At 39.5% G+C, this 144,179-nt stretch overlaps 2 protein-coding genes and 1 long non-coding RNA gene across 4 annotated transcripts; 2 read left to right on the top strand and 1 right to left on the bottom strand.

Moving 5' to 3' along the window:
* Positions 1-33,355: 33,355 nt before the first annotated feature.
* Positions 33,356-58,056, top strand: RRP15 (ribosomal RNA processing 15 homolog). 2 transcript variants are annotated; one of them, XM_031552357.2, is made up of 5 exons: positions 33,356-33,480; positions 36,164-36,438; positions 38,211-38,308; positions 39,185-39,386; positions 57,476-58,056. In XM_031552357.2, the coding sequence occupies exons 1-5, from the start codon at positions 33,420-33,422 to the stop codon at positions 57,626-57,628; spliced, it is 789 nt and encodes a 262-aa protein (XP_031408217.1). In that variant the 5' UTR covers positions 33,356-33,419; the 3' UTR covers positions 57,629-58,056. The 2 variants fall into 2 exon arrangements, with proteins under 2 accessions (XP_031408217.1, XP_010704998.1); XM_010706696.4 differs by having other exon boundaries at positions 33,374-33,495.
* Positions 58,057-67,298: 9,242 nt separating this feature from the next.
* On the top strand, positions 67,299-131,647 carry TGFB2 (transforming growth factor beta 2). The gene is made up of 7 exons (XM_010706695.4): positions 67,299-68,703; positions 107,379-107,542; positions 122,585-122,717; positions 122,834-122,944; positions 125,306-125,480; positions 126,038-126,191; positions 128,223-131,647. Exons 1-7 carry the CDS (start codon positions 68,361-68,363, stop codon positions 128,379-128,381), a joined length of 1,239 nt encoding a protein of 412 aa, XP_010704997.1. The 5' UTR covers positions 67,299-68,360; the 3' UTR covers positions 128,382-131,647.
* LOC146544889 (uncharacterized) lies at positions 68,020-69,972 on the bottom strand. The gene is made up of 2 exons (XR_014881908.1): positions 69,635-69,972; positions 68,020-69,023 (listed from the first exon to the last, which is right to left on the bottom strand). It is a non-coding gene; the product is annotated as an uncharacterized LOC146544889 (long non-coding RNA).
* Positions 131,648-144,179: the final 12,532 nt, after the last annotated feature.

Here is a 144,179-nt window from a genome sequence, read left to right as displayed (position 1 = left end):
AGAAATGTGCTCTTCATGCTCAGATGCCCTTGGTAGTTGAAAATAGTTCTGAGAGCTCAATATGCAAACTGGATTCAGACTCTGAAAGACTTCAGAGTGGAAAATTTGACCTTCTGTAGCAAAGGCTGTAGCTTGGCTAAATCCATTACTGAAAGTAGAGTTTTACATATCTCATAGTGTAACCTGGGTTTTAAATTTTGCTAAGCTTTTCCAAAACAAAACAAACAAACAAAACAAAACAAAACAAAAAAGAATACAGAAAAACAGGAAAACAGAAAAACAAAATAAACAAAAATGAAAAAGACCGATAAATAAATAAATAAATAAATAAATAAATAAATAAAACCAATAAATAAATAAATAAATAAACAAGGGAGAAAAAAAGCCAACAAAAAACCCCCACTTTCCCTAACTTTCAGCAAAGGATAAATTGAATTTACATGAATAGGCAATGCTAACAAGGTCATACGTAGCCAAATTGAGTGGGGTGGATGACTAAAGGCTTTGGCAGTGGAAAATAGTCTTCCTTCTCTGAAATAGTCTTGAGACACCACAGAACAATGATTCCTCTCACACTGAAAGAGGGTTTTGTCTTCATAAGAGATTTGATTGTTTCATCCACAAGACCAGATATGCAGCATCTCAACAAATGCACTCTTAGGAGTCCTTCTAAAGGCATTCGGGGCTAGCTTGAGGCAGAAGGCAACCTGCTAAAATTCCACATGAGAAATATTGCTCCTGTGTATGGTGATCTCTGTGACCTTATTAGAGGGGCACTTTGGCAGGACCGCTAGGAACTTTTTGTCACCTCCTTTTATCTCATGTCTTTCAGCTCATCCTGTCTGTTCTGTTAATTGTTTGTCAGCAAAACAAATGAGATAAAATAATATGGAATTCTCAGTCTTGTAATGCAATAATAATTATAGAACAATTGTATTTGAGATCAAATAGGTTACTTATGACAGACTTTCTATGCTGGTGTCACAGTGGCTTTTCTCATGCTGAATTTCAAGTAATTTTGAGTTAAAATGTGAATTAGCAGTTATGTTTATGCTTGACTGCTAAGGCTATCTCCTTGCTTACTATCTCAATGGTATTTCTGGGATTTAAAAATTTATATGAGAGAATTAGAGTTGTAGAACTTATTCTCAGTTATGATTTTGTCATATATTGGCTTGCACATCACTAGATGTATATCTCAAAAGACATTTCTAACATGGAGATACTTAGGCAAGGGTCTGGTGTTTTTTTTTGCATTTGCTCAGTGCCTGATTCCCACAGAAACAGTAACTTTTCAAATCTAGCTCAGAACTACAGTTGCCATGCAGTCACTTCAGCCCTGTATATCTTTCAAGACTACAGATTCTCTGAGCAAAACCTGTCCACGTTCAAGATATTGCCATTAAAATCTATAAACAAAGATTTCATTCAGTTTATTCTTACCTATGACTGTTACATTTTTAAAAATCAAAATAAAGAAATAAAAATGCAAGTAACAGGAAATGCTACAAATAGACAACACAGAGGTTTTCTTCAAATGCATTTTGCCAGATGTGCTGCAGAGTAGTAACTGTATGGGCTAGTGCTCTTAAATAGGAATGACCTTTTTCCCCATTTGTGCTGATCTGGACACCATTTTGACTTCCTTAATTACAACAATTATTTCAAAAAGTGATAGGTTTGATCAAAGAATAGCTTTAATATGTTGTTCCTTTTCATAAAGAAAGAGATGCCTATTGCCAGAGATTAATGCAGACTTACTTTCCAAAAAAGTTTATATGCCTGATCTTCAAGAAAGAGCATGTTCTCTGTCTATCATTGTACTGCACAGTACAAATAAGGACACTGATTTTTAGTAAAGATTTTCAAGTAACAAATTTTAATAAGAAAAGCATGGATAATATTAAAAAGAATTGTAACAATAAAGCTCCCTCCAAATAGAAGACAGTATCTAATACAGGTAAGGAAAAGGGTTAAAAAAATGCAAGAATTCAAGAAGCTTCGATGACTTTGGAAACACAGATCAAAAACAAAGAGACTGGAAGTATAATTAACTCCATTACTGCTCAGTCAAATGAAAACAGCTGTGACACCCCTTCTTATTTATGACTGTAGCAAATAGCTCTATTCCCTTGCTGGTTATTGCTGTAGGACAGCAGTGGTTCTACAGCAGGTGAAATAGAAACAAGCTGCTAATATTTATGTCACTAGATCAGGTTATGGATAAAAGATTTATGCAAAAGTTCTATAAAAATATCTAAGTAGCTTTTATATCTTCCTGCAAGCAATCCTTTTCAATAGCAAACTAAGTATCTCTTTATTAAATATGATTCTGCACTCTAAGTGCATTGTGGCACAAATGCAGCTCCCCTACTGTTAAAGATGTATTTTTACTATAAACACAGTTTTTGTTCACCCTGTAAAACTCATAAATAAAAAGCCATTTAGATCTCAAAAGCTCTCATTGTAGATCCTAGCTGGACTTTGTCAATGACATTTATACTGAATATGGAATTGGATATCCAATAGCTTGACAATAGAACTACTTGCAGTATTTTGAAAAGCCTGAGTTTACTTTTAAAAGTACAGAAAGCAAGCCAGAAAAGTAGTTTTCATATTAATTTTCTTATTTTATTAGGAAATGTCATTAAATTGGATGCTACCTACTTTGATATAAAAAATGTGAATAGGCGTAAGATTTCCTAAAGCAGCTTTTTATCCTGCAGCTTTAATTACTTTGCTCCCTGCACCCAATAAGTCTTACTTCTCACTCAGACAAACTGCCCATTAAATAACGACTGAGAAATAGGATTGTCAATAACAGGACAGAAAATAAAGCAAGTAGAATGTTGCACACTTCACTGCTAACATTTTACCCTCTCCCTTGGTCATCAACCATCTTTCCTCCCATTCTCCTCCATTTTTGATGCTGCCCACACTCCCCAGCTCCACGCTGCATTTACACTTGGTCACCCCCCACTGCAGAACCCATCTGCACCATCACACACCCAGAACCCTTTATCTTGTCACCCTTTTATTATGTAGCAGGGATTTGTTGCAGGGCTTTCTAGCCCTTCACTCTGGTCTCGTGTGGGTAGATTTTCACCAGTGGCCACTTCTTTCCAGGACAAGCCTTCCTATGCCTCCCAGACAAGGTTGGTTCCTCCACCTACCCTTGCAAGATTTGACTCTGATGAAGTTATGAGCAAAATTTCAGCAGGTTCAGCACTCCTGTAGTCAAACTGCAGGCAGTCCTATGGGTACAGTCATAACAACCACATTAAGGCAAGCTGCTATCGTCACCTCAACAGTGAGCCAACACCTTCTGCTCTTCCACAGTGCAGATTATTACAAAAATTTTCACTTCTAGGTGAACTATTTTATGAATAGATATTCACAGTAAGATGTAGATAGCAGTTTGCTCTCTAAGAATCCTAAACCTCCCAAGCTGAAGGAAGAAAAATAATTTACATAATTAATACAGAAGTACACAGGCATACTTCTGCAGACTTAAAAGACAAAGTAGGCAAATGACGGTGTAAGGGGAAATGATCTAAAAGTTGCATCAGAAGATGATGTGTAAACAAACTCTCTATAAATATCTTACTAATGGGATAGTTATCATTTTTGTCTGATTATGGAAGACGGTAGAAACCAAAAAATGAGAAAGTTAATACTTGTTAGAAGATCTGGCAGTGAAAAGAGGTGGTAGAAAAGGAAGACAGGATGCGCAAAGCATCAGAATCTAAGGAACCTTGTATCTTGTTGGACCATGTAATGGAAATGCTAAGTCATGGCTTGAACTAGAGATTGAGCACCTGGTGGGAAGGCAGGCCAACGGGGAGCTCAGGTGCATGCAATACACCTGAGTGACTGGAAGAGGTGTAGCGAGGATCCACCTCTTCCCAGACCTCATTTAAGAACTGGCAGTGGAGGTGAGGGTATCTTGCTGGAAATCCTTGCCTGATGAATGCCTTCCAAAGGTAAGCAGTTTTTCTTCCTTTGTCACTGTATCTGTAGCTGCTAGGATTGTGCTGCTCCACTATTACTGCTGTACTTTCTATGTCATTATAGCATTACAGACCAGCAGCCAGAGGAGGACAGGACAGACAAGATATTTCCAACTGTGTCACACCTACAGGTTTGAGCTACTGAGTCAGAATCTGAGAGGTGACAATGAGCATCACACTGTCTTCTCAGCAGTACGTCCTTCTCTTATCTTCTGCACAAGGTTGTGGCCAAACCAAAGAATATGGTTCACATGATAATATATGTATTTTCATCGCATCATCCTTGCTATTTTGTAGCTTCCAATAGCATAACTATTAATTTTCTTATATCATAAAACTTTCCTATATCATAATAGCAAAATTAGATCATCATAGCAGTCATTTTTGAAGAAGCACATGATGCTACCAACAGTCAGCAGAGGAATAAATTAAAATTTATTTTGTAACCTTAATGTCAAATCCATATAGAAAGCAGATTCACTGCTTCAGGCACATCTTCTTGCATTTGGCCTACAACCTAAAGACAGGCAATGTTTAAGAATTAGGAGCAAGAAACAGACTGTCCTGGTAGAAGTCTGCTGATCTTTCAGCAACATAATCAAGAGAAGAATGTAAAATATTTGGTATTCATATTTCTAGAAATAAAATTGTTCTCTTAGAATAAATATGATGCCATTAAATAAAACTTATCCAGAGAATAGAAATAAAACACTATACCAAATCAAAACACAGAAGCTAAAAATAAAATTAAAAAACACATTTCAGTCAGACATACTGCACTTTAGTTAAAATAACAGCTAAATGTCAGCTTATATTTCTGCATAGGAACATCACTGACCTGCAAAAACCACAAAAAATATTTTTGACTTCAATATAGTGAAGCTGTATGAACTCTACTGAAGGGGGGGGAAAGGAATTTTAATTAATAGCTGCAAATTGCTTATTAACCTCAAAATAAATTAATTTCTTTATCTGCTCCTAGACCACATCACTGAGATAGCAATAGTAATTAAAAAACAGATAAACTGTTGTAAAAAGTCTACGATTTAATATACTTGGGCAACCCGAGTTCTTAAAGATGCAAAAATAAAGATGTTTAAAAATCACCACACTGATAAGGTTCTGCTTTTAAAAATGAGACCTCATATGCCAACTTTCAACAGAGAATGATTTCTTAAAGTCAAGTCATAAACCCTAAAACCAGGATTTCATGGAGATGCTATAATTTATAATACTTCTGCAGTTTTCAATTATTCAGATGCTCATGGCCCAACAAATTGAATAATGAATGGAGTAATGAATTGAACCTTGACAAGATAATAACAGAAAATATTATGAGTAGTCAATACACAGCTAAACCCACTTACAGAAAGATCCCTCAAAGAAATAACTTGTTTGAAGGGCACATTTTCTCCTAAAATCCAAAATGCTTGCAGAAAAACGTATGTAGAAGTCGCCATTAACAAATAACCACTAACAGCATAAACCTTCAGAACACTATATTTCTAGTGACTGAACTGTGAATCATAATCATAAATAGGCCAGTTATATTTTTTGTGGATGTAGGTTATGCATTTCATTATTGCTTTTTTTTTTCTTTTTTTTTTTTTTTCCCCTCCCTTCTAATGCTACAGAGAGAGAAAAAGAATGACCATATAAATTCTTAAACACTTTAGCTTCAGGCTTAGCCTTGGAGGTGTGATGATATTCCACAGATGCTAAAGCACACAGGTCTTAATAGTATTTACTGCATTTGCATCAACACTGCAAGCCAGAAATGTAAATAATGAAATGATAAATACACTGTTCAGAAATAGTGAGAGGTATTGCATGGTTGTACCTTCCAGATAGTATTTAAAGAAGTGAAGACAGACAGCAAATGCTTATTTAAAAAAATTTTAAAAAAAGTAATGCAGATTAAAATAAAATGTTCTTCTGCATCAGCAAAGAGGAAGGTAACCAATTGTACGTACCAAAACTTTCACGAGACATGAAACCACTGCTTTAAACTAGAGGTAGACAACACTCTTCCAAAAACTGGCCCTGGAATTTTTGCCAAAGTCAAAAAGAGCCTCTATGAAAGTTTGAATCATACTGAGCTAACTACATGAGCAGAGGAAAGTCTTCATCCTGTTGGAGCAGTTCTGAACCCAGAGCCAGTTCTCTGTGGCACACTGCACTGGAACCCAATGCTGGCCCTCAGTGCTAGGCCCACGCTTACTGGGTTCCCACTGAAGATCCAGATAGATGTAAATGCCGCAAAGTTCAAGACCATGTGTGACTACGCTTTTGCACTTTCTATTTCTTCTCAGAGCGATTAACTGGCTGGCTTCAGAAGACTCCCAGGCTTAATTATATATGGGATTTCCCACAGATGGGACCAAATTGAGAAATTAATACATTTTTGTAAGCTTATGAGTATTCTTGAGCACAGTGGATTTCTGTCACCCCTTCCTTGCACTTAGTAACTCTTCCACGTGGGGCTATTGGAAAGGAAGTGTGCTTATTTCAGTGAAGCAGTGACAGAAACTGCCCATTTCCAGCCAACTGAAGAACAGGACAGTTGGCACATCTCAGTTTTCAGCAGCATCTCTGGGTGCTCGGAGTCAGTTCAGATGGCTTCAGCACAGGAACAAATGAGGCTTTTCTGTGCAGACCCAGCACTTTCTACTCATAGAAATGGTCAGGGTTAGCGCACACACTCTCTTTCCATCTGACTCATCCAGCATGCAATGACAGCTTATCAAATAGCTGCATCAACTGGTGAAACAGATCTGTGCTTGGGACACTTGGCACAGCTCTCACCACACGCAGTTCCCAGCTCGTTGCCCTTTCAGAAGCTCCTATCCTTCAATGTTTCTTTTTGTATGAACAGAACTCTAGACAGAGTTCTCCGTTAAAATCCATGAGCTGGGTTAGAGTATACAGTGCACGTAAGATCTCACGCACTGTCTCTTATAAATTAAGAGGAATATGATCAGCTCTCAATGACCTGAAGACCTGTTCTCATGACATGGAGAGTCTCTGCTATAATACTGTAAATCCATAATTAACAACATAGATGGAAGAAATAATTTAGATACTTCTGTATATTTATGTGTAATACATTTCTTTATTGATTTCCCTTCATAATGGAGAGAAAACAAGAATATCTAGAAGTCTGGGTAGCATGGGAGCTACTAGCATTGAGAAGACAAGTCTTTCTTAACAGTAAATTGGTTTTGAAAATAAGATGTTCCACTTGAATGACTACAGTTACACTTAAGAATTACTTTTGTTTATATTTCAGCACTTTCAGTACCTGCTGGTAATCAGTGACCTCCAATTGTATTCTTCATAAAAATGTTTTTTTAATTGTTTTGTTTTTAAGCAGGTATGCCAATGTTCTCTTTCCGTATTTTTTTCTAGTATTTAATACTTCAGTTGTGTTGTTTTGTTGCATTGGTTATGAAACCTAATATTCCACTGTTAAAACCATGGTCTAGCCCATTTACCTTAAAGCACATTATCTGAGCCAGAATAATGATTTCCTCTGTCATCTTATCTCATACTGAGTAGCTCCAGTGAAGCCAATGGAATGGTTTACCTCCTATGGCAAGACATAGTGTAGCACGACTATGATTCTTCACCAAAGAAAGAAACATTTAAAAAATGAAAATCAATTATTGCTATCAGGCGTAAGCTCACCTACTAGTGAGGGCAGTGGGAACTGTTGCAGAGAACAGTTCCCATACTGTTTCATACTGTTTCATACTGATTGAAGCTGGGTTCACTTTCACTCCAGTGGATGCCAGAAGACCAATGCTCAGCACAGACCCAAGGGCAGCAGAGAGAAGCTCAGGGGAATCTTTCAGATATATTGCGTGTACCTGAACTGTCTTTCAGCTAGGATGGAATAGTTTTCTTCAGAAACTGAACATAGGCTGGAACTACACAGTTCACTATGTAGAGACTAACAGAAGAATTAAACCCATTTAAAAGGAAAATATACATCAGCCAGAGAAAAATCACCCAGAATATGTATTCATGAAGCACCAACACTGCTCAAACTTTTTTCCCTTAAGGTATTTTTTTCCTCTGGGGTGTTTGATACTCTCCTTCAAGGTTTTTTGACTGCTTTTCTCCCGCAGGTCTCATAACAGGAAAAACATAGCTGTATCTTTGTCATTACGTTAGATTTCTCATCCTTTGTCAAGCATCTTTCTAAGAAATTAATTTCCTTTATGAAAATCAGGCAGCTGGCGTGGATGCTGAAGAGCCCTGGGAAGGCTGTTGTCTTTACTTGTTTGATCTACAGAGCCTGTATTATCTGACTCCCTGTTGAATAATTTGGGTTGGAAAAGAGTCAGCATTTTAATATAAGTGGTCATTTGTTCTATGTCTTATTTTGCTCACTAACAATGACAGACAGAGTGCTAAGAAAGGAGTAATATTTAAATTCTACCAAGACTAGTGTTTTAATATTCCCTCAGTGTGTCAGGCTCTCCAGATGAAGGAGTCACATCACTGTAAAGCCAATATTATGCAATAGCTCCAGTTAGTTCTGCACTTTAGATCTTCATCACATGAACTTATCTCCCCTACTCTTACCACTAGCACAGCTTGCTGCTGGTGTTTGAAGCTTAGTCCTGATTAGGCAGGATCAGAGTGGTTTGGTGGTCTCCATCTCTCTGCACACGTAGACAAGTAGTTCATGCTGAGGGTAATATGAATTATCTGAGCAAATCCATTGCTCAGAACAGGAATAGCTTCTAATTTACACTGGTAAATTAGAATTTACTGGTATTTTAAAAGCTCAAAACAGCAGCTTTCTGGAAACTGTTGTCCTATCCAGCAGTTCCATCTTCTCTAAGACCTAACAACTAGATGATGCCTACTGCAAAGCAGTCTGGGTCCCAGCCTCTGCCAAATTCCAGCTATGTGAATTACATGCTACCCACTCAAAAAGTCACTTGGGCAAGATTTTGAGGTATTTGAGGTAGATGCAGCACCTCGGTCATCACCATGATGTTGTACCACAGGCCTGTGGGCACAGTCAGACAGCCACTGCATTCACCTGCAATGTTGCAGTAAATTCACTTAAAAAGTATTGGAATTGTTTTGTTGTTGATAGCTTCTTCTTCTTTTTTTTTTTTTAAGTACTATGTGTGCTTTTAAACAGATATTTTTGGCTGTATACAGTTCTAATATGATTCAGCATGCCAGTGAGAGGATTTTACCTCATGAGCATCTAACAATCTGATGCATGTCATTTATCACAAAGTTGAAGCTTTTCAGTAAGAACCTCATTTTTCTAGTGTCAACACATCGCTGGTAAAAACATTTACTTACATAGCAGACTTCAAAAATGAAGTACATATGAAATGCAAGCATTTAAAATTGTAAGAATGGTGAAAAATGTTGTTATTGCCTTTCTAATTGTTACAGAAAATGAAATGCTAAATTGTGTTTTATTAAAGCATAGCTTCTATGGCAGAAGCTCTTCCATGTGACTGGATCATGTTTCATTTTACCAACTCTAAAAACATTTGAGTTAAATATAAAATAGGAATTTTTTTTTTCTTTTTTTAAATCATGCATCACCATTAGATTTTCTAATCCAGTAGAAACTGCATCACTTCAAAGACTAATGTACAAAACGGTTTTATCTAATGTTCTAAGAAAGAAGATCGATGAACACTTTTGACTTTTGGAATGTACTGGCTTGATCTATTGAACAGACAGCTCTACTTGGTGATTTTGAATGGATTTCTTTATTTTTGGATATGGAAATCTAACTATTAAACACATTCAGACAAGTCTTTAAAATTGTGTACACACAAATTTAAAAGTGTATATAGTCCAGCTGGATTCAATGGAAGTCGTGTTTAAAGATCTGCACCTGTGAGTGTTTTGCAGGACGAAGGCCAGATAAAACATTGACATATGGATTAAAGCACAAGCATCTATAAAAAGTATATCTAAATCAAAACTGTAACACCATCCTAATTGCACTTAGGTCCTCATGTACTTAGAAAATCCCATGCACTGAATGCATATGTGGCACACAGCAGTAGATTGTCCAAGATTAGATGTCCTGAGTAGCTATAGATCTGACATTGAAGTCCGATCTGGAAGGGTAAATCACAAACAGTACATGCAGTCGATTACAACATTAAGAAAGGCAGGTTTATAAAATAATGAGACATGTTACTCAATATCGAATTTCTCCTTTGTGGAACTGCTTATGTTGAGATTCTGAGTGGGAAGGGAGGGGATGTTACCCATACTTTTTCTTACTAGATCCATGTGAGACAGAGTCACTAGAGTGCTAAATTCCATACCATAACCACAGTCCTTGCCATAAAGAACACATTGCTTTAGTTGGCCAGACAAACAGGTGGTAAGAGTAGAAGCAGAGGCACAGACAGGTCAGCAGACTTGCTTGAGATCTCAGAGCAGCCCAGAGCCATAGACGTTGTTTCAACTTGCCCAGCATGGAGAAGAAAACAGAAATCCAGCAAGTCACCAATGATAACTCTGCCTGGGCTGTGTTGGATCACATATTAATTCTGGTACCAGAGATCAAAGACCAAGAGTTCCCAGCCTTGCTGTATGCTGTCCCATCAGCCTAACAACCAAGGTGTCCCAGCTTTCCCCACAAACTTTCCTAATAAAGCCAAATGATTCCTAATCACAGCAGTAGGAAAACAAAGTAAACTGTACTTCCTTCTCCTTTTTTCCTCTAGAAAGGCCTTTAGGATTTCACGAAGGGATGCAACTATACAAGCAACTGAGCAACAGTGTAGACTGATCTTGAGCCATTCAGAGATGGAGTCGTAAGTCTCACAGCAGTCTTCACAGTGGAATAATGATAGGCACACTAATTTTACGGATGGGTATGCAGACAGGAGCATTCTGGGGCCAGATCCTGAGGAAGTTAAGGCTGTTCATCACTTTCAAGGATGTAGAATCGCAGCAACAGCAATTTACTGGTGTTGCAGCAGAGCCCAGGCCAGTCTGCAGAAGTTCCTGCCACCTGCTCTAGTTACTATTGCCCTAAACCAAATTTGCATAGAAAAAAACCTGTTTGCAACTAAATGTTGTACACAAGTTGAGACATTTGCATATAACTGAGTAATAAAATGTTAAGATACCATCCAGGCTTTATCTATAATGATTATACTTCCATTTTTATTTTTGTTTCTTTTTGTCTCCCAAGCAGAATGCTGAGACAAAATACTCTTTCTTGAGACCCAGAAGTGACTCTCCTGTAGTTGAAAACATGTCTGGCATGGCAAGCACCTATGCTGTGTTTTTCACCAGTCATTTCATCCACTCATGACAGACAAGACCTTGGCTGTTCATAGAGATTGAAGCTAGTGCTAAAGGACTCTAGGTAGCATTGGGCAGACCGTGGAGATTTTAGCAGGACTTTATCAATAAATGCTTAATGTCCTCCCTTATTGCTCTTCTAGGAGATCAAGCTTTGGGAGAAGTCAGTACAATACAATACCCACATATGCTTGCACATCTGAGGTATGTTTAATATGTATACACAAGTCCCTAGGATTTTTTGATACTAAAATACACAAAAAACGTGGAGAGAGAAAGCAGAAAAAACTCTGCTCATTAGTGTAAACCTAGTTCTTGGCACATTATGGAAAATTAGTAGCTTTTAAGAAAGGGCTTTTAATTGCTTAATCTAAGTAATGTGGACAATGGCATACGTGTTTTATTTTAGGGTCTATCTAGCCCACTCAGAAAATGTAATGGACCTAATTTTCATTTAGTATAGGTCTGTGCAGTTCCTAAAACATCTAAATGGCTATTAATTTAATCAGGTAATTTAACTATAGCTCTAGAAAAGGCCACCAGCTAGTTGTCACGCAATGATTATGAGGATGACATTTCTATCCCATGATGCCAGAGGCAGACTTTGATACATCATTTTCTTTTTGAAGGTTAAACTCAGATAACCTGCCTTTGGCATTTAATTAGCTACATATTAAACACTCTTTTAATAATAAAATGATTAAAAATTTTATTGCTTCTCAAATGAGGCCCTTTTAGATAGATTTAATGACTTGGTTAGAGCACTGTAGTTTGTGAACCAAACCTTAGTTAGACCAGTATATAGTATAATGATATGCTTTACAGCTTGCAAAATCTGTATTTTATTCAAATGACTGCCATAATCATTTTGGGTAAAACTTATAATGCATTCTTCTGTATTTTTAAGTCTAACTGTTAAATGTCATTGGAAAGTAACTGAGAACCACCTGATTTCAAAGATTTAGAGAAATGATCAAATTCAGACATAGTAACACTAAGCTGCTGTACAATTAATGTACTGTATTTTATACAGAAATTGTTTATCCTTTAAAAAAATTTGTTCTTCACAGTTTAATATTTGTAAAAAAAAAACCAAAACCTCATGTTCATTTAGCAATGATAATAAAGCATGGCCAGGCTAAAAATCTCCACTCTTTATTTGGTATAAAAATGTTAGAGATTTAATGAAAACTGACACAAAAAAAAAAAAAGCATAATATTTTCCCCATTCTTGCATGATAATAGCAGTGTCATGGCTACAAGATAGCTGTGAAGATAATTTCATGGGCTATGCCGTGCCAGCAAGTATCACTATAAGGCAAAATAAATACATGTCGTTTAAATATATGCATATGTATATGTATGTATGTATATAATGTCTGTACACACATAGATTTCTCTATATGCTTAAAACAAACAAGTACATACATATTATCTAAGGATTAAGGTAATTACTAAAAGCTCAATTTTTTGCAGCCATGAGTTTGGTGCACCAAAATCCCATCACCTTCACAGCAAGAACTAGATATCTTTTTTGCAGGGAGTTACTGACAGCAAAGCAAAATGTAGGAATCAGCCTACATTCCAGACCCCTTGAAGATGGTCCCTTAGGGAAGAAGTACATTGTCAGGACAGCTAGATAAATAGGAAAGATCATCTCCAAGTCTGGAGACAAGTACTTTACAGAACCTTAGTAATGACATATTAAAAATATGAAGCTTTCAAAAACTCTACTTTTACAGGCAGAAAGGACAGATTATTTTCTTTGCCAAGATATGTTTGATAAAGGAAAAAGGGAGACAGTCAGAACTATGGATATGACCTTTTAATTTTGAAACTGCCTTAGTCCCTGTCCAGATATAAATTAGGACCGTTTAGAAGTAACTTTGCTTATTGAAGCACACTGTAGGGAGTAGAAGTCTAGTTCTCTCTGTTCTTTTCGTGTCTCCTATGTCAGGGTAGAAACACAGCAGTAAAGTGTGCACCCATGTTCTTCTCACTATTGACATCCACACAATTTTACACCTTGTAGTTGAAGCCACATACTTAAAGAATTACGACAGTGGTTGCATCAGGGCTGTGAATGTATCAATAGGCTCAAAGTACCTCAAATAGCCTCTTATGCAGAGGTTATCTGCTGTTGTGGCTTGTTCTTGGGCTTGTAACAAATAGCTTATCTGGCCTGTTGGCTTTCGAAGGGCTAATATAACCCTGCAAGAAGTCTGGGCAGCCTGGGTTCTTCTAACTGTTGAGATTTTCTGCAGCATTATGGATGTATGAACGTTCCTAACATGTTATTTCTCAACTTTTTAGGCCACACCTCTTTTCAATTAATTAAGACTTCTTTATGCTTTTATAGCAAAAGAAGAAACTGGTGCTTTATATCTCATTTGGTGCATGCAGCACTTAGCCTATGAGATGAGACAAAACTTTAGAAGTGCTGCCCAGATATAATACCAGACAGCATATTTATATCTTGTAGCCTAAATAAAAGCCTTATCAGAGAGGAACATCACAGAATGGTTTCTAAAAGAAATTGTAAGGCACCAAGAGAAAAAGACAAGATTATCGATTCTTTGGAAAATTATGTCAGGGCAAATCAAGAGTAATTGAAATACTACTTTTGCAGTATGACTCCATTTTATAAAATATCTGTTGATCAACATGGAAACCATATTATGTATGGTTTTGGCTTAAACCATACTATGTACCATGAACTGAAGTTTTGGAGGCTACTTCTCATAGGTAAGGGACAGGTTATTTGAGGAGATGGCTTACACAAGTGATGACACACTACTGCCTTCAGAGTTACCTTTTGCAGGTGGTGTGGGGGAAAAAAAGCTCTCTCAAAGTTTGATTTTAAGCGTGAGCAGATTTTAACAGAACTCTAAAAGAAGGACAGCTGGAAAGAAGACAGGCCAAGGATTTTCCAAAGAACAAGCATGTCAGAACAAAAAAATCAGTCTTCTTAGACTTTTATTTAGGAGCATCTGCTTTAAGAATGCCTTCCATCCTGGTTAGCCCTTCCATGCTTTTGTTATCTTTCTTCTTTTACTTGAAAGATTCCCTTTCAAGCCATCTGATTCTGCATGCTATTCCTCTGCTTTAAAGTAACAATAAAATAAGCAGCAAATTTGTCTTGAAATGCAAATGCCCTCTTCCAGTCATGCATATGCCTGTTCTGGGAGCATGCCCACCCTCTGCAAAAATTCCTAGGCATACCAGCTTTCATATTCTCATTTTTCTTTGTGAATAATGACTATCTCTTTTCTTATGTTACACTTCCGTGCCCAGCTATTCAGTTTCTGCTTTTCCACAGGGAAAAAGCTATGATCTTAATATCACAGGATGATATTGCAGTATATTATTTTATTATGTATCTACGGTGCAGGTGAACTACTGAATGAAGAGGGTTCAGGCAACACCTTCTCTGCTTTTCCTCCTGTTTTTTGAGTATGCAGACAGCTTGCAGCTGATTTCACTTCTCAAATTCTATGAAGGGGATTCCTAGTATGCTGGATTCTATGGCCAAGGACTAAATCTATACTCAAACACAAATTGCTAGTACTTTTGTTCCTCTTGCAGTGTCCATGTTAGCACAGGACTGAATATACCTAGAAAGTCAATGCAAGTTTGAACAGGTCCTCCACAAATGCCACCAAGCAGGTACCTGGGTAAAAGCCTGACTTTTGGAAAGACAGTTTGAAAACTTTGCAACCTTCTGTGATGCTTACGTTTCCTCTAATTCATTCAAATATATCAGTTACGGTTAACTCCAGCTGGGCTAAATGTATTGTAAGGGTCCTGTGTTAATTCCTCAGTTAAAGTAGTTGCTCTTTGCAATGAAAGAGAGCCTTTCTCCAAGGCATGAGAACCTGCACTCCCTGATACATCACCAAGTCAGCCACCACACACACAGAGAACTAATTTGGCAAGAATAAAGCTTTCTGGTTGCATAGTATGTTGAGCTGGCTCACCAAGAAAAGGACTAGTACCAGAGGTGGCTTAAGGGAATAATGCTGTGTCTTGGAAAGGACAGTTTCCTCCGACAATAGTAAACCTTTTAACGTTCACAAATTATTCCCTAAATAGGAATGGAAAAAAAAGCTCTTCAGCACTCTTTCAGTGTAAAATGAAAGCCAGTTTTGATAAGATTTACTTTGGTGAGAAATGAAACTCATCCAACTTTGTATATATCAGAGGCTAATCACTAGCCAAACACCTAGTTCTCTAAAACCATGGCATTCTACAGGAGATCTTAGGTAACATGAGTATTATGATTTGGACATGCATTTGATAATTGAGATCGAAGCTACTACAAAGAAGTATGAAGTGGAGCTGGGAACAAATCACTGTGCAAGCAGAAGCCATAGAAATTTCAGATATTCAAAAACACATTCCCAACTAATACTTAAAAAAAATAACAAGGTTCTGTATGTTATGAGCTCATCCCATGAAAATAACTATTAACAAAAGAAAGGACATTTATAGCACTGTGCTAGCAATGATTACAGATATAACACTTTAAAATAAAAGAATGAAAGATGAGATGGTCCCATAGAAAAGTTTGATGCACTTTTTGTTGGGGTGACTGGAATCTTTCTATTGACTTGGTGGACTTTCAGCTGGGAGTCGAGTCATTGAATTCGACAGGTAGTTTTGTTCCTGGAAATAAAAAACAGTATGATTAGACTAGAACACTACATGTTGAACTTCAGGCTTTAAACAAGCATTTTGTACACAATGGTTTTAATTAGCACGTTCAGTGTAATCCAGGAATATACTGAAATCTAAGCAGAATATTTTTGTATGACAAAGATGCATGTGGTTTGACTAATAAATGTATGAGATACTTTTTAACAGAAAATACTTCTTTGTTAAAAAATTGAAATTATATAAATTCAGCTTTACCTTTTGTTATTTGAAATATATGAAAGGAACTCAACAAAAAACGAATGTTGAAACAGACGTACAGTTCTATATTTCAGTATTCTTTAGGTCTGAATCTAATGACTTTTAGTGGCTTCTGATTTCTGGGCTTTTCTGCACATTTTGGCATTTTGTTATATAATTTTATTTTATGTCTTTGTTTATTTATTTATTTTTAGAGACTGCTTTCATGGCCTGAGCTACAACAAATCTTATTGCTAGTTCCGAGTACAGAAAACAAACACCGGTGTAGTATACAGCATGTAACATTTTTGGTGGAACTACAACAAAAACAAGAAAGTATCATATTATTTAAGATTTCTTTTAATGAACCTGGACTGAATGTCACAATAATACATATGCAACACTTGTTTTCCCAAAGTCATCTGAATAAAAGAGCACCCATTTTACATGAACCTGGACTTCAGTACCTGGTGGCCATAGCAGCTTCTATGAGTTAAAGGCAGTACTGGAGGAAAGGCAACTTGTTCGCCATCTTGGATCTACTGTATTTTAACCTAAAAATCCCCATTTTTCTTCCAGTCAGCTGGAGAGTTTATACTGAAAATATTAGAGTAGTTTTAGGCTTTCTTTTAGTCATATTTCACTTCATGTCACTTTTCCTAGAGCAGATTGTCCAGGTCTGTGTCCTGCATGATTTTGACAGGCAGTCTCCATAGCCTCTCTAGACAACCTGTGCCAGTGTTCAACCACACTAAGGAAATGCTTGCTTGTTAGGTAGTGTTTCAAAATAGTAGACATACTTTGATCTGACTATTGCCTCATACAGAGAGATAAAAAAGAAAGTTAGCTGCCTTTGCAAAACCAGTATCTTAGGAGTGGCAAAGAAGTGATTACTCTTCTGCTGATAAACGCATCCACAGTATTAATCTCTCCTTGCCTTCAGTACAGCTACTCCAGCTACTCTGAAAATTTTTCCATATAGGTTACATATTCTCAGTTGTAGTCTATTGTAGCTACTGTTCAGCCCCATACACAAAATGTAACAGTACGTTTTCATCATTGAAAATGCTTTGGCTGTAGTCATCTGTTGCAGAAGAGAAGCTTGATATGCCAAGTGAAAGGGAGTGCTTGCTTCACTGAGAAATAAGTAATGGAAAATGTTGCCCTACTCCAAATGTTTGTTTACCAGCACTTTTATTTTATTTTTTCAATAACTTCCCTCAGATATGTACATATCTTTTGTGTAGGATTATGACAAAAATTCTTAGTTTTACAAAACTAAGTAAAATCCTATTTGATCTAACACTTGCTATCTGCAAAGCACAAGAATTTTCCTTTCCATATAAGAACTGTGGAATATTCCAAAAACGCACAAAGAAAAGTTATTGTTTCTCTGCACTCTTGCTGCCTTGCTCTCTTCCTCTCAAGGACAGAATCTTGGGGGTTTCATGTAATTTGTATGAAAATGTAATGCTTTCCAGTTCTTTCATTTATGTTATGCAAAGTCAGTATTCTCCTCTCCAGAATTTAAAGCATACCCAGTGAAACTTGACAGGTAAGGGAGGGAAGGTGGAGGAAGGTCTTAGAGGTCTGAGAAAGCGAATATAATTTACAATGCCTAAAACCATAAAATTTCATTAAATATGTAAAGCCAGCACAGCTACCAGGAGAGGAAACTAGGTAGGGCTGGCCCCGAGCACTGAGGACACACTTCTGAGAGACTCCCTGGTGTCCTTCAGTGGGAACAGGACTGCACGGTGGAAAGCTTTCCTAAGCTGTCTTAGTGGACATCCTGCATCTGGAATGCCACTCCATTTCCTCTCCCAATTTGTTGATAGCAAACAAATATATATGCAAATGTCACACTTCATTTGTCACATCTGGAAGTTGGTGTGAATGAGAAACCCTTATCCTCTTGCATGAGATGTAAAAACCATTCCTTTTCTCCATTGGAAAGTAGCCACAATCTTGCAGTTTCTCCCAGGAAATTGATCAACACGTGTTTTCAGCATACGCTCAAGGTACAAGAAATGCAAGAGGAAACATTGCTCTCTGTCATGATCAGAAAAGCCCATAATCAGGCAAAATTTACCCTTGTCTCTCATTCTGAAATCCTTTCCTGAGTCCCCTCAGATCAATTTTAAAGAAACCATTAAAATATGTTTAGGGAAGCATTCTCTTTCAATAATCAGATTTTTCCCCAAAAATGCCAGTTCCGAGCTTTCCCAGGCATATCATGCTCAGGCTGATGGGACCCATCTCTATAATCTCAGTAAGAGCAGAATATACTTAAAGACCCCAGGCACTCATACAGACACACAGGCAGCCAGACTATATACTTCATATTGTATGTGTAATGGTCAGGTAACACAGAGCTGATTCCAAAGATTTCAAAATGTTTGGTGATCTTTAAAAGGGGTGCTGAATGCATATGATTTACTGAGATACCTGAGGTTATTGACAAGTGAGATATTTGAAATTCATCTTTGTACTTTTAATTTCTTATTTAAGGAATTAAATTTCTTAATTTTGGAGGGTGAAATAAAAGTTTCATAAGCATGGTGTTCAGCCTCCCATCTTTGCTATGGATCTAGAAAAACAAATGTTTAATAGAAACACACCTGGTTCCCTGCAATTCTCTAAAATACAGGATGTGGTTAAAGGGCTGTCACAAGTCTTACTGCAAGTATAAAAAACTCTGGGGTTTTCCTTTGCATGCTTCACATTTAATCAATTTAAAACATGACAGTATTCCTAGAAAACCTTGTTTCTCAGCATATAAAGGCCTGGTATTCAAACATTTTTGAGTGATAATTCAGTAGGATTAAATTACACTCATGTGACAGCTGAACCTCACTAATGAGGTACATTTCAGTAAACTGTTGACAGAACTGTCTGGAAGGCTTCTTTAATTTACCAACATGTAACAACATGGGAAAAGCATTAGTCAACTAGATGAAGATGAATAAGCATTGAGGTCTGGGAGCATTTTACATTAACACATGACAACCTAAAAGTGTTTTTGTCACTTGCTCTATTTAGCCCAAGGCAGTCACTAAATAACTGGTACCTGTTAGTGTGATTGACTTACGAAAGCAACAGAAGGGATTATGTTTAAGAATTTCTGTACGGAAAACAAGCTTCCTTTTTTCTTAAGAGATAACAGTTGTTTTGTGGAAAAATGTCTTACAGCTACAGTAAGGCTGAAAGAATTTTAAAATTGCTTGGAGTAGACTGCCAGACTGCTACATCTTTTTTTTTTTTTTTTTTTTTTTTTTCATTTCAGAAGGCTTTTTTAAAGCTTGTTTAAAACATCATTCCATATAAGTGTTGACTAGCAATAGTATATACAACAGTTCACTAGCCAGACTATCTAGGAGGAAGAGAGAAGGATGCAGAGACAGACTCCATTGCTTCCAGTAACACAAAACAACTCCTTATGTATATCAGATTCGGCATGTATAGTCATTAGCATTTTTAAATAGAAGCTGAGGAATGGTTAAGGAACTGATGGTATCATTAAATGGTAAAACTAAAATGCATACCAAAATGCATGAAGACAAAGCAATGCCAGTAATTTTAAATGTGTGGTTTACTGTAGGTGTAAATTATCACAGACAATTTTAAAGACATAATGAAAAGTGTCTTGCCTGTTGCATTTAACTGACCTGTCTGCTGCATTTTTAAAATTAGAGGACTTAAGTACTTGCAAATATCTTAAGCAAAAGACTACCCCAGCACTTACGGGAAGTCTCCACTGAACGAAAAGTGTGTCTCTTGTAATCAGGTTGCATATTTAATGAAGTGAAAGAAAGTACTTATTCTATTCCTCCTCAGTATCACCCAATACAATGCTCATGGTCCTATATGATGTTTCTTCCCTAATAGGGACTGTATGCCCTGAAGTACTAAAACATTCCCTGATGAAGGGGAGAAAAAAGACAATTGGACCAGAACAGAAGTTTTCCAATGTAGTGGAAACAGAACGGTACGTTAAATAAGACTACAGTTGAGGATTAATGGGAAACAGGATTTTTTGTTGGCTAACCCATGGAGAAAAATCAAAAGACTATATTCACTTGGATGGGGATCAAACCTCGAAAAAGAACCATAGCAGTCTTATTACATTAATTTAAATGAACAGTGGGAAAGGAAACAAAACAGAAGTGTAAATTGATCTTGCCATGAGTAAAGCTGATGAGATGAGGAAATACATATATGCAGAGTCTTTTAAAAATACCAGTCTTTGCTAGTTTGGATTTGTGCTACTTCATTGCTATGTGTGGTCTACCCATTACCCTAGGATTTTTCTATGGCACTACCTGAACACACTGTTTCTTTTGTTGGTTCCTAATTCAAGCAGGAATTAATCATTCCAGTATAATCCCAGTTTCTGTGATCACAGGATCAGGCATCATAGTTTCATTCAGAGTGAATAGGCTGGTGTTTTGAACAGGCCATACCTGTAATGAAAAGCCAAGAATTTAGAGTGTTCATAAAACTCTTTTGAAAATATAGAGAGAAATGTCTCAAATGAAAAATATCTGGAAGGAGGAACAAAGGAGGCAAAAGGTGGCTGTCATATGCTTCTAAAATTGTTTCTGAAGACTCTTGCACCTTATAATCCCAGTGATAGCTTATTGAAAGCAGTCATGCCACAAAAACGGAGTAGAAAAATAGATACATGCTGTGCTGATAATGCATCTTTTTTAACAGTTTGAGTCTCTGGGGCTAAGAAGGGCTGGTGTGTGACTTTGTCTCTCTTCCTTTTTTTTTCCCTCTCTTAACTCAGATACAAGTGTATTTATCATGTATCAGGCAGAAATCTCTTTTGTCACAAAAGCTAACTCTTTTATGGAGTTATACTATTTTCTGGAAAGAGGATTTACTTGTACAGCTTTCATTACTACAGTGCCAGCGTAGCTCACAGTCATGATGCATTTATCCTCACAGAACTTTTTGAAGGAGGGATAATGCTCTTATTGAGCACAGAGGTTAGAGCACTCAAACTCGTTAACTTGCTTAATACCACACAAATACATGCTCCAAAACAAGAGCTTTAACTCAGGTCACCCAAATTTTTCTGTATGGAAAAATCAGCAACTGGGAGAGTTTTTTTCATCTACCAAATGTCCACCAGATGACACCTTTAGTAATACTCAGGACGATATGATCAGGCATATTAATAAGTCTATTGATGGTTTTGACTAAGTTTCTTTTTGTTCATCTGTTTTATTATCAATAGTTTCTAACTATGGTGTAATCAGTGAGATGTAAGAGATTGGCATGTGTCAGTGTAGGGTAGCTGTTGAGTCACGGCCTGAAACACTGATTGAGCAGCTGGGGAAAGGACCCTGTCAGCCCTGGGAACACAGGTGAAGAGAATTCACCTATGCAACCTCTTAGAATTCATTTAAGGGCTAACTGCGGTTGGAGAAGGATTTCTTCCTGGAGATCCCTTCTTTGTAAACTTTTTCTCTGTAAGTCTAGATCTTTGGAGACAGGTGAGCAGTCTATTTTCCTTTCCTTGTAACACCTTTCTGTTATTATCAAGAGTAGGAGTATATCTTTAGCAATAATTTCTGCTGGATTTCAGGGTAAACTGTCAGAAATGCTGAGAAATTGTTTCTGAAGATACTGGCTGCATGCTGATCCATTACTGGAAGTGTGGTCAAATATCTATCCTCTCTTCCATTTGGCTCCAGCTCCTCAAATCCAAGTTCCTGTTCTTATTTTCACTGATCTAGTCCAATCTCCCATGTTGAGCAATTTCTTCCTTGGAAAATGGCTCAGGTCTAAAGTTGCTCTTCAGAACGTGTCTGTTTCTGTGTCTGTGCGGCACCAGAACAAGATCAGCAAGTACCACTCCTGAATAAATTATGGTCATCCTAACAAGTAGAGCATCTACCCCCAAAGAGTCTGTGTTACTTGTTTGTAGTAAATGGCCTTGATTTGTCCAGAAAGAATAACCAGGGAGGCAGAGCAAGGATATTGTTCTACATCTTTTAGCTGCAAGAATAAAGCATACTCCAAGCTATCATTCTGTTCTTCAGGGTCAGAAAGCTGACAATTCCAGGTCTACTGCTCTTATTGGCTACAAGATCTGCCTGCCAAAAGTTGACATACATCTTGTCATGACAAATTGCTTAATTACTAGTTTGGCAATGTGTAATACTTTGTATTTGCTATTATCATTAAAGCAAAAGAAAACGAGAAATACATCCATTACCCTGAGAAAAAAAGTCTACTGTTACCATAAATTTCTGATAAAGAAATGAAGTAGGTTCAAGTTTAATCACACCAGCAGTAAATCAAATATCAAATTTAAAACAACGAATTACAAAGAGCCTCCTCACAGTCACTTAGCATTGATAAATTAGTAATGTAATACTAAATTATTCATATCTTTTTTTTTTTCCTTAGGACTATAATGATATACTGTACACAGCACTGATAATTTACTTAGGCTGAGTCCATTCATTTAATTATGCTGCTAAACTTGGTAGGCCAATTGGTCATCATGAGAGTTTCCAGGCAAGCTAATCACAAATATATAGAACATGTCCCTTATTGTCCCCAGCGGCTAAGTGCTAAAATGCTATTTAGTGCTCAGAAGGTTAATGTCCTGCTTATGTAAATTGTCCAATTTAACATTCAGCAGCAGTATCATAAATTCTGGCTCCAGGATTTCATTAAACGTATGTTCAAACTAGTTGACCTTAAAGGTTAACAAGCACAAGTTAAACAGGACAATTATTTAACTCGCTTCTTATCAAGAGACTGAAGCGTTCTAGCCATTTAATAGTTATGCATACTTCACAATTAGAATTCTTAAAAGGTCTCTGATAAAGCGGCAGGTCATGAATTTTCATAAGGATGTCAGATAATAACTATTTATCTGCACTTGTTTTTCTTTCTTATAAACTTAAACTTTGATCTTAACATTCAATTACAAATGATTCCACCGAGAAAGACTAGGTGACTCAAGGAGCTTGTCTTCACATTAATTTGAATCTAAATCAAGCTTTAAAAACATTGCATCCATATTGTCTCCTACAGAAATTAATTTAGAAGTTAGAAACCTAGTCTATATGCAAAAAAAAAACCCAAAAACCAAAAAACAAAAACACTTTGGCCTTTCAGCATTGGTCAGTTGAAAAGCACCGAATGCCAAATGATTACATCAGGCTAACCATTGCATTCTTTATGCAATAATAGGAAAATTGTCTCCTTATACATTATAAAATAACTTAAACTATCACCTTGTCTTTTGTTATGTTAACCAAAGATGAAGACAGATTATTCAAGACTATTTTTATTATTTCTCAGAAGGATTTTACAGAGGTTTTTGTGAAGTATGAAAAATGGCAGCTCTGAGGGGTGGCCTCTAATGCAACTTCTACCTATGGCAGAAGTGATGCATTGAGAGCATTCCCTGTGCAGACATTTTGCATCCCAAACTCACATTTCTGAGTGCAAGAGGACCGAGTCATGCTTCAGGAATACATTAGAACACTAAACATATACCAAAAGTCTCAGAGCTTACAGTAACCATCCTCCAAGGAAATTGTAAAAATATTATTTTTCAAAGCTCAGCTGTATGTGGTGATTATATTACTCAGATAAAATAGTAACAAGTCATTTAATATACTTAAATGATGCAATTTCCATAGTATTTTAAAGAAAGAAAAAAAGAAAAACAGGAGAGAAATCATTTTACTCTACAAGAGAAAAATTCTTTTCCCTTTAGAGCATGATTACACATTCACCCACCTCACAATGTGATTTTTGTTCAAGGCAAAACTTCTCCCCTCAGAATGCTTTTTGCAGTATAGGACCCAAGGATGCTTTGGAGCTAAGATCTAATTTTATTTACTTATTTATTTTAAATAATAACTAGAACAAAGACAGGTCAGACGGTGTATGCCCATAAAGATAGGAAGCTGGCACCAAATATTTCAATATTTGATTTCAAAAAATTTCCTATTCTAGCAGGGACCAGAGTACTAAAGATGTTGGCAGTCAGGACATACTAAGAATATAGTTACGTCATGTTAGCCTTGAGGGGAAGAGACTAATTGCTGCTACTTGCAGTACATTTATACAGCCATGGAAGATTAGTACGGTAGAGTTTTGTGTAAATAGAAGATTACTTTGCTCTGGTTCATCAGAGTTTTGTTTCCTAAAAGCATTGTAATTTAATGATGAAAAAGGAGATGATGAATATTCATTCAACATCTTAAAGGTTATTGAAAGTCTTGAAGAAAGAAAATAGTTTTTTAACATACTGAATGTGACAGCACTTGATGACCTCATGTGTTGCTCTTTTTCCAAGCTTCATTTTTTGAATTCTGGCTTCAAATTCTTTCTGAAAGAGGACATAAATAAAGCTGAATAGCTAATGGACTAAAAACACTTATGGTCAGGTTTTCGTAATGAAGATTATTAATGTCTTCCTCTGCACGTGCACTGGCATATAGTGTAATATTCATTTCTAAAGTAAGATTTAGAGCCCTATTGGCAATAAAAAAAATGAAAGATTCCATTATATAGCTACATGCAGTGGATTTCTAATAAAGATAAACAAACATTTTCTTCTTAAGGCAGAAAGAGTTACCATAGAGCTTCATTGGGAACTCACACCTGTATGTGGGTTTCACATTCATCTTCTTAGACAGACGTGGTTATGTATCCTTTATTGTTGTCAATGGTGTGAAAATCTTGGATCTGGTTTTAAGCACTAATTCACACATTTCTTTCTTTGGCTTTTCCTGAAACTGTAAACCCTAATACCTGAGAAGTCAGGTAGAGATATTAAAAGCTATCTGCAGACAATGTATCCATAAATAAAATAAAAATGTATGCCCTTCTGCTAAGCTTATAACCTTCTCCAAGTTTTTCCTCCTCTTTATCCTTAAGGGTAGTAATGACAGGTTTAAAACTAGAAATGAAGACACGACCTGAAAAAAAAATATATACAAAATGCAGCTGCCTATTTATTAATACAGATCACCACAAACACTCTAAAATAACTCTTCACAAATCCCAGACTAGCTGCAAATTTTTGTCCTGATACTGAAAGCTAAGCTTCTTTTCTTTCTGCCATCCTGACACCTCCTAGCAGCTGCTCTCCTGCTGAACAAATAAAGAGCCTGTGGGCAGGAAAACTAGCACTCAGAACTAAAACAAAAGCAACTACAGAAATAAATGCTTTCAGAATAAGAAGCAGTTTCTGTGATTTTGTGTTCCTTTCAATAATTGCTCTCAAGCCCAATCCAAATGTCCCCTCACTGAAACAGTAAACAGTACTAAATTAAAAAAAAAAAAAATTTAGCTACTCTACAGATTGAAATGAAGACCTGTAAGGTTAACCTTTTCTCAAAAGCTTTGTAAATAACAAAGCAATGAATCTGAAACAAAACCATAGGCAAATGACCTAAAGATCTTGCTAACATGTACTTGGTGGTAGCTGCAACCCAGAGATGCTTGTGTTTTTGGGTGGGGTGGCTGCCTCCAAAGAGGGTGACTTAAGAGGATTCTTTAAAAAGTTCCAGACATAAGATTCTTGATAGACCTCACTTTGTATAAATAAGTTTTTACTATGTTAGGACCTAAGTTCTCATTCAGCTAAAGGAGAATTAGCTGGATTCACTGATTTACAGAGCTTTATGTTGTGAGGAGGAAGGAGCCCAGGAGGAGGAATTGATTTTTATAAACTGCATTACTTTGCAGCTATGTATCTGAATACAAGGCTTCATTTCCTGTGTTTTATATGCTCTTTTGATCTTGCTACTAGCAAAGTTCAGGTTGCTAAAAACATACTATTGCTTGAGTATGTTACAGACCAGCTGTAAACAAATTCCCATCGCACTTCAACTGCGAGTAGAAAATAGGAGCATTTAAAAGATGTTCTGATACGACAGCTGTGCCTTTTTATCAGCATCCTGGTGCAAGAAGCACATCCCAGTTACAGCTCACATGCTTGCAATCTCATGTATTTAGGCTGCATCTAAGTAGTTAAGCACATGCTTAGCACATTTCAAGCTCACAAGCACTAACAGAGAGATTTCATGTGCTTAGATTTCCTAAGAGCCTTAGAGTCACACTGAAGCTTTTTGAAGTGAGTTTTTTATGAATATTTTCTGAAGTATGATAACTCACACAATTGGATGTTAGTGAACATAGATGACCAAAGATTGATATTAAATGAAGTGTCAAAACAGATGCAGTTGCTGATCTTGTGAAAACAAGCTTGAAAGTAAATGTTAAGTCTAGTTAAAAAACAGAACTTCCTTGTCTTATAGTTGAATATCTTAAAAATTCAAGCTAGCTTATTATGAAATCTTTCTTTAGCTCTTATGTCATCATACAAGGATGTTATCTCATCATCCTATAACATAGTTTTTGCTTTGTAGCTACTATACTGTTTTTGGCTAACCCTTCTACATCTGTATTTAATAATGACTTTTATAGTCAGTGTGAAATCACCTGGCTTTAGGGAGACTGTCATAATTGTTAACAGGGTAAATTCAGGATGATTTTATTGTTTCAGCTAATTAGGCATAGCTTAAGAAGATTGAAGTAACAAATAACCTTCTTTAATACAAATGTATATAAACCTCCACTAGACAATTCTGTAATAATAAATGCTTCAACTTGTAGATAATCACCTTAGAGCTCTTTTTTTTTTTTTTTTTTTTTTTCTCCTGCACTCTATTACTTTATAACTGGTGAGACATTCGTATTGACAGAATTTACAGGAACTGTCACTGCAGAATCCACAATGAATACAAACTACGTGTCTATTTTGGCACTTTTTTCGCTATTGAACACTTCTATTTTGACTTGGATATCTTTCTACTATGCACAGGTTCAAGCCATAGCCTGCTCTGTGATTTCCAAAGAGCACTTACTGAAGTTTGTTTTTTTTTCTTCTCTACTCACTCATGAAAATTCTTTAAAATTATCAGATGATGAATATGGTTAAGTACAATTTTAATTAAAAAGAAAAGCCTCATTAAAGAATTGGAAAAAAATATTTAAACATTTAAATAAATGTTAAAAAACATTTAAAATCTACTGAGGACATGAAAGCACATTTTGAGAGATGAGTTCTTTTACTTAAGTGTTTCTTGGAACTCCAGCTAACTCCTGTGATCCAAATGCAGAAAATCTAGCATGAATTTCTAAAAGTCCAGTTACCAGTCCATGTCACTAAAAAGTTACTAGCATAATTCATTCCTACAGTTGTGCAGCCTGAAGAAGTTAATGGAACTAGTAAAGAAGAAACAAGGAAGAATTTAAGATTCATCTACCAGGTACATTGAATTCTTTTATCTCTCTCCCATTTCCTCATACAAAAGAAGAAAATAATTGCTCATCAACATAATGAACACACACATCTTTTAAACTAGGGAGCTGTATTTCAAATGGCATCATGTTTTGGTTGAAACCTAGTATAAAATAATATCTACATCTGAAATGTCAAATACCAAAGATAGCTGCAAATTTAAGCACTTAAAAGTTGGGAAAACACAAATTTTAGATTACCCAGCATTATTCCAGGCATTCCATGCACTGTGATAACCTGCCACATTCAACAGGCAAGTATTCACTCTTTCTGATTGGCATCATTTTTTAGGCCATGTTTTTCAGTCCCAAAACCGTTTTCTGTGTACCGTATGCTCTTCATCACTTATGAGGATAACAGTTGTTCAAATAGTTGCAAAATACATATTTATGTTTCCAAATGTAGGTATAAATGTTTTTAAATGCTGTGTTTATCTTTGAGTCTTTTTCTCCTTTCTAACACATTAAAATTTACTTTGCTGTGTGGCTGTAAGGCTTGGGATCCAAATGAATACCCAGTGACCAAAAAAAAAAAAAAAAAAAAAGGAAGTTTCTGCTTGATCTTGCTGGACTATAACTTTCATGAGGCAAAACATTTGCAAAGATCATGATATCAATTCATGGCCTTATTGAAAATGAGATTAGAACAGTGATTATCGTGTGACAGAACAGTTTCTGTGATTTACTCATGGACTGCTCTTCTTTCTTCATCTGTAAATACCCTGAAGAACTGGGGGGAGAAAACATGGCACCAGCTAACCAAAGAAATGGAAATGAGAATAAACATGTTTAAATCCTGGTGCACTGGAGTGCTTTATCATGCTCATCTTCTATCTGGAGTTATCGATCTCTTTTAGTGCAGCAACCAGGCTGTGAATATGACCTATGAAAGTGGCAAAGATTTTAAACTTTATTACGTTGGCTTGGGATTCAGCCTTCATTGGAACTGAAAGGACAATTGTTCAGGGGATTCAAGGCAATTTATTCATAAAGCAAAGAGGAAGAGAGTAGTAGCAGTCACTGGGGAAAGTCACATAGGAAAACAAATCAGAAACACTGAAACATTCACTTTAGATAAGGCCACAATTCATGAGAAGTTCAGGATAATGCCGCAAACCTACGAAGAATGTGAAAACGCTCAGTTCTCCTGGATGCCACTAAAATTCCTAGCACAGAAAGAAGGGATAGTAAGAGTATTTAGAAATGATCATAATGCTATTTTCGTTTTTGGTCTATTCTTTTAAAAATTAAGTATGAAGATTTTGATCCAAAGGCCACTGGAAGCCTCTGCAAGTCTCTGCGTTTAGTTCCGCAACTTTGGATTGATTTAAAGTGAAGAGCACTGTTCTTGTTGAGCCAACACTACTGTAGGGTCATGGATACTACATGTGTGTTTAGAAAGGAAGTCCATGTATCCATGTGTCTTTCTTCATTTATTCATTCTCTTTGGAATATAGTTTTCTGAGGAGTCTGAGAAAATCAGTTAATTCATTACTGAATCGTGCACTGAATTTTGATTTGCAAGCATTTACATCTTAATGTCATCCCTTAATTTCATCCCATTCTCTAAAGTTCTGACTCCAAATTAGAGTTTGGAAGCAGTATAAGTGCATGGAGAGAAGTGCTGGTGTGCCTGCAGAGCTCTGTTATTATTTGTTAATTACCAAAAAATAAAATATTGATTTCCTAGATATGAGTCATGCACTGAAAAGAATGGGATTTATGGCCACAAGGATCTTTTTCTGTAACTGTTGGTGCTGGTTCATCACTTTCCAAGAACTTCACCAAACTGTTCAGCAAATCTCTCCAGCTAGCTCAGCAGCTCCAAAGGAAACAGTATCAAAGGAAAGCATTAGACTGGCACTAAAACACAGAAGTAGCAAGCTCTGAAAGTCCCCCATATTTTAACATGACGCTCTGAGATGAGAATTTACAAGGATCGCATCTGTGGCCCATAAACCACTTCTTTATGAAAAAAAAATTCTTTCCAAATTTCTTAGCCTTGTCAGGACTTACTCTTCATGAATATCAGTGATGCCAGTGATTTTTGTTGCGATAAATAAATAAAAACAACAAAAAACAACCACCTCACAGAGCAATCTATCTTCTTTTTAAAGCTTCATACTTCTATTATTTCTCTCTTTTTTTCCTATTCCACTCTTTTGCCGGCTCCTTTTCTAAACTACTTTTGCTCTGTCGCCACCTTAGGATTTTAAAATACTATGAACATATGCTCTTTTCTTTACAGTAAAGGTGGATAAGAAACCCTTGTTATATGGAACAAGAAGTTCTAGTTTCTAGAAAAAAAATCCGGATTAGAACACGAGCACCTTGAGCTAGCATCCCAACAGGCAAGAACCTCAATATCCATCAAAAGAGCCCATATATTTGTGAAGCACAGTCTGGTATGTTAATTAAGGGCAGTTGCTGATGGAATACCTGCTTCACACTGTAGTCACTCTGATATGATATTTGTAAGTCGTGTGAGATGCCTCATGGATCTCAGTGGATTAACGTTCTTAAAACTGGACTGTGTATCCTGTGAGGTATAAGCCTCACAAGGTCTTCCCCCTGCAGCTTGATATGATAAGAAAATGCTTTTCCTGCTCTACTTCCTGCTTATTCTCTCTCCCTGCTGGAGGACAATGGTGCCACACACCTCTCATACTCTTCCAACACTAAGGTATTAGCTGCACATAACCTGACCAGCTAGAAAAGGCTGGTGCATCCAAGCATATAATGATCCGGTCTCCAGTTCTGTTTCTGAGCTGGTTATTTTCTGACTCAGAGTTGAAATGTTTTACTTTGGCTGTCTGCTCCACATATGAAGAGAAAAAGAAGAGTTCTCTACTCCTACCTTTCCGTATGATGCAATGTACACCACACTGTCTCTTGACTGAAATACAGTAATGTAGTCCATTATCAGATCATGAGGATTTTGAGAATTAAGAAATCCCAGCTAATACCGGTTTCTGCAGGACAACCCCTGATTAATACACTTTGCTAAGCCTATATTTCATCTCTGGTCCTCTCCCATACAGGCTTCCAAAGGTGTGAACAAAGAGTAACCAAGGTAATTGAACTTATCCTAGTATTGCTGATATATAAACTTTAGGAAAACAAAACAAACAAACAACCTCAAACAACAAAACCCACCACATTTAAAATCTCAGCAAATATTGGTGAACTGCATATTTATGTGCCACTTTTTTTACATTTCTTTTCAGTTGTTGGCTGCACACGCAGATCAAAGTTCCATGCTCTGTCTCATTAGCCATGGTTTTACTACAGACTTGTACGCTTAGAATACCAGCTTGTGCCTCAGCTGTTCTTTGGGTGCTGCTGACAATGATGAACAGGGAGGTAGCTGCTGCTTTTTCTGGACTGGAAAGATTTCTTAGGCTGGTTGTATCTTCAACAACCTCAGATCACAATTTCAATCCAGAAAAGCATTCAGTCCAATAGGATAGGAGACAATGACAGCCACTTGAAATTAGATTTGGCAACAAACTTGCTGACAAATGCTCCTGGATAATGCCTGTGGAGAGAAGTATGCCATCAAAGATGTGACATGTTAACTTAGTCTGAGCAAAGAAGGCGCAGACCCATCATTTATAGAAACTCATTGCAAGACTTAATCTGAAGATTCTGACATTCTTTCAAGACAAAGATACTACCAAGAGTAAGATATATTCAGTAAGATGTGTGTGCTAGAGAATGAGAAAACTGACATTCTTGAATAGCTTTTTGTCTATATAGTTTAATAACCTTCTCCTAGCAGTGTCCCTTCTGATGCAATGTGATTCAGAGATGAATCACACCAAGCAAAAGGTGTCTTTATCTGTCATTGCAGACTTGACCAGATGGTTACTGCTTACTATTGCAGGCACTGTAGTTTTTGAGGTGTAGGCTGTAAAACACCAGGAACATTTGTAAAGCTCTTCTTTATACATTTTAGAGATGTCTATTGTTTTTTTTTTCCTCTGCAGATCATAGCAGAGGCCCACATTTTTCAACACAAGATTTCTCGTTGCTTGTAACAATGAATTAGACTGAAAAATCATTCCACATAGGTCTGCTCTGAAGAATTGCTTATAATAGAAGCAATAATGTTTGTGCTTAGCTGGCATTAACCATGATGTACCTCTTTAGTCACTTTGGTTCTTATTGTAAATCAGTTTCCTTAGCTGTAAAATAATTTCTGTCGCTCTCTATTGATGACTCTCCAACTTCTGAATTTCCATCTGATACCAAGGTAACAAAAGGAATATAATGTCTTGGCTGCCACCCACATTATTAGGAAAAACAAACAAACAAACAACAAAACAACAAGCAACTGCCCAACAAGAAATGACAGAAGTACAAAGACCCGTGTCACTGTGTTACAGTTGGAAAGATTAGCACGGTGGAATGGCAAAGAGACAAACAGGAAAAGAATACTTACCCATTTAACATTGTTTCCTTCCCCCGCCACCCATCACTTTTTTACTAAGGAATCATCATACAGTAATTGAGCTTAAACAAAGGAAGGCATCTTAAAATCAAATCACTGGCCTGAGATCATTAATATAGATATATTGCATTGCCTTACATCTCACTTAAAAGATGAGCCACTTCTCTACCTCCTTGTTTTATTATAGAAACTTTAAAGTGTCAATGAAGGTGTAGAAGAAAGCAGTGCTTCATCCATATATTCACGTTTAATTATTATTACCTAAGACAATAGTTTGGGGTAAATCTTAGATATATTACTGGCAATGATCATACCTATAGACATATCTTTTAATGTCCAAGGAGTACTGGATCTTCGGTCTATCAGCGTATCTAATTCTCATAACAGTAATTCTTGATGATAGACTTTCATTTGTTTAGTTTTGGTTCCACTAAGTAAGAAATTATCTAAGATTTGCTACTTTTACAGTGTTGGTCTTCTAACTGGTGATTTTTTTCAAGACAAACTTCTCACAAATGCATAAAATCAAGTAACTGGATAATGTGTAGTATTATATTCTGGCCTTTAAATCACTGAGTCCACTCACTGGTTGTGAAGTGATGGAAACTTAAGAGTTCCTAAGAAGTTCTGAAACATAAAGTAAGAAACCTAAAAATAAGAGAAAACAGCCTGAATTTACTTTTAGCATTGCTGGGTTCGCCATAGCTCCTGAAGGTTGGGATTAGAGTGCGACAACTGAGACCCACAGACTTCTTTGTACCTGGGGGAGAAGAGAAGTCCATGCAGAGAAGCCCAGAGGGGAGCCACAACGATGCTCAGAGGACTGAGCACCTCTCCTGCTAAGATAGGCTGAGGGAGCAGGGCTTGTTCAGCCTGGAGAAGAGCAGGCTCGGTGAGGGAGACCTGATAGTGGCCTTCCAATACTTAAAGGGAACTGATAAGCAAGAGGGCCATCAAATTTCTACAAGGGCAAATAGTAATAGGACAAGGGGGGATGATTTTAAACTAAAGGAGAGGAGATTTAGATTATACACTGGGGGAAAAATTTTATTGAGAGGGCAGTAGGGCAGTGGCACAGCTGTCCAGAGAAGCTGTGCTGTCCCATCCCTGGAGGTGCTCCAGGCCAGGTTGGATGGAGACTTGGGCAGCCTGAGCTGGTGGGGGGGACGGCAGCCCTGCCCACGACGGCTGAATCACAGTCTCGGCTTTATTTAATATTTCTGTGGCATGTTGACTGAAAACAAACAAATAAACAAAAAGAACCAACGGCAATACGTCCAGCTGTGCGGAAACCTTGCACAAGCCGCCCCAACCCCGGCCCGGAACTTTCGTCGGGCGGAACGCAGTTGGCGGCGAGGGAGTCGGACCGGAAGGTGCTCAACTGACGCAGTGGAGGGAAGATGGCGGCCGCCGTGGAGAGCTCACGAGGGCAGGAGGCAGGGAGCGAGGAGGCGGCCAGCGGTAACGGGTGTAGCGGTAACGGGGGGGCGTTCCTCTCCCTCGGTCCCCTCCCTGGGTTGTCACCGTCCCCCCCCTCTGCCTCGTGCAGTCTCCCGGCGGGATACCACAAGCCTGAGCTCCCCTCAGAGGTGTTCTTATGGCCGACGGTGCCTGCTGCCCCCTCAGCTGCTGTTGGGTTCCTTCGGCTTCTCCCGATGAACAACCCGGCAGGCCACTTCTGGCAGGGGTCCAGGCAAATAATTTTGGCTGCTGCTGCTGTGTGTGTGGGGGGGAGGGGGAGGAGGGCACAGGCATTCAGCGCTGAATCTAAGGGGAGGTGTGGGGGGTGGTTTGGTGATCGAGCTTCTAGAGCTTCTCTCAGAGTGATGGATGTTCATAAATGTGAGTGCCTACACCTAGATCGCTGAGCAGTAACAGATGAAGGAAGTATGGAGATGTTCAGAGCTGGGGCTGGAGAAGAGAGGGCTCTGTGGAGATCTGAGAGCGGCCTTTCAGTATCTAAAGGGGGACTGTCAGAAAGGAGGGGACAGACTGGTTAGCGGGGTCTGTTGTGATAGGACGTGGGAAATGGTTTCAAACTAAAAAAGGGGAGATATTCAGATTGGATATGAGGAAGAAACTGTTTACAGTCAGGGTGGTGAGGCATTGACACAGGTTGCTCAGACAGGAGGTGGATGCCCTGTCCCTGGAGGCTCTGAAGGTCAGACTGGGCAGGGCTCTGAGCAACCTGTCTGTTGTAGGTGTTGTTGATTATTGCAGGGGAAATAAACTAGATGGCTTTTAAGGGTTTCTTCCAACTCAAATATGTTATGTATATTTCCACCCTTTAATGAGGTCTTTTTATATGGAAATCTTATTAGACTTGAATCACTCTAATTTAGTACAGAGCTCCAAGTACCGGTTCTGATAGAATTAATATAATTCACATTACTTTGAGATACCTCTGCTTTACCTAATGCTATTGACACATTCTCTCAAAGGTTCAAAACTGGCAATACTGGTTAACTGCTGAAGCCTCAGTCATTCATCTTTCTGTAATTGTTGAAAGTACTGATTACCTTGCATAATGATTTTTGGTATTATCTAACATTATTCTCTTAGTTTATTTGGAGAGGCCGTTATGTGTAGGAGAAAATGAATGTGTGGTGTAGCAGCGTGTTTTTTGTTTGTTTTTGGCTGTTTTTTAAGCCTATTTTTTTAATAGCCGAGTAATTAATTAGTCTTGCTATGGAGTGTATCATTAATTGAATAGGTAGGATGGAATAAAAACAGATGTCATTAGTAACTGTCCCCATTATTCTGTGGATAACAGATCTTGTCAAGCACCTCCTGACTTCATTCTCATAACGATTTGGTTGCTAAAGGAATGAAGGAATGTAGTAATGCTTACAGAGTTGAAACACTTGATCTGGTGGAACAAAACTTCTGCAATTTTTGAAACACTTTTCCTGATGTAGCGTAAGAGGGATAGATGGATGAAAGGCAGTGAGCTGCATGTTAAGTGGATGAGCAGCAACCAGCTCATCTCAGAACTACTGGGGACTGTCTCTTTGCAAGTGGGACTGCAGGGGCATCAGAAACCAGCTTTGTTCTACCAATTACTTGGTGGACTTCACAGCCTTGTACGCGATACGTTATATATGTAATCTGAAGCTTCTGGGTGGCACAAGTATCAATAGAATAGGAGTGAATTGTCACAGGACCCTACTTGCCCATACTGCACAGTTATCTGAAAAAATAGTTAGTTTGAAATAATGAGACATTTTAGTACATCCTAAGCTTGCAGCTAGTTTCATTCTCGTTAATCATTCTCTCTGTTAAAGTCTTTATTTGACTGACTGATCAAGCTAATGAAAGTAGCAAAATACACTTTGTGTGTGTTTGGTTCGCTGTCAAATTGACTTTTCTTTCCTCTCCCATAATTACTTGATTCCAGACTTGAGTATTTTAACTCCAGTTCCTACTTTTGTTTTGAATAGGGGATGGGGTAAGCAAATCTGAATGTGAGGATGTTTTATTTGTATTTGAAGTACTTGAGCAGAAACAGAAAGTGGAACAGAAAAGCTCATTTACTTTTGAGGTACCTGACAACTGTTTTGATTCTCGGTTTCACAGAGTGGTTTCCGCTCTGTGTCCTTTGTGCTTAGCTAATTGTTTTCCTGGACCAATGGTTTTTTCCTGAAGCATACGTTGCTTTCGTATGTGATATGCTCCCCTACCTTTAATTTAATCTGTGTACATGCATTTAAACACTAGATGTCACTGTTGCAGTTTGTATAGAAGTATATGTAGCCTTATGAATATATATGTGTGTATATATACATACAATTAATAATTTCTTTTAACTGGAACATCTTTTTTTTTCTGAAATTTAACAGTCTTAGTCATAACAATTTTCGTTAATATAGTAATAATTTCCAGGGCTATCTTCTCCCTTCTACCCAACCTCTTAAAATACTGTAAAACACTGCTGAGAGTAGAAAGCCCTTGCACTGTATACTTTCTAATAAATTTGTAATGGTGGTTTCATGCCTGCTTGAGCAGTATCTTGAAGAATTAATTGTAAAAGCAAGGAGTGTATGGCCCTGAGCTTTAATAACGTTTGCGTATAGAACAAATTCAACTTGAGATGAGTGCTTACTGGAGACAGAAATCTTGATACTTTTTTTTTTTTCCCCCCTAGATTCTGAGATAAGCTCAGGACTTCCAGATGACAGCTACTCTTCTGGGGATGAAGCCTTGGATGGAGATGATGAGGATGAAGCAGCAGTTGCTGGGCATGTGGCTGAAGAGACAGCAAATTCCAAAGCTGGTCCAGGTTCAGGCTGGGCAGATGCCATGGCAAAAGTACTCAACAAAAAGATACCACAAAATAAGTCCATCATCTTGGCCAAGAATAAAAAACTGGAGAAGGAGAGAGAAAAGGAGAAACAGGAAAGACTGGAGAAGAGGAGGAAGGTGAGAAAAAGACTCAGCGTTTCATTGTACAGTCACAGTCAGATAGGGATGTGGGCAAGGTAACCCAAGGAGGGATTTTGAAGAGCAAAGGCCTCAAGATTGAGATGAGTGTAATCCATCATGTGCTTTTGATTCAGTTTACCCCTTTTGGTTTTCCATGGTAGATGGTATGATGGTGTCTATGCTCTAAATTACTTCTAATTCTGAAAATGATACAAAGAAAACAAAACTGTAGTGGTTTTTTGTGGTTTGTTTTTTGGTTGTTGTTTTTTTTTTGTGTGTGTGAAATTTTAATTCCACACTGTAATTGATTCACCTTCAGGCTAAAAATTTATTAATGCTTCTAATGTTTCATCTTGCTAGTTCTGTTCAAGCAGATTAACCAAATTTCCTGCTGATAGTCTGGGACATACAGTGGTTAGTTTGCAGCTGCCCCTTTAATAGAGCTCTGGTAAGGTGGCTCCTCAATTCTAGCTGTCCTAAATACTTGTTCTCACCCAATAAATGTGGAAGTACTGCAAAGCAGAGGTGAGCTGCAGGTCTCTAAGACCCTTAGAAAAACTTCAGGTCGGCTTGGCTTTTCTTAATTTCTTGCTGATGCGAGCTAGAACATGGCAGATCTTTTGATCAAAGGTCAGAACATGGTCATAAACTTGTGAGTTTGTAGTAGTCTGCCTGAAATTATAAAGATAAGGGCTCTGAAATTCTGTGAAAAGCTTGTGTAAAACACACTTAATGAAATACCATCAGAACTAAGAACACTGTTACATTGTTACAAGTTGGGGAAAAAGGATTCTTAAATCATTCTTGATGGAGGTGTTGGGGAAGTATAGTATTCTACTATTGGAGTTATGGTCCTTGATCAATTGATCAGTTTTGGATTCGAAACATGGAACCTCAAAAAAGACAAAAATTGGTGTTGTACATGACAGTTGGAGAATTGTGGAAGGGATTCACAAAGTTGTGGAATGGCTTGGATTGGAAGGAGCCTCAAATATCATCTAGTTACAGCCCCCTGCTGTGGACAGGGTTGCCAGCAGTTAGATCAGACTGTTTAGGAACCCTTCAAGCCTGACCTTGAACGCCTCGAGGAATGGGACATCAACAGCTTCTCTGGGCAGCTCTGCCAGGGCCTCATTGCCCTCTGGGTGAAAGAATTCTTATTAATATCTAATTTAATCCTTCCCTTTTTCAGTTTAAATCCATTCCCCTTTGTCCTACTGCAGTTATCCTGTGAGCGTTTGGTACTCTCTTATGCTTGAGTTCTGCTTATTGCAGTCTTTGCTGTGCATCACTGTCAATCACAAACCTGCTTTGTGATTAATTCAGTAGGGGAAGTCAAATTCCTGAGACTCAAAATATGATGTTATGCTTGTCTTGATGTGCCCACAAATTTATTATTTATAGATTTATCTGTGATGGGCTTGTGGAGTTGGAAACTGTTCTTGAATAATTTCTTTGCCTGTAGCTGTCAGTGTGAAAGCACTTGTGTTTTGCTAGACCCCTTTTGCTTGTCTCAACCAGAAACATCACTCTGGCACAACTTTCTGCTGTAGAAGGGAAATGACTGTGATTTCAGTGGGGCCCCATTTTTGTCAGCACGAGGGACTTACCTTAGATCTGTTGTCCAGTGCTGGAGCTGCCCTTACCATCAACCAAAAAGAGCTTTTGTTGATTTATCTTTTTTCGGTCGTCTTACTGCATGTTGTTAGAGTATGCTGCGTTCTCAAATGCCCCGTGCCACTTACTTTATGTAACAATATTTATAACAGCTCGATAAAAAGCGGGAGTGGGAAATGATGTGCCGAGTGAAGCCAGATGTTGTCAAAGACAGAGACAGAGAGAGAAATCTTCAGAGAATTGCAACAAGGTAAGAGGTTTTTTTGAAAGCTTCCTTTAAATATATGTATATCTTAAAGGGAGGAAAAGGGGAAGAAAAGGCCTGTGCAGGTAATCTGTTTCCAATCAGATTGAGCTCCTAAGAAGTGACTAGCAGGAGCCAAATGATTTATATGCAGATCTATGTTTCACAGTATCAAGTTCAACAAAAGATTTTAGAAGGTTTCTGAAAGCATAAAAATTTAGACAATAATGTAATGTTTGCCTAACAGAAGTGCTTTGTTAGACTCCCTTATTTTGTTAATTTAATGCTTTAAAAATGCGGAACAGTTGTTTCTGCTGTTCTATTTTTTCCTTCTCCGCAGAGAATTCACCAGATCCATGGCTGCTAAGTACAGTTGCCTGATTTGCATTATTGTGGTGGTGCTCATCTAGTTCTTTGTGGAGCACCATGTTGATATTCTGTCTGTATCTGCTTGTTTCCTTACAGAACTCTCTCCTGTCCCTTGTACTCCTGCTTCAGCTGCTCTTAAATTCTTGTATGAGAAATTTAATAGCTGGTTGTAGAATGACTAGCATTCTTCTGGAGTTGAAATGTGTTTTTGTATTGATGGTAGTGCAATGTATCATGCTTGGTTTGGGGATCTGAAAAGTTGGGTTTGGATTTTTGTTGCTGGTTTCTAGTAAAAAGTGGGAAGGAAGATTGAAAATTGAAAGTCTCCTGTATTGTAGTGAATATTACTTAACAGAATTGAGGTTCTGAGTAACCATTTTTGGGAACTAGAAGCCAGCTAACATCTGAACTGGTTAGTTTCTTTGATAGAAGGTCCATATCTATAAAGGCAACTTGAGTTAAAAGCTTTTTTTGTTTTTTTCTTCACCTCCTCTCTGCTGCCTACTACCCTAGAGGTGTTGTGCAGTTATTTAATGCTGTCAGGACACACCAAAAGAATGTTGACGAGAAGGTGAAGAAAGGTGCGAGATCTGAAAGGCAACGTGCTAAACTGCTGTCATCTGTTTCAAAGAAAGATTTCATCAATGTTTTAAGAAGCATGGACGGTGCTAAAGGAAACCATAACTCCGATAGAAAGGCTGCAAAAAATAAACAGGTAGGCTTGCATGCAAGATACCTTCTCAGTGTACTTACATATAGTCTGCTGATGTGCCTGCTGTGCAGAACAGCTGTATCCAAGTACCTTGTTTTTTTTTTCGATTACTTAGCCTTTTTTTTACTTTTACATAGCTCTCCTGAGAGACCGTCAAGCCTTGTGTACAAATAACTTGTTTTACTGGTGCTTTTATTGAAATACATATATTAAATTCTATTTTAATTATTATTTTTATCTTGAGTTTTGTGCATTGTGGAACAAACTGCTAAATCGTAATGAATTATGACGTGGAGTTTGGGCAATAGTAGTTACAAGTTCTCTAAAATTGTGGTATCTATTCATCCAGCATGGTGTATATGACTGTACTGCTTCTGTTAACCCAGAGATTCAGGTATTTCAAACTCATTTGCTCTGGTTGATTAGGGAACTATGGGGCTTTGACATAACAAGTGAATACCGCAACTGAGAGAAACTCAGGCGTGTGAAACATTTGTAGGCTGTTTTCTCTCAAATTCTTTGTGTGTTAGATTGGTGGAACGTTATTACTGATAAAATGTTTTGGAAAGAAGTATTTTAACACACCTTTTTCCAAACGTAGGCAAGATAGGCAGTTTATTTGGGCTTGTTTGAGTTTTTATCAGTCCATTCAATTCAGTAAGTAGCTCAGGGTTAAAAAGAAGTTGCTCAGACATACTGATTCTCATATTTCAGAAGCTGTGTGTTTTTGACACACCATTTGTGTTCAGGTTTGAATTTTGTGCTTGATAGTGGGTGGAATACTTCTGTTGGCCCAGACTTACAACAGTTAACTAAGTGGGCTTTTAGTGCCAGAAAGAAATACTTCAATCAGCTGGGAGACAACAGTTTGTCATATGTTTTTTGTTTGTGTGTGCTTGAGGAGCTTGCTGAAATGCTGCCTGACATGAAGAGCTCATAGAATTTTCATGCAAATGTAACATTAAAGTATTTTTTTTTTAATTCCTTGGATAATGAGAACAATTTAGCTTCATGCTGACACTTTATTTCTCCTTAAATAATTCCAGCTTGCTTGTTTGGGTGGGGGGCATGTGTGTGGTTTCATGTTTGTTTTTGTTTGTGTTGTGTTGTTTTTTACTCCCCAGAAAGCAGAACATCCCTAATAACATTGCCTACTAGTATTGCTGATGTTAAAGACCAGTCAAGATTGTAATCAACTCAGCAGGCATGGGAATTATCTATCAGCTGCAAAAACATGGTAGACTGACAATGAATCAACAGCTGAGTAAAAACTGGGATTTTTTGCTTTGTCAGATTGTGGAAGGGCAATTTTCTAATTAGGAGGTCAGAAAACAGATTGCGAATGTTTCTTTACCATAAGAGAAATGTCTTATTTTGGCAGTATTAGTAACAGCATATTTTCATTAAAATACTATGGAGAAATAAAGCTTCAGATACTGACTGGTAAAGAGTCATTTTCAAGCATTAGTAGGTGCTGCTTTCTTTTGTTCACAGGATTTAGATTTAGGAGTTTTTTGTCATGAATTTAAGGCTATATTGTGGGTTTGCTTGGTTTTTGTTGTTGTAGCTATGTTGGCTTTTTTTTATGTTAGTGTTTGCTTGGATAGACCGCCTCTTCCTTCCCTGTCCCGTTGTATTTGTTTCAGTGCCTCTCCATTCAGCACTGAACCAAACTCTATGATGACATCTTGAACAGGAGTTTTATTAATCTGCCATTATTTCTCTTGGGAATATATTTTACCAATTTAGTACACTCCCATCTTCTTAGTAGTTAATGCCTGAAATTGAAGTCAAATTTTGATCTTCAGTCTTACCATCAGATTTGTACATTCTGCCACTATACAGTACTGCTGGATTCCACAGTTTGCTTCTTGGTCTTTTGAGGGTATTTCAGGGAATGGTAAGTAGAGATGAGGCTTTGAGATGGTGAATTCTCTAGAATCCTGGTAGATTTTTGAGCCATCTGAAAGCTTTTCTTAGGTTTTTTAAGGCTGGTTTTCAAGCTGTTTATTTGCTTGGTTTTTATCCTTTTGTAGCAGCCTGCTTTCTTTTTAGCAATTGAGACTATAGTGTGTATTTCATTCTTTAAAAAAAAAAAAAAAAAGGGAATATTTTTATTTATTTCAACATAAATGATGGAAGAGATGCCAATCCCAAACTCCAGGCTTTGTGCCATCAATTAAAATATAGTCCAGAACAATAAAATTGCTACCATACCCACATAAAACAAGCAGTCAGCAAGAAAAATAACAGAATAAGGTTTTCCTAGTGAAAGCAATACTTTCTTTGCCCACTCCTTGTGCTGTGAAAGGAGACTTAACTATATTTGTGAGAAGGTACAAATAGTTAGTTTTCTTACTCTGCAGTGGTTTTTGCATGAAAGATTAGCTGCCATGTTTTGGAGGGTTTGGCTTCTTCCAAATGTTAGGAATTATTGAAGATACCCTTACAAAGCTCTGCTGTAGTTGACTATTCAATCAAGTATAGGTATGCATGAGAAAAATAAATTGAAAGCTCTATAAAGGCTATCTGTAGTGGTGGGATTTTGTTTTGGCACAAACCTTTTTAAAAGTACATTCTTTTTCCACCAGTTTCATGCCTTCATGGGAAGAGCAGGTAACCCATACCCCTGCCAGAGCTCACTGTTGTTTATAATTTCATACTTCCAGCCATTGGCCTAAACACCCCTTGGTGTACCCACCTAATGCAGCTGTGAAAGACGGACTGTCAGGCTGTGAATTTTTTTCTGTGCCATTTGAAACTAATCCCTTTTCAGGTTTTCTGTGCCCAGATGGGAGTAATTACACTTCTGAGCTGGAGCCAAAAGCTTTGCCTTTCATATCACTAACTGTTTATCAAGGTATTTCTTAATCCTTGCTGAGCCAGCTGATTTGTGTCATGTTTTTCTGGTTTTTTTTTTTCTTCCAAGGTACTGTACAAGATGCTTGCCTCTGGGTAAGATCATGTAATTTCCTTCCTCCACCATCATCTTATCTGAAAGCTTTGTAATGAGGAATAAGAATTAATAATGGGGAAGAAAAATCTCAGTTGTTTAGTTTTTTTGAGTGGGTTTTTAAACTTTTGAGCGGTGGCATTCTTGTTTTGTGAGGGTTTTTTTTGTTTTGTTTTTTGTTTTTTTTTTTTGGAAGCATTTCTCAGGAGATACAAGGGCTGTCAAGTCTTGTTCAACAAATCAACAAAATCCTTACAGAACATGTTATTGATTAGATTTTGGCTATTTCCCACCTTTAAGATATGTTATTAATCTACATACAGAGCTTTGTGAGGGGTGTTTTTGTCTGCTTTCCTAATAGTAGTATATGGTAGAGAAACTCTACAGGCTGAGGTCATCTCTCTGTCTCTACAGCAAATTCAGGAGTAGGCAGCGATAATTAAAGGATTCCTTTTGCTATCTGTAGAGTTAAGTTCTTCTCAGATGTATGCCTCTGAAAGATATGTCATAGAGCCTAATGTGGATGGTATTTTTATCATGGATACTGTTCTTTTAAGCCTCCCAGTCTATTCATTTCTTTTCTGTAGACTGTCAGCTGTTGACCTGGCCTGGGATTTGGGGCACAAGGTGGTTTGCAGGTGAATGATAATAGATTGCAGCCAGGACTGAATCTGTACTACTCTTACTTATCCTTTCCTACTCTTACTTATGTTTTTCTAATTCAGTGGAGTCTTACACTTTTTAAGAATAGACTTTTAGAGTTCCTTTAGGTGCCCTTAACAAATTTTGAGTGCTGCTAAGATTACTGTCATGGGGAAGTACTTTTGCTTTCAGAGTTGAATGAAGTTTCTTATCTCTTAAACCTGTAAAAGTATGTTTGCTGATGCAATAAATTAGAGATCTGAAATCTTAATTGTAAGAAGGCAAAGAAATTGGGAGTTAATGTTCGTGGAGCAGTTTAGCTCTCTTCTCTCACTGCAGAGCATTTGAACAGAGTTATTCATGCTGTGATTTCAGCAGAAGCACCAGAAACCTTCCTCTAGCTTTCTGCTTATCGTTTGTGCTGCTCCCTGTGAAGTATTATTGGGTGATAACATATTTTCTAGTGGCATGTGAATAAATGACGTGAAAGTTACATATACTCTCTGTGACAAGCATAGCTTGTGCTCATCAACCTTTAATTTTGAATTATGTAGGACTTTCTGCTGTACTTCAGTCTCTATAATTCAGTGATAATTTTTCTATAAAATCTGATGCTGCCTGTATGACTTGGAGTACAACTTGATTCCTGTACTGTGATGCTCTGGAAAAAAAAAAAATGTTACTGATCTCAAAATAGTATCTATTAATAAAACTTATTGGTGGGAAGGAAGATGAATGCAGACGAACACAGTTGTTATTTTATTTCAAGCTATTGATCGTATGAGAATTGAAATAGTGATTTTTCTATAAAGACCTGTATTCTATAAAAGTTGCAAGTCTTTGCTAAGTGACTTGTAAGTATAGCCAACCTGACTCCAGTCATTACAGACTTTTTCTTCCTTGTGAGATTTTAAAAATTGATAAATACTCTAAACAGTAGTTGGAGAACTGTTCAAGGGTGGGAGGATTATTGTATTTCTAACTTTGACTTTGGGATACATGGAGCTTTCATCTGTCAAGTTAGTTGAAGGTACAAATGTGCTTTCCAGCTTAAGAGTTAATCTGTTTAAAACGTGCTAGTGACTTCCTTCTTTTTCTTGCAGCTGAATAAGTAGTGACTGTTGGCATCTCGTTCTGCATTTTTCCACAGTTTCCATACAACATAATTGGGGAGGGGATAAATACTTCCATTATTTTCATCTATATGTGTCTTCTGGGGGGGAGGAGTCTGAACAATTTCTTTAACCAGCTGTAGGAAGTAATTTGTTCCTGAAATGTGGGGGTGAAGGCAAGACTTGTAGGAATTTGCTAAGGTGCATCTGCCCCTCTTTTAAGGTTAAAAGGAAACATTTTTCTTAAGTGATAATGACATTTCAAAGTAGCACAGGTTTATTGCTACAACTCTTGAGTGCTGGCTTTACAGAACTAATTGAAGGAGTAACTAATGCACATGTATGTGCCAGCAGATTTGAGGGAACAGCCAAATATTAATTTAGTTCAGCTGTGGCCAGAGTAGGAGTTGTTCTTGTTCTCCCAATTTTAACAAATGTCTTCCTGTCCCATGCACAGAAACTTTAATTTGAATTCAGTGTTAAATCGTGTATTTGCATCTCTCTCACATGTATGTACTTTCTTGAAGGTCACTTCCTGTTTATTTGGAATTTGGTTTTAGTACAGATAGTTGGCTGATTACCTGACTGCATGCTGTATTCTAGTTTATATCCTCTGGATGACTATAATGCAGTGCAACCTGCAATCAGTGTGCCATACTCTAATTTCCCTGTATTTCTAAGATGAAAGGTGATTGTACTATAAATAGAAGCTGTTTGATAATGACATTTTTCATTTAAATCTGCAATCTGAAGTTTGCAGAAGGATGGACTGACTTTTGGGTCATCAGTACTTTTGAGTGTTGAAGATGTACAAGCTCTATTTTCTATCTAATGACATACACCCATAACTGTCAGCATAGGAATATAGGTCTTTGCCAGAATTATGTCTACTTCATTGATAAATGTCAAGAACTTGACGCTGTGAGTTTACTTCCAGGTAAGAGGGATAGAAACTGTGATGCTGTATCTCAGGTTTACCCTTTTTCCCGCTGTTCTTGTCTTCAGACTTCTCATTTTATTCTCTATTGCAGGATGTTTTCTCTTATACTCAACTAGTAGGCAGAAAGGGGAAAAGGCTGTGATTTTTGCACTGTTTCCACCAACCTGTTTTTTTTTGTTTTTTTTTTTTCTTAATCCTCTTCATGTTTTGTGTTCCAAACAGGTGCTTTCCCTCTACACTTTAAGTCCAAGCATGCAATTGTATGCTCTGGCCCGTAATGCTACAGTAGTCCTAACAACTGCTTGCATAGAAGGACTTGTTTCCTCTTTGTTATCGTCATTCATGCACGGTCCAGTTTGATGCAGACTTCAAAGATGCACTTCAAAGCTAGTATGTGATCAGTGAGGACAGATATTTTAAGAGAATTTGGTTACTGACTTATCAACTGAGATGATGACCTCAGATGTGGGGAGGCTGGTCTCCCAGATGTTTATAACTTGGCCAGACCTGGGAATATGGTAATGAAGATAGCAAAAGACATATTCCCCACTCCAAAATAATCATTTAATGATTTTTCAAGTTCAGAAAGAATGCATGACAAGACTTTAACGAATGCCTATAGGGAATACTTCTTTCCTCTTTAGGGCTGTAGACAAAAATGTTCTAAGTTCATCTTGCCTTGAAACTGGTTGAAGTAATTTTTGTTGAAACATTGCGAAAACTTCTGCCTGAGGCAGGTGACTGCAATGGAAAATTTCAGCCTAATGCAGCTGAAATTTGGCAAGTTTAAGTGAATATAAACAGAGACTAACAATTGAAATGTCAGGCAATATTGAAACAGCTCCATCTGTAATATTTGAGTAACTTGCCTGTTTCACTATTAATGCACTGGGGGGCTGTGGTGGTGTTCTGTTTTCTCAGACAATGTTGCCAAGCTGGTTTTCAGTAAAACTATGTCTAAAATAACCACAAACTTGTGGTATACATCATCTTTTGATCTTTCTGTAAGTATACAAAGCACAGACATCCAAAATGTCAAATCCTATTAGAATTCCTTTACCAAAGTGTAAAAAAATGATCTGAAGAATTATTTTAAAAGGAAATTTGTCTTCAGCTTAATCTGTGACTTTTTTTTTGACTAAAGTTGTAGAAGCATATTGTTTGAAAATGAGAGCTGGGGAAAATCTTTCCGTTATGTCTTTTAATTATGCTTTTTTTTTTTTTTCTTGCAACAATGGCAGAAAGGTCTTTTTTCTGAATGTTTCTGGTCTTTATTTCACTTTTTCTAAATTTCTGTTCATTCAGGCTTTTCTATAGAATATGCCTCAACTGTCAAGCAGCTGCATCCCTAGTTGATTCTGACCACTGACTGCATCCTGCCAAACCAATAGTTAATGACTTCTCCTTACTGCTTGTAAATGAATCAGCTTAAAAATTTTAACCAACACCATCCCTGAGAAAATCTCACAAGTTTAGGATTGTGGATACAGCCTTGTCTTAATGAAAAGTCAACATTTAGAAAACAAAAGGCAATTCCACTTTTACCTGGTAAATTGAGCTGGAAGCCTTAGTAAAAGCTGCTGTCCACTTTTGGTGTTTTTCATAACTCTCTCATAAGCAGAGTAATGTAATTTGAGAAAATTTAGCTATACGTTTCACAGACTTTTATAGAAGAGGGTCTCTGGAAGTAAAAAAGGTTGTGTGGAACTTGTGTATCTGAATGAGCTCCCTCAATCTAAGCAATTTCTATTGCAAAATATCTTGAACGGTTCCCTTACTCTGAAGTTTTATTAATGTATAAAATGTTCTTATTTCCAGAGTGTTGAGTTAGCAGATATGTATTGTAAATGACCTCTGCACACCTGCTCTTCTGTTTATCTTGGTAGAATTCAAGAGCGATGGGTCGAACTGCTTACAGTTTCCAATGGTTAGAAGGTTGCTGAATTCAGTATTTACTTTTTTTCCTTGGCGTAATCTGACCAGTTTTTAATGACTGTTTCTGAAATTGAGTGGAAACTTATAAAATATGTATTTAAAAAAAAAAATAAAAATGGCAGCTACTACAGATAATACTATCGCAGTCTTCTTGGAAAGATCTGACCTTTTATAGCTTTGTAGCTGACCTCTGTATGGTCTTCTGTTTGTGGCCTCTCTTGTTTCTTCTTCATCTGCAGTTGTGAAAGCCTATGCAGAAATGTAGAAGGAAAGGTCAGAAACAAGCAGAAAACATAGCCTGACTAAGAGATCCACGGGCAGTTGATGTATTCACTCTCATATTTAAAGTTCTAAAAGGCAGCCTGGGAATATTTAAGTGTATCGTCTGTTTCTTAATGAGTTTGCACTCAAAGGTGTGTGGAAATTACAGCAGTAAAAATTCAGAGAAACTTGGATTTATGGGTATGTGGGGTATGTTGCTGTATAGGAATTCCTAAGTCATGGCCTGAACCAATGATTGAGCACCTGGTGAGGGAACACGGCCAGCCCTGGGAGCACAAGTGAAAGCAGTTCACCTGTATGATCAGAAGGGGTGGAAGCTGGTTCTTCCTAACTCTCGGCTGCTACAAGGGAAGTATCTCTACATGGAGGTTCCTCCTTTTGGAGTATTTGGTGAGCCCTGATCCTTGGAATGGGTAAGCAAATCTTTCTTTCTTTTACTGTATTGTGACAATGGCCCTTTTTTGGGTAGTTTATACCTGATACTGCTTTTCTCTACAGTTGGGAAATCTTAGATTTGTAGAATGGTTTGAGTTAGAAGGGACATTTAAGATCACCAATGTCCAACCCTCCTGCTATAGGTAGGAAAACCTCCTCTTAACCAGGTTGCTCACAGCCCCATCCAGCCTGGACTTTAATGCTTCCAGGGAGGGCTGCATCCACAACCTCTCTGGGCAGGCTGTTTGTCAAAAGCCGTTGAAGTCAAAGTAGGGACTATGAGAGCAGGAGCATTTAGCCAGGCAAGGTGCTTAGTAGTCATAAAAACTTCAGTATTTCATGTTTAGTAATGAAAATATGCAAGAGGCAATTCATTGCGTTTCTTTTTCTCCTTTTATGTTTTGCATAGCTATATTTGTTTCAGGACTCAAATGTAAGTGGAAATCCTGAGTCAGAAAAAGGAGGCTATTAGACCACTTCCTAATCAGCTGTACTCTGATATGATTTCTTAAGTGCTGGAAGTAAGAGACCAGGTTATTTTTACAGTCTTCTTCATTTGAAACATTTTGGGACTTGTTTTGCTATGCCTCTTGTTGAGTCTTAATGGAAAACAGTGGATTTAGGTAATTCAGAAATCTGCAAGCTGATAATTTATTTTTTAAAAAAGGATCAAAATACTCTGGCCAATGGTCTGCATGCTTCCATCCATGCTCTGTTGACAGACAGACTTCTATTAATAGCACTCAGAAAGTCTTAGATTTCAAACTGAGACATTGCCTAAGTGTCTTTCATAAACGGGTGACATCTGAAAAAATCTGTTTTGAATTGTTTTTCTCTGAATAAGCTATTAAAAGACATTAGTACTGGACTTCTGAAGGATGGTGTGTAGAAGGCCTTCATCTTGAACAGATGCTCCTAGGCACCTCTGCTCTAATTGTTTGTTTTCTAGGCCCATTGTAAGGGTTCAGAAACTGCTCCTCATAAGAATGTTGTGGATCTGGGTAATGTTTGGGGTGACACTTGATCCTTAAATTCCCCCGTGTCTTCATTACTGCACTAAGTATGTATTAAGGAGTGTAGGATCAGTTTCTTTGAATCACTTTTTTTTTTTTTTTTTTTTTCCCCCTGGGCTGAAATGCTAACTATCTGGAAAAGTTCTTTCTTTTATTTTGAATCGCATCCAAACAGAAAAATACTTAGTTCATTATTTTCCTTTTAGGAAAATCACTGGGAGCTGGTAAGGTGGAGTCCATTTAAGTTTATTCTTGGTAATTAACCAGTAACTGCTGATGGTCTTTGTTACGTGATGGACAATATTTTGTAGATTGTAGTTATCTGAGGCTCAGTGTTAGCTAGGACAAAGAGCTGTTCTTTCTAATGGACAACGTGGTCTTATCCAAGTGAGAATTAAGATTCTCAGTGAAGCAGTGCAACTACCTTATCCTTAGTTGTCTTCTGAACGAAGAGATTACAATTAAAGTAATTTGAATACCATAGCTAGTGATACAAATTCTTGTCTGATAAGCAATGAAAGTAAAGCACCATATTATGTTATTAATGACAGCCTTGATTATGTGCTGTTTTCAACCATACTACTCATTGGATCACTGTCAAGAATTTACCAATCTAAGTTCTGTGTGATCTTTGCTTTAAGGATCCTATTGTTCAGGTAGATGAAACATGAAAGCTGTATGGTGATTGACAGATAAAGAAGGAATAGAAGTAATAGGTGAATGCTGCAGTAGTAGTGGCTAGTATGGTGAGCATTCATTTCACTGTTGTTGATACGAAGGCTGATAAATAGGCATTGCAGAGGTGAGTGTGAAAGCAAGTAAGGGAGGATGATGAAGTAGTTTGCTTTTTAACAGGGAAAAGAAAACACATGAAAATTAGGAGTGATGACATACTGGAAAGGTATACTGTCTGGAATTGTGCTTCCAGATGTTTTCTGTGATAGCCTAGTAAAGGGACAGTTTTTCCAACTATCTTCTCTGTAACAATTTGCACTATACTTTGAGCTAATTTTATTTGTCTTAGTTTCAGCTGGGATGAAGTTCTTTACTTCAGAGTGTCTGGTATGATGCTGTATTTTGGTTCTAGGAAAAAAAACAATGTTTAAACATGCTGATGTTCATAGTTGCTGCTAAACAGGGCTGTACAGAGCTAAGGCCATTCTCAGCAAAGAACCCAAGGAGCTGGGAGGGAACAGAATTAGGACAGGTGACTTAAACTGGCCAAAGGGATCTTCCATGCCACATAACATCATGTGGAAAGAGTCTTGAAGGGGGTGGGAGTTCTCTCTCTCTCTTCTGGTGCTCTTCTAGAGGCTAGCTGGGCATTGGTTGGGGTGTGGTGAGCAATTGCTTGTGCATCACTTTATATATATAGATATATGAATGTATATAACAAGTCATAACTGTTATCCTCTTTCTTTTCCCTATCTTACTAAATAATCCTATTTCAACCCATGAGTTCTGCTTTTTTTTTTTTTCTTTTTTCCCCAATTCTCTCTTCAAACCCACCTCTCCATGGGGGAGAAGTGAGCCAATGACTGTGTGGTGCTCAGCCACTTGCCAGATTACACCACAACAGTTGATTTGAAATGAATGTGAGGCTCAAATAGTTAAGATAACAGCTGATCTGACTGTATTGTGTTAACACAAGGTGTTGTAGTAGTTTTAGTATTGCTGATGACAGCATTGATTTTTGTTTGTCATCTCTGGAGGTTGGGTTAAGGCTTTTATTTTGCTCTACTGTGGGCCTTGGCTTATATCATGGTACAATTGGCAGCTGAGAAACAAATCCTTTTGTGTGTCTTCGGCACTGCAGTCATCTTTGGGTATTGGAAGCCATATGGTTGATACCATTAGTAGTTATGCTCTTTGCTTTGTATCCTGGGGGAGACCACCTGTGCAGAAGATGGAGAACGCTTTCCAACAGTTCTCAACCTCCCTTTTCTTTTTTTCCCTAGAGCTCAAGAGCTAATTACAATAGCTTTTCAGAATTTTGAATATCCATGGGATGTTCAAACCAGTGTGCTCCTGTTGCTATGCATCGTGAATGTGCTTCAGCTTATGTTTAAGATTAAACAATTGTTTAAGAATAATATCACCCAGACGTTTGCCCTGAAACAGGATAGTTAGGATAGTTCTGAATGGAGGGCAGTGTGGAATGGTATGGGCAGGTGTCTAGAGCAGAAAGCACCTCCAGTAGTTTGGATCTTCACGTCTGAACAACTGCAGAATCCTGAAAAACTAGTAGAATATTTCAAAAAGGTTTGCTCTCACCCTGGCAATTCTGAAGGGGTGCAAATCACTGTGGCATGCTGGGGCCTGGCCTTTCAAGCTCTGTTGAACACTGTTCAGCATCTTCAAAGGGAAGAGAATACTCCTGGATCTGATGACAATGCAGCAGGCCCTCCAGCTCCTGAGATAATCCCTGCAGCAGCTCCAATTCCTGCAGTTACTCTGAGCATTGTTATTGGAGTGACTGCTGTCACTCCAGCCCTTGAGGTGAGCCTGCAGTTGCTCCTGCTGTGGCTCTTGTGGCTGTTCCACATATTGCAATGGAGAAAAAGAAAAAAAAATCCCTCTTGTTGGAGGTGTATCACACCCAGAGCTACAGCCCTGTGGTACCTACTTTAGAAAGTCCACAAAAAAGCATTTTTATTCTTAGTTGAGGAATTTTCATCTGACAGTTCAGAAGAGTTGTTTGAACTTCAAGACAATGTCATTTTGCTTTGTGTTTTACAAAACATGAGTTAAATGTAATAGAACGCATTCCTCAAGGGGAATTGTTATTATAGCTAACTGTAATATTTCCTATCTGTGTTGCAAATCAGCTCTGCGATCTATCTTTCTGTAGGCAGGGGTTATTTTCAGGTGTGGTGGGTGTCTTTTAGTATGTCAAGGAGTGGTCTAAAAGTGATTAGCATGCTGGTTGCCTAACAACCTTCCCAATTTCTTAGCTCTTCTGTTATAATTTAAATTGCTTCCTGTGCAAGAGGAGGTGTTTGTAGGTTATTAGAACTAGAACGTGATGTACTTTAGCATGCCTACTTGTTTTTTTAAAACAACCCAACAGCTTAAAGATTAGAAAAAAGCTATTCTTTTCTAAGTGCTGATTAAAATTCAAATTACTGCTAAGAACGAGTGAAGAATGTGCCCTGTTTGTTTTGTTTGTTTTTTTCTTTGACTCTTCCTGTGTATGTAGGTGGCTGAATTTTTTCTCTTTCAACACAGTAGCAGGGAGCAGTGTGCATATTAACTGAAGTCATCAGTTGGAATGAGCTGGACCGTGTATGTTCCATGAAACAACTTTGAACTCTGTGTTCTGATTGAGAACAGAAGATGATTAAACTAATCTCACACATGCAGAGTTGTGTCCCCTGGAAGGTGCGTGATACCTTCTGGAGTAGCTCTCAGGTTGTAGTATTTCTGTACTGTTTATAGCTGCTTGAAAAAATGTGAGGAGAATGTCTGTACGGTTGGGCATGCTCTCACAGCAGCAAGTGGTAAAATTCCTTGTGCAGCAGCAGGATTTTTGAGACTGCTGCTATCAGAACTGGAGCCTTGCAAGTGTTGAAGAGCTCCAGACCTTCCTGTGTGCAGAAGGGCCCTGTGTTACACTTGAATTCTTTAAATGTTTTTGCTTTTTCTGACAAATACTGATTTATGAGGTTTCTAATGAGCTGAGGCTGAAGAAATCTGTTTTCTCAAGCGCCTGTGATTCTTCTTTGCAACTGAGCATTTCATAATGATGCTAATGATCTATTTATTTTTTCCTTAAAGCTAGATAAACGCTTTTATTTGGAATTTCTGTGATGTGATTCTGACCTTCCCAAGGTTGGAGCATATTTAAGCCTCTGCATGCCGACCCGTAGCATTCTTTCTCATTCACACATCCTTGGTTGTAGTAAACCACAGAGGAGAATATGAGGATGGGGAGATTCCTCAGGTCCTTAAGTTGTGGGTGGTCTTCTGGCTGTGCTCAAAATTAAAATCAGTATTTGTGTTTCCCTTGCCTTTTTGTAACAATTCCAGTGCTTCAGTTGCACAGAAGTTTGACTGGGAACAGCAGGATTCAAAACACTGCAAAAATTAATTACTATATATGCTTAATAGCAATGTAGTTGTGGGCTTCAGTGTGTGCAGGAGACTTTGTGGTATGAATAAGTCTCCCGTACCATGCTTGGTGTTGTCACTTCAAATATACCAAGGCATTTGAGTTCAGTCTCATTAAGAGAGAGTGTCAATGGTTGTTGAATGATACTTCTCTTAAGAAATAAACAATTGTATAGCATTACTCTGCTGCAGAGTAGACTTCTGTTGTGTAGATGGCATGATCTGTAAGCTCAAAAAAGCTTTCCAAAGTCAAAGTAAGTTTCTATGGGACTTGAGCTCAGAAGTTCAGCATATAGTCTCACATAGTCTCAGTCTCCAGATCTTTGGGGATTTTTTGTCTTTTGGGGATCAGGTGTATGTAGGAAATTATCTTATATTGAAGATCTCACTGTATTTCAAATAAGTGAAAATTGCAAGTAGTACTGATCATTAAGCCCAACAGGGTTTTTTAATTTTTTTTTTTCCTATTAAAGGTGATTACATCTTCAGCTCTACTTATGTTGCTGTTTGAGATACTTAAGCTATAGTTCTATCTGCTTCTAGCTGAGAAAAAACTGAGAAAATCTGTTTTCCTAGAGTATGAATTTCGATCATTCCTGAAAACAAACTTAGAGGTAAAGATTTTGCTGGTGTTCCTTGTCTTGCATCTCTTCCTCCTACTTTCAAGTGCTTTTGTTTTTTATGTTTGTTTTCTTTTTTATATGTGTTCTTATGTTTTTAGTGGAGATCTAACACACGTCAGTGTATGTGTGTGGGTTTTTTGAGCTAGGCTTAAGGCAGCTTTCTTGGGGATAAGGAAGAGAATAGCAGCAGTCATTTGGAGAAGGATGCAGGCTGGCAGGGAGGGTGATTGTCAGATGTATGTGAGAATGCATTTTGGCAGATAGACTTTTTAACTTCTTTGCTGTGACAAAAGCCTCCCTGTATTTCAAGTTCTTAGATGTCTGTATTGAGCAGAACAGACGAGCCTGGGGAGGCAGTTCAAATTAATTAGACATGTTAGAGTTGTTTTCTCAGGGCTTAAAGTCGTTGCTTTAGAGATATTTATGTTAGAAATTCCTTCCCTGACAGGTACAAATAAACGTTTATTGTATATGATGGTAAAGAGAGATGCCCCTGCAAGCTCTGGTATTTCATCTTCTTCACAGAGCAAAGGCATAGGAGCCCAGTGTGCTGATTCTAATTCTTACATTTGAAAAATGTTTAATACCCTGCAGTTTTTGTCTTTTGAACACTAGAGGAATTTAGATTTTAGAGGGATCCTACAGTGATAAAGGCAGAAATACTTTTATTTTTGCTGTTGTGCAGATGTTCAAGTGGCACAAATGCTATCTTTAATCTGTTTGCTCAATTTTCAGAACATAACTTTTTATACCATCACCAGTAAGTGTTACAGGACTTTCTTCAGCCTGTGCATAGGTCTCTGTGTTACTCCATAAGCATCCAGGAAACAATTCCAGCCTGGATCCTGCAAGTGATGGCTGCTTGTTCTGGGTGACAGACCTAAGCTTTGTTGTTTGTTGGTTGATTTGTTTTTCTTAGGACTTCAGTAATTTCAATTCTTTTTGTTCTGGCTCAGATTTCAGAGATTACATCTTCAAACCAGTAATATTTTGGGAAATATGTCACCAGTGCAGAATCCTTGTATCAGACTTGAGCTAATGCTGTGATAGCTTAGGTGACTCACCAAGCGTGGGAGACGGCAGTTGTGGTATTATCACCTCTCCTCAGGTGGGCTGTCTGGCCTTCCCAGCAAATGGGCATCAGCAGGGGAGTGACCACAGCTTCGGGTTTTGGTCTCTCATTGCAGCAAATGATAACAAATGCATCACCATGTGCTGGTGACTCTGGAGACGCGTTGGTAACTGCTCCCTCTCTGACCCACTGAAATAGGTTCCAGGCCTTCAGGCAAAGAACAGACCCATTCAAATCTGTGTGTAAAGAAGGGAAAACAAAAAAAGCAATTGTTCACTCCCTACCTTACTGTTTCCCATAGTGTTAAGCACTTATGTTTATATAGCCTGTTTTGTTTGCATTTGGGGATGTTCAAAGGGGACTTTAGTGTTGCGGTGGTATGTGGGAGAGGTGGATGAACAGCTGACTGGGAGTTCAAAGGCAGTCGAATAGAATGAAAGCCGGTTTCGTTTCCAAGTGCCAAGAATCACTTCTACTTAGATGGAACTAGATTATAGCACTGAAAACCCAAGGGCATTAACATTCTTATATAAAACAAGTTGGGAAGCGATATTAGAGTTGAACTAATTGTTAATTGTACAGATATTCTTGCTGCATATTTTCTTAAGTCTCCAGGAATTTTTTTGTGATAGAATGGATTTGGATGGTTTTTACTGTGAGGGAAAAATAGAGAGGTAAATGATTTAGGAATGAAGATACTAAACATGGGGTTTTCTTCACTTGGGAGCATGCTTAAAATTGATTAAATGTTTGCTTTCAAGTATTTAATCTTCATCTTTCAGGCATGGATATGCTACCTCTGTCTTTTTTCTTAGTGCTTGTATAAACTTCTATTCAAACCTTTGTGGCTCCTTGTAATACCGTGGAGGATCAGCATCCCCCTTTGTTGAGGTCCTGCTTTTGTTCTCTTGTTCACTCGCTGAATAGTGGATTGTGATAATTTGAGCATTGGGCTTGTCAAAGCCTGAGCAGCCTTTCGCTGGTGCTGCTGACCACGTCTGTTCTGTGTGTGTGGGAAAAAAATAAATGACATCTCTGGTTTCATTATTATTGCAAAAAAAAAAAAAGTAAATTTGTAAGGAAAATGAGGATTTTTTCCATGTAAGTATTTCAGGTTTTACTCTATTGTATGTTCAAACAGTGATTATTTCTAAAATATCTGGGATTTAAAAAAAAAAAAAAAAAAGTGGTTTTTTTTTTGTAATCATTCTGACCTTATTCTAATCTGGAAAGATAAATGTGTAGAACAACAGAATACCACAGTTTTCACTAATATGTATTATTCCACTGAGAATATCTTAAGGTCTTCCTACAGACCTACACTGTCTGTCACTCTTTTAATTCCAGTTAACTGATTACCCTGCCTGAGATGATTTCAGGCTTTATGGGGAATAGCATTTGCAGTGAATTCCTGCAACAGTGAAAGTAGATAGGAATCACTCGCCTGGGGAAAAAGGGAGTTGTTGTTTTTCCACTGCTGCTGGAGATGGGAGAGTTACACCTCCAAATAACCATCAATGAGAGCAGCTGCGAAGACAAAAGAAAAGAATAAAAAAACCTACATCTTGAACAGCTTTGGTTAGTGGTTGTTGGGCCTGGGGAGGTTGCTTTTGGAAGAGAAGGTGTTGAGACGTGTAGTCTTATTTTTGTGGGAGTCACCTTTCACAGAGAGCTGCAGGACAAGTCACATTCTGAAATCATTTCTGTTTTGAGTAACTATTAAAAGTAAGATGTCTGGCAGACTTCTTGTACTCAGGGAGCTTCTGTTGATGCGATGTGTTAGGTTTGCAGTGAGAGATCTGCATTTTCTTCTAATTATTTCTTTCAAATTTTATGCTGTTTTCTCCCAGAAACTACATGATCTGCATCTGCAGAAGATGCTGTAACAAATAACCCCTGTCTGAAGGTACAACGTCAGAAGGTGGTGGTTAAACAAGTGAATTGGTTCCCGATTTGAATAGGGTAGTAGGAAGGAGATACTGGTATGAAATGCCTGTAAACCTTTGTTTCAGAGACATTACAGAAGTAAATTTTTTTCAATTCCTTCAATTCCTCTTTGGTAAAATAATTTTTTCCTTGCTTGTTGAACACTGATTGTTCCTCAGAAGTATTTTGCTGCTGAGGCTTAAATGACTGAAGTCCTTCTTCGGTACATGGAACGTTTTTCAGTGTTTTCCTCCAGCAACGATTGGAACGTCAGAATTACTTCACCCTGTTCTTTAAAACTGTTGCCACACGATGGCGCTGTTGCACCGCTCAATGTGCTCCGTCACTTAGAAGAACAGCCTAGCAATGTTTTCAGTGCTAACCTGAAACTAAGGCTCCTGTCACTTTTCTTCATTATTCACCGGTCCATTTAGCATGGCTTCAGTTTATCCACTTTGAAGAAGCGCAAAATTTGGAATAAGGTGTTGTTGGCATGCTGAGTGTAGCTCAACTTTCAGTTTCTTTTAGAGGCAGCTTTGCACCATATGACAAGTCCAGGTAGTGAGGTAATAATCCACATAAAGGGGATTTGGTTCACGTATCACAGAATATGTTAAATATTAAATTTAGGTTTTTTTAAGCCTTTATTAAATCCATATTTGTGTTTTATAAATGTGCCAAAAAGTGTTCTAATGAAGCAGCACCTGGGGGTTAATAAATGATATCATGAATCCATTCTGATTGCCAAGAAAGATTTTAATAAAGGAAGCCATGCCCAGGGTTGACTGTTTCATCCACAAGGAATAACTGTTTTTTTTTCTGTGTTCCTTTTATTGGTTGGTTAAAACAAATTCACTTATTTGCATCAGATAGTTATGATTCCTCTGTTTATCCACGTAACATTTGTGTGAGGTGCTCACCTTTGGTATGTCTGTCAATGCAAATTTGTGTGAGGCATTACTGTGGTTATGTGAAGGCTTTCCATCTTCTACTGCCCCTTTCACATTCATCTCATCATCCTCTTCCTTCTTCTCTCCTCAAACATACAGGGTGAAGTGAAGTCTGAAGAGGGACCAGAATGGAATATACTGCGTGATGACTTCATGATGGGAGCATCTATGAAAGACTGGGATAAGGAAAGTGATGGAGAGGGCAGTATTGCACAAGGAGGTGGTTTAAAACAAGAAGATGACAGTGACTGAATGAAACTGAAAGCATTTCAAGATACTTTATTTTTCTTTATTTGGATTAAAAATCAACATTCTGTGAATGTACAATACTTGGAGGCTGTCTCTTCTTAAAGAGTCTTGTACAACTCGAGTGCTTTTTCCACAGTGTCCAACTTTTTAAATATAGCTTCATTTGTTGTACTGAAATCCTGAAATATTTTTCAAAGCATGTATAATTTTCAACATATTTCCAAAACATTTTGTGCAGTCAAAATAGTGGCACTTGCCCAACGAAAGATGAATTTTGCCAAGGTCATTAAAAGTTTATATATTCGTCATGGCAATTGATGTATTAGTGTGCCTGCATTTCCAAATCAGTGTTACACTTTGAAAAGTTGTTAGCAATTCATGGTAGAAATGGCTTACAATAAACACAAAAATGCTGTCACCTTGTAAAGTTATCAGGCTCCTATGGAGACTTTATTACTTTGGTTAGGAAAGGCTTCATAGATAATATAGAGAAGTAACCATTAATGTGATAGTTCTGGTCTTGGAGCATTAATCTGATTGAAGACAACTACAGAAACATATTTGTAAAATGAATCTTGTCCCTGCTTGATTGGCTTTGTGTGTGTGTATATACATATAAAAAAGTAGGTATAAAAGTGTACACATGCATGTATGTTTTTCCACTGTAAGTCTGAAGTTACATGTGTTAAGAGACCAGTAAGAGGAAAAGACAGTCATTGCTATTGTGTTTGTTAGAGCAGAAAGGCCTTTTCTAGCAACACTGTATAAAATTGTATTTAGCATTGCTTCGTTTGCAGTTCTGGTGCTCTGGTCTTTTTCAGTAGGGAACCGGACCTCTGGGACACACTCTGGGTTTAGTCAACTGTAATGCTAATTCCTCAGGTCTGCAGAGGGTCAAACAAAAGCCCTTTCTCTTAGGTGCATACTGTAAGGATACCAAATGTTGGCTTTGATTATGCCACACCAGTTTCTTCTGATAGATTGTTGGGTTGCAAAGGTGCAGAAGCTAACTGCGTAATACAAGTACTTCATAAGTAAGCAAATGTATACAGAAGGAATAGGATGGTGCTTAAGGAGTTTTAGATGAGAGGCTGGGTGTGAATTCTGCCTCCTTTGTTTTGGATTCTCTTTCTAACGCATTTCTCTGTTTGCTATGTGAAGAGAATGCTTTATGGCCTATTAATTGATACTTGATATAAATAGTACTATTCTGTCTGTATCTACATTTCCTTTCATGCAAACCTTTCTTTGTAACTGCTTATGTCCAATATATGGTTAGGAGAGCCTTAAATTTTCACTCTTCCACACTGAAATGTTTGGTAGGCTGGTGGATTTAGGTTTTTTAATGAAAGCATTGAGGAGGGCAGGGGGGGTGAACTTTGTTTATATTATAGCTTGAAAATATACATACAAAATGATACAGGGAAACCCATCCTAACAACTGGCAGTGGTTGTGTTATCTCTAGCCTATTCATCTGGTATACATTGTAGCATAATTCTTTGAGGAGAACTCAAAGCTAACAGCAGAAATGTTTAGATTTTCAAGCTGCTTGGAGTGTTAAACATATTAGATATCTGCGTAGACATTAGTTTGTGGCCTGATATTTATTATCACAAATGAAGGCATACACCCAAAATATCAAGTGGCAAAACCACAGAAGTTTGACATATGGTTATCCTAGCTTCTGCAGGTTAGACATCTGTACAGCTGTTCAGCTAGAGCTGGCATCTCATAGAGCAATACAAAAACGTACTACAGTGAATTTTAAGTTGATAAAACAGCATAATAGTCTAATCTGACATTGTTTTCTTTTTGTAGTTTAGTTACTTTGTGCAGAAAAACTACATCAGCACCTTTAAATCTGCGGTCACTAAGTTAATATCAGCAGTCCCTGTTTGAGATCAAGCTCTTAAAAATTATGCTAGTTTTTCTTAGGAATTGTAATGTCCTGAGGTGACTTTCAGAATACTTATGGAATACTCAGATGTTTGTAGATTTTATAATTAATTTGCTTATCTTGAGCTTCCATTCTTTTTAAAGCGCACAGCAGTACTTAAGTATTTTGCCTGTAGGTTGAGTGTTTCTTGCCTTTTAAGAGGCATAATAGACATTTATATTGGATAATTTTACAGTTCTGATTCTGTGCCTTGTCCTTTGGTTGTGCCCTATGCAGAGAAGCTTCTGTAGCGACTTAAACAGGTAAGTAATTCCAAAAGATAAACTTAGGAGTTTTGTGGCAGATGAGAGCAGTATAATTTAATTTTAGGCTGATTTATTTCACAAGTTTGACTAGCAAGTCGAAAGTACTAAACCCTGTTTGGCCTGGAGATCTTCCAGTCTCTCTTTTTAATAGTAGGATCAGTTGTCTCACCTGCTTTCCTATAATCTTTACAGTAATATTCTTTTAAAGCTATCAAAAAGGAAGAACAGCTTTTAGCAGCTTTTCCCAGCCATCACAGCTCTCAGTCTGTTTTGCCTGCTCCCATGAATATCTCTGCTTAGGCAGAACTGTGCTGCTGCCCTTCATTCCAGAGAGCATGAATCATCTTGACTTTGTATATTTCTGTACCTATCTATATAAAGTCAATAAAGATGGGGTGGTTCCAGTTTTGTTAGGCTTCAAGCCAACTCTAGAGTATGTAGAGTTTAATATTCTATGGGTTGCATGCAAGTAACAAGGTTTTGTTTAATCAGAGAAGGCATAGGGTCAGTTCTTCCCATGTCTGTTCTCCTCCTTTCTAGTTTCTCAGCAAGGAAAACATGATTTGGCCTATGGAAAAAAAGGACCATTTCACTGCTTTTCTTCCAGTCTGCTGCTAAGGAAAGACTAGTGGTGGAATATTATTGTGCCTGATGCTGCTGCGTCACGTAGTCTTCCCTGCTGAAACGGGGTGAGGTCCCACTTCTGCAGCTTTGAGGTGGCTCCTTCTGGGGTTCACAAACTGAGAAGAGCAAAGAAGTGGAAACTACTCCCTAGTGGGGTAGATTCTTTTAGTTGTTTGGAGGCCATAAAAGTGTTTTGTCTATCTGAAGCTTCCAGAGGAAGGTGGTTTGTAAAGCTGCATCTGCTCAGAGCTAGCTCAGTAGCTGTCTTAAAGGAGGAAGGAAGAAGTCATCTGGCACACAATATTGCACAACTTAAAATGGCAAACTCTTCATTCTATTAAGTTTGGATTAAACAGATGGAATCCTAGTGCTAAATAAGACATTAAACTTAGACTCTGGGTCTAAGATAGACGTGGGAGACGGGACAAGTTCTTGGTTAACAGATGGTGGAAGGCCATCTGTCTCCTTTGCTATTATCCTAAAGTAATAGCTATTAACCTCTGGCAGTATGTAAACCTCAAAGGTTTCACCTCTGTAGATGACCAAGCAGATAAGGGCTTTTCCTTGGTCGTTCTTAATCAGATACAGAGTAGCTGATACTTCTTAGACAAAGCATTTTGGTTTTGAATGTATCTTCGTAATTGCTTTTCTCTCTTAAGGAACATGTTGAAATAAAAATCTGGTCAAAATAGCTTCAGCACTAGAGATGCTTGTCTTGGTGTAATGCTTCAACCTTGGAAATGATTTCTGTTTAAACCCTGGTGTTTGTCAGATAATGGATTATGCTTTCTTCAAGCTTTCCTGTGTGACCGCATGAGTACAGATTACTTCTGAGAAACACTTTGGAAGGTGATTTTAGGAGAAAGTATTATTTCCTCATAATGTCTCAATCATTCAAATAGCCCATCTTCCTGTGTCAGTGAGTGAACTCTTTATGTCTTATTTTCAGTTAATTCTGTTTTTGGTATGTGTGATGTTAATTGTGAGCCACTAGCCCAGATCAGATTTATGTTGAGATTCGATACAATTTCTTGCAGACAGATGTTCTCAGAAGTAGCTAGTTAAAAGCAGCCTTATATGTCGTGCATTGTGTCCAGGAACAAATTCTGGCCTGCATCCATTTTAGAAAGGGTGCCTGAAGTTGGGCACATGAATGAAAACTGTCTCTATAGGGCTGGGTACCAGAGCTTACTGCTCTTTGTTACTGAGTCTTCAGCATATCTGCACAAACTGTACGTACTCTGACCACCTCACTGTGCTGCTTGGAGAGGGGGGAATCTTGGAGATTGTGTTATGGACTAGGCCTTACAAGACATAGAACACCTTTCTCATGATATTCCAGTGCAACCAGATGAGGCCAAGGCTGCCCTGTTCTATCCATCTGCTGTGTTCATTACATTTACTGTGACATTTTATTATTATTATTATTTATTTTTTTTAGAATTTTTGGTGTCACTGTCTAGAAATAAAGTAGAAGCAAAAGATATTCTATATAAAGATCATTCAGCTAAGAAGGGAATTGAATTACCTGTGTTTTCCTTTAGCATCAATATTGTTCTTAGCAGAGGCAGACTGTTCCTCATTCACTTTAGCTAACGAGAATTCAACAATTATGTTGAAGCATAATACTGAACCACCTGCATAATGACTTTTTTTTAATTATTACTGTATTACAGATTTAAGATTTGGTTTCTTGTTCCAGTGGTGATGTGTGTGCTGTCTTTGCCTGTTGCCATTTTAAAATAGCTAATGTCATAAGAAGGCTGCTATTATTTGAGGTTAATATAATAAAGACGACCTACCAAACTGGCGATAAATCTGTAGCAAATACTATGCAATTCCTTTCCTCCTTTTGCATTCTGCTGTCAGCATGCAGATAGCTTGCCACTGGCCTGCTGGATTTGACCTCTGAAGGCCAAAGGCATTCGATGAAATCTTGTAGAAGGCAATGACTTCTAGGTGGCCTAGTCTTGATCTGGCTCAGAAATCATCTGGATTTGGGTCTAAATTGCCACTATCACAGAATTAATCAATGCTTACATATAAACTAATGTAAAACTGAGGCTCATGGTATCCCTAGCCGTGTGTGGAGCAGTGTCGTGGCTCTGTGGGGACAAGCTCAGGATGCCAATTCTTCTGGTGCTTGGTACCCTACAGAGCAGCCCTCGGGATAACAGAATTGTGTCAGCCTCATATAGACCTCTTCTGTAGAGAGAGGAATCCCAGCTAAGCTGAAATGAAGCTTTCTGAACGGCCACTGAAGAATACTGATTTCAGTAGCCAAGAATAAATGTATAATGTTGGAAAAGAGGGAAGAGAGGCAATACAAAGACTTCTCTGGAACTTGTTGTGTGAGTGCAACAGAAAACCTTAATAAAAAAAACCTTTCTTTCTAGGATAATTGAAAACAAAGCACTGCTTTCTGAAAATTCATTAGGATTATCTCAAACGTGTGTGCTTAAAATACATTAGGCAATTCTGAAGCGGCACTGACTTATTAAAGCTTTTCTTCTGTGTGGACTTCACCAGCAGCTTGTGAAGAAGCCAGAACTCCAGTCCCAAGGCTGTCTGGCTCTCACTAGGCTAATATTGCATTACTGCCTGGCCCATTTTTTGAATTTGCTGCCAATTAATCTTGTTCTATATGTAATCTCCTTAAACTCTCTGAAGTGCAGTGTAGATGCGTATTCTAACTCAAGTTGCATCATTTTAATTTCCTGAGTAGACTCCTGTAGATTCTCTGCTAGGAATATAGTATTTATAGGTATCATTTGTATGTTATTTAGTGGGGCATAACCCAAATCATCATCAAGCGGTTCAAAAATAGCATACAAGAGGCATAATGCTGAGGATGAGGTGCAGGTCAGGGGTTCAAACACAGGGATTAAAGAGGTGGCTTCTGCTCTATTGTCTTTATTTTGTCATACTTGCTGTAAGTGGATGTCAAGACCGTATGATACATAAACCTCTGTGCTTCTCAAGTTTTGTTTTGTTTTATTTTTTTAATTTGTATTTTTAGTTAGTGAACCTGATCATTTTCTCCGCTGATATTTACAGGAGAAATCTTACTGACTTGAGTGGAAACAGGATTTCCTGTGGTGATTAAAACCACAGGTGCTAGGATTAAGGAAGGCCTTTTTTTTCAGTGGTACACACACTGAAACTGGAATGATACAGAGATTAGTGTGGTAACCCTGGGGCTGACAAGCAGATTTTGGAAGAGTACTTGAGAGGATCAAACTGGGAGACGTAAGCACGGGGAAAGAACTTCTCTGGCATTCACAAAATCTTTATCAAGACTCGAGTCTTAACTGATTTAAAGATGGGGACTCTCTGTTAGAAGAAGGAACTCCTTTGAATGCAGCACTGATATGTGCAGCCTTCATAGTAAAAAAATGGCTATTTTCAGGACAAAAAATGTAGCCCATTGATAATTGTGTTGATTCCCTGGGAACAATAATACCTCAACACCTCCTGAACATTCCCCTTTCCTTCAGATTTTGGTCATTCTGGCTCGAAGTGTTGGGATCAGAATCCTGTCTGAATTTGTTATTTTTCTGATTGCATTCTGGATGCCTTTTACCAAAGTATGGTTTTAAATGCAGATTGCACATTGTGTTGTGGGCATCAGGGCTTGCTGTAATCCCATGTTCTCACTTGATGGGGGCCTGTTGAGGACTCTCTTGTGATTGTTTCCACTGAATTTACTCTGTCCTCAGGAATGAGAACTTTCATCTATGTATGTATTCTATTTATTTATAGTTATACGTCTATATCAGAAACATACCTTTGATTTGCAAGTTGGCAAGTAGTTACATATGTGCATGTATATACGGATAGCAGTCGTGCGTGTTAAGCAGTATGTTATATAAAGTAGCCATTATCTTCTGGAACGTGAGCGTTGCAGGAGCAGGCTGTGGTTGTGTGAAATGCAATCCCACTGGCAGTGGGGCTGCTTGTATTAGTAAGGTCAGCAGGATCTGCTCTCAGAATTCGTACAGGCATTACTGCACACACTAATGAAGTGTACGGCACAGAGGTATGGGCTTCTACTTCAGTAAAGATAATAAACCCTGAGGTTTTACTATTTATTGTGGTGTATATATTAAAATTTTCCATTATTTGTCGTCTCCTTTTTGCCGTACCTTTATTAGGTGCCACCTTAGCTCTTCAAGCTGAACACTCTTACCTACACTTTTATAAAGAGGAGAATTTGAGCGTTTCTGCCTCGCACCCTGCATCAGAATAACTGAGATTCTGCGTGACCACAGCAACTGCTGCAGATTTCAGTGCGTGCCACAAAGAATTAATTGTGCAAGCATCCTGCAGTCGTCATCGGCGTGCAAGTTTACAAAAGTCACCTCTTAACTTATAAAAGTTATTCCTCTTCCAACAGTGTTCTTTAGTTTATGAAATGTGGCCAGCCACCTTACTTAATGACCTGGTCGTCAGCAGTTTTAGAAAGATTATTGCCTTTGTGTTTCACACAGCACATTTGCGTATAACCAAAACAATCTCAAAAGAAACCGCAAATTGTAAAATCCTGACCACATAATTTTTAAGTTAATAGGAAACATGAAACTTTTAAGTTTAGTGAAGTAACTTTCCAGGTGTCCCTGTTTTTCTAATAAACAGTTACTGTTTATTAAAATATATATCAACATATTAAAAGACAGTATTGTATTAAATTAAATGCTTCAGAACAGATAAGTTCTGTTCTTTCCCTGTGTGAATGGTGAGGGCCAGTTCCTGCTTTCTGGTTTACAAAGCTCCCACTGACAGCAGACGCTCAGGGTAAGTCCATCCACTTTGAAGAGGCAGAGGGAAAGGTAAGTGCTCGTTCAGTTCAGCTTTAGTGCCTGATAATCCCTGCAGCTTTTGAAGCTGATGGGTACTCCTTAAACACAAACTGTTTAGAAATGGGTAAGAATGGGGGGCTTTTCAGGATAAAACACAAAGCCGTAATTAGGATAGGTTTTGACAGATACATCTGTCCTGCATCTTAAAGGTAGAATGTGAAAGCTGAGTTACCTGTGCAGATAATGCCTTGAGTATATTCTGGCACTACTGCTCTTTGTCCGGCTTTGAGGAGTGTATGGAGTTTGGCTAGGTAATTTTGGACATTTTATGATGGTCTCTTCTGGACATTGATTTAGCAAGGTAAAAATATCACCCAGTTGGAATCCAGTTTGCAATACTCTTTGAGATAAAAATACCAAATGCATGTGGTGGTTGGCAGTAGGCAGTCTGTGAGGTCCCTTCCAACCCAAGCCATTCTATGATTCAGAAAATAAGATCAGATAAATTGTGATGTGTATATCACAGTGTGTTCATTCCAGTTGGTGGCTATCTGTGCATTGCAGTGGCAAAGGAAGTAGGAAGGTGTCCTTTTCCTGGTGCAAGCAGAGCAGCTCTTAGCCTGCTCATAGCCTGCTGCAGCTGCTGGCAGTTTAGTTCAAGCAGCCAGGGCTTTGGGAGCAGAAAGGCCAAAGCCTGATTTGCTGCTGCTTCTGGGATGTTCTGCCTGGCAAACACATCACCATGGGGATACTGGGAGGTTGTAGGGAACTGAGCATCATCGCACTAGAGAGGCAAAGCTGAGATGAACCTGGGTAGATCTGACACCCTGTGTTGCATGAGGGCTTAGAAACAGAAGCTAAAGTGCCCTCTCAAATGAGAACAAAATGAAATGTCTTCCTAGCCAGGCTACCCAATCAGGAGTAATCTCAGCAGAATCTGGTCAGATGGGCTTGCTGTCAGCCTGCTTGCATCTCTAGTGGCTTCTGTAAGGCACTCTGGAGCTTGGGCCCCACCACCCATGGCTGCAGGGACAGCCCAGCCTATACTCATACCTGAACAGAGCATTGCCAAGGCTCCATGGCTGTTCTTGTGAAAGAGATGGCAAAGTTTGGGGTCTTTTTTCTTCAAATTGTTATGAACTGCAGGGATCTGGCAGGAGGATTCTTGCAGAGCTCTCTAGAGATAACAGAGTTTCCTACCGGAGGAGAGAGTGGAGTGCTTTTATAGAATCTTTAAGGCTGGAAAAGATCACTATGATCATCTAGTAGTCCGACCCTTGAGGGCTGTGAAGCCCATAAGGCGAGTAATGGGCAGTGCACTGACAGCAACCAAGCAGCACGGGGCCATAGGTTCAGTGTGAGGCATTTCTCCTGGTTTCAGCTGCAGCTTTAGGAGGAAATCACTTAATAGCCTTTTTCTTCGGAAGAGTTTGCTTTATGGCATAAGGCTGAGGGAGTGTGCAAGGTCATTTCTGTAGGGCAAAGTGGGGCCCGAGGTCAGAGCCCGGCCCTTGCCTGCACACAGCCCCCGGCTCAGGCTGCGATGTGCGCTGCGGCCGAAAGAGGCAGTGGAAAAACTGAATTGCAGACGCAGCCTGAGAATGCGGGGATTGAGAGCTTCTGTCAAGTGCAGGGAGAAGGAGAGCCGGATCTGAGCTTGCTTCTCTCTGGAATTGCCCCAAACGTGCGTGGAAGTGAAAAGTAAGAGTGGGGCAGTGCAAAGCCCTATCTGCTGCTACCGGAGGTCCTCGTCCTGCCCCCTGCGTACTTGCACGGAACCATATCCAGGCGCTTAATTGTAGCGAGGTTGCCGTTTGACCCAATTACCCTAGTAAGAGGGGCGAGGGGCGCTGCTGTCGTCCTTTTGAAGGAGGAAAGAGATGCGCCGCGGCTGCCCCTCTCGTCCGCGGGCCGCTGGTCCCTGCCGGATTCGGAGGGGAATAAATAGGCGGGCGGCGGCGGAGCCCTCCGCTCTCTGCCCGCAGCCCCACCACGTCACTTCGCGGCGAGGCGAGCACGTGGGGCGGGGAGCCCTTATAAATCTCCCTCTCCCTGCGCGGCCGTGATGTTATCTGCTGGCACCCGTCCCCTCCTCGCAGGGAGCGCCGCGGGGCCGGGGGAGGCGGGGGGCGCCGGGCGGAGCGCTAGGGCCAGCCCCGCGGGGGAGGCCGGCCGGCAGAGCGGAGCTGCGGCCAGCCCCGGGCGGCCGCTCCGCGCCTGCGATCCGCGGGAGGCCGTCGGGGCGGCGGCGGCGGCGGCCTCGCTGAGTCGCGGCGGAAGGAGGAGGAAGAGGAGGGAGCTGGAAAAAGCCCCGCAGCAGCGCGCAGCGGCCCGGCCGGGGGTGGGTCGGTGCATGCGGCGCGGGGCGCACGCAGCAGCCTGCGGGACGCGGCGGGCGGACGAGCAGCCGCAGCTCCGCCGCTCAGCGCCGGGGCCGGGCGCCGCCGCGGGGCCGGGGCTGCGCGCCGCCGGGCGCACACGTGCGCGCCTCTCCCGCCGCCGCCGCGGGGGCTGAGCGCCGGCACCGCGGGGCTCGGCTCGGCGCCGGCTGCGGCAGCGCCCTTCTGCCCATCACTTCTTCCCCCTCCTTTTTTTCCCTTTTTTTTTTTTCTTTTGGGTTTTCCACCCTGCGCCGCCAGCTCGCTGCGAGCAGGCTCTTTTCTATTTACTTGATTTGCGAGTTTATCTGTTTGGTTGGTTTTTCTTCCTCCCCCCCCCCCATCTTTTTTTTTTCTTCTTCTTTTTTCTTTTTTTTCTTTTTTTCTACGTTTCTTTTTTTTTCTTTTTTTTTTTTCTTTTTTTTTTTTGCTGCCGCTCTCTCCACCCCCGACTCTTACTAGGCTGCTTTTTTTTTTTTCTTTTTTTCTTTTTTTTTTTTTTTGTATCACTATTGGTATTTTTTCCACTGGCGACTCCCGTGCGTTTGTGGATTGCAAGCCGTCCTTGCAGTCCGGTTGTTCACTGCATTTTGTCTGCAGATCCTCCCTTTGTTTGCACACATCCCCCTGTTATTTTTTAATATTAAGCCCCCCATCCCCCCACCCCCATCGTTGTCGTTCGTGGTTAAAGTCACTCTTTTTTCGGGGGGCGCTGTATTTAAGCACTTAAGATGCACTGCTATCTCCTGAGCGTGTTCCTCACCCTGGATCTAGCCGCCGTGGCTCTCAGCCTGTCTACCTGCAGCACCCTCGACATGGATCAGTTCATGCGCAAGAGGATCGAGGCGATCCGGGGGCAGATCCTGAGCAAGCTGAAGCTCACCAGCCCCCCGGATGAGTACCCCGAGCCCGAGGAGGTGCCCCCGGAGGTCATCTCCATCTACAACAGCACCAGGGACCTGCTGCAGGAGAAAGCCAACCACAGAGCCGCCACTTGCGAGAGGGAGCGGAGCGACGAGGAGTACTATGCCAAAGAAGTTTACAAAATAGACATGCAGCCTTTTTACCCCGAAAGTAAGTGCTCTGCGGACGTGATTTCGCTTGGCGGTGCCCACCAGCCCCATACATCACAATCCCTCCCTCTTTGCTCCTTTTGCTCTCAGCATCCCTCTGGTTGCTTATAGGGCTTCCTTTAGATGGGGGGAATTAATATGTTGAATGGGGGGGACTCGGTTGCCCCCCAGCTTCGGATCCCTGCTGGGATGTGGTCCCCAGGGGTGCCCGCGCAGCCGCCCCGCTGCCCCGGGTGCAGCCTCTGAGAGGAGCCAACATCTTTCCGCTGCCGTTGTTTCCCTTGGAGTGTCTGAGTCGGGCAAGTTTCCATCTCTCTAGAACTGAAAAGAAAAGGAGGTCTTAAAAAGAAAAAAGAAAAAAGAAAAAATACAACAAACCCACAACAAAACCCGCAGCATTCCCTCCTGGGTTCCCTTTGCCCCTCCAGCTCTCTGTCCCATGGGTTGGTGCTGAGAGAGCTCTGGCTTCCCCCTCTGTTCCTCCCCGCCCGCTCGGTGCATGGGCGCTTTCATTTCAGGTAGAGGAAAAGTTTTCCCTTCTGGGTAGCCGGGCTGCTTGGAACCTGTCTCAGCCCGTCTGCCTTCTTGCTGCTGTTAACCACTCTCTGGTGATCCGTGCCACGTTTTGTGCAGTGAAAGGGTACAAACGCACTGTGCTGACTGGATCCACTGAGCGCGACTAAGAATCGCAAACCTTTTTGTTTGGGTTGTGAAGTTTAAGCGAAAAGGGAGAAAAAAAAGAAGAAAAAAAGAAAGGGAAAAACACCGCACTCCCTTAAAAGAATCTCGATCATCATCGTGCCGAGGAAAGTGAAATACCAGAAGCAGAAAGTAACTCCTCCGCTCGCGTACCCAGAGCCGCATCCCCACTATTTCGCCTCGCTCCCTTCCCTCTGTCTCCCCTCCCACCACTGGACGCCCCATCTCCTCACCAGCTGGGTCGGCAAAGCACATCCCTCCGGCTCACACAGATAATGCAGCCATCTTGGTAACTTTATCCTAGAGTTTCTAATTGCGTTTTCTCTTATTTATTTTTAGTCGAGCGAGTTGTAGCTTTGAGGCTTGCTCTGTCTTGCATGTGATCGTCTCAGGATGGCAGCCAAGGCATCCGAGCCCCGCGCTGGGTGCAGCTGCCTCCCTTTGTTGTTAAATGACAGCATCAGGTACGGGACACCCTGGCAGTCAGAGACGTTTTAGTATTGTAATTATGGCACCATCCCTAATAGCCATGATAAATACACTCCACCCTTGTTACACAGAGGAAAGAAATACTTCTTTTATTTTTTAAAGAAAGAAATATACATTTGGAGCCTCTTGGCTATGAGCAAAGAGGTTCAGTGTAATCTGCAGCAATAGAACTAGGTCATTGTTCAGATCAGTGAGGTTTTGCTGGGTTTTGTTGAAAGCCAGCACTTCCGTTTTGGGACCTCCTGGGTCGTGTCCTGAGTGGAGCGATGGGCACCTATGGGCAGGGCTAGAATGGCTGAGAGCCAAACGAGGGACGGTGTCTGGAGGTGAAATGCCTCAGTCCTTACCATGTTCCATATGTCTCTTGCTGTGGGGAGACTCCCAAAGACCAATGATCCTGAAAGTGCAGTTACCTGCGCTGTGCCTCTTGGGTGGTGTGGCAAAAGAAGATCTAATTATAAAGCCTTGTCAGAGGCCAGGTTTGCACTGAAGGATCAATCCGGGCTTTGGACAAATAGAGGAGATTGCAGGTACCTACCAACAGAGTGCATCACAAGTTTGGGATCAGAGGGCCCCACGGCAGCAGATCCCGTCCTGCTGTGCGCGCTGCCGCGAACATCCCAGTAAGTAGGTTAACTGCTTTTCCACTGCTCTCGAGTTATACCAAATGGAGCAAACCTTTCCAAAAAAGACAGCAGGGACGAAGTCGCCCCACCATATTTTAAAGGAAGAACTCGAAAGTGCAGATCCAAGGTGTCTCGGAGCAGATTTCTTTAACTCTGTGTTTTCTCCACGCCTGGGAGAGGCAGGAGGGAAAAGGAGGGTCGCATGCTGCCGGGAGGGAGGCATGGGAAAGATCAGCGGTTCAGTCCCTGCCGCGAGCCGTGAGCACTCGGCAACCGCCTGCGACCCAAGTATTACAAATATGCTCTAATTATACTCGTAGTCGGCCATATATCACTGCAGATCGCTGATAGGTCTTTGTGGGGCATTTTATAAAGTTCAGACTAAATATTTTTAGCAATGAGGAGATTTAAAAGGAAAACTATAAGAGATATTGTATATACCCTAAGGCATATTTTGTCTTAAATATTATCCTTGGCCAACTGTACTGTATAAATACAGTAAATATGAATAGAACTGGCGAGGTGCCAATCTCCTGGGATGAATTTTAGTCAAGAAGGTATTTATGGGATATAAATAATACTGTGTCAACATTTAAAGAAGGGATCTGATTAGTTTTGAATTTATTCATATTAATCTTTTCACATGCTGTTAGTTTAAGGCTCAAAGTAAAGTTATGCTAAGGTTTACCGATAGTTTGCACTGAGGAAGTAAGGGGGCATCTGGCATCTGACTTGACAGTCCACTTGAGGTTAAAGACACATCCAGTGTGGAAATAGATGTGGAAATTCAGCGAGCTGGGGACTGCTGGACCCAAAACCAACAGATGTGAAAAGCAGCGGCGGAAAAAATACTACAAAGAGGTTTTGAAAAACCCGAAGGCTTTTGTTTGTGAAGCATGCCTGCGTGTGTTGTGCTTGCGGCAGCGTGGGTTAGCTGCTGGGAGCTTAACTCCCTCCCAAGTGCAGTTGGCAGCCAGAGATCGAGTCATGTTAGAGGTTTGTTGTTTATCAGTTCCTCGTGAATGATCCAGGCCATTGACTCAACCTAGTTATTATTGATCTGAGGCTGAGTGATAATCATCACTGCACTGATAATAAACAGAAATTGAACGCCAGCACAGCAAGTTATAATGCTAATGCACAGCTGGGGTACTCAAACAAAATAGGCATCATCTGCATGCAAGGGATGGGCCTGATTCTGCTATCTTTATTCATAGCAGTGCTTATTGCAGACAGTGAGCTGATCAGTACTCATAGCTGAAGGCTTTACAAGGCAGATTATGGGTTCTTCTGCATGCTGGGAGATGGCTCAGTAGCCCAAGAAATCACAGTCCTTCTGGGCCTGGTTCTGATGTCGTGGATTTTGGGGTGCCTTTCCACATTCTTGCCTGAGCTTGGTGGTGGGCTTGGCAGTTGGACTCAGCAGGGACCCACAAGGATCATCAGCTTGGGATAGTCTATGATTCTGTAATTTTTGGGAGCTCTGTGCCACAAATATCGCTATACACAGTCTGTCATTCTGCTGAGCCATTTGCTTAATGAAAGCCAACATTATGAACTGCCTGTGCACAATGCCATGCTTCTATTTTGTCAACAAGGACTCGATTTACCAGCAATTACACCTATGTGGGCTCCTTTTCTTCAGGGCACCAGGGCTGCGCTCCAGCCTCCTGGCACTGCCAGCATCAGCACCACGATGTGACTGGCCCCAGCCGTGCAGCTCACATGTATACACATTTATCACAACAGAGATGTTGTTTTGGGATTTCCAATGTTGTTAAGGATATGAAAGCAGCCCTGAAAGGGACACTTTAGATTAAAACCTTCTAGCTGTGCTGATGTTACAAAAGGCCTCTGCAGCAGCACTTTGGGGTACTGCCTCCTGTTCGCCACAGAGAGGACCTGAAGCAATGGGAAGGCTTTCCCCAGGAGGGACGTGGGAGGAACAGCTCCTTGCTTATGAACGGCACTTATTACAGGCCTCCTATGTGGGGATGTTAAAAACAGGAAATTGCAGATGGCTTTAAAAAGAGGTTGGGTTATTTTCTGGACAGTAGTCATCTACATGTTACAAGGGATAATAAAATAACGTGCTCTGGGGCGCTGACCGGGTGAAATCAGAGCAGCTCTCTTCTTTAACTCCTGCTCATGTTGAGCAGCTGTGGGGTGCAGTGCATATGGTCTGCTGCCTCCTGAACCATCCATTACTGCTGGGAGGTCATAGTCTGGTGTGGTGAATCCTCCTTCACCATGGTTCTCCCAGAGGAGCCTACAGAAAAGCAAAAACCCATGTCCCAACTTGGGTTCCTACTACTGCAAGACAGAAGCATAGGGCTATCTTCTGAAGCCGGTGTCACGGCCCTCTTTGGGTCTGTTTTAAAGAGATGCTTCCACTCTGCCATTTGTTGAGTGAGCATCACAGCCCCTGCTACACCCAGCCCATCGGGGGTGTGAGAGTTTTGTCAGAGACCATGTCCTAGTCTTCTGCTAGTCCTAGTCCTCTAGTACTGAAGGAGGACCATGTCTGGAGATCTGCTGGGCCTTCCTGAGGCTAGAGCTGATCCTGCTGCCTTGTTTGCAGGGCTGGGAGGGAGCAGGTGGTTGTGCAGAGACAAGAGACCATCCTAATCTTCATCAGCTGTTGCTTTTGGCTTAATTTGACCTCAGTGCACTGCTTCAGTTCAGTGGTGGTCTTTAATGTGATTGCATTATTTTGAAGTTGCTACTTTCAGAGTATTTCTGAGATTTTGAGGTTCCTGCTTTTGTCAGTAATTACTGAGCAAGAAGATGAATGAGAGCTCCGGGCTGTTGACTTCAGTGAGTTTCTTCAGCAAGGTACTGAAACACATGTGTATATGGACTCATTAGCACTAAGATTATATGTGTGCCCAAATAGCTTCCTGAATTGGGGCCTGGTTCATGGGATGTTTGCAGGGATAAGGAAAGCCAGACAGCTCAAATCCCTCTTGCTTCTTTTAAATCTGTCATTTGGGCAGAAGAAAACGTGGCGCAAGGTTGTGCCTGTTGTGAAACCACTTGCTGCATGTTTTTGATCAGGATCAGGCAGTTTTTAGCCTGAGAATGATATGTCCCCCAGGTATTGCTTATTGTAGTGTTATGCTGGGGATGTTTCATTTTGTTTGTTTAGATTAACATTATTGTTTGGGTTCTTTGTTCAGTGGACTTTCCCATCCCACCTTCCACACCAGGCTGTTTTTTGTTTTCAGTTGTTGCATTTTACCTCCTTCCAGTGTAACTAGTTGTTTTTTATTCTCTACCAACAAAACAGACCCCCCTGAAGTAGCTCTTACCCTGCAGTGTATGTTCCGCAGCACCCACCTTTGGTTTAGAGGGGATGTGAGAGTTTGCAGCCATCCTTGCAGCAGATTTGTGGCAGAGAGCATGGGGAAGACGTCATTCAGGTTTTCATTTGGAAGATGAGAGATTTGCTGTGTTTTTTTTTTTTCCATGTGTGATACTCGTTGATGTATTTAGGATCTTCCCAATACAATTGAGCTATTTCCACTGAAATCTTAGGGCAGAAGCCTCTTTTAGTTTTTAGACAAGATCTTGCATGATGAGATGCTGGTAAGTGGGTGAGATTCTGACGTATTACTGCAATGGAAACAGCTTATGAATAATAGCCTGACTTCAGGTTATTATAAATAACCATACAGGTTACTTGAAATGATAAGTTGACCTTATAGCTGACCCTGTTTTGAGCTGGAGATTGGACTAGATGTCCTTTACAACTTGAATTAACCTGTGATCCTCATAACAGTAATTTTAAATGCAAGAAAAACAGTGTATGATGTTTCAAATTCCATAGGGTGGTCTAGAATCAACTACCACCAAGTTTCTAAAGATGAGCTTTGTTATGTGGATTTTGCGTTTGTTCCTCTGCATCACAACTTCCTTGCACCAAAAAGTTTACAGAATCACAGAATCACAGAATTGTAGGGGTTGGAAGGGACCTCTAGAGATCATCGAGACCAACCCCCCTGCCAAAGCAGGTTCCCTACACCAGGTCGCACAGGTAGGCGTCCAGGCGAGACTTGAATATCTCCAGAGAAGGAGACTCCACAACCTCCCTGGGCAGCCTGTTCCAGTGCTCCGTCACCCTCACCGTGAAGAAGTTCTTACGCACATTCGTGCGAAACTTCCTATGCTGCAGCTTATGAAGTTCCTGTTCTTCTACCTTCTCCCCCCATTTTTCTTTTGTTTCTCTTGTGTGAATGTTTCTTTTCAAATAAGCCTCATAGGTTGCATGTAAACAGAGTATTGTATTACATTTCAGACAGAGCTGTGGCATCCTTTAGGCAAACTGAGGGGCAGAAAGGGAAATGTTGTGATACTGACCCTTTGCTTTGTTTGTTTGGCTCCTTCCCACCATATCTAACCCACACTGCACTGACAAATACCGCATCTGTCTTGACAGGCGCTTTCACAAATAGCCATTCATTCATAACTTGGAGCTGCTGCAAGGCTCCGTAGTGGTTGCTTAATCTGACAGTTGTGTATTTGAACGGAGACTTTAAAGAAAAGGCTTTGCAAAATGACTGTCCGTTCAGTCTGACTTTGGGAAAACCAGGAGGGAGGTCCTGCGTGAAAGAGGATACTGTGCTTAAGTATGTGTGTGTGCGTGTGCATGCGTGCACACACGCGCATGCATATATTTCAGAGTTTTGAAACATCTGGTGTTGCCAAAGTCCAAATTGGAATGTTCTGGGAAGGATAATTTAATTTTTAGCTTCTGGATTCATTTCAGTGATGGTAATTTCAACACTTCCTGGGGAGAGTCTATCAGTGGTTATGTGCATCAAATGCAGCAGTAAATCTGTCATTCTTTCCATTTCAGTTTTTCGGTCTTACAACTTCGTTATTTTTCCCTGTTTGGCTGGTGTTAGTATCCAGTGTTTTGCCTGGCTTCATCTCTTTTAAACCCCTGCCTTGAATTTTAAAAGGCGAGCTAAGCTTGGTGAAGTTCCTTCTCTTGTTTTTGTTTATGTATAGCATTTGTGATTCAGCAGTGAGCTCAGCGGATGGTAACTTATCTTTATCATAGTGATGATTGAAAGATAACAATCAGAACATGTTGGTTTTCATTCCCTGAGGGGGAAAAAAAATAAATGAAAATTCAGCAACCCCGTGAGTGGACATTGTACTAAGGAGAGTGAAGAACTAGCAGCCCTGACTCTTTGGAAGTGTCACAGAGTACCTAACAATCCTGTACTTGAAGAGGGCTTCTGGGCAGTAATAATTAATAAAGCTGAGCCTGCCTTCGTGCATACAGATGATCTCTAGTACCTCAGGCTGATCAAAGAGTAGGCCTTGCTCATAAGGGTGAGCCATGTCTGATGGAATGTATAAATTGACTTTCCAGGGTGAGCAGTAATGAAGCACTTTGAACTGCCCAGATAAGTTTTAGGAAAGGACAACCCAAGCAGAACTTTTCATGTCCCAAGTCACATATAAACATGGTGCAAATCTTTGGATGCAGTGGTGGGTTAAAATAATGTCAGAAGAGGCTGTCAGGGAAGGTGTGATCAGAGTCCAATGCTCACCATAGCCTCTGGTAGGCTGCTGCTTCTTCTTCCACCGTTACTTGCTTCCAGGGCTGGGACAGGTTGGGAAAGCTGCTGCCCTGGGAACACAACAGCGGAGAAGCAGCTTTTCCCTCTGCTTTGAACTTGTAGTAGTCACACTTCCAGGGTTTGATGCGGGAATCAGTCCAGCTGACTGGGTAGTATCACTCCATGAATACCTTGTAAGTAAAATTTATGGAGACTGGGGTCAGATCCACTGACATGTATGACACCAGTGGTTTATTTATTTATCTGTGCACCTATGGGCAGTGCTTCTGTAGGGGATATTTGCCCTTTGGGAAGGATAGACAGTATATTGTGTTCTCCAACATGATAGAACATTTTAGTCTGCCTAGAGATGTGCTGGATCTATACAAATCCTTGATTTTCTCATTCTTGCCCAATCTATGAGAGATCCAGCCCAGTTTTCTTGGCTGTTATAGCTGGCTCTGGGCTTCCCTGGCAGAGCAAGGGCTATATATATCTTGTGCCAATCACTGCTCTGTATCAATTTTTTTCTCTGATGCACACTTTGGAAGTGAAGTAGCCACATTTCAGCACTGAGGTATGCTGAAAGATGCCTGTACGTTTCATTTGTGGTGCTTGTTGCATGTTTACCTAGTGCATAATGGCAGGCTATTGCAGCAGACAGTACATACATCTTTAGGTTTGCAAGCAAGGAACAAGTTCCAGCTTTCTTGAAAATAAATTTGCTGCTCTGATCTGGTGGAGTGATAGGAACTGAGAGGCTCCCTGCCAGGGTATACAGTTTGGAAAGGAAGGGAGCTAAGTAAGCATCTTTGTCCCACTTAGGATGGACTTGAGCAGATTGGTGGGGGTGTCTCCCTCTCCTAATTTGGATTCTTTTTCCTGGTTTATCTTTGTCCTCGATGCTAGGAGCCATGTATTTGGAAACTTCACATCCCTCTTGCTAATCAGGGAAGAAAGGAACCCCAAAAGCATCTAGAAAAAGAGATCTTTATAAAGGTGGCCAGAGGCTGAGTTACAACACTATCATGTGTCTGAAGGAACTTGCCTCCTTCCAAGTTGGAGTCCTATTATTTACCCACTTTACTGGGAGACTTAATTTTCTCTGGCTGGAAGTGTATTTGTTGAGGTAGAGTTTGGAAAGAAATCTGCCTAATGCACGCCTGCCACAAGGCCAGCTATACATGTGATACAGCCAAACCTTTCCATTCTTCTGCCTTTTGAGAGTATGTTCCCCAGATTAAGGGCTATGGTCCAAAGCCTGCTGAAAACACTGGAAGTCTTTCCATTGACTGCAAAAGCCTTTGGATCAAACATTAAGTACTGTTCCTTTGTTTCAGAGAACAGCCACATCTTCAAAATATATTGGGACGTGTTACTCTAATGTGGTACTTTCCCTTTTATTGAGTTGCCGCCAGAGATGTTCTTCTGTGTAAAGCTCTGCAAAAAAAAAGTCACTATAAAAGCAAACACCATAGTAGCTTATTGATAGAAGCATTTGATGGCAGATGTCGTCTGGGAACAGCATATGGCAGCAACATGGCAAGAATTGCAGAAAAGGAGGCATGAGTTCATGTTGTGTACTTTTTAGGTATTCCACACTTCCCCCTATCTAAAATAAATGGCCATGTGACTGCATAGGTCTTGGCAAATAAACATGCCATAATATATCTCTATCATCTTCCCCACAGTGAGTTTTTGTCTTAAAGTTCATCACTCTGCATCCACAGGCTTCTTACAAACAAGGATAAAATCAGATGTTGGCACTCAGAATCTCAAGGCTGTGAATAAAAATGTCAAATCCCTGAGCAGTGGACTGTGAATAAAGGTCAGGCCTAAGCCAATGAGGTGTTTTAATGTTATCAATAAAATCCTGAAAGTCAGTTCTGAATGGAGCCAGAGCCATGAAAACAACTTCTAAAAGTCAATTTACTGCATGATAAATGCTAAGTTTACAGGCTGGAAAGCCAGGTAGTGCAGGAACGAGATCTGTGCTGATAGCATGAAAGTGCACGTGGTTTTCTGTAAAGCTCCTCTGAGTAGATATGTCACAAAGTGCCTTCCGAAATAATGAGTTAACTTCTGAGGTACATTTTTTTTCTTTTTTTTTTTTCCGTGGATGAAAGGTTGGAACAATTTAATTTTGAGTTGGTAAAGCCACTCCAGATTTTTTCCTTGCGTTGTTGAAGTTGGAATCTGTGCAGTGATTGTTTAGGCAAGCAGAACCGTCATTGTGGCTGGGGTTTTAAGAAGCACCTAAAGGAGCTAGGAATTTCGCTCCTGCTTGTTGCTTTCAGGATCCCAGCCTTTTACTCACATAAAGCCTCAGTCAGGTAAATCTGCTTTGCTGATTAAAAATGTCCTGGATTCTATTTTATATCATGTTTTTGTTAACAACAACGTATTTTTCAAAGCTGGGAAGACTTATCAGCTTCTACAGGTCTCAAAAAGTGAAAAAGAGGCAAGAGAGAAAAATTTTATTTTATCTGAGAAAATCATCTCTGTTATGGCACTTCCTTTGTCATATTGAACAGAATTGAATGCCGAGTAATTTTTAAGCGCGATATGAAACCAAAGGTCTTGATTCTTATTTAATCTAAGGCAATATTACAGTGTCACAGGGTGTGAAGTGCCTTAATGTAATGACAACCAGAGCTGCAAGCAGGTTTCTGAGCGAACCTTGATGTTACCTCTCAGCTGAAGTAGATATTCATTTCAGCAGGTAGGCTGTCAGTCGTTGCCAATGACCAATACTGCGCTGTGCTTTTGGAAGGCTCAAGCTTGTGATGCTCTAGGTCTTGAGTCATTGTAGAGTGGGCATTGACTGGAAGCCATCATTATGATCTTCTGATCTCCCTACGTGCATTTTCCAGGCCATAGAATTTCCCTGAATTCATTTGATAAATTGTTCCAGCAACTAATTATATACGTTTGAAACAAGCTTCTTGTTGATTTAAGTTTGTTGAGCATCAAGTTCTAACCTTTGACCCAATGTAAACCTTCAGTCCCTGTTTGGAAGACGATTGTCAAATTTGTGTCCATCACGTGGGCATCTGTAGGAGAAAGAAGTTTGGCAGATGGGTGATGATCCCGTTTCAGGGACCATGAAATGGGGCTGCCAGGAGCTCAGTGCAAGCTGCTTTACCCAGCTTTGTGTGAGTTTCAGACCCATAGACTTTGACTGGGCCAGTTTTTAAGATTAATGTACTGTTCTCCCCAAGGCACGTCCTAGTGCTTTTGTAGCTGTTTTTGCAACTCCCATCTGAAAGCCCGCTGCTTTATTTACACGCTGGTGGGACTGTGGAAAACAGCAGTTCAAAGCAGTTCTACAGACTGTGCTGTTATCAGACACGTGCATATTACAGTCTCTCTGCTCTTATTCATGATTCTACAGTTTATACAGCTAATTTCAGCAGAAACTTTGCTAGGAGCTCTACTAGGAGAGGTAAAATTCATATTTGACTAATTACCAACCAGGGCGTTCCCCTCCCCAGGTCTTTTTCAGAGGTGTTGAATCTCAGGATGGAATCCCCTACTCTGTAAGTATGATCTCAATCCTGTCTTCCCAGGGTTATGTTTTTATATCAGTCCTGCTGACATTTGTATTTTGGTGTCTGTGTGTACCAAGCAATCTAGATCACTTGTATCTGTGGTGTGACATCCTCAGTATTTGTCACATCTCTATAATTATTTCATCTGCAGTTGGTTAATAGTGACTTAGTTTCCTTCCAGGTCACTGATAAAAATATTACATAACAGAGTACTGTAAAGTGAGCCTTATGGGACCTTGTTAGAAGCCTGTCTTTCAAAAGTGATTTCCTGTCTACCATTATATTTTGAGTCTCATAAAAAAGCAAGGCTTTGGTTCCTTTACTGTGTGACCATGTTGATGTCCTGCTGTTCCTGATTCTTAATGAAATCATTACATAACACCAGCTTAAATGTCTTACAGCTACACAAGTATATAATATTTAAACAGTTGTTTTATCAACAGGAGTACTGGCCCTGCTCACTAAGATCCTGGATCAATGGGGTCTGTTTTCATGTTGTTTATACTCCTTTAATTCCACTGAGTTGATTCTCATTCCTGCATTTTGCATCTTTAGTCTGGGATCAATATAAGGCTGACTGTATATGTGAGATAGCATGGGTTACTCTGTCTAGACAATATATATTAGCTAGCAAATGTGTTCCTTAATTATAATCCTGAAGATACTGTCCAGTGTTTGGGATCTGCTGAAAGCCAATGGCACTGAATTAGATAGCTCCTGGCACAGCTCTTTACATAGTCTTGGTACAAGTTACCTGGTCTAGCTTGTTTCACAATGTCTGATTGCATTAACTGTTGTTTTGGGACTTTCTGAATTGCTGCTGGAACAGAAAAATCAGGGCTACCTGGCTTTTTTATTTACAGAAATGTATTTCTTATTTCTGTTCTGTTAAAGTTAGGAGGTTTTTGTCTTGTATTGGATGAGTACCACATTATTAAATGTTATCTTTGAGTTTCTTGGCCATTAAGCTCTTATGTCTGCTTGATTTTCTTATTTGCTATCTGCAGTTCTTATTTTCTGGTGCTGTTATTTTCTGTTCTCATCAGCTATGACTTTTACTTGTAATATATTGTTGTTTTTTTAATTTTATTTTCTTACAGTTGCAGTCAGGGTCTGTCATAGACAGTTTTCTGTCTTGAGAGGTCTTATTTGTTAACGATGGGACTATATTACTTCTGCCTGCACAGGATACTAAATATTTGTTCATAATCCTTTTCACTTTTCTCTGTAAATACTTTTTGCAATTGTTGCATCTCATCACTGTATTGTATCAATCTTTGTATGACTGCCTCCTTCATAATAGTAAACCTGAATACATGAAAGTAGTGACTTCATGATTTTGCACAGAAGAAACCATGATTAGGTTCACCTAAGCTGTGAATCTTTCGAGTCATATCTGGGTAACCAAAGGATCTCAAAGTAAACTGGCACTTAATCGGTGTCCTTGAAGGTGCTTAGTTTGCTGAAGCGTGGTTATGTTGCGATGTTAGGCATTTTGGGGGCCAGGCTTCCTGAGCAGTGCTCAAGGAAGGCCAAATACTTAAAATAAGAAGTATTTAGAAACCAGCTGATCAGATAATAGTATTTCATCAAGAAAGAGATAGAAAAGCCCAACCTAACGAAGTTGATTCCCTCGTGCTTCTGGGAGAGGTGTAGCTCCTAACTCTGGAATGGGGAGTAGGTGGAGATAATGTATGCAGTGTTCAGTCAGCAGCTCTCAAAGGATGGTTGTGAGGTTGCAAGAAGCAGTGTGGAAAATAAATGATGTTTTGGTCTTTCTTTTCCACATTCAGTAACGCAAGGTAGTGACTCTGTGTTGCAAAGAAGTAAGTGGAGAGCTATTCAGTCATCTGAGCCCTTAGTCTATAAAGAATGTGTTAAACATGCTGTAGATGGCAGGATGGATCATAATTCATCCTAGTTTTTAGGAATTAGTAAAAAGACATTGAAACTAGGAATGGTTGTACTTAGATAGTAGAGTTGTTGCTCTCTTTAAGTCTTTCCTCTTAAAGCTAAACTGGAGTCAATTTTATCTTCAGGGATTAGTCTGATTTGGACAAGTTACTCTGTAAAATAGAATAATCAGCTTTTCAAAATTAATCTTCTGTTTGACAGCCAGGATTCTATACCTCGATTTGGAGCCAGTTATACATGATGTTCTTTAGATATGCTCCTTCAAGCTGTGTGATACTGTTTGTTCTGCAGTTCCCAAGCCCTCTGTGTTGAGCTCCATAGTAGTCTCAAGCCTCAGCAAGCAGCTGTGCAATCCATGAAGCATTTTAGGGATCTGCCTAGGCTGGGTGGAAAGCAGAGGAAGGAGATGAAAGCTAAGCAGGCAGGTGTGTGCTTCCTGTGCCCTGGCAGCTTGGGGCAGTAAGTAAGAGGGAGAGCTCTCCCAAGCAGAGGATCACCTTCTTTCTGCTTTTCCATTCCTGATTTACACTGGATCAGAGTGTAAATAATTTTAATTGCAATTACTACTCTGAAACAGGAAATTTTGCATGATTTTAATGTGGTTAAAAACGTTTACTTCCCTCTGTCTCTAACATTCATCTGTTACCCACTGTCTTTGTCTTAATCGTTTAAAGATGCTTTGAGTCTGTGAATCTTGACTTCTCCACAATGCACAAAAAAAGTCACTTTCGTTTGCTTTTCCTTTCCATTACACTTCTTGTATAATTTTTTTTTTTTTTTTTTTTTTTGCTCCCCAGAGTGCAAGAGTTGGACAATCCAACCTGCTTTTCTTGAAAATGACTTGCTTTCATTTCCTCCTCCAGCCAGGGAATAGTTTGGAAACTCAGTTCCCTGGACCCTTGGCTGAGCAGGAGGCAGCCAGCTGCATGGGCTGCCAAGGGAACAGGAGCGCTTCCTGGCAGAGGTGGGGCCAGAGGAGCCCTGCCTGTGCCGTGGGACTCGCTTTCATCTCCTGCACTCAGCAAGGCAGCACTGAAATCTCCTGACCGCAGTTTTATCTTCCAGTTAGAATAGCTGAGCACTGAGGCCCACTCTTTTTTATTAATATTTTTAATTAAAAAAAAAAAAAAAAAGACCTACTTTCTCATATAAGTAATAATAGATGAAAAAAAATACTAGTCTGTGTTGGACAATCCAGAGCGAATTTCTATGGGTGTGATTTTGAATAAGGGAGGATGGGCACTCCCATCTGCCTGGCAACCATCACTATCACCTTCAATGAATCCTCTCATTGTGTAATCATGCACATTCAGTTCTTGTGTTACAAATGGGATTCAGGTCTGTGCTTCATCCATTTTTAAAATTCTGGGGACATTTGGATTTGTAGGTTTGGTTTTGGAGCACTGAGCTTTGCACTGAGCCCTTTTGCTGAGGTGAAGTGCTGGGCAGAGGAGCGCTTCAGCACCGTAGTTGTATTTAGTGACTTGCAGACAGGTTGCTGTCAGCAGCACAGCAAATCCTTTATTTAATGGGATGTTCTTTGAAATGAAATTTTGCAGGTTTCCTGGTAAAACTCAATTAAACTTAATTCCTTGTTCTGCACCTCTGGAATCTTTAACAGAAGTGCACAAGTGAGAAGAGTTCTCTTCTAAGCCTCCAAGATGTCTGAAAGCATCTGTCCTCTTTTATGGTTTCATCACAAATATGATATAGAAGAGGTCCTGGTGTGAAAATGACTTCTGTGCATAATGTTTTCTGTTATTTGCCTCCAGGTCTGACTGACATACCTACACCTTTTCAGCGTTCTCTGAGTAAAGTCAGCAAATGATGAGGGGCTCCTCTGAAGAACTGATTGTTTCACTAGCATTAACAGCATGGGAATTCTTCCCAAAGCACAAAACCTTGTTATCATAAGAAAGCAGAGAGGGAGATAGAATTTCTTTGATACATGGAAGTGTCTTTGTTTGCTTGTTATTGTGAAATTCTATATAGGGTGAACTGGGCTTTACACACTTCCAGACTGGGTTGATGCAATTCATGCTATTCAGGTTGGGCTCCAAAATTGCCTATGGCTGACTTCCCCAAAAACAGGCCAAATCACCCAGAGCAAATACATGAGATTTGTGCTGTGCAAAAAACATTTTCTTCATCAGAGTCTTTCTGATAAGAATTCTTGTTTCTGACTGGAAGTTGGAATGTCTGGGATCCTCCTGTTGTAGAGACTTGGCTAGCCTAAAGTAAATATGAGAATGCCTATCTTACCTTCAGCATTACAAAGCAGTGATATTTTTTTTAGGTATTGACAGCTGAGCAGGTAGGCACAAGCACTCTTAGTTCAATGGAATTGGCAGCTATGGTAGCTGTGCTAGGTTGTTAATAATTTTCTCATCACATTTGACAAGGAAGTTAGACTTCTATTGATGTCACCAAAGAAAAAAAAAATGATGTGAAAGGAGTCTTGTTTTCCAGCACAGAAAAAGTGGAAAAAAAGAAAGAACTTCACTCTGGATATTCTTTTTATTTTTTCCCTTCTTATTGAGAGGTGCTAAGTAAAACATCCATGGGTAGGAGCAATCCAGCTGGGGCAGCTGTAGCTACCCACGTTTGATGAGTCAGGGCTCTCCAGAGCTCCTGTGACAGAGATCCTTTTCTTTGCTCCCATTCTGGTCCTATGAGTGCCTCAGCCAACTTTCACCCATACTGCAGCTGCTGACAGAAAGGTTTTCTGATGTGTGGAGCCAAAGGCCAGCCACAATTTGTCCATGTATTTACAGGGATCATTTCACTCCAGTGGAAGCACAGCCAAATATTTCTTGATAGAAACATTCTGCATCCATCTAACAACACTATCCAATTGAGGCAAAGTGAAGAATGCCGCAATATTCGTGTTACAGTTGCTCAAGCTCCAGTGAGAGATCAGGAGCTTGTTGTGAGAGGTGCTGTTGGTCTCGCTGTACTTCTATCAGCCCTATAAACCTTCCTATCTGAACTGAAAGTCGAATAAGAATGCCCCTTGGTTTAATCAGTTACAACACAAAGAGCATGTGTCCTTAGAAACCAGGACTTTAATATGAGTTTAAATATGTCTTTGTGGGATAATGTTCATCCTTTCATAGCTTCACTAGTCCAGCATCCTTATCTAGGAAGCGATTGTACATGAGAAGTGGAGAAACTTCTTGTGTCATTCAGTACTACTGGTGTTTTTTTGTTTGGTTGGTTGGTTTGTTCTTTTGCTTTTTTTGAGGGCAGTCATTAATCATGACCTCCAGTAACTTATTTCTCATCAGCAGCATGGTGAGTCTGAAAAGAGAAATTAGAGTCAAGAGGATATTTTCCCAGAAGATTATAACAGTTGTACTGGAGGTCAAACTTTTGGCTTCAGCTATTGGCCTGTTTCACTTTAAACTTGAAACGTACATCAGCAAAAGCAGCAAGTTTGAAGTTTAGGATGAAATAAAGCCAAAGACTAAGAAAAAAAAGCATATCATAGTAATTTTACTGAAACTTCACCATCACTCTTCGCACTGAATATAACTCTTCTTTAACAAGCTAACCCAAGATAATGAATCACCAGTGGAGGAAAGCATTGAACAACATAGCATCTTAGATTAGGAAATTGAAAACCAGGGGATGGGGTATTAGTCATCATTATATATGGTGTTGTTTTAAGCATGAACTTAACATTAATACCACAGAGATTTTACTTTTTAGATTTGCATTATTACACATTTCATGTATCCTGGTATAAATTATTTTAATACATGGCTTATCTCCTTATCTTAAGGAGCTGTTACAGTTTATTAGCTAGCCAGTTGCAGGATGGTCGCAGCAGACTTCTGAGTGGATTACGCAGGAATGTTAAATGTTTTAATTTGTCTGTATGTTTTTATTTAGTAGCATGGATAAGTCATTTCCACAGAAAGAGTTTGGTAAGCCTCTCCTCCACATGGGTTGTCATGGGAGCTCTCTGTGCCTGACAGCTTCACCTCTATGCTCACAGCTGTTATTTCCTTGCTGCACATGGGGCCAAGTTCTGTTGATTTTAGTAGAGTTGATGTATTGATCTTTATGCTCTGGGGCCTGACCTAATGACATACATTCCTGAATTACTTTGCATAAATATATCTGATGTGTCTAGGTATCAATGGATGCATTCATAAAGTTTGTTCAGAGATGCAAGCTCTTTGCTGGCAGCCTGTTGTCACAGAAGACACACAGAGCTAGAGTGGCTTCAAGAGGCCACTCAGCTGGTCCAGCATTGGAAGAGAGTGTAGACTTTAGTCAGGATATTACAGGTAGATATTTGGGAGAATTTTTCCTAGTGACTTGCAGTTGCCACCACTGCCTTTACATGCAGTTCTTGTGCTTTGTTATCCCTGATGTCCAAAGGTTTTCATGTCACCTAGCAGAAACATTCCTTGCTGCAATAACAAGAACTGCAACTGCTTCTTGTTCATCCATTGTAGATGAGGAGATTGGGTTATTCCCTGCTTTTTCAGCAGCTTTTGACACAGCTGAAGATTGTTTTATTGCAACAACTTCAATCTTCTCTTGTTTTGGCTGAGCAACCCAAATTTAGTTAGTTTGTGTTTATTGCTCGACAGCACCTAGTTGGATGGATACTTCTGCTTTGACCATTAGCTGCTGGTCAATTTTTTTTGAATTTTTGTGTTTTTTTTTTTTTTTTTCTAGACCATATTTCCCCCATCTGCTAATGGGCATGTTAGTGTCCAAACTTATTGAAGTCAAGATAAATGTCATCTGTGGTTTCTCCACTATTTGCAAAGCTTGTTATCCAGTCCTGAAGGCATTTCAGGTTGTTTGAATGCTAATTGCTTTTGACAAGTCCATGTGAGCTGTTACTCAACTCCTTATTTTCTTCCAGGTGCTAACAAATAGTTCACTTAAATTTTTTCCACTCTAGTTCTGTCTTTAATTCCTTTCTGTTTATTTTCCCTTTTCCGTATATATAGATAGCATGTGCTCTAATTCAGTCTTTTGATACTGCATATGTGAGACTATATTCTCTTATATGTAATTGCTAGTAGAATCGATATGGGACTTTTACCAAAATAGATTAAGACTAATGTATTAATCTGTAGCAGAACTTTTCAAAACCTTTGGTAAGTGGAAAGAATAGTGCAGGTGCCCACAGTTCTTTGTACCCATAGAAGTTCATCAACGCTGCATTGTTTGTATAAGAATGGTAGGAGAATGGATGGTGGGTCTGAAAGCATACTACTTTATTGTGTGTCACGCGTCTGTGCCTGGGTCTCTGCCTCTAAGCACAAACTGAGCATGTCAGTTTTTAGTGTGCTGCAGTCTTTGTTCACTAAATGTTTCCTTCAGTGGTTAACTGCTTGCTCTGCACTTGGTGAATCCCTTCTGTGAAAATAGATTGCAGCAAACTCAGGTTCTGACTGTGTGTGAAAGTCACTTGTCAATTTTGAGTAGTGTCACCAGCACACTTTTTAAAATCAATCCAAGGCACATTGAGTTCTTTGCTGTCTGTTAGTTGAGGAATTCTAAAGTTGCCTGCTACAGGAACCTGTAAGAACAGACATCATATCTAACATCATTTTACATTTTCATTACTGTTCCTCTTTTCAGATTGAATTAGGATTGGATGCCCTTTCAAAAATGGAACCTGTGAAAAGAATGGAGAAAAAAACTTGTGAGCGTTTTTCTTCATGGCCCCTATTTTGAAATAACCAAATGAACTGGGAGTAACTTTTTCATGTTTTCTTTAAGAAATCGAAATAAACTAGTATCAGCTATCTGACCGACTGTCCAACATTGGATAGATTTGCTATTCCAGATCATACAATGGATGAGAAACAGAATAGACCGAGTTGTACATGGGAATGGCAGGAGAACTACCCTGCTTTATTCGTGCTTCCAATGCACTTGCACAGCATTTCTTTTCATAGAATCTTTGAATCATTAAGATTGGAAAAGACCTCTAAGATCCCCTAGTTCAAATGTCAACCATCCCCACCATGCCCACTAACCATGTCCCTCAGTGCTAAATTCACACGTTTCTTGAACACCTTCAGGGATGGTGATTTTACCACATCCCGGGGCAGCATGTACCAGTGCCTCACCACTCTTTTTGAGAAGTTTTTCCTAATATCCATCCTGAACCTCCACTTGTGCAACTTGAGGCCATTCCCACTTGTCCTATTGCTGATAACAGGAGAAGAGGCCAACTCCCCACCTTGCCACAACCTCTTTTCTGGCAGTTTTAGAGAGCGATTAGGTCTCCCCTGAGCAGCCTCCTCTTCTTCAGACTGAACAATCCCAGCTCCCTCAGCTGCTACCCATAAAACCTGTGCTCCAGACCCTTTGCAGCTTCTTTGGGCATGCCCCAGGGCCGGGATGTCTTTCACGGGGACCATAACTGAAGACAGTAATTGAAGTGTGACCTCACTCATTTGAAGGAAGTTGCAACGTTTTAATTTTTATAAGTGGCAAACCTTGAGGATAGGTTTGCCATAGTTAATTATGAATGTTTACAACATGGTTGTAAGCCCTGTGGAACAGGGGTTTGTAATTGAGTTGTTAACACATAACCACAGGCTAATTCCTACCTTTGATAACTGTTCTGAAAGTAACTTCCATTTTAGCCTCTGAGAATTACATGTGTACAGGAGTTCTGCTTTGAGAGGCCATTGGATACACCTTCCTTCAGGACAGTGTAGTTGAAAGTTCAGCTATATCCACTGGAGTATATACAACAAAAAGCTGAGGTTACAAAGGATCTGCTTGGCTATTTGCTATCTTACCACCACTGCTTGTGTGTCCTTTTTCATTTAGAGTACTTGTGAATACCAAGTACAAAAGTTTTTAGAAGTTACCTTTCCCCTGTACTTTTAGAGGTCACGTGGGTTATTATTTTAGAACAGATTCTTAACTGCCAGCCACAGCTAATTGAAACAGAACTTTGTCAAACCAAGATGCTATATTTACCTTATGCACATCATAAGCTTTTTATTTTTGTGGGGTGGTTCTTTTACTTAATTTACTGCTTCTGGTCCACTCAGTTGCCTCCTAGGTATTTATCATTGTTAGGCCAAGAATGCCAAAGAAAAAGCAATGTAGCAGTTCTGCAGCTATTCTTAAAAACAGGGTGGATTCCAAAGATATGATGTTACTGCCCTAAAAATGCTGTTGTTTTTGATGCTAACTTACTTCAAATGTTTGCATAGTTGAATTTTGACCCTTTCCTCTGCTTTTCATACAGCTATTCAGTCCATGTTGTCTTTTATTAGATTCTGGAGCCTCTGGATCTCCTTGCTCACCTCAGACTTCTGTCTGTTTTACTACATTCCTAATGGAAAGAGATGTTCGGCAGTAAAAGAAAGATTCATGATACAAAGCCAATTAATTTCTATAGTAAAAGTCTTATTTTCACTTCTTCTTGTAGTCTGAGAGCACTTTATTTCTGCTGCAGTGATGCAGTGAGAACTCAGTTATCTGCCATACCCTGTTTTCTTCCCTTATCCTTGAAATTTAGCCAGGATTTTGGATTATTTTCTCAGTCATTTTTAATAGTTACATTTCATTCTTATTACAGTTTTGCTCCTTCTAGGTTCCAGCAAAGCTTTTGTGGATGTATTGTCAATTTTGTGTAAGTTCAGAAATGGCAAATATTTTCTCTCTGTTACCTGACGTGACTACAGCGTGGTTAGCTGGTGTCCCTTTTTAATTGAAGGTGTCACCCTGTAGTGTTATAATATGTGTGTGCACAATATAAGAAGCCAGGAAAAAGGCATCACCTCCTCGTGATTATAGATGTAATTCTCACGTGCGTTATGCAGGCATTTTCATCATATATTCTAAATTTCCACCTGTGCAATGTGGAGCTTTTCCTTTTGATAGTAAGTCAGTGCCTTGGGTTGGGTGGAGAGAGAATACTCCAGATGCATACTGTGTTACGTGTAAATATGTGTGATATGTCACTGTCATGTGTTCTTCTGCATCAAATTTACTCTACCTCCCGGATATACCACCAGTACTTTAAACAAAGTAAAACACCCAAACTCAACAACAAACTCTCTGGACTGTTCCCTGTTTCACAGGCTACGTCGAGCATGGTGTTCCCTCTGAATATGGGTCTTTAGAAGCTTAAACATCCTGTGTAATTTGAGCCAGTGCCATGCAAATAAAGCAACACAGAGTATTTCTGAAGCTCTACTTCCATAGACATAGGTCAGCTGAATACCTGCAGAACCCTAGCAGTAGGAAGTGTGACTAATAATGCATATAGAGCAGAAAATTTACAACCTCCTGTGAAGTGCTACCATAGTTTTCATGCTTCTTTGAACAAATGTGTTTGAAAATTATTCTTTAGGCTATTCTGAGAAGCCGCTGATGCATTCCGAGTCTGTTTTGATCTTTAAGAAGTGCAGACATTGACTCTGTAATTGCTATCCATATTCATTATCACAGTGGAGTTCTTTCACTGAATGTGATCTCTGTCTGGAGTCTGCGTTAGTTTTGGATCTTTCTGAACCATAAATGGTCAGAACATCTTTTTCTAATATTTAGTTGGAAATAATCTGGTTAGTCTGAAATATATATTCTTCTATATTTTTGGTTTCTTTGTGTGCTTAAATATTTGTGTGTGAGCATTAGCATGTATTCCTCTTTCTCTAGCAGATTTTGTCTCAACACTTCTTCATACTCCGGAAAACAGAAAGCAGGCTGCTTGTAAATACAAAACCAATTTTTTTACAGTTATTGTTCAGTAGAGAACAGACTGGGCAAGTAAAACAAAATAGGTGAAATTTCAGGGAGAGGTAAAGGGTTGAAATTAATTGAGCAAGAATCGCAATTAGGAATAGTAAGCAAAAAGTCATCAGTTGCTAGGTCTGGGTGTAATTCAATTGACTTGGCAATTCTGTGAGCCTGCTTGTGGGGCCTGTGGTTCCTGTTTGTCCCCCCATCACTCAGTTACCGTTGGTGCAGAGGTTTATTGCTGTGATGTGAGGAATGTTTGTTTGGTATGTAGTAGTAGCTATCAATGTGACAGTCATAAGGGATAAGAAACTCAGTCTTGGTGATGTGTGTTTAAAACAGTCCTCTATAGGCGATCTGAAGGAGGTAGCCACAATCCTAATGACTAATATTCTTAGTGTGTTGGTGAGAGACATTTGTCTTATGCTTTGGAAAACCCAGCTGGATCCATCTAGCTTTTCCACTTAGCAGCAAGAAGATGAGACTAGTCTTCTGAATGTGAACATTCAACTGTGAATAACTAGCACAGGCAAGAATGGAATGCCTATTAAGGTATTGTCATTTATTTCCCAAGTGTTAACCTGTCACAAGGGAGGACTGTACTATAAAGTGATGGTTGAGTGTCTGTCATGAGCTGTGTTACCTTGCATGTTCCTGCAGTAACTTGTAACCTTCTGCATTCTCCTCCTTTTCCTCCAGCTCTCAACTTCTGCTCCAGACGTTAGAATGTTAAAGTATAAAATCTGTTATATTGAAAAAAGAATTAAAAAATGATCTTTTTTCAGTCTGTATATGATTTTATGCTAGACAAGGCAACTTTCCAGATTTGCATTAACCAGTATTTGAAATAGGATGGTTTTAAGACTTAGAGTGCTAACTCATCTTGCTCTGTTAGCTTAAAATGTTACAGAAAAAAAGATATGTATGTTTATATGTATACATATACAAAACTAGCAAGTTTTGTATTAGCATTAACAGATACTAGAATTTGAAACGTTCAAACTCTTGACTGGATTTTTTTCAAAAACTTCAAAAAGAAAATAAACCTTCTCACCATTCTGAAGCATTGTGAGGAGGATCTCAATTGCTCACAACAGATATTTACTCACTTTTTATGTGTTTAGTCCATTAAAACTTGGAGATCATAGTTTAGACAAGGTAGGAAAAGGGTAAAAAAAGTAGTCTGTTAGACTAAATCACTTGTAGTCATTAGTCTTTAGGAAATTTCTAGCCAGTATGGTCTGAGAAGTAATGATAAGATCATGCCTTCAATCAGATGCTCTTGCATAACCGTCTGTGCTGAGTATTGGTGTCTTTTTGGATTCAAAAAGATTTTGCTTCTTTCCACTGCACTGCTCTGTGATCAGGAGATGCACAGTTCCATATCTGATATCAGAATAGGGAGTGGTGCTGAACTGGAGCCATTGGTTAGAGATCCTCTGTGTTCTAGGTATGTCTATTACTGAGTTCAAATAATTGGTACCAGCTCAGTGGCATTTTGTTGGCTTTTTTCTGAGGCTTATCTGGTAGAAGACATGTCTTACATGAACGCCTACAAGAGTGCAGAAAAGTGGAAATACCTAAGCAGTGCTGGCTGTATCTTAGAGAGGGCTTTCATGCTTCCGAAGATTAGGTTAAAAACTCATAATATTTTGGAGTCCTTAGGCTGCCTTGAAATATATGAGCACTTTATAGACTAACTGGAGATCAGTAAAGTTATAATTGAGGTAAAGCTCCTATTATTGAGTAAGATGAGTTATGGTATTAGCACCTTCTCTAAGAGCAGACGTTGGACACCTTTACTTAGAGCTTATTGTGGAGATATCTCAGTAGTCTTTGCTTCTTTCCCAGGCACTTCTAATTGAGCTACATTAGAATTTCAGTTGGGCAAGCTTTTTAGTTAGACAGTTTCATAATTTGTAGTATGAGGAAGATCAATTTACCTTTAGTTACAGTGACACTAAGAAAATCCTAAGCTCACTAACTTTTCTGGAAGAAGTAAAAAGATGGGCTTATTTCTTATGTGTGTTTTGAACTGCACATGCTGTATTATAATTTCTCCTGTTCTGATCTTGAACAAGTTGACACATCTCACTTTATGAAAATTTTTATAATATAGCCAGTTGTACAGTTCAAGGTTTGTACTGGTAGGTAGCTGTGCCAACCATTTGTTCACATGGGAGAGTAAAGATTAAGCTGAGAATCCACTCTTTCTACCTCATGTTGGATGTCAAGAACCTAGTCCGTGTAGTTAAATTAATAGCAATTAATATGACATTCCGAAGAGCTCTTCCACCATCACAGGGTCTTGCAGTCCTGAATTAAGACCTTTGAAGTTAGCATTTTTCAAAATCAAGCTTCTTACTCCATATAGATTTAGGTCTAAATTAGTAGCGAGAAATAATTCAAATTTTCCTTCCCAAGCCATATTGTTTAATGATATTCAGTAATTCTTAGCTATATGGAGAGTTTGAACTTGTTGCTTTGTAAGTCTATTTTTATTCCTTAGCATCAGAAGTATCTTTTGTGCATGAGGACGAGGCCAGGTAGATGCGTCCTCTGTCTTCTTTGCTTTGGAGGATACTGTTAAGCAGATGCTTTTGGTCTGGCTTCTCTAATTCACTGAATGCTAGGAATAGTTTTGCATAAGAAGGCCAATGGTAAAATGTATGCCAGATCTTTCCTTCAGGAAAGGCCTTCAGCTGGCTTACAGTACCGTTCTGTAAAGCTTGTGATGAAATGTCAGGATTTCATGCATTAGTCCTTGCTGTTGTGCAGGTGGTACTGTCAAGGGGAAAGCTTCTATGAGAGGAAAAAGCACAGCAAACCACTCCTTATCTTCCTATTCTTGTCTTATATTTATGAAGGATGGTACTAAAAATTAAACATGTATTCTGAGTTGAAAGCTTTTTTTCAAGACAATATACTTTTCAGGGATGCTAGGAAGGTAACCAGCACTTGGCTCTTTCTTTACAAAAGCATTTCTTTTAACTATGGTCTTGATTGGTAAACAATGTTTCCACAGTCCCAGGATTTAATATCTTCGTTTGAATCAAATAAGGCCAGTTGAATTCTGTTTGGCAGCTGGCAACAGATTGCATGTATTGAGGTGCCAAGAAGAGACTCTGCTGAGCTTCGGATGCTTCGCATTCCAGACCTGTTACCTTGTAAGAGTAATATTTACCAGATTTCAGTCTGGCTGGAGATGAAGAGCAGGCCTGTGGAGGAGAGGGGAGCTGGGGAAATTTTAGGCCTGAGGAAGAAAAGCTTGAATGAGCTGGTACAGCATGCTACATTCTTCCCGGGTAATTGACTTACGTGAAGGCAGTGTAAAGAACAGCTGCTCGTGGGCAGTTTATTCGGGCTGAAATCAGTATGCATGGTAGTAAGAGAAAAACTGAGGAAGAAAAGGGAAAAAATGACAGGCCTACTCTAGTCATGGATGAAAATCCATAGGATTTGCCGAGGATTTTGTGTTTGCAAATATGAACCAATCCTTACAATAACACAAGAGCAGTTGTAACACTTTTGCTCCTGTGCATGCTTTCTATTTGCAAGCAGTTGGCTTTGCCTACTCACAAGGCTTCTTCAGAAAAGACCATGGACTGTGGCTCAGTCAGTGCTAGAAATCTTGTTTACAAACAGGGCTGGTAATGAGCAGAGCTGAACGACTGGAACTCATGAACAGTTTTAAATCCTAAAGTTCTGAGGAGAAATGAGGAAGACGTGCAAAATCAGCCAGATACCTCATATTTCACTCTCATCCGAATGCTCTGGAGTATGATTTCAGATTTTTGTCTTAATAAACTGAAACATCAGTGAGAAGCTGGATCCAGTTCAGTTGGACTTTATTTGATTATGCCTCTATGCTATTCTAGCTGAAAAAAATGCTGCAATTCCAAATATGATGTGTTACAATTGTGTGAATTCCTTAATCTGTTTTTCCATTCATTTGTGTAGTAATTAAAACCATAGACCTGGAAACTCTTTTCACAGGCAGCTTTCATTTGCAGAACCCTACTTCATTTCATTTATTTTATATTCTATGATTCTATAGTCAGTTTTACTTTCTTTCCCTTACAATAGAGGGAAGAGCTTGGTGAACTTCATTATCGATCTGCATATTGGCTCGGTTTCTTACAAATTGTACATTATTGTATTGAACAGAATATGACAGCGTAATTGTGCTGGGATGTTTTTTTGTTTGCTTGTTAGTTTTGTTTTTAAATTTAATTTTGTTCTCTTTAGAGGGCACCACAAAATGCTCTAATGAAAGAATAATCACAAGCTTAAAGAGGAAGGAAAGTTTTAAGGGACTAATTGAAGAAGGAAAATGCACAGTGGTTTAAAGGAATGAAGTGATGGGAAAGCTCCAAGTGAGATGAGGCAGCAAAAAAAGTAAAAGAGCTACCACAAACTGCAGTGAATAATAGATGTGCACTTAACAGCTGTGATCATGGGAGCTGTATAAGAGAGACAGAGGAAGAGGACAGTTCAGGAGAGAGCAGCTTGAAGTCACATTGCTTTATATATTGGTCTGCAGCCATAGGTAATAGGCAGGACTTTGTGCTCCAGACCTACAACAGTAGGATGTCACTGCTTTCAGGTTCTACGTGACAGTAGGACATTGCTTATGGTAATCTCTTCCTCAACAAGGTCACCCACAATGGACCAAACTCACTGCCCTGCAGGGTTCTGTAGGATACTGTATTTAACTTTCTGTTCAGCAAGGGATCTTCAGTTACCAGCTTCTGTCAGTTAGAACCATACTCTTTTCCCATTTATAGTGAAAGATTTGGGGGAGACTGAGTGGCTCTGTTTAGGCTGAAATTTAATCCAGGCTGGAGAGGTTTAGAGAACATTAGTAACAGGTGGCTGTCCATTAGCCATTTTGAGATGAATGGGACAGGCTCAGCTTGGTAGGAGAATCTCTGAGTGCTCTCAGAAAGTTGGCACTCATCATCTCATTCTGGGAGTTTGAATCAGAAGGCCACTGACAGCATGAAAAGTAACACCCATATCCCTCCTGCATGGAGATCTCCCAAAAACACAGGGCTTGGGTGAGATGGGAAAGCAGTAATGAGAATCATGTTGCGAGCGTGAGGTGCATCAAGGATTTGGTCCTGTGAGGTCTCATTCTGAGGAGCATCCTGAGGCCTGGATTCCTGCCATTCTTCCTTACTGCTAGGCACTCTGAGACAGGAAGGTTTTTAAGCTCGTGGCTGCTCAGAAAAGCTCAGAAGATGACTTTAGCAGCAGTGTGTTAAAGTAAAGCAAATGCCTGTGCTCTTTATCTGCACCAAAGTGATAGGCTTCTTACCCTGCTCTCCTGTGGAATATTCAAACTTATTTTATGGCTTATCTGAGAGACGTTCATTTCCAGTTGGTTGAACCACACCCCAAATGAACAGTGGCAAAATAAAACATTTGCCTAGAAAACAAAATAAATGAAATTTGGATTAATCTGTGCTAAGGTAGAAAGACACTTAAACACAGCAGTAAGAACAGCTTAAATTGAATTGTGAAATAGCCCAAGAATGTCTTTTCACTGCCATTTCCTTGATTTCAACACTACTGAGTTTGTCATGTATGACGGCTTTGTGGTTGTTGTGACACTGCTGGAGAAAATTGGATTTGGGGAAAGTTTTCTTAGTAGTTCCTTAAATAATTCAAAATGTTTTCCGGTTTTGTTGTGTTTTTTTTTTTTTTTTTCCTTCCAGCATAGCTTTGTTCTGCAGTTGTACATTTTTTTGTAAAGGCTTTTGTATAGTATTGTTTTGCCATGACAGTGTATAATCCTGAGGATATATCCAAGGGATTTCCAGCTATCCTCTTGGATTTCATAACAATACTTATGATTAGGAGCCCTTATAGAAAATTAAAAATGCTGATGTGTACTCAACAGACTTAAAGTGCAGCTTAAGCCATCCACCACTGAAGGCACAAGTCAGAGCCTGCAATGAGCATGTCTGCTGTAGGATTTGCAAGCTGCACCAATCTGATAAATGGCCTAATTTTACAGACAGAGACATATGATGGCTAACCACAGCTCATATTAGAATAAGTATTGAGTCCCTCTCCTTGGAGGGGCAAGCCTTAAAAACTTGCTGTGATTTCTCACTGCCTGTGCTCCTGCCTGAAGGTCAGGTTTAATCCCATCCCTCGCAACACTGCTGCCTGCTGGGTGGGCTGCCAGGTCCCACCTGGGAGCAGCATCATCTCCTGCCCTCCCTGCCTACGGCGCAGCTGGAGGAGCCCTGCTTTCTTCACCTGGTTTGCCTCTTCAATTTTTGATGGATTCTGACGGATTCAATAGAACTATGTCTGCACAATGTATTTTTTTTAAATGTAGCTCATTAGTAAGTTGGCACTGAGATAACACCAGGAAGCCAGTTTTAATCCTCCTGACTGGGCTGTCAGTGCAAATGAAATTCATGAGAATGGTGCCAAGGAGAAGAAGGATTTAGAGGCAAAAAAAAAACAAAAAATACATATAGTCCTTTTCTCAAACACACACCCATACATCTAACCTTATACCTAATCTGCTGTTGAGAGGAGGATGGAAAATATTTTCTTAGATGCAAATGAGTCAGGGTTACTGGGGTTTAGGGAGCATGAAGACTCCTTGGGGGTTTGTAGCTGCTGCAGGCAGCATCCTCTATAAAGGAGCACAATACATGAGGAATGCAGTTGGGCTTGTGATTGTATCTGGCACATCAGTCCACTGAATGGCCTCAAGTTGCACCAGGGGAAGTTCAGTTTGGACATTAGGAAATCTTCTGCTCATAAAAAGCGTGGTGAGGCATTGGCACAAACTGCGGGAAGGTGGTAGAGTCCCTGGAGGTGTTCAGGAAACATGGTGATGTGGCATTGAGGGACGTGGTTTGTAGGCAGTAATGGAAGTGAGTAGATGGTTTGACTAGATGATGCTAGAGGTCTTTTCCACCCTTAGTGATTCTGTGATTCTGATGGAGAGATCTCTGTTTACAAATTACTTCCAAAGGTACCACTTCAGTAGTGTGCACTGAGAAGAAGGTTGGGAAATGGGAGAGAAAAAATCTTTATAATGAGGAAAGCTATTGTTCTGTCTTGTCAATGGCCAAAGGTTAATTTAATCAGGTATGGATCACCATAGTCATAGCAGTCATGAGCAGCTAAACAATGCTCGCATGTCTGATTTTTTTTTTTTTTTTTTTTTTTGCCATTATGGAAGATTGGCTTCTATTCCCTGACAAGTTTTTTTGTACTTTTTTTCTTTTTTTTTTCTTTTTTTTTTTTCTTTTTTTTTTTGGTGAGAGATAGGAGATTGTTCTTGCAATTCTTGCTTATGATTCCTAGCTGAAAGAGGAGCAGCCCTTTATGGAGAGAGATGAAAGACACTAGGAGTATTTTTCTTGCATTCCAGTGTAAGCAGAATAGCAAAGTACATACCTGAGAATTTTCCAAACACAACACAAATCTATTTACATATTTGATTTCAGTGGTGATACATGATAACCTGGGATCTCAGTCAAAGGATCCTGATGGGGATTTGAAAGGAGTTCTTCTTCCTTGAATGTTCACAAAATAACTGCTGAAAGCTGAAGGACCTTTTGTTGGCAACCTAAATACACAGAGAACAGGAAGCAGAGAAGCTGGAGATGGTTTACTTGTGCTGAAAATCCTCTAGTGCATACAAGTGTGGGGGTAAATCCCTGGCTCTTTTGAAAGCAGTGGGAATGTTTTGTCAGTAACTTTAATAGGACCGAAACATCACTTGGATTTCAGAGAGACTTTGGTACCTTTGTAACTTGCGCTAATGCCTGCTGATAGATGCTGCTGCTTTTCTGCTAGGTTGTTGGGCACCTTCCCAGCAGAAAAGGATCTGGTGGCTCCCGTTGGGAATGAATGACATGGGCTTGCTACACGTGTCTGAGATTCAGAGTAAAGAACACAATCAAGGATGTGTTTTTCTCTTTTCCTTTTAACAATGTAGTGTTGCATAAGCAACAGTGAGATTATAGTGGGGGTTAAGTTTGAGAAAGAGGGCTGTTCTGCTGTTTCTTCTCTCCATGTGTTTTAATCTGCCACAAGATTAAGATTTCTTTGTTGAGCAACATAGATAGCAGTATGGTTTGTATTTGCTTTTCTTTTTGGCTTCTCTGTGTGACAGGAGATGTGTAAATAGGACTTGGTGGAGGCGAGAACTGGGGTCAGACCTTTTGGGCTTTCTAAAATGTGTGGAGATTTGTTTATGCTGCAAGATGGTCCAGAATGGAAAAACTGGCATTTGCCACTCTCCAGAATATTCTCAAGTAATTAGGTTACTTCAGTTAAACATTACACAATGGCTCAAAATTAAGACCTGAATATAGCTCTCTTGTGATGCATTAGTGTTTTCACATTACCCAGCCCCTGTGTTTCGGCATGGGAGAGGGAAAGCAAGCCAACAGCCTGGAAAGACTTAAAGTCAAGCAGAGAGGAGAGTCGGGTGAGTTCGTGTTACAGAATTTTTCTTCAGGAGATTCATTTTCAAGTATTCTTAATGGCAGAAAATATATGCAGACCAGGATGCATCCAGGGGCTTTGAAGGTAGTCCATGCAAGGTGCTAGCTCACATTTATTGTTAATTCAGCTTTTGCAAATAGGCAAATTGCTGTTTTTCTAGGGATATAGGGATGGGGTGCAGGTCTGTGCTACATGTGCTGCTTTATCCTGAGAGCAGGGGGCCATAGTCTGGGAGAGTCCCCATGCTCATCTGCTAGAAGTAGCATCATTCAGCACTGGTCACATCGTATCTGACTTTTGGTTTTTGTTGTTTGTTTTTTTGCTTTCCTAAAAGAGACTGTACAGTTTCCCCTTTCATTTTAGCTATGAGTTTACAGCTTGAACTGACTTTTGATCTTTCTCCAGCTTCAGAGGTTATGGCTTAATACTCAGTCTGACTGTGCTAAAAGTTAATACTTAAGAATTTTGTTTTATAGAAGAAACAATCTTCAAGGCAGTTCTCGCTTTCCTAAAAGCTGCAGAACAAAAAAAGCAGGAATGTAGTTTTATTCAACAGAACATGGTCTTGGGACAAGAGAGTTTGCAAACAACCAAAGCTTGTAAGTGCCTTTGGCTGTAAAGGAGCAATAACAAATGTTTTTGAAATCTCTGTGCTGATTCATCTTAACACACATTTGAGGACATAAACCTGATATAAACAATATCTCCATCATTGTCAGGGGCTCTGTCAGAGGCTTTAGGTCAGCTTTTCAGATAAAGGACAGTGCAGTTTTTCTCTTCAATATTAAATTTAATTCCTCTGAATAGAAGAATAAATAGCTGTGAACTTTTTGCAAGAAAGGCCAATTAGAGAAGTCTGTTGTAGCCTAGACTTCTTGACTCTTAGTGTTGCACCAGACAGGAGGTGGACAAACGTATTGTGTTGGCCCAGCGGTTTTTCTTCTTATGGTACCAGTAGGATGGAGAAGAGATGAAAAAAAGAAGCCGTGATTGATTTTTCAAAATACTTATTTTATCTACCCTTGATTGGTACAAACATTGTGGATTTTTTCAGGCTAAATTATGTTTCAGATTGAGTATGTAAACTGGTAGCTTTATTGGAATAACTGCAAAAGCGTGACAGAGTAATTCCTACAGGGTGAAAAAAAAAAAAAAAAAAAGATTGAAATGAGGGATTTATGGCTGATTAGATTCAGTTAAGTTGGCCAATTCATGAACTACATGAAAGTTGTGGTCCTTTTTGCAGTGGTCTCAGACCAAACTAAGGAACATCCAAAGTCAGTTTCAGTTGCAGCATGTAAATACTGTTAAGAATTAGCTTGTAATATGATTTGCCCAGCTCAGCCCAGGGAGAAGAATTAGAAAAAAAATAATAAAACAAAATTCTAAAGCATTTTATATTGTTACAGTCTTAAAATGACAATAGCTGCTTTTCTTGGCAGGGTTTGGTGCCTGCTGTAGGACTCGTGTCCAACTTCAGCATATTACTAGAGATGAACTGACACAAATTAGGAAGCATGTAGCAAGATGCCATTCTCTTTCTGTCTTCAAAGTGACCCACAAAGCCACTTTTTGCCAAGAATCCAATGCAACTTCGCTAGGACACCTCCAATAATTAGAGTCTTATTTTACAGCTTGTCTGTGAACTCAACATAATCCCTAATTGTCATTTTCCAGGGGCTACCTACATTCTGCTGCCAACTGCATTTTGATCCAAAGGCCACCGGATGATTTTTTCACGGTTACGGAAACAAAGAAATAAAAAAGAATTATATAGAAGTGTCAAAGTCTATCAAATCCCAGAGCAACAGTAGTACCCTGATTTGAGTATCTGGAAACTAGACAACCAGGTTACTGGGCTATTGAGCTCATAGTTTTGACTAGTCTTTATTTGCTTCAGACTTGCTGAAATGATGAGAAAGTAGCAGCAAAACCAGAAGCTCCATATCAGATTTTAAGGAATACATACCATAATTGTTTCTTCAGAAAATTTCTGTCTCTTCCTTATTGTACCTAACTTTTCAATCAGGAGAACGTCTTGGAGTTGATTACTTTTCATATGTTGTCATAGATCTTGGTGTATTTTAAAAGAGGAATATCAAGTGGTTCAACGGGGATATAAGTTACAAAGTCTGGTAACTACTTTCTTAGAAATCTTTGCCCATGTAGACCTTCACTGGTGTATACTTTGTGGACATGTGAAGCTTGACAGACTTTTCAGAAAATGAACCATGCATTTGTGCTATGTAAGCACTGCATCTTAGCTCTGAGCACCTTGGAGTCTGCTAGTGATATTTATTTAGCCCTTGTAGCCAGCTTATGGAGTAATAACTGAGTGTATGGATTCCCTGTTGAATGGCAGGAGCTCACTGGGTGTTCATTACAAAGAAGAAAAGATCAGCTAATATATACTAAGATATATAGTTGATCTATATGGTAGGAATTTACTAAAATAGCCTTCAAATTTGGCTTCTGTTAGCATAACTGATGGAAGAATGGCCTGCTTAAATAGCTATAGTAGGAAGAACTGTGAGAGTAAGGTTTGATTTCTTTGTTTTTATTCCAAGGGGGATTATCTCAGGACTGTAAGATGTGCTATCTAAGTAAAGATATGGTAAGGCTTCCCCATTTTACTGGGGTGACAGGCCCAGCAGTCAGTAGTGGTGGTAAAAGAGGAAGGAGCCACTAGATTTCAGTCCTTATTGATCTGACCTTTAAAAGGGCCATACAGCAATTGGATCCCCAAACTGTTCTCATTCTATTTTCCTGATGAAGTTATCTCTGCCTTTGTTGACTCCTGTCCATCTCTCTTGTTAAGTGTTGGCTAACCAAGTGCATTAAGGCTGAAAGTATTAGGTAATGTGACATAATGAATCATCCGTACTCCTTCCCTTTGGATAAATTACATATCTGAGGTTCATTAAGTGGTAAATGCCTTGCCACCTGTTATTGGTGTGGGTTCTTCAGCCAAAAGAAGTGCAGTAACAGTGCACAGACATTGTGCCTTGTGTTGCATTGCAGATGGGTGCCTACCCTGTTCTGACAGGAAGGCTGCTCCAGAGACAAGGCAAAAGCCTTATTCACTACATTGTCAGCAGTTTTGCTGTTTGTTGAAAAAAATAAAAAAATAAAAAAAAAATTGAGGATTTGCTATCAGTGAGCTGAAATCTGAACAGCCTAAATGGTCCTAATAGTCAGAGGGCTAAGGGAAGCCTGCCAGAGAGAGGAAAGCATAACAACTGCGTTTAATAACAATCAAGCTAATCTTGTAAATATTTGCATGTGCTGCTTCAAAGCCTACTACATAGCCATTCATGTACTGCAGTTAGAGAGAAGAGGAGGGAAAAAAGAAGGCGAGAAAAAAAGGGCACTCCATTTTTTGAACTGCTGGAATAAGGAATGGGCAGAGCACCAGAAAGAAAAGAAAAAAAGGAAAAGAAACCCTCCAAAGTTTAATAAACACAAAAGGGAATAAAAATAAATCTTTGGAGCATTTATTGCAAGCCCTTGATGGAAGGATTGGATTGAAGCTCTCAGCTTTTCCTGTTTGAGTGTATGTGTGATGTCGGCCTGTCTGGCCTCCTCCAACGAGAATATAAAGTTACTTGCATTGTCTATCTTGGGCTATGCAAATAATTCACTATTATATTCACAATATTTTTGTTGTTTGTTTGCTTCAGTAGCAGAAGTGAAAATTCAGAGGAGAAAAAAAAGCCCTTGTTTGGATACAATTGGATTTAGGAATTTTTCCTCTCCAGAAAATGAGCACGACTCTCTGTTGTGTCAGAGTGTTTTTTTTTTTTCTCTTGAAATGTCAGTACATGTAGTACTTGTGAGAAAGGCCTTAGTTGGTATGACACAACTATTGAAGACAAAAGTTTGTCCTGTTGTGCAGGAGGTCCCTGACTCTGGGAGTATCTCTAGGAGAACATCTTGGGGTTCAGCCTCCTTCAGTTCCCACTTTTGGCTTGAGGGAGTTCAAACCCATCTCACCTTCCTCCAGGAGGAGTCCCTTGGAATCTACTTGCTGTTTTGGATGATTGGTGAGGGGATGTGTGCAGTCTCCTGGTGGTGTTCCAACCTGCTCCATCCAGGGAGGTGGCGGAGTCACCATACCTGGAGGTTTTTAAGGAAAAGGTAGATGTGGCACTGAGGGATACGTTCTAGTGTGGTCACAAGCACAGGTTGATGGATGGACTAGATGATCTTAGTAGTCTTTCCAACCTTAACGATTCTATGATCCTATGATAATATTAAATGAGACAATGCTGCAGGCTGGTATCACTCATGAACACTGAACAAAGTCAGTAAGAACTCACATAGTGGAAAGCTTCCCAAGCTAGCAGTATGAACTGTCCTGGGTAAAGCAGCTGGTGAAATTTAAGTACATACGAGGAATAAAAAGAAAAAAAGAATAAACAAGCTAAACCTGTAGTGCTCAGTGTTAAGCACAGGGAGCTGTTAGACTAAAGGAAAGAAGATGGAAGTTACCTTCACCTTTTTATAACTGTGTTTTATAACTCATCTCAGCCTTACTCTGATGAATGTGATTATGATTATTACAACTGAAAGTCTTCAGTTGTGTAGGGGTTGAATTAATGAATAATTGAAAGATGGTAAAAATGGAATCTTCCTGTGTATTTACTATTCCCCTCTCTCCAAAACAAAAGAAAATTGTTTTTTCCAAGCTACAGGAAACATAATGATTTAATTCCACTCATTAATGATAATCTTTCAAAGAATACTTAAGGAATCTGGTCTGCAGTAGCGTACAAAGTTGTTCAGAGTCATCCTAACGTCTGCTGGAGTAATTGGGCCAAAATCAGAGTGAAATCCAGATATCCAACTGCAACTACATAGATATATTTGCCAGGTTAAGGTGGAGTCACAGAGACATAAATTGCAGCATCTGAGACCGCTTAAAAGGCTAATCCAAACCCTTCTACACTCCATAGGGTTCTTCCCACTCCCTTGCAGAGAATTGATAGTCTCAATTCCCAGTCCTCATGTTGATGAATTTTCACGTGAACCTCAAGTATGCAAACAGCCATTTTTTCACAGGGAAAGAGCTCCAGCTAGTAAAAAGCCTATTTTTTTTTTTTTTAATTTTAGTTGTATACAAATAATGCCTTTTTCTGTATAGATTTCCCATGGATGCTGTTGTGAATGATAGAATAAATCAAATTTCTTATGGTCTGTTGCAAGGTATAACACTGTCTTGTGAAAGAGATGAAATTTATTTAAGATAAGAATTCATTCTTCTCCATTGCTAGTGTGCAGCAGAAGGTAAATACTCATTCACTCTGTGTTGTTCACACAGAAATGCAAAAGCATGCACACTGGAAGAGTATTCCTTCTCTAGCTGTTATTGTTTCCTTTATAAATGAACGAGAGGAAAAAATACAAATGTAGAGATGGCTTATGAAAATTCTTTTGGTTGCATATTCACACATTTATAATGTATGGTATCTAAAATACAAAAACTGAAAAGAAAGGCTATCGATAAAGTCCAACAAAGTTCTAAAATAAGTTAGAAGCTAAATATAAATCAACCAGACAGTTAAATAGAACTTTTGCATCTGAAATAAAATCAAGATGGACTGGGTTTGTCTGTGCCAGGGCAAGTGGCTGTCTGCTCGTTTGGTTTGTCCACAGGGTAGGAAATTGTAGGCTGATGCCTCAAATAAATGATGGGGAAGGACGACTTACAACTCATCCTGGAAGCATCAATCTTATACATACATATTATTATGCCAAATTATATTCCTAGTAGGATTGGGTTTGGCAGAGAAACAAGTAGTAGTCTTAGAGTTTTCTGTAGCAGAAAAAAATAAATTTAGGAGATTATTTCCCTCTTAAATGAGAATGTAACCTCTGAATTGAGTAGCTTTCGTAAGAATTTTCAAAATCTTTCAAAATGAAGATCATCATCACATAAAGTTCAGCTTTACTCAGAAAGACCTTCATTTAGGTCTTCTTGAGGGAGAAGACTGGCATTGAATGAGACTGGCATTCATGTATTTTTCAAGATAAAGAGGAACAACGCTACTGGAGGATTAACTCATCCCTTTTTCTTTTAGTTCTCATTATAAGGTTGTATCTGGTGGACAACAGTACTGATCAAGATGCATTAGGATTTATTTTAGAATACTGCAAATATGAAAAATTTGAGAATCATTTTTTTCCTAATTAAATGGAACCACAGGGAAGTCTGGGGCTTCAGGGTTGTATTTATACGTCTTGCACATTTGACCATATTGAAAGCCCTCTTTGGAAAATACTCTTTCAGAGGATTTTTAAACATTTTGAGAACTGTCACTTATAATGCAGAAAGGCCTGCCTTTCTCTCTAAGATTTTTCTCGTCTCTGTGATCATTTTTAGGATTTTTCACCTCTGAACATTCTAAAACTAATTTTGGTTCAATTATCTAGGAGAATTTTGTGAATAATGTAAAGAGGATACATACACTTAATTATGCTTTATTTTGTGACTGACTGATACTTTATATTTATTCTGAGCCTATAAATAGTTATTTGAAGAGCTCATACGAACTGGATGTTAAATGTGTGAGAGCAGTGCTGCCTTGTGCAGTTGGGGATTGCTACATTGCTCAGAGGTTCTGATAATAGGCAGTCTTGAAACACTAAATGTTTGAAAGGTGGTCCTAAAGCTAATAATGTATTTCAATAATATGAATAGGCATTATTAATGATTTATTCAAAGCATCTTTAATCATTAATCACTAGAAGTAAAGGTAGAAGCATAGAATGGTCGAGGTTGGAAAAGAACTTCAGGATCACCAAGTCCATCCATCCATCAACCTGACCTACCGAGTCCCACCACTGAAGCACTTTTTAGTCCACACATCTCTTAAATACCTCCATAGCTGGGGACTCTACCACTTCCCTGAGCAGCCATTTCCAGTTCTTGACCACTTTTTTCATGAAAAAATTCTTCCCAGTATTCAATCTAAAACTTCCTGGACACAACTTGAGAGTTTCTTCATGCCCTATTAATTCTCAGCTGAGAAAAGAGACTGACACCCACTTCTCTGCAACTTCCTTGGAGGTGTTTAGAAAGAGCCATGAGGTGTCCCCCCAAGCTCCTCTTCTTACTTTCTCCAATCTGTGCTATGTTATGCATAATACATCTATGAAGAATTACGTAACTTCCAGAAGATAGTACTTTACTCCAGCAGTAGTTGAATGAATGTATGGTCTGGGTGGCCAGAGAGCTGGGACAGGCCCTCATAAGGCTTCAGCAGGATTTGTGACACAGCCTGCGCCCCTCGTAGGAGCTTAATTGTTCGCCTCTCTTAATGTACAGGCTGTTGTCTCACACCACTACATGACAAATCCTGAGCTATAAGACTAGTGGGAAAACTTAACATTTTATAATCATTATCCAAAGTCTTTGTGCTGGCGTGACCCCAAGGAAACCTGTGAAGTTTGCTTCCTCTGCTGAAAATCTTCCCCCCACAGCCTCCGCGATACAATTTTCATCTTCTGTTTCTTTGTACATTTCAAAATGTAAGAGGAAAGGAAACCTTTCCCTCAGCTTGAATGGAGATTTTATCAGGGCCTTTGAGTCATTTTGACTCATCCCTGAATTTGGCTCACCGTGCCCACTCTGCAATTTGAGGAAAATCTTGCCAAACAACAGGGTGTGGAGAATGTCACACATACAGAGCATGTTCAGAGATTTCTGCACATGGTTTTCTGTTTGTGCTTTTAGCCAGAATTAGGTGGAACAGCCTCAGATGATCACTGAACCCTTCAGGGTAATCTGAATTGTGCAAAAGTACTTTGCTGCTTAACCTCAGTCAGGGTTTACAGCTGCAAAGGAGGAAAGGATTGCTTTGAAACCTAAACTGATACTTACGATATCATTACTGAAGACTTGATTCTGTTTTTCTGCTTTTTTTTTTTCCTAATTTCCCTGCAGCATATCATGGTGGTTGGTTAAATTTATGAGTTCTACTGTTTGCAAATGGTCAATAAGCCTGTAATTCTATTTGTCTATTACCTGCTTGCTTTTTTTTTCCTTTTCTTTTGTCTCTTCTATTCCTGCCCTTGCTATAATGAGAATGAATATTTTGTTCCAATAAAATCTTTAATAACTAAATAGAAAACAAAACCCGAAGCTGACTAATTTATATGCCATGCCCTGGGAGAAAATGGATGTTAGAGAACATACAGATCAAACAATTTCCTGTTACTTGTCTTCTTAGTGTATCTCTTGTGAATTCCTTACAAGTCTGAAGGCAATTGCCAGCTACAAACTGTTAGGATTTTTTTCCAATTTGTAAGCATCCAGGATTTTCCACCAGTTTGTCAAAAGAGTGGGATTAAATGAATGCCCTGAAGTAGAGATGGAAGTGATTGTTAATCTCTATTAATCTACTTTTCCTATAATCAAACACATGTGGAGTTGGTTTTTTAAGGGTTAAATTGTTAATGATACTAAATTGGCCATTGGAAACTGAATCATGCTACAGATATTTCCCTTAGTGCCTTCTGGCTGTCTTGTATTGAAATAGATGAAAGAAAATGTATTTTATCATTTAAGAAATATATAATTGCATTGCCTTCTTGCAGATGCCATCCCACCAAGCTATTACAGCCTTTACTTCAGAATCGTTAGATTTGACGTCTCGGCGATGGAGAAAAATGCATCCAACTTGGTGAAGGCTGAGTTCAGGGTCTTCCGCCTGCAGAACTCAAAGGCACGGGTCTCGGAGCAGCGAATTGAGCTGTACCAGGTAGGGCTCCAGCTGTTACTGCTGTCTGTCAAAAGTAGTTTATTTCCTGTGTCTCTCCTGGAAGCAGTTTCATTCGAAGTCTTATGAAGCTGAAATATACACATTTCTCTAGAAAGTGTGCCTCGGGACTCCAGCATTCAGCTTGACTTCTGTATGGTGGCCCAGGGCTTGGAGCGAGGCAGTGGAAAATTCAGGGTTTGTGGAGAGGGGAAGAAAATGATCTAAAGACTTTTTTTTTTTCACTCTGTATTGTCATTAAGACTTATCTCTCTTTTGTTTGTTTTCCAATTGCATTTTCCTGTTCAGCTGGTGACATTAAATGATTTATGAACTTGATCAGATGATGTTGTCACTGAAAGAAGCAAATTCAGTCTTTCATAGAAACCATCACAACCCCACAAAACTTCCTCTGTGTGTAAACAAATTCAAGCAGAGGCTCCTCTAGCTAGATAGTGAGTCAGCTTGCACACATGCTAAATCCATTAAACTCAACTGCAAGGATTCTGTGCATTTGTTTGTGGAAATACTGGCTAGAGCATATTTTGTGTAAAGCATAGTTCATCTTGCTAAGAAGCTCAAAAGCAAAAAGGGATTACCAACTCCCAGCAGTTATTTACTGGGTAAAAGTCATGGTTGTTCTATCAGTTTGGCACTTATTCAGCTGAAAACCTGCTAGATAGAAAAATAAACTATACCAAACCCCTCTTTATCTCTGTTTTTGCTACCCTTATTTGCTATATCTGATGATGCTGCTCACTCATCTGCTGTGAGTATGCAGCGCCACAGAGCCTGGGTCAGATCCTGTGGGTGCAAATTTGAATTAGTTATCACCCTTACTTTCAAGGGTATTCAAAAATATTTTGCAGCCTGATTTGCTTAAGCGCAAATCAAGCTGGGAATAGGTAGAGCAGAATTTGTGCTCATGCTTCTTGAAGTGACGGTATAAGCCAGACTGAGAGACTGAGGGCAGGAAATGATGCTCTGGGATTTTAAACGTGATTTAAACAAGAGAGAAGTGTGATTCCCCACTGAATGGGGTTCAGGTCTGCAGGTGGTCACCGGGTGCTCGCTGTCAAGATTGCAGCCTGGCCACGTACATTCGCAGAAAAGGTACCTAAATAACATTTCACTTGTTAAGAGAAGTAACAGGAATCTTTGATGAAAGCCATTGGTGTGCTCAATGTCTGACAGCCATCACAAAGAATTACTCTATGAGTCCCTGTGATGGTGTCACACCAGCCTGTCAAAACAATCATATATTCTGGCTTGACCTCACTGTTCAGACATCCTAAATGGAGATAATGGCGTCCCTGGGCTTTCTGAGAGCTGTTAATCATGCACCTGGAAGGAATACAGCTGACATTCCCTGAGCTCGGCTCATTGCACCTCCATGTTTGAGGAATGTGGGACAGAAAGGGTTTGGCGGAGGTAGGGAAGAAAGGGCCTTTGCACAGCTGGGAATTTGCATTGTGATGAGAAACAGCTGGAGCTCATTTGAGAGAGGCTGACTCCAGCAAGCCTGTGCCCATGAAAATAACTGACACCTGCACCCACTGCAGATACTTGGGTTCTTTATATAAATATATAGCCAGTGAGTAAGGCAATCTCCTTTTCAGACTGGGTGGAGGTATACTTAGTGAAATATTGGTTAAGTAATGAGTGCAGGCTGTTGTAGAAATGGGGCTTTTCTGTACCTAATCAGATGAACCAGAGGCAGCAAGGTGAGTGTGTTTGTGCTGGATTTTCATTAGGCATGCTACTTGCTGCCTCACTTGTAGAGAAGCAAGCTGTCCCTGGAGCGTTTTTTTCAGGAGACTCATCAATTAGTAAGAGCTGCCTGTTAGTGCTTTTTTGTGCCACTACTCTGCCTCTTGGTCATATTTACCCCTTGCAGTCTCATGTACAGTACTCTTCATGCAGGTGTTATTATATAAGGTGTTGACTTATCTGAATTGCATGGATTTCTTACCAGGAGTCCCTCAACCTTCCTACATCTCTCCATCACAATGCCTGAGGCTGCATGCAGTGTTTAACAGGTGTAGCAAACACAAGGAGTAGTGGGAGAGGAGGCTTTATTGTAGAACAGTGTTATAGAAGCATCCTAAAACTAAGAATATAAGTTTTAGAAGGTAAAACAAGGGAAGTCTGAGGAACGGAGTGTAGGGAAGGATGTGCAAGGTGATGCTGGAAGAACTTCATTGTTGTGTAATGACAAAAGTGACTGACAGTGAAGGAAGGACCAAACATAGGAGGTAAAAGAATGGGGAGGATGTTCATTTCAGTGGAAGTGGGAGAGAAATGCATCTTGTAAGGGCTGAAAACTTTCCCAGGTATATTTGCTTGAAGCATGAGAAGCCATGCATGGAGACAGAGCCTCTCAGAGGAGATTGCTGGAAGATCTGGCAAGTGTAGCTGCTGCTCCTCCTCCCTTCATAAGCGCTGCTTCCTGTCTTGTGAGATAGTGCTGGGCTTGCCAGGGCTGTTGTGCCCAGAAGCAACAATGTGGTTTTTCATCTTGCATAAGCAACATTTAATTATTAGTCCCTTTTTTTTTTTTCTTTGTCCTTTTTCTTTCTTTTTTCCTCTCACCAACTTTCAGGTTGCCTTCTGTTTTGCTTTGCTGAACTCTCCTTGATGAGAGTTTTTGAAATTCTTCTCATACCTTTAATTTCAGGGAGTAGTTGTTCTTTTGTCTTGTCTTTTCCCATCAAGCAGGAGGAGAGAGGCAGAAGTGTCTTTGGGAGAGCCAGAGCTTGTAATTCACTGGGAGGCTGGGATCCCCTGGACACATGTAGGTACTCCAAAGCAATCTGAGTTTAGCCAGTGGCAGTTTAGTAGAGTGTGTATACTAGTGATGCAGAAAGGACAATACTTCTCTGAAAGCATGCTTCAGGAACAGCTAGAGACAGATGTGCAGGATAAATAGAAAAAAAATAAGCAAGCAAAGCATAAATATTTTATTTTTTCCTCCTGATTCTTTCTTTGTGTGGTCCTCTGACCTCAGAGATCTACCCCTTAAAATGAGAAAGAAATTCAGGACTGCACCTTTTCAACCAAGCTTTCCTCAGGCTGCACTTGGCTTCTTTTTCCAAACCACATCAGAGGAGGACTGTGTGTTTTCCTGCAGAGCCCTGATTTGCACTGACTGCAGGAAGGCAGTCTGGGGCTGTCTGGCATGGCAAGCCTGGGCCCCTTGCTCCCACCAAGACCCTATCCCACCCAGCACGGTCAAATGCAGAGGACCTTAATGCATTTATTTGGGTTGTTTATCCACTGGGCAAACTGGCTGTGCCCTATGGTGCAAATAGGATTCTGAGCAAAAGGTTCTGGAGGTGAATTCTTCTGAGAGTGAGCTAGACATATCTGTTCTCTCAGGTCCATGGGTAGCCTGGCAGCTCGTTGGCCCCATGTTCACAGTTCCCTAGCTGGGATGTTTGCAGACTGCTTAGGACAGTGTATTTTGAGAATTCCTGGACCAAGGTTAAGTCCCTTTTCAAAGTGCTGGCTGTGCTCTGTTCACTTCCAGCTGAGTGCTGAGCAAAGCTCTGACAGCAGCACAGTGAGACATGCTGCACTTTGCCATCCTCTTTCAACTCGTCTCCCGAAGCCGGGGGGAGCAAACAGTAATCCCCAAGAGCAGAAACAGTTTCTTTAATGTCTGTTTTCACCCAGAATACTTTTCTGGGTATTTTAGGATTAGTCAGTCACATCTGTGTGTTCCTGTGCAGATGGGAAGCATGGCACGCATATTAAGTAGTCTTAATGATGGGGAAGAAAAAAAAAAAAACCTCATAGAAATGGGAATTAAGCTTCTTTTATAAGATTGGTATAAAAGCTTCTGTCTTTTCTTGGCTCTAGTTAAGTGAAACCACATAGAATTTAATTCTTTAAAGGCACCATCTTTTCTGCTGTTTCTTCTGCCTGAAAGCAAAGGTTAATCCCTGGTGCTGCTGAGCATCAGCACATTGGAGAGTGGGAAGCTGCAAGGAAGGAAGGAAGCAATAGAACCTCAGAGGCAGCGGCTCCATACTTCACTTTCCTCTGCACCATCTTCACTTGTTGCACTTCTTAACGTGCACCAAACCTTCAGAAAATATTGAGAGGATAAAATACTTTTAGGGGAGGGAGGAGGAGTAATATTAAATAAACAAGTTTCAGCATCCTCCAATGGCCCTTACTATGTTTTTAAAGATTTATGCCAAATGCAGGCTTTATTGGAATTTGATCAGATAAAGCTCGGTTGCTATAAGAATGTCTTTGTTCATCAGTTTTCTTGCCCATTTTGAAGACTTCATCACATTTTTCTTTTATTAAGGTGCTTCTGTATTTATGAATAAAGTCCCTGCACCCTTTAGAAAAAGTTTGGCTTTTATGAATGAGCATTCCAAAAAGTAAATGGGCACCACTGCAAAGCTGGACAAGTGAAAACCCTTGTGGGGTGAAAAACAGTGGTTCAGAGAATGGTGCAGTATTGTTTTTGAGGTAATTTTATTGTGTACAGATGATCCAACAATGACAAGTTGCTTCCTCTAGAAGCAATACTATGTTTTGGTAGTGCATCATAAAGCATCACAGAAAATACATCCAAAGAGCTGTTTTTTGGTGTCATTGTCCTAGGCCGCCATGCGTGTAGTTAGCTACTGGGTGGTGAATGGGGGTCCTTACCATATGAAGTGTCCAAGCATTGTGCAGCACCAGGCTAATGCCCAGGAGAACATTGCTTTGAGATGTAGAATTGAAAGCCACCAAGAGCAGCAGACCTTAGGTCTTTCCAACTCTTTAGGAGTTGGACTCAGTGATCCTTATGGGTCACTTACAACTTGGGATATTCTATGATTCTGTGTTGAGTATGGTCCTATCCATGCTGAGGGCACCCACAACACTTGTGGGGCACAGGAAGAAGTGGCCATCTTCCAGACAATATCAGACCTGGTTTCTTTAAGGGCCTTTCTCCTCCCTTGGAGGTATAAGAAGGAAGATGCAGTGGAACGTATTACCCCACTATGAGTCAGATTTAAATTTAAACCACAGTCAGTCTTTCAAATGCCTTCAGTTCAGACAGTCTCTTGTTTTTCAGTTAGGGAATACATTTAAAATGAGCTGCTATAGATTTGGGCCAGTTCTCAGCAGTGCAAATCTGAGGCAATTTACACTGACCACAGTAGTGCTGCTCCAGATTGATCTCAGTATAATCGAGAGCAAAGGGACCTTGCTCTTTTTTTTTTTTTTTTTGGCACAAAAGTGCCATCTCTCACACCACAGAACAGAATAGCAGGAAGCAGTTTTTGTGGCACTGAGCTGGGCAGGAGATGTCTGAGTTACAGATATCACTTAGTAGCCTTCAGTTCCAACTGACTGCCATTGCTCTGACCCGCATCTCAAGTGGTATATTTGGATCCCACTTTTATTTATGTATTGCTGTCCTGAAGCCAGGCTTTTGCACGCAGATTGGTTGCGAGGTTACAGTCGTGGCATGTGTGCAGTGCTTTCTGAAGTGCTAAACTCAGTATAAAGTGTGCACGTAACAACTTTCTGCTTTACCCACCCACCCCCAGCAACTGAAGATCAGAGAAGGTTAAAGTCTAGTGTATTTCGGTCAAGAATTCTTTTTTAATTGTTATTCCAAACACTGTACCTACAAAATACTCAGTATGTTTAAGACCACATGTAGAGTACCTTTGGCAAACACCCTGAGCGTGGGTGAGGGGAAGTATTTATCAGTGTCATATTCTCTGCCATTTGAGAGCTTATCTCATGTGCAGCCAGCTCTTATGAGGAACTGCAAAGTTACTGAAGACAATTTGAAGTGGTACATAAAACACCATTAGCTACTGGCAAGAGCTGGTGTGTACTCTGAACTCAACGCTACTGAAATGTAGGGCACTGGGATGATAGATTTATTACAGTTTGCGATGTGTGTACATTATGGGGAACGTAGGGATGTAGGACATAGGTCAGAAATAAGCCTCTGAATTCAGATTCCTGCTATTCAGGTTGCAGTCTGGCAAGGTAACCAGATGTACAGACATGCCCAAGTTTTAACCAACACTGCAGCTTGGTAGCTGGTCATATCAAGCTGGTGCTAAAAAGACTATCAGAGGTGAGCAAGGAATTGAGGAAGGCTGGAAAGCTTTGTCATCAGATAGTTAATCTCAGGGCTAGCTAGGGAACAGAAATGTCGAGGACAGGGGAAAAAGCAGCAGTTGGGTCCAAAATATGAAAACTGTGCTGTAGAGCCTGCCATACTTAAAAGCAAATGACAGGCCCTCAGAAAAGACCTAAAAAAAAAAAAAAAAAAAAATCCCAGTATCATTCAGCGGCGATGAGATAACAAAAGGACTCTGGCCCTCTTTATGTCCTGCTACCCTGTCCAGTAGTGGACATAATGAAGAAAAGCTATGGATGAGAGGTATAGGAAAACAATGTGAAGCTTTGTGGGAGAGGAGAGACTGTATGAAGAAGAGTAGCGATGGAAGAAAATAGAGGATAGGAGTGGTTTGTGTGGGAGCCTGTAGGTGGTGGGAAGAGAGAAGAGAAGACTGTAAGGAGAATGGTGATGGAAGGACAACAATGCAGGCAGGAGGAAGGAAAGAAAAGGAGTGACTTGTGGAAGAAGACGACATTGTGGAAGAGGCTGAATATTAAAAAAGCAAAACAAGTTTCATGCCAAAATATTGCAAGAAAATGCATGTGAGCGTGAAATGTGGCTATCAGGCACAGGACTGAGGAAAAGGAGGGGGCTGGAAGAACTGAGCTCAGAGAGGAGGTGAGCAAAGGAGTACCCTGCTGGACACATGGTTTGGCTGGGAGACAGAAGAGCCCACTCTGTTTTTGTTGACTTTGGCTGCTCTTTGTTGATATTTTAATAAAACATAATGTGCCTCTGGCAAGTTAAAGCTAAATGCTAGATAACTTTACAGGATTTTTTTGTTTTGCTTCATTTTGCATAAAATCTTTGGAGCTATCTTAAAATCTCCTATACGGCAGGAAATTGCATTCAATATTTCAAAATCTTCCAGGAGAAGGACCCCAGACCCCTCTATTTATTGCTTTCACAACACAGTCTTCCTGCCTGCTTAAATGTAAATGAAACTGAGCAGCCGCAGGGCTGCATCCCCACCATACCCAGCATGTGTATCTGCCACAGCAGGTGGAAGGCCCTGCTTGGAGAAGGAGTGGAGAGGAAATCCCTTCTCAGTCTTCATCCTCTTTCCTGAGGCTCATCCCTTTGCCACAGGGTAAAGCAGTGATCAGCCACAGCAATTCCCTGACATACTTTACTTCCCCTCCTTTTCTGACCTGCTTTAGCTGCACTTCTCCTTGCCCCCTCACACTTCACCTTCTTTTACCTTTAAGTGAGTAGCAGCTGATGCTCAGGGAATTCTGCCACAGCTGTAGTCCATCCAGATATAAATGGGGCTGGGTTATGTGTGCAATATGTTCTTTTTATTTGCGAGTTTGCATGAAGAACGTGTCTGGCAAGTTCTGAGCAGATGGATCATACAGCTATGGCTTTTTTTTTAAGACTTTGGCAAGTACTCCATACCTTTGTATTTTGGCAGGAATTCTGCATTTCATATACTAGTCTCTAAAGATTCTGCCCTCAGTATGAGCCTGATTCGGAGACCTTCACAAGTAATGGAAAGGCTTCCACTGATGAGCAAAGGGAACTGTAAAGCCCTTTTAACTCTGTTACACTGAAGGCAGTTTCTGAATTACTCTTTTCCAAAAGTGGTTACAAAAGAAGTGTGAAAGCCAGCACCAAGAGTTTTGGAAAAAATACGTGGTCTCTCTTGCACCAGTGGTGATAAGAAGGTTAAGATTCTGATAGCTGGTAGACTCCCATTTATCTGGTACTATATCCAAGTTTTGGCACTTTACAATGTGTGTCTCCACATACAATGAGTAAGAAACTGGATGGGAGGGACTGTAGTGGTCTGCAGCAGAATTAATGATTTACTTATCCTCGTGATCCAAGACCTTGAACTGAAGGAGAGTGAGAAAGGACTGAGAATTAGCATGGTCTTTCTTTTTTTTTTTTTTTTGAGCTTCTAAGCTTCAGGAAAGGGCTGGATGAAGTCCATGAGAACTGTCTGAGGAGACCTTTGAAATCTGGACTGAGGCAGAGAAGTGATTCTTTCAGTAGGGTGAATAGTACATAAGAATTTGGAAACCGCAAGCAGCTGCATATGCAGACCTTGGGAATCTGGTTATTACTCTGCACTGGATTAGGCTGGAGTCCCCTGCAGTGTTCTACTAGCCCAGAAGAGGATATCCTAGATGGCAGTTTGTAGCCACCATGTTCTGCATAGTGGATTTATCTCTTCTGTGATATTAACCATCACTAGCACATCATTTAGCACTGGATCTCATTGTTTGGGCTTATTTGCTTTGCGCTCACAAGTATGTGTCAGGTTATTTCCATTTCCATAAAAAGGCCCTTGAAGTTCCAATGGAAACCATGGATAATGATGATAAGTAAGAGAAAGATTAGTGAGTCTGCCAAAATGCTGTAATCCAAGAACATCACAGAAGTCTGAGATGACAGAGAAGAGAAGGGAAGGAAGGAAGGAAGTTATCAGAGAGCCAACAGCATCTGGAGAGAGGAGATCAGACAGCCCAGAATAAATGGAAAGGAAAAACAGATTCATAGAAGGTTTTTACAAGATAATACCATTTTACTGTTACGTGGTGATGGCAGATCCCACGCTGTCTGACAGCTGTGACCACCATAAGTATGTGGGCAACACAGCAGACACAGTAGATATTTTTAGGTGGCTATATAATCTTGTTATTGTGTTTTGAAAATTCAACAACTTGTTTTAAGAAAACACAAGTCACCCAAAATATTTCCAAACAGTTGGTGACTCTAATTCTCAGACCCAGCTATAAAATGCCCTCTGCTGACACGTGGCCTTTGATGTGTGCCTAGGGTTTTTTTGGCTGCAGCAGATATATGTCACTGATGCATCAGCCTATGTATCATCACTACTGGACCACATTTGGTTTTGTTTGCTTGCTTGCTGGGGAGGCGATGAATTTATTAGCCAAAACTGTTCCAGTGTAAATTATACTTAATTGCAATTATCCCATTCTTTTGAAATTTACTGTGGTAACTGTTGGAGAACACGAGTAGGTACTGGACAGGCAGTCAAACCTGAAATCAACTAAGCAGGTTGCTGTTGTAGAGCTCTTATTGTGTGAGAGAACCAGTGTCTATCTGACAGCTTTTTTCCTTTTATGTGTGTAATGAGTCATGAAGACATGCTCTTCTGCTGTCTGCTCTGAGTGGTTATTGTTTAAAATATATACACTAATGTGCTCATTGAGTTATCCCCTACTTTAGCTGCATATATATATATATATATATATATAAGAAGAGAAGTAGGCAAAGGAAAATTTGAGCAAAATAGTTGTTTTTCCTATTAACAGACCCTGGCTTTGGAGGTTTTTTGTTTTCAAACTGATGTAATTTCACTGATGCCGAATCCTGGTACTCTGCTTGGATCAGCTTCTGATAGGCCCCATTTTTAAAGAAACCATGTTTCTGCTGATTTTGCAAATGTTCTGCTTTGTCAGTTATCATGGCCTTTAGTGTTCTCAGCGTACATTGCAGTTTATAAAATGCAGACTAAGACAATGCCTTTCGTTACTTGTGTTACAGTTTCTTAGGAGTATAAACATGTGTGCATATAAATAAACCGTTCATATCTTCCAGTATTTTAATGAATATTTCAGCTACTTGATACTTAAATTTAAAGATATCTATCACTTTATGCTGTCTAGTTGGTCCAAAAAGCAATCAGAGTGATGGCAGAAGCAATGTAGAGCTCAGCCTTTTCTGGAAGTTTCCTTGTCATTCTTCTATAACCAGTTTATGACAAAATTAAGCTACTTCATCACTGAACACCTGGTCCTGGTGATTTGGAATATGCTTACGTGGTACTAACAGCCTCCTCTAATAAATGAGCACAGATCAATTCTAGCCAGCAGAGCAGAGCCTCCTTTCAAGGACTGAGTAGTGGGTAGAACACGTTTAGAGATCCAGTGAAGAGTAAAAGATTCCAATGGGATTTATAAGGTACTTGTATTCTTTCAGGCCTGATGAGAGTGGCATGTGAAGGCACTCATCACAGAGATCACCAAGTGGGCTTCTCAAACACATAGCTGTACAAGCAAGAGCAGTGCTTTGTTTGTGACTGTTTGGCTGCTTTATGATCCATTTCTCGCAGTTACTGGCAATATTCAGGTATCTGCTGTAGTGTTTTTCTTTGTCCTGCTGGCAGTAGCTGCATGTATATGATAACTTGAGATTTTCTTCTTGGATATTCATAAGATAATTCTTTTCCTCGAGTGTTTTTAAGAGGAGTCAGAATAAAATTATAAAAAAAAAAAAAAAAAAAGGATGAGCAAAGTTTGAAGTGCGTGCCCATAATAATGACAGCTGGAAGGCAAGGCTTGAGTATGCAAGCTACTTTGTCAAGTAGAGATTAATGAAGTTTTAGCTAAATATTTGCCTACATGAGAAAGGAAAGAATTACATACAAAAGGAGGGCAGACAAAGCCAAATTGTTCGTAAAAGTAATGGCAGTGATACTGAAGGAAATTTATTCTGCATCCTGTGCTAGAAATCTGCTGGATACTCCTTTTGTAACCATTCTACCTATTCAGCTGATCCTTTTATAATGTGATCATATGCCTATGCATAATCCTTTTCTATAAAAGGCAGCATTGCATTATCACTTTGTTGGAGAAGAGACTGAATAAAGAGATATATGCGGAAGAACATGTTTAGAAACTGTAAAGATTTTGCACAACATGAATTTTGAGTTTTGTTTGTCTTGAGCTTTTACTCATGCATGTATGAAGGTGTGCATGTTCATACCTGCATTCATGCAGTTTTTGTGCATTGTCAGCTACTTGTGCGTACACTTGTAAGTGAGAGGGGTGAGATGATTTGTGTGGAAATTCTCTCTCCTACTTAGCAAGTGATTGGATGGCATTTCTATGTGTAGGTGGTATGCTCTTCCCCTTCATGATACTCCCAGCCCTGAAAGCTCTAGCAATCTAGGTCATAATCCATAGACATACCAAAGTCCTCCTGTCTCTTGAAGATAGATTTTTTGGATGCTGTTCCAGGAGGAAATGAGAAAAAACTGAACTACAATTTTAGTTCAGTCTTCTTTCTCTCCAGTGTTCTTTTTTCTTATGTTAATTTACTTGGAGCGCTGAAAACTGTTGGACAAAGACATTCACCTTTCAGGCACCCTGCAGATACAAGTTGAGCAACAACATTTTTGATTATGTTAGATGTGGTTGCAATGGACTAAGCATAAAGGCAAGCCAATGTTTACAGACAAATCAATGTTTATAGGTAAGGGTAATATCTCTTCTAAGAGCTATAGTGTAGTTGGAAGAAGTAGACAAGCTTTCAAGCGCTAGAGCTGCAAGGCATACAAAAGGCTTTTCTTCTCTTTTTTTTTTTTTTTTAACTAAGCCAGTTGATCTAGTAGGAAATATATCTCACGTAATAAGTTATTGGAAGCGTGCTTGAAGAATGTATTGTTAACCTTAAGACTTTCTGATAGGTTCCCACAGAGAGGCCATTTTAATTCTCACTGTGCAGGAAGTAGTTGCTTCAGCGTGGGTGGAAATAGGACGCAATGTAGAAAAGTGAAGAGAGCCATTCATCTGGTGGGTTTGTGGGAGGAAACAGACTGATGAGCCTAGGATTTTATCATCCATTAGCACTGTGTTAGGATTGCAATTTCCACACACACACACACACAACACACACACACACACACACAAAAGGAAATGGAAACAGTGAGGCTAAAAGATCATTTTTGCTTGAGGTTGAAGCAGGCCTGCTAATTTCGCTGTGTGTGGCACTCATATTATAGTCAGCAACATTTTGCTTAAGAATTACTAGTGCCTGTTTAATGCATGATGTCAGTTGTGGAAATTACTTATGCTATACTTAGTTTTTTGACTTTTTAGCTCATTTTTCATAACTTTTTTCCTGAACTCACTACATAAACCATAAGGAGAGAAGCCTAAGTTTCAGATACTGTAGACATTGAAGGATGAATTATGTTCAGCTCTTTTAGTCTATGCTGTCCATCCTGACCTTCAGTTCTGAAACGTGCAGTCACTTTTCTTATAATTCAGTTCATGGGTCAGGATGGATGTTTTCTGCTGTTGAATACGTGTAGCGATGATCTTTGTACTTCTATAGATGCCTTTCATGCCAGTTGGTGTCCAGTCCTTGACTTTGTCCTTTCATAGGAGTGAGATTGGGATAAAGACATTCTCTTTTGGAAACCAAAGCACAACTGAGTTTTCAAAACACATCTAAGACCAATTATAGTTAACAGCAAGAGATTACTTTTGGCACATTGCTTACTTTTAGATCCTTACATCACTGCCAAAACTGTGAGGTATGCAGTTTCTGGAGTCAGTGAAAAGATATGACTGTGCAGAAAGGAAGAAAAATTAGCCAAGTTCTTGTGTCCCATTTGCTCCCCTGCCCCTGCACCCCCAACACATCGCTGCAGAGCGACAGCTGCATTACGTCCTCAGAAACACTTGAGTTGACCTGATAAAGACCAAAGGGAAGGCAAAGTTATATTTGTACTTCTCTGGGACTTTCCCAGCATTGATTTTGGGTTGTCTCATCTCTCTGGCACTTCTGGGCAATGGTAGTCCCCTTGCTGCTGCCAGATTCTCTGTAAACAGTTGTTCAAACACTTTGTTTGAAGGGTGCCCTGTAAAAAGGAGTCCTAGTGTTGAATGTTTGAGTTCCCTCAATTTCTACTGGAGACGTTAGCATCCTCTACTAGCGATGTTTGTTAATTTTCTGGATCGGGGCCAACATCTTCTCATGTCTTTCTTCTTCCCTTCTCCTGCTATAAACGTGATGATTAGGAGAAAGGCAAAGAGCTTATCAGATTGCTGTTCTTTTTCTAGTACAATTGATGCTGTAGGAGCTGCTGCTGCACTGTTGGATTTTCAGAGATCCAGCATTCATCTGAAATAAAGAGGGAGGAATCTCTATATGTTGGACAGAGTCTGGCTTTTTCAAGCTTGCTTTTCTGTTTCATTATGAAAAGATTAATTTTATTACGGTGACGTAGTTTCACACCTCTTTTGAAATACCTTTCTACATATACATTATGCAGTTTCATCATTGCTTTGTGTGAATGGTTTGCTAGATAATCAGGCTGGTCTGGGCTGAGAAAATGGGAGGAAACAATGAGACATGTCTGAGAGTTATTCATTTGGAGATGGACTTGGATGGCTAAAGAGTGGAAGAACCCAAAACAAAATACAAACTCACACCACTGGTATGCTAAAAGTTACAGAAGTGCTGTTATCGTATGGTATGTTTATTGGAGTTGACTTAACATGGTGTGGCATTCCAACTTCCTGCATCACAAAACTATCAATGTAGCAATAATTCGGAAACCAGAAACTTTTTAACAGCTGAAAGCACCATTGTTTTCATCCTAGAGGTAAGGTACATAATAGCAGCCTATGCTTGTATGTGAGAAGGCAGTCACTCAAGTTGTTTAGATACAAGGAAGACTGTGAGTACTTGAAATTCCAGGCATGCAGTTCTGTGCCCTGAAGGGGAGGAGCTGAAGATTTTTGTATAGGTAATTTTTATTGCATGCTCAGCAGCAGACTTCGCTGAAACTTTTGTCTCAAATACAAACACAGCTGGCATCCAGGTTTGGACAGAAGCAGAATCATCTGTTACACAGATCTTTGTGTGGCCATTTTTCACACCTGGCTGATTTTGCATGCCCACAGGTAACCTGTATAGACAGTGCTTTCGTACTGTTTAGTGTGTAACCAGTACTGAAAGTGCTGATGATCTACTGATTAGTTAAGGGTAAGCAATATCATATCTTCAGTGTATAGACTATTTTGTACTTTAGCTTTTGATAGAACAGAATCACAGAATGGTTGAGGTCCTGTAGGGGTCATCTGGTCCAACCCCCTACTCAAGCAAGGACACCTTGTGGTTGCCCAAGTGGCTTTTGTACATCTCCAAGGAGGAGACTCCACAACCTCTGGGCAACCCATTTCAATGTTCTGATACCTATGCAGTAAAGAAATATGTATTGATGTTCAGATAGAACCACTTGTGTTCCAGTTTGAGCCCACTACCTTTTGTCCTCCCGCTGGGCACCAATGAAAAGAACCTGACACCATGTTCTCTGCATCATCCCTTCAGGTATTTACACACATTGATAAGGTTCTTCCTGAGCCTTCTCTTCTTCAGGCTGAAAAATCTCTGCTCTCTCAAACTCTCCTCATAGGAGAGGTTTTCCAGTCCCTTAGTCTTCATAGTTGGTGCTCTGCTGGATATACTCTAGCCAGTGTTTTACTAAAGAAGGTGGAATAGCCTCTGTTTTGATGTTCCAGTTGCTGTGATTCCTCTGACCACTATTGTTGCAGGACAAATTTTCAGCGCAGTTATCCTGTGTGAATTATCTTAGGAAGAAGTATGTGATGGCATGTTTTGCCTGGGGACAAAAGCTTATTTTCTTGAGGTGTTTTTTCATCACCTTCCTCTCCCCACACACCCAAAGAAGATTCCTTGTAAACTAGGAAGCAAATATGTGCATACTTACTTGGCTTTTGAAAGTCAGACATCGTAACTGCAAGATACACTGCAGTAGCAACAGAGCAGAACTATGGCATGGTAGTCCTGTGAGGACTTTGAAGTGTGGAGCAACTGATGGCTATTCTAAGGGAAGTGAAAAAGACCCCATTAGCCAAATACCTTTATTGCAGTAGTCAGACTATTAAATCCTTGTTGCTATTGCCATTGTAATTGATAGTAATGATTCTGTCGAAACTAAGACATACTGTACTTTCTCTCAGTACTGAAAACTTGACTGAAAGTACATTTGTTGCATAGAAATTTAGCTGTAATAATTTCTTCTGCTCTTTTATAATGCTGGTGGTCCACTTTAATGCAAATCTGCTAAATAGTAACCTGCAGACAATCATATTTGTTATTTCTTGCAGGTTCTGAAATCGAAAGAATTATCGTCACCAGGACAGCGCTACATTGACAGCAAAGTAGTTAAAACAAGAGCTGAAGGAGAATGGTTGTCTTTTGATGTCACTGAGGCTGTGCATGAATGGCTCCATCACAGAGGTGACAAGCAGTGTTTTGTCTTCACTCCTGCCCCAAATTGTCATTTATTAACTCAGCAGCATTTCAGGCTCATTCCACTCATAAAAACCTATTCCACTTAATTTCATGTTTTGCAGACAGGAACCTTGGATTTAAGATAAGCTTACATTGTCCATGCTGCACCTTTGTGCCTTCCAATAATTATATCATCCCAAATAAAAGTGAGGAGCTTGAAGCAAGATTTGCAGGTAACAACTGAAAAATATATTTTTCTTTACTGTTGTGTAACTGACTGGGGAGGCGGGAAATATCTCTTACCTCTCTAAAATAGGATTCACCTGATGGAAAACTTACTTATTTCAGAATCTTGAATCTTAACTAATAGGAAATTGTGTTAAAGGCAGAAGGGTATAACTGTCAGCTGAACTGTTCTAAAACCAACTGAACTACTCTAAAACCAAATGGCATGAGTAAGCTGTCTCATTCCATGCTCACAGCTGCTGTGTCCTTAAATATCTCTGTTAAAGTTTGCAGCATCCACACTGGATTTATGCATATACAGTTTTGGATGCAGGAAAGACTAATGCACAGCAGACCATCCACTGTTGGATAATCATGAGAAAATTTACTGAATACTTTCAGAATAAACCCTTTGCTGTCCATCCTAGCACTGCAACTGTTCAGGCTTCAGTAGAGAAGATTACTGAAGAGTCCAATTAAGATACTATTTTGCATACACGTAAGCTGCTTGTTGTAGATGTGTATGAGCATGGTATGTTTTAAGAATGTTTTTAAAAAACAATACTTGTTATGGCAAATTTCTAAACTGTAGCTAAGGCAGTAGTAGGCTGGTTTTCCTACAGAGGCACCTTCTTTTTTTGTATGAAGGACCCCGGTATTTGTAAATAATTGCAGAAGTGCTTCTAGCTATTTGGAAGCAGTGAGCAACTCCAGCATTTTTTTTTTTCTTTCATTTATATCAGTAATATTAAAATTCATCTGAACAATGATATCAGTTGCTTCAGAAATAACTGAAGAATAGGTGCCAGACTTGAATAAATGTGCTACCATGCTCCACTCCAAGTGAGTTGTGGGTTGAAGTAACAGAAGAGGTATGTCTGTTCAGTGTGCTCCCACTTCAAGCAGTGTAAGTCTGAGTCTCAGGTGAAGTCAATAGAACTACATTACATAATATTGGTTATCTCAATACATACACTCTCCATCACTGGCATTGGCAATTTATTGTCATTCATATATTAGTTGCACAAATGCTTTTTATGCTGATAGCTTGATAAAAACTTAAAGATTGGATTGAATAAGTAATAAAAAGAATTATGTAATAAGGGTTATGGATATATAGTCTTTCTGTTGACAGCAGACAAAGTGATATATAGTAAGCATATGCTCCAGTATGTTTTTGAGCCATTCAGGTTTCACTTTCTAATAGGGAAATGTTATTTAACTGATGATGCCAGAATTATCATCAATCAGTGCGTATTGAAGTAGATCCTATAGTAGAATCAACTCATGCTGTTTATCAAGTTTTCATTTATTCAAATATATCATGATTTGGTTCATTGGTTTTCCAAGGATTTGGCTGTATTCCTTGTCAAATATTACATTTATTTAACCATTGTTTCACTGCATTGGAATTTTTTTCTCTTAAGTAAATACATGGATTGTAGATATGAATAAAGCCATTGTGTGCATTTTAAAGCAATGTTAGTATGATATTTGATCTCTTTATTTTTGCATGTTACAAAAAGTAACTTTTTTCCTTTAGATAGCATTATCTGGTTCAGGAGGTTAATTTTCAAAAGGTTCTCAGTGACAGGCATAACATGAGCTGTTTAATTCCTGCGAAAGGCTAAAACTTGGGTTCTTTTGCCCATCCTATTGCTATGATAAGAAAGCTAGTAAGGCAGTTAGAGTTTCAAGGGAAAATACAAAATATGAGATCATTGATTTTCACTGCAAGAATAAATAGTTTGATCAATGTCCTTGCCATGATCATACAGAAGAAGGAGATAGAAAAGCAGATTTTGAGAGAATTAGCAGAATTTAATAAACTGACAGTGAGAGACAGAGAATTTATAGGCATTAGAAAGACATAAAGTGATAGAGAAAACTAATGAGTTGAAAGTAAGCAGTGAGAAATGCATGTTGATTATCCAGAGCAGCTTTAATGCTATTACAAGGTTTAGAAAGGTGCACAGCTGGTAGAAGACTGCAAGCTGTTAGAATACTGCCCTAAGTGAAGTACTAAAAGCATCATTGCTTCGGGCATTTGAAACTGGTTTAAGCAATGTAAATGCACTGGCTGAAGGGACTCCACATATCTTTTCTGTTATTCGTTTCAACAATTTTGGTAAGTGTTCTGAAGTGCCATTAAGTGGCTATGAATATGGGAGGGCTGATACAATAGATGCATGAGAACTGTGAATATATTTGGGATCTTGGGCTGAAATTTGGCTCAACTTTCCCACTAAATGTGTTCAGTTGATGCCATTGTTGCCCAGGTTCTGATAGCATTTTTTAAAGAGATGGTTTATTTAATTTGTGAAGAAAATAGCAACATAATGTTTATCACCAAAATGTATTTTTTGAAGGTATTGATGACTACACATATTCCAGTGGTGATGTGAAAGCTTTAAAGTCCAATAGGAAAAAATACAGTGGGAAGACCCCACATCTTCTGCTAATGTTGTTACCCTCCTACAGACTTGAGTCGCAACAGCCCAGTCGGCGGAAGAAGCGTGCTCTAGATGCTGCCTATTGTTTTAGGTAACTATGCATCTATATTTAGTATACTTTACAAAACTGTGCCAGCTTCTGAATTGTAATCCAGTTGTTTATCATGTAAGCAAACGTTTCTTTATGGTAGGCATTTTACAGAGCATGGTCCTTGTTCACAGACCCACAGTGTCCATGCCCAAAGGGTATCTGCCCAGTGTGCTCCACTCCCATGGAGACAGTGCCTGAAGAGGAAGGTTAGGACCTCAGAATGCAGAAACTGTATTCCACCTGGGGTAATTCCCAAGCCTGTCAGCTTCATAGTTATAACCAAACTATCATCTCTGCTGTGCTGAGAGGTGACTCAGTAGGACCTGGAGAAAAGTACTTCAGTGATCCTCCATTAGCTTTCTATAAGCAAATCTTGCCATGTATGAGCATCTCATTTCATTTACAATATAAACTACGACAGATGTGATTAGGTTGTGAATTTCTGGCATTCTAACTTGTTTTTAAACCATCATTCAGGGAGCAAACAACTGGATTATTTTTATTTTCTTTGTTGTCTTTGTTATAGCCAATGCATTTGTCTGTATTTTATTTTCCAGGAATGTGCAGGATAATTGTTGCCTGCGTCCACTTTATATTGACTTCAAGAGGGATCTTGGCTGGAAATGGATTCATGAACCTAAAGGATATCATGCCAATTTCTGTGCAGGAGCCTGCCCATATTTATGGAGCTCAGATACTCAGCACAGCAGAGTAAGTAAAGATTTTGGTGCAGATAGTAGCCTTAAGTTGTGCCAGAGGAGATTCAGGGTGGATATTAGGAAAAATTTCTTCTTGGAAAGAGAGGTGAAGTATTGGCACAGACTGCCCAGGAAGGTGATGGAGTCACTGTCCCTGGAGGTGTTCAAGAAAAGGGTAGATGTGGCGCTTAGGGACATGGGCTAGCTTCTATTTTATAACTGTAGGGTGAAATATGTTTCTAGGACTGTCATCAGTACAAGAACCTGAAGCTTCCATGTGTTATCTCAGTAAATAAGAAAATATGACCCTAAAGAGGGGCTTGCATGTGCCCTCAGACTGGAGTTGAAGCTGAAGTCATATATTGATCCAGAGAGACATTTTTTTTAGTATGGTCATCAATACAATGTATGAATGTATCCAATACTCTTTGTGACAATAAGCATGATACAACTTTGGAAGGCTGACTGAAAAGGGACCAGTCGGTAAAGAGCATGAATGCAAAATGGCAATGAGTTCCCTCACTCAGCCAAGGCACTCAGAAAAATGATTATGGGGCTTAGTCTTACCATCCAATTTTCACCCACTTTATGAGTTGCTCTTTTTCTTTTTGTATTGTTAGTGATCTGCTACTATACTGAATTTCATGATGATGGTAGGGATAGATGTACTTTTTCAAAAGAGGCATTCATTCTTGTACATTGAAAATTTATTTGAGCAAGAATGACCTTGTGTCTGGGATGCTTATGAACTGATAGATGGTTGGGATACAATCTTTTATTGTAGGGATTGGATGGGTTATTCTAGCCAAGTGCTTTATAATGATTGATATTCTGCTGTGAAGTGCTTATTTTTCTCAACTGTCAATATTGGTGTCTAGACTCTAAATGTATGAGGCAGGCATTTGCACTGCAGTTGTCATAAAGAAAGTATTTCACCCTCAGGTCCGTACTAAGGATGATGTCTCCTTTTTTACTAATCTTCCTTCCTTAAAATATCAGATCAATGTCAGCCTCTTCAAGAGAGGGATTGCTTTCTTTTTGGTCTGTAAAGACAGAAGGTAGAGACCTAAGTATAGATATCTTTTATAACTGTCAGTGGCTGTGGCATTGTAGTATCAGCAGTGGCTGTCAGCTGACGGTGATAAATATTTTTTAATAGAACCTATGTTTCCATGCTTGTGTGGAGTAGTAGTGTACACTGTTGGGAGCAGCACTTGTTTTTAAAGGAAAGAGGAAGAATAACTGTCATGATCACAAATATGTGGTTTGGATAGGCACCCAAATAGGCAGAGGTTGCTTAATAAAGTAGTTAGTGTTGCTGTCCTGAACAGGTCTTCTGTCTCTAAAAGCTGTAAATGTTGTGTTGAAGCTCTAGGAAAAGGTCATTTAGTGTTTAGCTAACACATTAATGGCATCCTCGGAAATACCTGTGAATCATCAGTGGGTAACCCTACATACTTCCCTTGCAGAGAACCATGCATATGAATCCAATGTGACATAAAGTACCAGTGCTGCTGATCCTCAGCCACAGCTGATCCTCAGTTGGACTACTGAGGAAGTAGTCATGGTTCTTGAATGGTTGCATTAGTGGATTTACAGAAAAGTATCCAGGGATGAGAAGCAAAGCAGTACTCATGTGCTGAAGGACTCTCCTCTCCCTTTGGTGCTCTTGTGAAACCAAAATCCTGTAACAGCAAATGACAGTCTGAGGTTGCAGATAAAAGTCATTCAGTCTCTTCCTTCCCTGTCAATACAGCATGTGTGCAGCTTTGAAGAGCTACGCTTTCAAGTCAGGCTGCAGGTACATACATGTTTTAAGATTTAAGGTTGTGGGTATAAAACAGTAGGAAGCTCAGATGATTTGTGACACCAGGTTGAACTGGAGAAGCATGCAAAAATATTCAAATCCAGGCATCTTTCTTCTGATTTCACTGGGCTTTTTCCCAGGCACTGGAGGAGGAAGTGATGCAGAAAGGAATTTGCTTTCCAGAGTGAAGCAGGCAGAGGAATCTGTCTTAATCTCTTATTTCCTTTCTCCTTCTAGGTACTCAGCTTGTATAACACCATAAATCCAGAAGCTTCTGCCTCTCCGTGCTGCGTGTCCCAGGATTTAGAACCCCTCACCATCCTCTACTACATTGGCAAAACACCCAAAATTGAACAGCTGTCCAACATGATTGTAAAGTCTTGCAAATGCAGCTAAAGGATATCCCAGAAACAACGTGACGTGTGTGTATCAAAAAATAAAAATAAAAATAATAACCAAGGAAAAAAGAAAGAGAGAGCGAGGAGGAAAGAAAGAAAAACAAAAACCCAGGATCATCAGTGTTAAAAGGAAAAAAAAAAAAAAAAAAAAAAAAAACAAAGAAGAAAAAAAAGCGGTACTAGTCTGAACTGTTTGAAAGTTTGTTTTTGTTTTTTTTTTTTTTAAACTGGCATCTGAAGCAAAACATTGAAGGCCTTTATCTTACATTTCACTACACATAGTGTGAGATAGACAAGAAGCAAAGTTAAAGAAAAAAAAAACCTTTTAAAAAATAAACACTGGAAGAAATTTGTTAGTGTTACTATGTGAAAGGAAAAAAACAGGAAAATCCCATGAAGTGGAGTTGCTGTATCTGTCCCGTGCCTTACTTGATCTCTCTGTATTGTTATGCAATAGGTATCCTACCCATTCCTCTTAGTTGTAGAGTTAACAGTGCATTATTTATTTGTGTGTAAAAACTATTAAATGAACATTTCCATATTGCCATTGGAAAAAGAAAACCAGCAAATGTGGACAAAATGGAGACCAAATAAGCTGCCAGAAATACATAGAAAGCCTAAAGGAACACAAGCTCAAAAGTTTCAGAAAGTAATGGTTAGTTTAGTTGGATTTAAATAGAAATCAGTTATTACACTATTGAGAAACTCTGCCTTTAAAATACCTTATTTTTCATGCCAGCTGCCTGGAGAGGCTTCTTGTAAGGTCTCAAACCCTTGTTTTAAATACTGAATAACTTACTAATAAAGGACACTCTGTTTCAGTCTCAAAGACAAGTCTATAAGATTTTTTTTTTTTTTTTTTTTTTTTACTGTAAATGATTTAAATGTCAGTTTAGTAAACCAGTGAAATATTTAACATGTACTGGTCTAATCTTCAGACCTTAATATGTTGCTGTATAGCTATGCTATGGGATTTTTTGTTCTTTTGGTATATGTAACCATACCTAGAGTATTGCAATAGGTGGGTAGTAAAAGCCAGCTTAATTGGAAACATATCTGTAGATCTCTATTTGTAAACTATTAAAAAATTAAGTACTTTATGTGTAATGTGTAAATTTTCACCATATTTTTGTACTCTGTAATACTGTCAGCTCTCATGAGTTTGAATTTGAATTTGGGGCTCTTTTTGATCACTCAGAATCACGTGTTTCCCTCTAGCTGGCCAGTATGAGTAGAGTCCCTATATTTTGACTTGCACTACAAATACATGTTTTATAATAATTGCTATACATGTGCTTTGTATATTGTTCATCATTATGACATAAGCTACCTGACTCCATTTGTGTTTTTTTTTTTGTTTTGTTTTGTTTTTGTTTTATAAAAAAGGACGGATTAAAGTGCTCTCTCCTCCCCTCCTTCCCTCCCTCCTCTCTCATCCCCATTTGTAACACTTGAATTCGCGATGCGGTTCAGAGGCAGAGAGTGACATCCACTCCTGTGCAAAGGGCTGGTACAGAGTATCTGCCTCAGCAGTGCCTTTGCATGGGGCATGCATGGGAGCAAGCTGCCTGGGCTCGCACGCAGCAGGACTTGCCCTGCCGTTAAGCTGTGGCGCTGATCCTGCTCCCAACACACTAACAGAGGCTTGCCTTTAACTTCTGCAGTGGCATGGCAGGATTTGCAGGGTCAGACTCTTGATTTTTTGAGTTTTCAAACTTATTAAAAGAAAAAAATGGAAAAAGAAGTATGGGGTCTCTAGGGCTTTGTTGCTGTTACGCATTTGAATATTGTAGAGGGAGTTGAAAAATAATCCACATCATACATTTCTTTTCTAAAAAGTTTAAATTGGCAAAAAAAAGTCATGAAGAAGACACAATCATATGATGAATGGTTTTGCATGGCAAAGCTTGAAAACTGTGTTAGAAACATGCTACTTGGATGAGGACATTTTCTGTCATTGACCTGAGTGGTGTCAGGAGCATGCTCCTGAGCTTTACGTTGTCAGCTTCAGTTCTAAGATGTGCAATTTCTTTGACTTCAGCAGAACACTGATGCAAAGCTGAAGTACCGCAGCGGCTTGCACCCGCCGCTCCTTGGGACTTCAGCGGAGTCTATGCTTATTGCCTACATGGACACGTAGACCCACAGATGATCTAATCCCACCCATTGACTCAGCACAGAGGAGGAGGTATGTTAGACTTCTGATTTATTTAGCGAGTTGAAATGAACAAGTGAAAAATCTGTCCTGCTAACACTTGCTTGAGCCAGACTTACTCCAGTGAGAAGATGCACTGAACTCAGTGAAACTCCTCAGGGTAGTAAATACTCTGGATTTTGCTGCATACAGCAGCAAAATTAGTTTTATCAGGTTCAGTATGAGAACTGTATTTTTGTTGGACAGGAAGGGAGACATGGATGAACACATTTCAAAAGACTTAAGAACATTTTTGCAATTCTCTGCTACGGGAATGCAACTTAGAGTGGATTTGAAGCTTTGGAAAAGTGGAATACAAGATAGCATAGTTGTCCAATTATACTCACTATGCGCTGGACGCAGCTGAAGATTTTGGTTTGGGTTTGGAGTTTTTGTTGTCTAAATTTAAACATGAAGCCTTATTTCTGTAAATCATTACCACAAGATCAGATACTTTTTTTTTTTTTTTTTTTTCCTCAAAATGCACTGATAGTATTTGAGATATTCTTATAAATCTCCTACAACTTTTTTTTCTCCACTTTATTAGGCAGGTATTTCGCTTAATTACCAGGGACGCTATTAGACCTGATCCTACAGTGTGCAGAACTCATGGGTGAAACACCCCTCTATAGAGTGGTGTGATGTGAGGCCAAACACCACTCAGGTCTGATGTCAATTACCCCCCCTCTCCATCAAATGATGTTTAGATGGGACTGCAACAGTTCAGACTGTCACAATAAGTAGGTAGCTGCTACCATCTCAGCAAAGTCCCTGTGCATTGGTGATGCCCAGCACCTGGCAGGAAATGTTTCGCACTTTGAAAGGTCAGACCCAAAGGAGCTGTGTGAGCTTGAGGGGGGTCTTAGCACTTAGCTGAGTGGGTTAGGACAGCATTTTTTATGTGTTTAGCAACAATACAATTGTATGGTTGGCGTGGTTTAAAAGAAAAAAAAAAAAAGGAACTTAAAGGACAGCTGTGTTGTACTTTGGTGATCGATTACTCTGTATTTTAACACATTGTATGTCTGTTTTTGTGGTGCTCTAGTGGTAAATAAATTATTTCAATTATATGCTGGTGTTGTTCATATGACAGTGTTCTTCTGGCATGGACAATTCCTCAGCTCAGGCTCAGCTTAATTGGTGCCAAGCACTTTTTCTGTGGGGAACCTTGATGTGGTCCAGCACATCTGCTGTGAGGATTACTTTCCCCTTAGTGACTGCAGAATGTGTTGGTCTGCAGACAAGAAGTGGCTTCTGGTTGACTGCTCTGAGCAGCAGCACTATCCCATGTATGCACAGGACAAGGACTGCCCCAGATAGGAGCAGTATTACCCCATTAACCTCACTATGACCCATCTTTCACCAGCATCCTGCTCAAACATCTAAAGGTCCCTCTGCATGGCTGTTACTCCAGTCACCAGTTACAGTGGCTTTCCTCTTTGGTAGTGGGTTTCAAAGTAGCTCCTCCTCATGCCTGTAGTGCCACAAAAGATGAGAAGGTGATCTGAGTAAATTTTTGGATGCCTGGACAGTGAATGGTCTCACAGCATCACATCCTTCAGAAAAGGAATGGTGAAACTTATTTTGTGCATTGAAAAAAATAGCCTTCAGCGGCATGAGATACATGTATTGGAGGAGAGGCAACAGATACAAGTTAGAACAAGGAAAATTCTGGCTTCATGTAAGGAAAACATTTGTACAGTGCAGGTGGTCATGACCTGGAACAGGTTGCATGGCATCTCCATCCTTGGAGATGCTCAAAACCTGCTGGGCAAGGCTGTGGGCAGAATGCTTCCTCTGCACCTGCTCTAAGCAGAGGGATCCTGGAGACCCCTGCTTGCCCCCATGAAGCTGCAAATGATTACAGCCCAACCCAAACATTTATCTGATTCTCAATCATTTCTGCTAACTCTGTTAGCAGCAGCCACAAACTCATCTTGAAATGTTTTGGTTTTTTTTAATTTTATTTGTTTGTTTGTATGTTTGTTTTGTTTGCTTGCTTGTTTTTATAACAAGAAATAGGATTCCATAGTAAGTCTGTCTCCATGCACTTTGCAATATATAATTGTAGTATCTAAGCAAATTAGAAGTAGAGAGCAGGGTATTGCAGCTTTTTTTTTTTTTTTTTTTTCTGCTAGCCCTTCAGCAGCACAAGTCAAATAAATAAAGCAGACTGGAGGAAGGGCTGCAGCATAGAATCATGCTTCCAGAAGACGGACTGATGACAAGAAGGGCTGAACACCTTACCTCCTCTTCCATGTACTTTATCTGGGATCTAAGGGGTGCATAGCATTTCTTGGCATGAAAGAAAGAATATGTTTATGCCAGATTGTTTAGTGCTATTGTGATAAATTACAACAAATGGACCCTGTGGTCTGTGAATATGTGTTTAGGAATGCAACTTGGGATAAGCAGTGAAAACAATCCTAGGGGCCATTTCACCACAGTTACGCTCCAGTCTTACACTGGAGCCTTAACTAATGTCAGTGAATTTATATTAGTGTAAAACTGTGGTCCTGCAAAAATTGACAGATATTAATTTTCACTGTCTTTTTAGTTACCCAGTTACATGCTTTTTACATATATGTAATCTGCCAGCTCCATTCCTATCAAAGGTAGTACTCAGTTTATACTGGTGAGAATATTCTGGAACTCTGGCTGCTTTATTTCTGAAATCAACGAGTAACAGGAGAGTTGGAAGTAATATGTTGATTGGATCTTTTAGATAGGAAAGTCACTGTGGTGCCTATGATTAAAGAGGAACAAAGTGGAAGGAATGCATTGTGCTAAGAGAGATTTTACAGTGTGGAGCTGAAAAGATGGATGTTCTCCCACAATAATAAGATTAATGCAGAATATTTTGGTGCTGGATTTGCCTTTTACCATCACTAATACAGCCTCAGTAGACTCTATCACTAAAGTCCTTGCTTCTCTTCTTGAATCAAATTGTGGTTAATGAATGTGGAATATTCAATATAGGAAAATTCAAACCATGTAAATGTCTTGAAAACCAGTTTTTAGGTCAAAATCTGCCTCTTAGATCAGATGAAGTAGATTCTGTGAGGAGCCATGAGTTCTGGAAGAAAATAAACCAAGAGGTTATGTAATTATATGTGGTTATAAAGTAGATGTGAAGTAATGTAGTTGGCTTGTCAGTGGGTATGGGTGTAACAGTAATTTCTTCATCTGTATAAAAATAAAATTAAATGGAACAGAAAGCTGATGAGAACTTCCAATCAAATTTGATATGCTCATTTAATGAAGTAACCTGCTGGAATCTAAAACAGAACCCCTGGGGTATAAAACTTTCTTAAAACATATGGTGGTCCAAGAAAGAAATCGTTTGTTTGAATGATGTGTTTTAGTGCCAAAACAAGATGATAGTAGGGAGGAAGGTTCAATGGTCACTGATCTTTGGTCTCAGCACTCTTCCCCATACTGTAGGCTAGTCTCAGTTAGAAGATCCATGCTAATTGTGTGGAATACTTTTCTATAAGAAATGGAAGAAGGTAGATTCAAATGACAAAAGAGAACTGAGTCCCATTTTGTTCTAAGAAATACACCATAGGCACAGAAAACAGTTCTTACGAAATTCTTCCAGCTAATTAGAGGTGGACCAACCCCAAATGTTATCATGTGAGTCTGCATTTAGCAAATACTCAAATCAAGTATTTATAGTTCTGATTTTCAAGTAGTCTGAATCACTTTTCCAAAATTGAGTTAGGCTCAATCCCCACAGCTGGTTTATAATCAAACTTTAATCACCAGATTCACTGTTGGGACGTATAAGGCTTTCATATGTGCCAGAGTTTTTTTACACTTGAGTAGTTCTTAGGCAGGTACAAGTCTCTCAGAAGGGTTGGATTTTTCCCAAGCACAAAGATGTGTAAGTCTAATTGCCATTTGTAGTAACAGCAGTCAGACAAAATGTCCCTCCAGATCAAGTTTATTTCCAGGGGACTGGTAGTGGGATATCAGACTTCAGGTCACTTTATTTGTCAGTGATTAAAGGCCCAGCAGTATGGGACAAAGTGATGGGGTTTTTTGCCATCTGATGGAACTCACGTGAAAGAAATCAACAGCTTCATTCCAGCTCCTAATATAAACTTGCTGGCTGTCTCCAAGGATATGCAGACTAATTCCATTCATCAAAAGAGGAAAATATATATTTATCAGGAAAACCGTGCTCTTTTTCCCTTTGGAAAAATGTAAATAACAAAGACAAAACATGCTGAAGTTCATGGGCAAGTTATGCATTCCTCTGCAGTGTGTAACCTGTTCTCAAAGAGGTGGTCTGGATCAATTTGTGAACATTTGGGAGTAAAAGCTGGATTTAGAGAGATCCTGAAATGCAATGTTTCCTCCACTTCTGCAAAACTTTCAATCACAAAAAAGTCAAAGGATTGTAAATAAGAATATGATCTGACTTTTACTCTGATACCCAGTTATGATATGTGCAACACAGAAGGTGAATCACCACAAATCTTGGCTCTCAAAGACAGCCAGATGATGTATGCAGAGCCAGGTCACAGAAAGCAGAGCAGGAAAGATGAATACAACAGAAGGATTATGTCAGCATAAAGTATATGACCTAAATAAAGCCACAGGATAAGTACACTTTTTTTTTTTTTTTTTTTTTTTTTTTTTGCTGTACTTTATGCTTTGGCCTTGGCTATGGTTCCATACCACAAATGGCTGTTCCCATTTCTTATCCTTTGCCTTGCAATAAAGTCATCTTTAGGGAGGAAGGAATTTACCTGGAAATAACAAAGTCATTGGCATATTTATAAATTTTTATCAGACAGAAAACATACATTGAATGAGCCACTAACAAGACCTTTAATAAACTTTTCCAGTAGCTAAGGGCTCCTAGCTTCTTCCCTGACCTTGGTCTTATAGTATTAAAATGTCCTTCACTGCACTGTGACAACAGATGATGTCTCTCAGGTAGTCGAAATTCCATTGAGTACTCCAGGAGCTAAATGTCTCACTGATCAGAACTCCTTCCTCCTGTAAGTGGCGCAGGACCAATCAGTGACTCGCCCACCACTGGGGAAAATCTGTCCTCAGAAGATGGTGCATACATAATTAGAGCCTGCTTGAAAATTTGCGCAGGCCTGCAATGTTTTTATAGTTTTTTCTGTATTCTCTCGTTCTTTTTGCTAAGTATCTTTATACTTTCTGGACCACTTCACTAGTTATATTCTTAGCAGTCTTACTGTATGGCCCCTGGGAATTAAAAAAGGAAATTTCAGACTCTTTCACTTCTGGGTTACTCCAGCAATAGCAGGTTGTTTTTGTAACTTGTGTTGCTAAATGCAGGAAATGACTTCTGGAAGCAACGGAATTGAACTGCCTGGTCTTATTCCCAGCTCTTGCATTAGCTTTACTCCAGCACAACTGTTTCAATAGGGGACACGCCAGGATCTAATGTCATTTGTAAAAGAATAGACAGGCTGTTTGTCACTTCACTCGTGACTTTGCATACAGCATGTGTGTTTGCAAAAATGTTTGAGCATGGATTGCCACAATGACCTACATGAAATGAAATGATTTTGATTTTATATTTGAAACCTAGAAAAATATGAATATGATAATTTTGCAAAGGAGGAAATTAAACCTATTATTACTTAGATTGGTACATTTAGCAAAGTGTTGTGGTCATCTGACGGTAATGAAAATAATATAATTTCATACTGGATTCAGTTCTTGCACTATACTTATTGAGTGTGCATTTTATACTGTTATAGGTAGGGAAAACTATACTTTCAGTTGCTTGTACCTTTCTTGGATCATTTTCAGGCTGAGCTTCTGATACTGAAGTTCAGTCCAGAGATAAATTTATGTACAGAGTTTTATCAGGCTTTGTTGAGAAATCTTTGACTTCTCAGAGAACAGGCAAGTATATTTGCTTTTTACTCTCCAATCAGAAATGCTGTGCACTCGTAGCTCAACTTGAAAGCAGAACTCAGACAAATGCACTCAAAGTTGTTGGGGTCATATAGTTAGATTAGTATATCAGTTTTCATTTCAAACATGAAAGCAAGTTTCCAGTGTTCCTGAACATAAAGAAACGCTTGAAACCATGAGCTGTTTTGAATTAACACAGCAGCATCTACTTGAATTAGCAGAACAACTGGAACAAAGCACTGGGTGAAGTGGGGTTACTTGTGTATCTTCAGTTAAGTGCTCTGTTCAGAGGAATGACTTCTCTGCAGTGCCTCCAGCATTCAATAGAAAAAAAAAATCTCCCAAGTGAAATAATTTTCTTCTTTCTCTGGTACTGAAGAAACAAGAACAAAAGCTTCAGGTTTTCGAGTAGCTAATATAAACTGCTTTCCATCTGGCCAATATTCTCTTCAGAAATTAAAAAGTGTATATTTGCAGCACAAAGTGGTCCATCTGTACGTATATCCTAATGAGAAGTCCTTCTAGAATCAGAGAAGTCCCCTCCCCTCTTTGAGAGCAAGATGCGCACCTCAGTGCCAACTCTCTTCACCAGCAAACGGGAAGGAAAGGCAGACTACTCTTCAGTTCAGAGCTCTGCTTCTCACTTCCAAGTGGCCTTTTATTCACAGCTGATTAGTGGCAACCTGAAAAGACAGTGAAGCTGCGATAGCCCATTGAGATAAGGTAGATCTCAGGAGAATAAAAACTGTGTTCAGACATGTCTTGGTGTTCAACCACTGCCTGACCTAAGAGAAAATCTAAGTATGAAGGAATCGTATTCAGCAAAAAATTACCACAAAGAACTCCAAGCTGCATCTCCAGAGATGAGCAAGCAGAATGAGAGGTTTTAATCCCCAAAAAAGACCTACTCAGAAATGTGTAAGAACACTGACTACTCCTGTTAAGACACTTAAAAAAAAAAAAAAAAAAAAAAAAAAATGACATATCTCTGGGCTGGCCAGGCACTGCGTGGGAGTACTTCTTTGCAGTCTAGTTCAAGCTTCCTCATGAACTTGCTTTACTTACTGATACTCTCCTGTCTGAGTCTTGATCTATTTCTCCGATCTTTTTTTTCAAGAATAAATCTGTTTAGAATGTGTTTGTATTAAAGGGATGAAAAGTAGCAAGTGTCCAAATAAAAATCAAAGGTCAATCAGACTCTTTCTATGTGAGTCACCATTATATCTGTATTTCCTGCTGGAAATAAAACTATGATTCTTTTGCTTTATTCCAAATAGGTTATAAATTACTTACTAGATGTTGCACAGTCAGCATGTCTGCACTAAAATAATTCCTAATTTGTACTAACAACTGTTCTATTGGTTAGTTTCCATCCACACACACTTTTAGAAGCAGGAGACAATTGTCTTTGATTTCTACTGCCAAAAAAAAAAAAAGAGAGACATTATTATATTATGGACAGCAGCCCCATCTTCTTCCAGAGGCTGTGTCAAACCTGATTTTTGCATGTCTTCCTTCTGCAGTCTGTCTTCTGAGATTTGGATAGTTACCCAAATAGTCAGAGATTGCTTAATAAAGTAGCTAGTGTTGCTGTGGTGCCTGATGTTGATTTTCTTGTATGTGATGGGGACATCACTTGGAAAAGAATATGGAATTGAACTTAGTCTGTGAAATCTCCAAACAGAACATCAATAACTAGGAGACATTCATATGACCTTGAGTAAAGTATCTTAGCCTTTAGCTACGTTTCTTAAAGTAGAAGAAGCTTCTCTATCCCCTAAGCTTGGAATACTGTCCTACAAAGTATTTCTTTGGTTACTGGTCCCATTCACCCCTCCAGAAGTCTGCCTACCAAAAATCAAACAGACCCCTGAAGGCACCTTTCACAATGGAAACAGACTGAAAGCCAGAAAACACTTAGATCTTTTTATAGACTTGGCAGCCTAAATATATTCACAGCTAAAGAATACTCATACAAATGGAAGTAACCCATATACAGTGAACAAGTAGGGCAAAAATATTCTTGAACTGAAAACCAAAGAAGACATCTCTGCACAAAAAATATGAAAGAGCTATGTTAAAAATGTTTTCTCCAAATAAATCACACAGCTGACACTGCTGAAAAGCCATCAAATTTCCAAAATTCAATTAACAACATTTTTTGTTTTTAATTATTGTATTATTGCTTTTGTAATACTAAACTTGATGCATTCAGCCTTCAAATCTAGCACTGATTCTGTGCTTAGATGAGAAATATTGTGTTTCTGTGTTAGTAGTTTAAAGAAGCAAGCAAACAGACATCAAAGTATCTTGAGAACTACATTTAATTATAATAGCTGCCACAAATGCCAGAGCAAGATGTGGCTCTTTCATAAAAGAAAACACAGTAAAACAATTTTATGCAGTTTACAAATTCCATCAAACCACTGTACAAATAAACAATGCTACTGAATCACACAACAAATCATCTTACAATTAGGCCACACAAGACCATCTGGTTTACAAACCAGCCTACGAGCCAAAGAGGAAAACTTTGAAGATAAATATTGCCATATGTGGAAGCCCAGAAAAAATATTACTTACTAGCACGGAGCATCAGTTTAAAATGTAGTTCTCAGTGGGAACTGAAGATTTCTTACAGAGGCTAATACGTTTTGCAAGAAACTTCACAAAATGGAAGCAGAAGGTGTTACAGATAGGCCTGGAGACTGCAAAACAATGAAAGCAGTTCTGAAGTGGTTGGGACACTCTGGTTAAGGACAAAAGTTCATTTGGAAGTTCTAACGTTTTCTCAGGATATTGTCTAGTTGCATAATGGAAATACTCTGTTGTTTCCCAGTTAAATTTTTCTGATAATGACAAAAAGTAGAATTCAGTCACGTGAGTTTTGAAAGGCTAAAATAGAATGAATTTATTACTCCTCATTATATCAGTGTTCAGAGGTTCTTTCACGCTGATAGAGAGCTTCACTGAACTTCAAGGCTAAAGTGCAAAATCTATCAAGGTAAACAGATATACAGGACATCTGCTTTCAAGCCATACATTGGTTGTGTACTTTAGGAAATAGGAATTCAGCATTTTCTGAAAATCAAGGCACTATAAGGCACCTAAAAATAGACACTAACAATCAAGATGTCTAAAATAATCTTTCAAAGATTTTTACTAATGAATACATTTTCTTCCCAAAGTCAATGGTAGTATCACTGATGCAGGACCGGGTACTTAAGTACAATGATTTAATGGTCAGAAAGGGAGAACATAAGAAAAAGCCACAAAACATAAAAAGTGAAAAGCCAAAATCAGCGTCTACCCATCCAAACAAGAGTTGATTGAAATAAGAAATACAGAAGCATTTCATTTGTTTGAAATTTACAACCAGCTCTGCTGGTTTGTTCACAGTTTGTTTTGCTTTATGCCATGGAAGACCATGCAACATGTGAAGAGGTTTATCTTTCATTCTTTGAAACAAAGAATGAAAAAACTTGAAATATTTAAAGGGACAGTGTAAGACATTTATAGCAGGATAAAATGCCTTTTAAACTATATTGGTTTATATGCATTATATAGGGTATAAAATCACTTGTAAGCTTGTAATTGACATCTCTGACTCATTAAATGTTTTCTTTCTGTTGCAGGTATTTCTTGTAAAGTTGATCAAAGGCTTGGATTCTCCAGAAAATGGCTCATATGTTAAGAATAACTCAAAATTGCTGAAGACACAGTTTTATTCTTGCAGAAATGCGAATGAAATCTGTATTCTTGGTACTGTGGTTTCAGAGGTAGGTTTAGGCAATGTTTTTACAAACTAAGCAAATGCAATTAAAAATGCCTGCCACTTGTACTAATTTTCCGTCCTCAAACTGTGTGTAATATTCCTACAGTTACCCAGCTCTGACTTTTTTCTAATCTGTGTGTCCAGTCCATCACTCTTTAAAGAAATGATGCAAAATTAACGGGGCGTTTGGAAGCTTTTACTTCATTTCAATGAGATATGAAGTCAGGTATGAGTGTAACATATCACACACTATACTGATGCACACTGAGCCTTTGAGCTGGTTCTTTGCTGCTTTTGTTCAGTCCAGTGATTTCAAGAGAGATCTGATTTACATCAGTACAAGGCTTAACCAGGCCTTGCTAAACCAAAATGAGAAACAAAATTGTTGTCATCTCAATTATGAGTGGTACAATCTTTGGGATATAAGAACCTTGTAATTCATCATATATTCAATAGGTGCTGCATATCACAGGAAGCACTATTGTGTATTGCACATATTGTTATATCGGGAGAATTTTATCTCAATCAATCTCATGTGTACTTGCATCACACTCAATGAAGTTCCTGTAAAGGTTTCTCAGATCACAGTGTCAAAAAGAATGTGCCCTTCTCTAATTTGATATGTAACAATTAATTTTCCCTTAGCTGTTGGCTGATTTCTTACTTACATAGAGGTGCAGTCTCAGCACATGCAGGCTATTTGGAATGGATGGTCAGCGCAGAATGGGAGATCTTACTCTTTGGTAGCCCTGGTCCAGTTTTGGTAGAGATTTGTCTGTTGTTATGTAAAGGTCTTTTAATCAAAAATAGATCCCAGCAACAGATGTGGAGAAAAAAAATATGCTGTGTGAGAGAAAGTTCCTCACTTAAAAATATGAAAATGAAATTTTCTCTTCAGAAGATGTTCATCTGTGGCCTTTTTAACAGAGCTGCAGCAGTTTATCCTGGCTGAAGAACTGCCCTTCCCTGGTCAGCAGTGCTACCCCTGAGATGATTTTTACACACATGAATCAAGGAAGGAAGACTTTAGGAAGGCAAATTTGGAAGGAGTGTGCTGTGGCAGGGCAGGGCAGGCAAGAAGGGTGCCTGGCACTTATAAAGCAGGACACCTCCTCTTGTGTGTTTTATTATTGCATTTCTTGCTCTGCTGCCTCCTGTTTCTCGGTGTTCCCATCAGAGAGCAGGCCTCAGGAGTGGCCACCCCAGCCCTTAGAAGGCAGACAAACAGAGAGAAACCTTCTGCTGCTGAGTGTTTGGTTTTGGCTGAGATGCCAGCAAGAGATGAAATCTCTCCTGTCTTTGCAGAGGCCTGTCTCTGAGCTGTGCATGTTGAAGGGCACTGACTCATGGTGAGAGAGACATCATCAGCTCCTGCTTGCCAGGATCCCAGAGGGGATTCCCAGCCACCTCACTCATGCACAATGCTGCTGGCATTCGGTAGCTTGCCCAGCGTTATTTATTTGATTTACCTCTATTTTGTCTGGAAAAGACTCATCTGTTTTTCCTCCCAGACTCAGGTCTTTCTCTCAGCTCCTGCCAGATCCTATAGCCACAAGTTTTGGGAGCCTCTTTAGTGGAAGGGTAGCCTGTGTTCCCCAGGAGGGTGTGAGACAGTGGCCCACCATATGAGGGTATGGCTGGGCTGTAGGGGTGGCCTCAGTGAGAAGCTGTGACTTTTGGCCACCTGCAGAGACTGTGGGGTCACAGCTTGGCTCTGAGAGGGAGCTTCAGCCTTGCATCCAGCAGGACCACTGCCTCACTGCCAAAGACATGTGGGACAGAGGGAAACAAAAGTGTGGTGGTGACAGGACACTTCTCCAGGGGATAAACAACACCCCAGCACCCTGCACAGTGTCACAGGAACTCAGAAAACCCACAGAGATGCCCCTCTCCTCACCTGAGGCTGCCCTCGCACCACATATAACAAGGAGACAGGGAAAGCGAGAGGGGGAAATGCACGCCCTCTGCACCCAGACAGGCTGGCTGTCAGCGTCCTGCTGGCATCCCTCCAGGCAGGTATTCATTACATAGATCCAGCTTTTTAAATGTGATAGAAATGAGAATGGTGAGCCTGATATGTTTTTCTTCTTGTGAGATGAGGGGGAAGAAGGGAGGGAAATAACGTTTACCTCATAATTTCCCTTTCTCTTCCCCCCTCTGTGTAAGCCACATTATTCTTTCTGCAAAGGTACTTGGGGAAACTTGCTAAAATTTTCCCTCATGCTTGAAATTTACTTACCCTGGGTAACAGGAAATGTGGAGTCTTGTGATGTAGATTGTTATACCAGATGGTAATCTTAGCACATGCTATTTGTGTAGATCGGTGGTGCAAGTGAGTCATCATTTGTAGCTGACCTTCACTGCTGTGAAAATGCTTCTTTCAACAATAACAATAACAATAACAAACATCGTTTCAGTGCCGTTTGGGACAGCCCAGCTGGAGGATAGCTGTATACTCTGTGGATAGTGAAGTTGGGCTCGGTGCTCCCCACAGAGCCTGGTTACAATGCATCATGAGTGGGATCCAACAGTCATTATGAGTCTTTCCATCAGCTTCACCAAGCTCTGGATCAGGCCCAGGTCGTGTTGCATCACATTTCTGTACAGCCTCCTGATGTTCCCCTCCTGCACTCTCCTGTTCACGGGCAGCACTTTCCCATTTTCTCCCTCACTGGAGATACTGGAGGCTGTGCAGCTATCTGATCACATCCAAATGATGGGACCAATTTGCTGCTTTTTTCCACATGCCCTCTGTTATGCTGAATGTAGGAAAGCTGAAGACAGTGAGATGCATTACCCCTGAACTTCTTCACACTTGCAATTTTTGCACCTGGAGAAGAACTTTTACCTGAGTCAGGTAGTAAAAACACTTGATATTTTAATGGAGGATATCAGCTTTTGCTGGAACAAAGTGCAACATTCATGCCAGCTCAGCTTCACAATCTCTTCCCGTTTTCTGTACTCCTTGTGTAATTTTCAGGAATAAATCCGAACATAGGTTCCTGCCATGGCGAATCTGCAAATCAAAGCTCAGATCCTGCAAAAATTTTGTTTTGTGTAGAGTTGAGGCCATGAATAGAAATTACAGTTGTTACCAGTAATGCCACTGCAGTCCTGTAGAAATCCAGACACGTTATTTGACTACACTGTTTCCTGCAGCAACGAATTCCACATTGTGAAGTATTTCCTTTCATTTTCCTGACGATGTCCCTGTGCTATGGGATTTCAGACAAAGATTTATACTCTGCTCCATTAAGATTAGAATAGTGGATGTTAACAGAAAGGGTTTTCTGGCCTTTTGTAACTATCAAGAACTCAGCCCTTACTAGCTGTCACAGCTTTCCAGAGACACTCCTATGGTCATTTCAATACTTACTTCACTGTGTCCTAGGAAAAAGGATAAGAATTTCAAACCAGATTAGCAACTGTACTGAGAAAGTTGTCTAATAAAATAATGTATTTTGGTAAGGAGAACTCAGAAGCCTATCAAATGTCAAACTTTTCGAAAATGATTACAAATCTCATCTGATAGAGTGAAAATCATACTGGCAATTAGATCACAAATGGCTGATTAAATTCCTTAGGCTTCCCAAATTGCAACAGTAGTATTTGTTTCAAAGATCTTATAATGACTGTATTTAGAAGCCTGATATTCAATACTCTCCTCTAAATTTCTTCTGATGTCAAATCAGGGTACACAATGTTCTGCCCACAGCATATGTTATAGCAGATCCATGAATATGACCCTCATGGCAGCATGTACATCACTTGCCTTGTACTAATCTTCTCTTTGAAAATCAGAGTAGATGGATTCTGTAGAAGAGGTAGTGGGTCTGATTAAAAGCCTATGAAATCAATGGAAAAACTTTCATCTTCCATGGATGTTAATGGACATTGAACTAAGTCCCTTGTGACTG

This window comes from Meleagris gallopavo, chromosome 2 (assembly GCF_905368555.1).
Source record: "Meleagris gallopavo chromosome 2, MGAL_WU_HG_1.1, whole genome shotgun sequence".
Lineage (NCBI taxonomy): Eukaryota > Metazoa > Chordata > Aves > Galliformes > Phasianidae > Meleagris > Meleagris gallopavo.
The sequence above is the reverse complement of the archived record's forward strand: the minus strand, read 5'-3'. Positions and strand labels throughout refer to the sequence as shown.

Excerpts from the sequence above, each read along its gene's own strand:
- RRP15 (XM_010706696.4), top strand. The coding sequence starts at position 33,420 with ATGGCGGCCGCCGTGGAGAGCTCACGAGGGCAGGAGGCAGGGAGCGAG. Across the intron at positions 33,496-36,163 it reads CAGCGGTAACGGGTGTAGCG|ATTCTGAGATAAGCTCAGGA; the intron begins GTAACGGGGGGG and ends TTTCCCCCCTAG. Across the intron at positions 36,439-38,210 it reads GACTGGAGAAGAGGAGGAAG|CTCGATAAAAAGCGGGAGTG; the intron begins GTGAGAAAAAGA and ends TATTTATAACAG.
- TGFB2 (XM_010706695.4), top strand. The coding sequence starts at position 68,361 with ATGCACTGCTATCTCCTGAGCGTGTTCCTCACCCTGGATCTAGCCGCC. Across the intron at positions 107,543-122,584 it reads AGCGAATTGAGCTGTACCAG|GTTCTGAAATCGAAAGAATT; the intron begins GTAGGGCTCCAG and ends TATTTCTTGCAG. Across the intron at positions 126,192-128,222 it reads CAGATACTCAGCACAGCAGA|GTACTCAGCTTGTATAACAC; the intron begins GTAAGTAAAGAT and ends TTCTCCTTCTAG.